General features: G+C 41.6%; 3 protein-coding genes across 6 annotated transcripts in view; 2 read left to right on the top strand and 1 right to left on the bottom strand.

Annotated features, from left to right (window-relative positions):
• Nucleotides 1-18,377: 18,377 nt before the first annotated feature.
• MON1A (MON1 homolog A, secretory trafficking associated) lies at nucleotides 18,378-31,497 on the bottom strand. The gene is made up of 5 exons (XM_060240063.1): nucleotides 31,349-31,497; nucleotides 27,786-28,253; nucleotides 25,327-26,092; nucleotides 23,761-23,908; nucleotides 18,378-19,111 (listed from the first exon to the last, which is right to left on the bottom strand). The coding sequence occupies exons 1-5, from the start codon at nucleotides 31,470-31,472 to the stop codon at nucleotides 18,971-18,973; spliced, it is 1,647 nt and encodes a 548-aa protein (XP_060096046.1). The 5' UTR covers nucleotides 31,473-31,497; the 3' UTR covers nucleotides 18,378-18,970.
• Nucleotides 31,498-39,563: 8,066 nt separating this feature from the next.
• Nucleotides 39,564-132,273, top strand: RBM6 (RNA binding motif protein 6). 2 transcript variants are annotated; one of them, XM_060240075.1, is made up of 21 exons: nucleotides 39,564-39,716; nucleotides 44,084-44,183; nucleotides 48,862-50,164; nucleotides 50,600-50,689; nucleotides 52,474-52,543; nucleotides 68,170-68,243; nucleotides 101,792-101,866; nucleotides 103,516-103,576; nucleotides 104,125-104,418; nucleotides 105,040-105,200; nucleotides 106,124-106,221; nucleotides 108,700-108,742; nucleotides 118,134-118,191; nucleotides 119,294-119,385; nucleotides 119,838-119,978; nucleotides 122,486-122,575; nucleotides 125,462-125,722; nucleotides 127,366-127,440; nucleotides 128,563-128,660; nucleotides 129,270-129,399; nucleotides 132,002-132,273. In XM_060240075.1, the coding sequence occupies exons 2-21, from the start codon at nucleotides 44,140-44,142 to the stop codon at nucleotides 132,125-132,127; spliced, it is 3,384 nt and encodes a 1,127-aa protein (XP_060096058.1). In that variant the 5' UTR covers nucleotides 39,564-39,716; nucleotides 44,084-44,139; the 3' UTR covers nucleotides 132,128-132,273. The 2 variants fall into 2 exon arrangements, with proteins under 2 accessions (XP_060096058.1, XP_060096060.1); XM_060240077.1 differs by lacking the exon at nucleotides 39,564-39,716 and having other exon boundaries at nucleotides 44,067-44,183.
• Nucleotides 132,274-140,561: 8,288 nt separating this feature from the next.
• Nucleotides 140,562-142,856, top strand: part of RBM5 (RNA binding motif protein 5) — a 19,665-nt gene continuing 17,370 nt past the window's right edge. For 2 of the 3 annotated variants that reach the window (XM_060240073.1, XM_060240072.1), the window contains exons 1-3: nucleotides 140,562-140,627; nucleotides 141,436-141,646; nucleotides 142,029-142,190. In XM_060240073.1, coding sequence (XP_060096056.1) covers nucleotides 140,611-140,627; nucleotides 141,436-141,646; nucleotides 142,029-142,190 — 390 coding nt within the window. In that variant the 5' untranslated portion in view covers nucleotides 140,562-140,610. The remainder of the gene's footprint in view (nucleotides 140,628-141,435; nucleotides 141,647-142,028; nucleotides 142,191-142,856) is intronic. The other variant, XM_060240074.1, reaches the window with a different exon arrangement.

Raw genomic sequence — 142,856 nt, 5'->3', positions numbered from 1 at the left:
CGCCGTTCCCCGATGGGTGGCGGTGTGGTCGCTTAAGGCAGCGGGGCACTTTATGGGAATGCTGTAAACCTGAAGCTTTAAAACAACAACAAAGCCCAGCTTGCAAGTAATAACCAGACTTGCCCTGGGCGTTCTACGTTAGGGGCTTCCAGCGATTCCCCCCACCCCCCCATGGAACCGAAAATAAAGTTTTTGGAATTCACGAGGAAGGGAAATCACGAGGCTGACATTCCCGGCTTCCTTTTCACTTGGGGACAAGGTGCAGGGATTTCAACATATCCTCTCGCATTAAAAAAAAAAAAAAAAAAGCTGGAAAAAGACAGCGGAGTAAAGGGTTACTCTGGCTGTCTCATTCTGCCCTTCTTCCGCTCAGGCATTGTTCTGGAGATGTGTTGCGTGTGTGTCTTTGAAAAAGCAGAGTGGGGTGGGAGTCACTGAATTGCATACATTGCAATTTGAATCAGGAGTCATACTCTGCATGGTAAGCAAGTTTTTATGTGTGTGTGTGTGTGTGCACGTTGTCAAGTAAACATTGTAATGTTTGAAAGGGAAACATCTGTAAATGCACAGGAGATATGCTGGGCAGCTGAAGCCAGTTTTGCACACGTATTTATTGAGAACATTTGTATGTTTGGCCTTGGTTCAGACCAAGCCTTGATCTCTTAAGCAACCTATATTTTTCTTCTACTACTTGGAGCCTCCAATTTCTATCCAGAAAAGGGTGTGGGGAGTTAAAACTGTCCCACCAAATTGCACAGTGCACATATCCAGCTACCTTTAAAGAAAACTAGAGATATTTGAAGATCCTTTCATGGATCTCTAACATCTCACCCACTTTGGCTGCACACATGATGTCAGTAGATAGATGATTGCACACCCCTTCCCCTCCAACTTTAGTTTTACATGTAACAGTAGTGCTGGCAAAGATGATCTTTTCCCATTATGATCAAAATTCTCACTCTAGCTGATTTCCCACCTATTGGACTATGTATCCCCCACAATCACACAAATAAGGGAGAAAGAATGTGTGTGTGATTTTGATCACCAAAAATGGCCTGTGGGGAACTAATCACAGATCTGTGATATCAAACTACATCAGGATTGAACTTTAGAGCTACTTATATGTAGTTGTATGATTCACTGTGACTATAGTGACTGTATTTCTCTGGCATATTTCTACTGTGTATTTCTAGATGTGTATCTCCCTTTCACTCTTTACATGTATTAACACAGCAAACACCGGTACCAAACAGGAATAAACACAAGGTGAAAAAAGTAAAGGAAAAAAATAAAGTGAACATAATGTTCAGGCACACTTAAATCTCAAATGATCTCACAACAGAAACAGAAGGACTGTACTATATAGGACCACAGGACAAGAGAGATGCATTATTTAATCAGTTTTAGCCCCATCACCTCCCTACAGAAGAAGTTATTTGGGGCATCTACATAAATATGAACCAAAGATAAGTCCTACTGTGAGGTCCAAGACAGATTATGGGTGAAGAGAGTATTCCTAGGCATGTGAAAGTGCATTGCCCTAACTATACAATAACCAACACATCTGTGTACCTGGCAATAAGAGATGGATTTCTATATGGGACATGGGAATACAAAATCAGGACTGTGGCACTGCAAAAGGGAGGAAGGTGACACTTTCTCCTTCATCTGCATGTTTTTTCCTCAATAAAAAAATGCCCTGTTGCTGCTTTTAGCTCAAAGGCCCACTGGGGTTAAAGCAACCTGTGGGGGGGGGGGGGATTGTGACAAGGTGTTTGAGGTAGGAAGAATTATAATGCCTTTCTGTCAGTGCCGTTTTTGATCCATATTGGCACACTTTTGCTTTTTGTAACAAAAGGGAGTATGATCAAGATGGGTAACCATGTTACTCTTTCTGTAGCAGTAGAAAACAGCAAGAGTCCAGTAGCACCTTAAAGACTAATAAAATCTGTGGCAAGGTATGAACTGTTATGTGTGTCATTGCTCACTTCTTCAGAGGAAGTAGGACTGTTCATTCTCCTAGTACCTTTTGATACTATCTGTCATGGTATCTTGGACTGCCTCTCAAGGATGCAGTGGTTCTGGACTTGAAGATAGGGTTCGGAATGTGGTACTGCGGGACTGCTCCTCAGCCTCTTCACTTTTGACCTTAACTCCATCTTATCTCCATGATCTTTAGCATCTTCATTAAAGGTCATCAAGAGATTTGGGCTGGGTTGTCACCAACATATGGATGGTGCTCAGCTCTATCTTGCACTTCCAGCAGATCCCAGAGGGGCTACAGAGAACTTGAATCGGTGCCTGGAGACAGTTTGGGAGTAGATGTACACTAATAAACTGAAGCTTCATCCATCCAAACAAGATGGAAGAGCTACCAGAAAGCAGAAAGTCTGACCCAAGATTTAAGGTGTTGCAGTTACACATTCTGGGGATACTCTTGGACCCAGGCCTACTGCTGAATACACAAGTGGCAGTTTTGGCCAGGACTGCCTTTTATCAGCTTAATTTGGTTAGTCAGCTGCAGCCTTTCCTGGGCAGAAAAGATCTAGCCACTGTGGTGCATACCCTGGTTATATCTAGATAAATTGCACTGTGTATAGGGCTACAGTGTTCAGAAACTGTAACTGGTGCACATACTGCCCCCAGGATGTTGGCTGGAGTGGGTCATAGGGACCATATCACTCCAGACTTGTCCCATCTACACTGGTTTGCAATTGGTTTCTGGGCACAGTTCAAGGAACTGGTGTTGACCTTTAAAGTCCTATGTACTTTGGGACCAACATACCTGAAGGACTGCAACATCCTTATGAACCTACCCAACCATTATGGTCATCTTTGGAGGCCCTGCTTTGGGTGCCCCCAACTTCTCCTGGTGCCTTTTGATAAAGTGTAGCCAGTTTGGTTAGTGGTTAAGAGTGGTGGACTCTAATCTGGAGAACTGGATTCAATTCTGCACTCCTCCACAAAAAGCAAGCTGGGTGACCTTGGGTCAGTTATGGCTCTCTCAGAGCTCTCTCAGCCTCACCTACCTCACAGGATGGCTGTTGTGGGGAGATGAAGGGAAAGTAATTGTAAGCCTCTCTAAGACTCCTTCAAGTAGTGAAGGGTGGGATATAAAACCAACTCTTCTTCATCTTTTGAGATAAGGAAGGTGGGAACCCAAGAGAAGGCCTTTGTGATTGTGCCACCTAAATTCTTGAACTCTCTCCCCAAATAGACAGGCCTGTAGCTCCAGGGGGGCTGGGGGACCAGGCCGCTCTATTTAACCCTGTTCACTCTATAGGGACCCTCTGTTGGACCCAAGGAAAAGGGAGGAAGGGAGAGCGCAAGAAAGAGGGAAACAGCGAGTGAGAGCAACAGAGTGAGCACAAGACAGTGACTGCAAGGGGGACAGCAAGAGAGCAACAGAGAGAGAGAGAGAGAGAGAAACAGCGAGAGAGCAGCAGAGAGAGAGAGACAGCAAGGGGGAGAGCGAAAGTGACAGAGAGAAAGAGAAACTGCAAAAGGGCAGCAGCAAGAGAGCAATAGAGGGAGCGCGACTGCAAGGCAGACAGCAAGAAAGCAGCAGCAGCAGAGAGAGAGAGAAACAGCGAGAAAGCAACACAGAGCGAGAGAGAAACTACAAAAGGGTGGCAGCGAGAGAGAGACAGAAAGAGCGCTACAGCGAGGGGGAGAGAGAGAGAGAAACTGCAAGAGAGGAACAGCAAGAGAGAAAGAGAAAGCGCCTGGGGCCCGATCAGAAATGAACAGCCCAAAGGAGAGAAGACACACTGTAAAATAATCCCCCGCCCCACCCCTTCACCCCATTTTTTATTTATTAAGGTGTCAGGTACACGACGGGAACCTTTGGAGGGCTGGTGGCTGGAGGGAAGAAGCAGACAAGCCCTGCAGCCCCCTCCCCCCCCCCCCAACATTTTTTTTATCTCCTGGGCCCCTCCACCCAATTTTTTTCTGGCTACGGGACTGCAGATAGATATGTTGCATTGCTTGGTTCTGCCAGCGGGTGAAAACATTTTTTGCTTGATTGTTCACTCAGTGAACTTTCTTCCTGCCCAATGTTTTAATTGTTTTTATGCTTTCTATATATTTTGGTGCTGATTTTAATTGTTTTAATGATGAGTTGTTTGGTTGCTTTTAATGGTTTGAACATGTTATTTACGTATATTTTAATTGGTTAGCTGCCTTGGTAGCTCTTGTGAGGGCAAAAGGACAGGATTTAATTTTTGTAAAATATATAAATAAATATCACAGATTCTGATTGTGGATCTTGATTTTGCATGTAGTTTGGTCCTGTGTTGCTAGGAGTAACTGGCAAGGCAGTATCTCCCATTTCAGTAATGAAGGTGCTGGATGATAGCAATTTTCCTCCACTGTACCACCTCATCTTGTCCAACAGTTAAAAATCCTATCCCACACACCGCCTTCAGCTTATTTCCTCCAACATATCTTAAGAATGTAGGAATGCAAGTTAAATGTGTAAATGTATAAGCAAGTCACTTTAGCTGATGATCTGTCATGTTCCAGAGTTAAAATACATGTATACATTTTAGTCATCTTGTTAACCTTTTACAGCACTTGAACATAAAGAAATCACTAGCAAAACATCAGATAAACTTCCAAAGGAAATCATTCTGTGTATTTAAAACTGGATAAAGTACATTTGAGTGACTAATACCCTGATACATTTTTGACCTGCCATCCTCCTGCTTTCCTCCTCCTTAACCAGAAAATCTAAGACTTCTTCGATACTCCTTTGGAAAAGGAATTTAGAGTGGTGTGTTTCTGCTACTACATTATTGTCCTTCTTCCAGCTATTTAGATTTGTGATGCAAAAAATTGATTAGTCAGATGATTGGTTGCATAGGTGTAAATTTTCTGTTCTGGATAGAATATCAAGACGAAATTACATGTTATGTTGAGGGCCATGTAATCCAGTCTCCTGATGTGTATTTTAATACCCCCTGTCCAACACATACTATTAGCCATGTTTTGGGCAGGCAGTCACATTGTACTTTTATTCTTCTCTAGTGGGGCTAAAAGCAACACAGGGGCATTTTGTAAGAGGAATAGCACTGAAGGAAAGGGTGAAAAACTTTGCTACCCTGCTTCAGTTCCCTATCTCTAATGGCTGCCTTGATCATTGCCCACTAAGCTGTTGATCATTGCCCACTAAGAGGCACTTTTGGAAATATCATCATAATTCCCAAACTAACATATACAGTAACTTAATCTTTGGTCAGTGGTTGCCCTAGAATAAGACCTTGTGGTACCTGGAACTTGAAATTTAATTAAATGTATATTAGTAAAATAATTTTAAAGTGTATCACATTTATATTTAGTTTTTTGCTATTTCACATTGACCTTCCCTATGTGTACCCTTATGCCCTCACTGTAAACATTTTTTGGCTGCAGGCCTGTCTTTTATTATTATCCAGGGCTTTTTTTTGTAGAAAAAGCCCAGCAGGAACTTATTTGTATATTAGGACACACCCCTGAAGCCAAGCCAGCTGGAACTGCATTCCTGTGTGTTCCTGCTTTTAAAAAAAAGGTCCTTGTTATTATGTTAATTATGCATCATTAGTTCCATAGCACTTGTGAGAGCACAAAACATTATTCTTATTTCAAGGAGAACATAATTTGGGAGCCAATTCCAGTAAATCTCTACTTAATAAGCTATGCTTGCAATCAGGGATGCCACTTCATATTTAATTGCATTAGGGGAGATTTCAATAATGAGGAAAGATTCTCAACCAGGTTAAGTGCTTGCTCTTTATATTCAACAATTCCAGTGTATTTTAAGAGCATGTGTGATCACTTTGTATTACCTTATAACGACCATAACAGAGTTATAAACACAGATGTCACCGCATTTTTTGAAAGCATAGGGATTTTTGATCTAGCATATAGGATCATCAGTAGTTTATAAGTTAGCCATCTGTAGAACCTGGTAGCTGATCATAGATGTTCCTAAAAAGTAACCACATGATTAGTCCTAGAGTATGGTATGGAATGTTTCCTAAGTATTACCTTGTTTATAGCCCTCTCTGTGTCTTCTCAAAACTTACACTGATTTCAGTGGGACCAAGTATATAATATACTGTATGCCTAAGATTGCAGTCTTAATGACAATTAGATGGTACACAAGAAGTAGGGGCTGTTCTAAACACTCCCTCCCTCCCTCCCTTTTTCTCTTTCTCTCTCTGGCATAATAAATATATACACTGTTCCTTTTCTAGATAGTTCTTATTCTTCCCCAGGGCAGAGTCCTAGCAAATTTGTAATCTTCTGCTTCTCTTATGCACTCCTCCAGCCAGCATCTATCTTTTTTTGAAAATGGCAAACAAGACAGAGTCAATACATTCTGTTGCCGTGGAAAGGGGGAGCTAACACTGCTGCCTTTGACTTAGTGGCAGAGCATCAGCTTTGTATGCAAAGGACCCAGGTTCAAACCCTGGCATATCCGATTGCCAGCTCCGAGTTGGGCGCATAGACAATGGTGATCCGGTAAACATTATATACTTAGACTTTCAAAAGGCTTTTGATAAGGTACCTCACCACAGACTCCTGAGTAATCTGAGTAAACTCAGGGGTCATAGTGTAAGAGGATGGGTTATTTTATGAATTAAAAATTAGTTAAATAATAGGAAGCAAAGAATAGGAATAAATGGACAGTTCTCACAATGGAGGGAAGTAAACAGTAGGGCCTCACAAGAATTGGTATTGGGGCCGGTGGTACTATTTAATTCATTCATCTGTGAGCTAGAACTAGGAGCGAGTAGTACAGTGGCCAAGTTTGCAGTTGACACAAAATTATTCAGGATGGGGAAAACCAAGGCTGACAGTGAAGGACTTTAAGATAGGGTTGTCAGGTCCTATCTGGCAGGCGGCAGGAGGATCCTTGGTCCTCTCTGGGAACTTCTGCCACACACACAAAGCATGCATGGCATGATGATATCAACCAGAAGTGATGCTATCACATTGCCTATATTGGGGAGAACACTCTGGGTTTTGGGCAAAACTGTATGGTCTATAGCTGATTTTACCACTGAATTTTGCCCCAAAAACTAGCGTGTTGTTATGCAGTGTCAGCGACATGATTACATCACTTCTGGGTGACATGATCATGTCACCTTCTGGACCAGCTGGGGTGGGATTTTCCCCTACCAGCCAGCTAGGCAGTGACAGAGGAAGCACCCTGCAAAAGTGGGTATATAAAAGTGGCAGGGGTCTGGCATACCTACTCTAAGAGGACGTCCACAAACTGAATGAGTGGGCAACCATGTGGCAAATGAAGTTCAGCGTTGGTAAGTGTACGATGCTGCACATTGGGACAAAAAATCCCAACTTCAGGCATATAGGCTAATGTGGTCCAAACTAGCTGAGACTGGGAAAAAATCTTGGGGTCATAGTGGATAGCTCAATGAGAGTGTCAACTGAGACAAATTTTGCACTGAACTTTTAATCCTGGTTTAACTCTGTCCTCAAACTGACATTCTACACTAAAACCATAGAATCATAGAATTGGTTTCTCTGTTTCTGTGATTTTAGTGTAGAATGTCAGTTTGGGGACAGGGCTAAACCAGGATTAAATGTCTAGTACGAAATTGGTCTGAGTGTGCTGTAATAGTGAAAAAGGCAAAATAATAGCTATTTGGGGGATTATTAGGAAAAGGATTGAGAATAAGATGACCAATGTTGCAATGTCCCTGTATAGATGTATTGTGCGTCCTCATTTGGAATAGTGCATACAGTTCTGATCACCATATCTCAAAAAGGACATTACAGAGCTGGAAAAAGTACAGAGGATAGCAACCAAGGTGATTGGTGGGTTGGAGCACCTTCTCCATGAGGAAAGGCTAAAGAGTTTAGGACTTTTCAATTTAGAAAAGAGACTACTAAGGGAGAACATGATAGAGGTTTATAAAATTACTAGGAATAAGGCCTGCTGTAGGATGAAATACAATGGGCTCTAGAAGGAGGCTGTGCTCCCCCCCCCACACCGTTTTATTCCCACCCAACTATTTGCATCTACTGCCCATCCCCCCATTGCTATCTTCCCACTCCCTCAACCTCCCCAAGTGAAGACATTTCTGCTCCCCACTTGATGTCCTCCCACCCCTGCAACTTCCCACCCCATCCCCCAATTCAGGGAGACCTGTCCAGAGACTCTTCTGGGCTCCCCAGGCGTGGCCTGCCTGAAGTGGCCTCTACTTTTAGCTTGCTGGTTTGTTGGCTAGGCTTGTGGATTAGGCTTCAGCCTGCTGATAAGACTATACTTGTGGAGCTTGAGTTCAGGGTCAGGAAGATGAGAAGCTAGCCTTGAGAGTTTTTATCTGTTTACATAGTTTTGATAAGAGTATTTAGACATTCTTCTGTACAACTTTTAATTTGTTAATAGCACTTAAACAGTAGTGATTTAAATAACATTTGGTTTTTTAAATAGAACCACGTTGTATTATAGAATAGGAACAAAGCAGGAGTCAAGTTGTACCTTTAAGACCAACCAATTTTTATTTAGAATGTAAGCTTTTGTGTACTCTTAAGCACACTTCATCAGACGAGGAATCCAGCACAGTGAGCAAAGCCATACATAGCTGAGCAGAGCCATACATAGCTGGTAGGCAGTGGCAGTTGGAATCTTGGGTTTTTTTCCCAAGTCAGTATTGAGTAAAAAGGACAATACTCATTTGGCGATCAAAAGGCTCACTTAATTAAACAAAGTAAACTTGAGGAGGTTTTTTTTTTTTATGCTGGGGGGGTACCCCGGATGGACCAGGGGTCTGGCAATCATACCAATAGCTAAGTTACCTGCCCTACAATTATTGTAAATAAAGAGGCCTTCAGTCAAACAGAACTGGTGCTTGTTGTTTGCTCCACTACATAAAACTGTATGTGGCCTATAAAATCTGGTTTCAGAAGGTTAGGACCACAAATCAAAAAGTCCTAACTCCAATCAATTTTTTTCTTTCACTGGAAGGAATTTTTTTGGTGGAGACAGAAAGACACCTTAATTTTTTTTAACTGGTTGAACAGAGATGTTCACTGAGTAAGACAAAGAGTCACATAAAACTTGAGATGTTTGGTATTCAACTGAAAATTGCCTTTAGCTAGTGTTGTTATAGATGGAAACATCAGAATGAAAGAAGAGCCCTGTGGGATCAGACCAGTGGTCCATCTAGTCCAGCTGCATCTTTATATATCTATGGTGAAATATTTTGCAGAAGAAAAGAGAGTGAAATATTATACTTGAAATGAGTACCTATGACTGTATGAGGACTAAAACAAAGGCTGCAAACTATCACCTGCTGCAAAACTAACAACATGTATTCCAATATAAATTTTCATGAGTCAGAGTTTACTTCATCAGATTCACTGAAGTGTACATCTATTAGACCAAGGGTGTCAAATGTCTGGCCCATGGGCCAGAATTGGCCTGCCTAGGGCTTTAATCAGGCCCATTTGGCTCTTTTCTCCCTCCCCCTCCCCCTCCTGTCCTCACCCTTTGAAGCTCCAAGGCTGCCGAAGTTCCCTGCTCTTTCTGCCTTGTCTTTGCTGGCTGCAACAGGAAGCAAAGCTGCAAAAAAAAATGCAGAGTAGATTTTCCGTTAAAGTCTCTGAACCCAGATAGATAGGGCCCAGAGACCTTAATGGAAAATCCATTCCACATTTTCCTTACAACTCTATGCTGCAATGAGTTTCAATGGCCAGCTAAAGCTCATGTTTTCTGGAGCTGTGTCCTTGCAAATAAAGGGTTGATGCTTTGAGCCAGCTTGTCTGTGCTAAATGGACCTGAGGACTGGTGCCTAGTGAGTACTCTAACCTGGAAACTCAGGGTCAAAGGGGATATTAAACTGGAGAGCCATTGCCAATCTGAGTAAACCTCAGGGCAATGCCCACCCATTTCATGTTTTCCCAGGCTCGGAGCATTCTATAATCTTAGTTTCTGCTGTGATCCTTGTGCTTTTTCTTGATGTTTTATTTTAAAAATTGCATTGCCAAATCCCACTATTCTCCCCACCTTTCTATTTTAAACAAAATATTGCAGCGTTTTGTTTTTTAAGTTAAAAGTAATGTCTTTCTTTGTGTTTGTCTGTGTCCTTCATAAAGTTTATATCTTTGCTACCTGGCATTACGTTTTATGACATACATGGCCCAGACCAACAAAGTCCCATTTGTATCAGATCTGGCCCTCCTAACAAATGAGTTTGATAGCTCTGTATTAGACTGATTGAATATACAACAAAAAGGGGGATGTTTCAAAGGGAGGCTGGTTCAAACAAGTTCCAATTCAGGGAGTAATCAGTTCACTAAGGCTGTGAGGCACTCTCGATGATTATCAGATAGGCAAAATGCAAAAGATAGCACAGGATGAAATGAGATAAGCAGATACTGTAAGAAATTACAAGTGTAAACCACAGTAATTCATCAGTAATTCATCAGTAGCACCTACAGCAAATGAGCAATTGAGTCAGGGCAACACCTCCTCTGTGCCACTCAGCCAGTTTTTTCATTATTTGTGGTGGAAAATGCTGCCAAGTCACAGCTGACTTATGGCGACCCCATAGGATATTTAAAGTAAGATATGTTCAGAGGTGGTTTGTCATTGCCTGCTTCTTCATCACAGCCCTGGTATTCCTTTGAGGTCTCCCATCCAACCCCTCTTAGCGTCCAAGTTCTGACAAGATCAGGCTAGCCTGGGCCATCCAGGTCAGGGCATTTTTATTTACTTCATTTACTTATTTATTTCATTTATATTCTGCCTTCCTCACAGAGACTCTTAGAGTTCTCAGGGCTGAGCTACTGACTCTCAGCAGCTCATCTTCATGTTTTCTGGCCAGTGCTCAAAAGGATCAGGAGACTGCTGACTGTAGACTGCTCCCACCCTTTGAAGGAGGAGGAAGCTGATTCTGTCCCGTTCCCCTGAGATGGCCAAGTTCTTACTTCGATTCCTAAAAACTATAAGGGCTTGGCTGTTGCATTCGGTGGACTGGCACAAGAGGGGGCTTGCTTTGTGTCCTAGCACAGGACTCAGAGACCCTTTTGGCACCCTTCACGGACCTCTAGGGGTGCCCAGAACACAGTTTGAGAAACACTGGAAAGAAATTGAGACAGCAGTTTATCACACAGATTAACTATTTAATCAATTACCAAGATCCTGCTCTCATTGTGTGTAGAATGCAGAATGGCTCCTTTTAGGACTTAAATGTAGGGCTTTTTTTCCTGGGGGAATGCAATGTAATACAGTTCCAAAACTTCTTCATGGAAACAAAATTCTCAAAAAATGTTTAAAAGTTCATGAGGGGCACCTGTGCGTTTCTCCTTCGTTTCCCTCTTGAGAGTTCCTCTTATTTCAGGAAAAAAGCCGTGCTTAAATGTAACTCTCCTCTGACATGTTGCTGCACTGTCAGAAGACATCAAACATGCTGTGATATGCTGGCACATTCCATGCCTCACTACCCCATGCCTTGTCTCACCTTGGAGCACCCCATGTTCTTCAAATCCTCAGGAGCCTCAAATGAAGTAAATAACTGAATGCTTCAAGAGGACATGCAAGAAGGCTTCAGCATTATCTGAATAGGCTAGTGTGGGGCACTGGCAGTCTTCGCAGCAGCAGCAGCAAACCCAGAATGAGCAAGGAAGGGGCAGCATGAAAGGGGAGGTCTAAATCACATTAGGAACCCCTTCTTTTCTGTGCATGGAGGAAGAAGGACTGAGGCCAGTAACATTAATCAGTCTAACTGTTTACATTGCTAAGCTGGCTCTAAAATGCAATGCATTCTCTGAAAGAAGGAATATACTGAAGGAATAAAATCAGAAATGTCAAACTGACAATTTCAAATTCTCTATAGCCATGGCTTTTTAAAAATATGTAATATTAATGGAACATGACTGCATTTATGACCCATTTATTATTTATAAGCAGATGCTTAACTGCAGAAGTCAAGTAATTACAATCAAATGAGAGCATGAATAAATTAAAAGTCGCCTTTCCCTCCATGCTTTTTACATATTTTATTTTTTGATTCTTTGGATTAGTTTCACCTCGCTTCCTAAATAGATTATTTCTTGTGCTTATTCCGACTTATTATTCAGGACAAGTAGCAGGATGTTGGGGGAAAATGCATTCCATCAACTACTTCTATGAGATTTTCTGCTGGATCCAAACCCTGGGTCCCCCCCCCCCCAACCAGGCCCCATTTCCCATAATTCTTAACATAAAAACAGTACCCCTTTCACAGAAAACACATGTTTTGCTATCATTTGCAGAGAATTTCACAGTTTTGCCTATCTTTTCTTATAGAGGTGAAACCTACTAAAATGTCATTTGTGTTCATAGAAATAAGGCAATGTAAGGATTGAATCTGACAACCATTATCAAGGCTTGCAAAAGACATCAGGTACTCCTTTTGACATAGGATTTCAGAGACTGGATGAAGGCAGAAGAATCTAGACAGCAGTTGAATCATCCTTCTCCAGTATTAAAACTTAGGACATTATTTCATATTTGTCTGGCTTCTTAAGGCCTTTTCTTGAAGAATGCCTGTCAGATTTAGTTGCTAACAATAATGTCTAGGACATTTCTTCTGTGTATCTTAACCTCTATGTATGTATGTAGTGAAGGAGGGATGATTGACTGGTTCCTCTCCCTTTCAGTGCTCTCAGTTTCCAAGTCTTTACTTGCTTCAGGCTGAGTCAGTAGCTCGAAACTAGCCCAGATAGACTGGAATCTTCCCCCCCACCTTCCATTTTCTCATTGCTTTAGCTAACACTTTCTCCTACCTTTCACATCAGTCATATTTTCCTTCTTAAGAACGAAGGGACATCTTTATTGGAGAGTCACCTCTCCCTTAGTGCAGGAGTCCAGATTAGTGGTGTCCTGTTTCTGCTCTCACCAGCAAGGGTATCCATTTAACACCCTTGTTAGAGGGAGTACAAATTAAGTGCACCTAAAAAATGAACAGCCTAACCTCTTATTCTAGTAGCAAAGGAGAATTATGTTGTTCCCTAGATTTCAAGAAGAGATGACCAAATCTTAGAAACCCAAAGAAGGGAGATTCAGAACTTCCTCTCCCCTCACAAATTCAAATCCAGAGAGGTTTTGTCACAGATAAGGCCACAAAAATAAGGGAACAGTTGCTGGACTTCACAAAAATATCAAACAGGATTATTTTGCTGACAAAAAAAGAGGTAGCATAGCCTTTCAGCTAAACATGGGGAAAAGGGGAGGTTGGAGACCCAGAATGGTCTAGCCTTTGGGAGGGTCAGGAAATAAAGAAGTAACACAATTATATGGCCTTTTGTAGCTTAAAAGCTGTCTAATCGATATTCGCGGATAGTGTTTGTTGAGGCCCAGGTGCAGCGGTGTCTTGAGAATGGCAGGAATGTTGAGATTCCAGAAGCAAATATATAGCTCAAAGATGAGGTACATTGGTTGAGGGCCAATAGGTATTCATATGTATAAGAAACTTGTAATAATTTTTAAATAGACTTTAATACAAAAAGTAGCAAGAACGAACTGGCAGTTTGATACATTTTAAGAAGATACTTCAGGCATAGATTACCTTGTATAGTGTTTGAAATTATAAGAGACTAGTTAGCCAAGAATGTGTACCCTTATCAAGGGAAACAGATATTTTTAGGGGTAGATGTTAGAAATATATGGATATGGGAAGCTGGATTTATTGAGAGTTGCTTCTCAAACTAGGCTTCTTGTTTGTGACCTTTTTATCTTTGAGGTAAGATACTTTTATGGACTCATGTAATTGCTTTCCTTTAATTATCTGTGTTATGATAGTGGATAGGATAATTTTTTTTTCATTTAACTCATGTTAAAAATGTAATAGTTATGTTTTAATAAAAGGTTAAAAGGGAAGCAAAGATTCTCAAATAGTATTCCTTCCAAAATAGACCCACAATAAACCTAAGATGATGTTGAGGTGTAATTCTTGCCAGGAATTAAATCACCTAGTCCTAGAACTTTAATGGCACACCTATATCTGAATTAGGCTTGACCAGAGTAATCTGGAACATTTTGTTGTCAGAGTTATTACCCAAATCAGTCCCTGAACTCGGTCTGTTACATTAGGACACTTTGCCCTCAATATCGTTGATGGTGCAGGAAAGGTGATTGATTTGACAAAATATCATTCTTGACGCAGTGATGGGCAACTGGCCTTTCCTGAGTAGCAGATTATATTACCTTGGGATTGTTTATATAAAGAAAGTTCCCAGTACATTTGGTTATTATTCTTGGCAAACTTGAGTTGTGTATTTTGGCCAGAATGTTGAGTAAGCTCTGCATCAAGAGATGTTTGGACTTTTGTTTTTCAGGTTGGTTGTAGCTGTGCTGCTTGAATGTTTTTCAAAGAGGCTTTGATCAGTGGACCAGATTTAGGGCTGTGTAGCAGAGGCGTGTCTTTAGAAGTCGTTGACATCAGTAGCCTTGGGGAGGGGATGTGGCTTAGTGGTAGAGCATCTGCATGGCATGCAGGAGGTCCCAGGATCAATCTTTGCCTTCTCCAGGTAATAGGACCAAGTAGGAGGTGATGTGAAAGACTTCCACATGAGACCCTGGAGAGCTGCTGCCCATATGGGTAGACAATACTGACTTTGATGGATCAAGAGTCTGATTTCAGAATAAGGCAGCTTCATGTGTGTCCAAAGGGTCATGGGGACTTCTCTAGAGCTTGATCTCACAGTCTTGGTTCTCCTGAAGACAGAGGATTGATAGAGAATGCTTTCACATGCCTTTGGTTTATTGTGGGCTCAAAGATCCTTGTGGGGGTACATCCATACTGGTGTTTACTGGGAGCTACTATATTGAGCTGCCCATTGTGGCTTGACAGCACTTTCCACCACCACCACCACTACACCAGGCAACAGAATGTCCCATAATTTTCATGGTGTTGCCCTAGCTTGACACAAGAAGTGATGTGTTGCAGAAGGATAAAGGTCCCATCATAGATTGCCAGAAAGGCTCTCTTCTTCCTTACCACTTTTAGGTTTTTAACAGTTATATGCTTTTAAGTCCATGGACTTAAAAAGTATACCTCTGCTTAGAACTGCATTATTACCACCATTGTGCATTGTAGCAACAATGCCCTGTACCTTAGTTACCAGGCTGGATGCAACCACAGAATTACCCAGTAGCAATATCCAGCTTGCAGTTAGGTCCAAAGCCAAACGATAGGGTTGAACAAACTAAAGCCATTAGTAGACTCATCAGCAATATTACAGACAAGTTGATCCAGATCCTGCAGTGACGTTGGTTTCTTTTGGTGCTACCTTAGCAGAGGGAAGGCTTAGGACTATCTTGTGCTAGTCCAGGCCTCAGCCCTAGTTCTTTGCCTTCTCTGTCCCTGGGGGAGAATGTGACAGGCATGGTTTCAAGAGGTTCTAAGCTGGGCCTTTTTTCCTGCTGTCTCATGGGCACTGTTGGTGCTGATGAAAGATCTTAACCAGGGAAGTACATAGGGAGTACCTGCCAGTGCAGGACTTGGGGGCAGGACCTCCTTGTCTGATGAGGACTCATCCTCCCATGTTACCTTGGGATGCTCCAAGGCATCATGCTTCTGTTCCTCTTTACCCACAGAGCTCAGGATTTAGGTCTGTTGCTGTGATATCAGCCATAATGTTCTCAGATATTAATTTGCACCTGGATATGTTTTTCTGTCCTGAGAGAAAAGACATTTTGCTGCTGCTGCCACCACTGGCATATAGGGTTGCCAACAAGCCTGGATAAAAATGTCCTGTTCTTTTAACAGATATTAAATATGTAGAAATGGGCAGTTGAAACTTTTCCTGTCATGGAGATAAATTATATCCTGTTAAGTCTCTGTTAAAGGAACTGGACTCTTTCCCCCTGAGGCTTATTTGATTTTATACATGGTAACAGCAGGTGGAGGGGGGAGGATGTGCTTCCCCATGAAGAGCGGTTGTTTTTTTCTGATTGCAGCCCCTTTTCCTTTTCTGGAGGGACAGACTTCTTTTTCCATTTAATGATATGGAGTGATGGAAAAGAGTCTGCAATGGTGAAAACAGGAAGGGCACAGTTGTCCTCACATCTCAGATTCTATGTCTAAAAGGTCTGGGCTCCCAGAGAAAGGACTGTGTTGTGTTCTGTCTCTAAAGCATTTTTCCATTTGGTCTGATGCCTTTGGAGTGTCCAGTACCCAGGCAGCCTTGAGCACTGCCTGTTATGTCAGGAGGGTCTGGTTGCTACTCCAGAGGGGCATGATGAAGCTTCTGAGGATAAATTGGGGGGCCTATTCATAACAGGGCTGTCTCTTTCCTCAAAAAGAGGTGAGGAAAAAAGAGACCCCAAAGATTGTCTAAAAGGAGAGAGAACCAGAAAACCTTTCTGATATCTCTGGAACAGTCTGACTTTGAGTAAGACTGAAGCAAGCACTACAGAGGACACACATGATACATTGGTCACTGACAACAGGATATGCAGGCAAGGAACATGACAACTATTTTATAGATGTTAAAAAGCAATTAATGTTTTTCTGTTTTGTTTTGCAATTAAGTCGCAGCTGACTTTTGGTGACCCTGTAGGATTTTCAAAGCAGGAGACTTTCAGAGGTGAGTTGCCATTGCCTGCCTTTACATAGTGAATTCACTGATAGCAAATGGCAAAATGAGCAAAGGCATGCATAAACCTGAAAGGTAGGTAAGAAGGGAGGGGGGGGGGAGGCGCAATGTTAGCTAGAAAACTGAAATAATGGATTAATGAAAGTGTAATTTACATAAGTTTGACAGGATTCACAGAGGACAAAGCTAAATGTGGCTATCAGTATGTCTGTTTGATATTTTAATAATGGAAGTTCCAGTGCATTGATAATCAAAGTTGTGAGTACTAAGCAGTTAATCAGGAATATCCTAACCTCGGAAATCTCATTATCTCAAACACCTATATGATCTTCTGATTTTAAATTCATAGGTAACAGAAGATGTGATTTGATTTTGCTTGTTGCAAAATTAGGAATGGTGTTAATTTTTGCTTTAATTTTATTTTTAATCTCAATTATCTCTGCTCCCGGCCATTAAAAAGTTGTACCACAAATATGACTCTCTGCTGCCATCATGTGGCTATTTGGTTTCCAGCATTCACAAGATGTAACACCCACAACCTTTTTTCTTAGTAGAACAAATCAGGAGTCAAGTTGTACTTTTAAGACCAACAAAGTTTTATTCAGAATGTAAGCTTTTGTGTGCTAGAAGCACACTTTGTTGGTCTTAAAAGTGAAACTTGACTCCTGCTTTGTTCTACTGCTTCAGACCAACATGGTTACCCACTTGGATCTTTTTTCTTAGTGTTCATCATATTGCGTAGTGCTTAATGGAACTACATTGCTATTGACCATTCACAGTGCAGGACTTATTCCTTTGAGGATCATTTTCCCCTCGCTTCTTGTATGCACATGTTTTTTGTTTGCATACACACACTTGGTAATCAAGACTTTGAGATATTCAGATCCTACTACAAGATTCCATGTCTAAGGCCTAGTATGAGTTGGTAAACTGGTGCTTGACCTGGGTCAATTCAGTGGTAGGCCCATCTCACATGCAAGAAAAACCATCCCTTCACATAGAAAGCTGGGCATCAAGGAGGATTCTAAACTGGCTTTCTCCACAGTATGTTTGTTTTCTGTGTGGAGAAGTTTAGCATGGTGATCTGTTACCTGAAGTCTGAATGAGTACAACCCAGATACAGGTTTATCACATTTTTAGAATTAGGTCTAATGTTAGGTCATTTGGCCTAATGTTTGGCATAAGAGGAATATACACTTGGGAATATGTACAATAGCCTCTGTGTGTGGGTCAGAAAGGTTAGCCTCAAGAAACAGTTTTCTCTGCTAGACCACATCTAAACTTGAAGGGACTAGGCCTGATCTAAACTACACTTAAAAGTCTCTTTGCACTCATGCACACCAAATATTGTCCATGCATTCTGTGCAACTTTCCAAGGTATGATTTAAAATATTTTTTTTCCTGGGTAAAATATCCAAGTGGTTTAAAAGGCTTGTGCTTTCCTACAGAACTCTCCACATTTGCTATCATAATGCAGTTAAAGAAGGTGCCGGGGGGTGGGGAGAGTCTCTGCTTCCACACATCTTATTTTACTATGATGTCCACTCTTCTTTCAGATTTCTTTTTTAATTTTTGTGATTGTAGGGCATGGAATATGGCTGTTTTCCTCTGCATAGCATTGCTCTGTCCCTCAGCATCATGGATGGACTGAAGAGTCCATAAAGCCCAGAATGTGTGTTTGTGTGTGAGAGAGGGGTATTCAGATCCTTGCTCTTTTGCTGTGCTGTCAGTTTGCAGTTGCTGTGCCTGGACAGGAGAATGAGTTGTCTTCAAATACTGTCATGTGTACAGGTCAAAACAGTTTTAATTTCCTTCCTGTTACATATAATTGTTACTGCAAAAAATCAAATGTATAGCAAAGCCTGTACAGGCTATTTAGTCATATGTTTTTAAAAAAATTAATGATCCAAGGAAAGGGTGGTTTAAGAAAAGAAGGAAGTGTGGAAGTGCTCTCTGAAAGGTCTAAACCATTCTGTCCTCCAGTAAATCAAATTTACATTGTTTCCTTTAAAATTTAGATGAATGTCTTTTTGTCAGGCCCTTTGTTATTTTGGATAAAGTGCATTAGCTCTGTTCCTTTCCCACCTGAGGTCTGTGCTACAGTTCCAGACAGAGCAGACATGAGGCTGAAAATCTGCTATGAATTCAGATACAAGTCTCCATTCCACAGGTTCCAGATGGTTAGAGAGCTCTGCTGCCTACTTCTTTTTCTCTTCACATTTGTGGCTGGGGAGAGATTCTGTCTGAGAAAGAGAGAAAGTGTGTGTGTGTTTTGGCACACCAGTGGGGTGAATGCATCTCTCTAGGTCACTTGCTGGCTCCCAGAAGCATGAGCTCAGCAACCACCGGTCAGGCTGCATAGGCCATAGCACCATGTTCAGTATGTCTGTGGGGTTAATATAAAAAGCCGGTCCTCTTCCTTGCGGATCCACCTCATAAGCTTGTGGACAGCACTGACAGCTGCTGCTTTGGTCCCCAAGGGGCTGAAGCACACATAGAGCTCAAAGGCATTAGTCACCTGGAGAAAGGAAATTAGAAGATTTCATTAAGGCCTACAATTAAAGCAGACCCAGCTTCCCATTTTATTGCCCTTAAAGAGCTATTGCTGTGCTGAGTAGGAGAGAAAGAGAGAGAGAGAGAAGTAATATTTCCATTGGTTCTTCAGCCACTGTTGGAAAGAGAATATGTAATTGAAATAGTGATCTGATGGATAATTCTGTGTCGCTCTAATCTTTGTGTGCTCTTTCACCAAGAGAAAGCAATCCTGTTAAGATTGTAATTCATTTACTTCCTAAACAACATGGTACTTTGTACAAAAAAAATTATCCTGATGAGCTTATTTTACAGATGTACAAGTATGAAACAGTTTGTTACAGCACATTGTGGTTAGATTGTTGTAACACAATCTGCATGGGTCTTCCCTTGAAAACAAGTCAGAAACTCAACTGGTAGGGGATGCCATAGCTTAGTATTGGGAGCTGGGTGGAGTATGTGTACCATCACCATATCTAATTCTCACTATATCTATATCTAATGTTGCCAAATCTATTGATACTTAAATCCAGGGTCTGAAGTCGTGAACAGACAAACAGATATTTTTTATAAAAGAAAAATCTGAAATATTTAAAAGAAATTCCAAAGGATTTAACCCCCCCCCCCCCAAAAAAAATAATAGAAGTAGAGCCTACAGCTTTAAAAACCAAATACCCTCTGTGGCCATCGCTATACAATCACAACTGCATTAGCTGCTTTCAAGCCTTGGTTTCTGTCAGGAAAAGGCAAGGGGAAGTGACAGGGCCCTTTCTAGCACTGTTTTGGTCTTTGAGGGAGGACTCATTGTGGCCAGACCTGGGTGACTTGCTAACACATGATTTCCATGGCACACCCAGGCCTAGCTGCTCACTACTGTTCAACAACAGCCAGCCCACAAAAACCAATGATTAGAGTTTCACACTGGGATCTGGAAAACTAAAGTTCAGTTCCCCAGTCTGCCATGGAAACTTATGGAGGGACCTTGGACCAATCACACACTCTCAGCCTAGCCTACTTCATAGGCTACTTGTTGTGAAGATAAAATGGAAGAGAATGATGCCAGTTGCTCTGGGTTTCCATTGAGGAAGAAAGTGGGGTATAAATGCGGTAATTAAATAATAAATATAGTGGACTATGGGGAGCAAATAAAATATAGGTTGATTGATGGAAACAAGATGAGCAAGCAGGAGAAAATGAGGATCATAGTTGTCAGGAGAAAGGAAAGAAGAAATAGTGGGGGAGGGGGAAATAAGTTGTTTCCCCATGCAAGCCCTTGCAGGTTTCCTGTGACACAACTGGACCTCGCTCAGTGGCTGACACTGAGTGACTCACCCACGCTCACCAGTCCCCAGGTCCTTTCCATCTTGGCAAGTTTAGAAACTTGCAAACTGCTTGTGTTTTGGATAGGGTTGCCAGGTCTTACCTGGCTCTTGGCAGGGGGATTTTCCTTCCAAGTACAAAGCATGTGTGGCATGATGATGTCACCCGGAAGTGTTTTCCAAATGCTAGAGTATCCCCCCCACAACATGCCTGGCGTGATAATATCACTTCCAGGAGATGTCATTGTGCCAGCACATCACGGTGCACTGGTGCACTTTGGGGGTGGGGCTCCCCAGCTTGCCAGTTCGGTGGAAGTGGATTGGAGGCCTGAAATTGGGGGGAAACCCGCCCCAGCGGGAGGCTGGGAACCCTAGTTTTGGACAGGGTGTGTGTGCATTTAAATCTCAGTGAGACTAAAGCTGGGGGGGGGGCGAAGCAGGCAGAGCAATGTGACTCTTCCTGGTGAGTATGTGAGAGAGGAAGACAGAGAGTCCCTCTGTTTTGCATTGGTTTCAGAAGTCATTTGCATAGTAAAAGGGATTTGTTGTTGTTCAGTCACACAGTCGAGTCGGACTCTTTGTGACCCCAAAGGGATAGTAAAGAGTTAACTAGAATCTGATTATAGGATGAATGAAAATTCCACTCCCAGACTGCTCTGCTCAGTACTTCTGTTTTCCTGTGTTAGTCTGGAGACGTAGGTTGAAATAAAGCTGATTGCTACATCCAACAACTCTCCAGTGAGATCACAAAACTGTGGGCTTGCAAACTGTTTATTTTGGCTGCTTTGTAAGTCTGTGTATGTTCACTTTCATTTAGTGGAAGTGCAACTGTTGGAGTACCCTTTGAAGGCAAAAAAGAGGAAGAAATGAAGACTGTATTCAAGAGAACTGCACTTAGGGTTGCCAGGTCTGACTCAGGAAATATTTGGGGACTTTGGGGGTGGAGCTAGGAGCAAGGTTGTGACAAGAATGACTGAACTCCAAAGGTTGTTCTGGCCATCACAATTAAAGGGCCTGCACTCATTTTAAATGCCTTCCCTTCATTAGAGAAAATGGAAGATGGAGGCACCTTGTTTTGGGACTCATAGAATTGGACCCCCTGAACCAATCTTTTTGAAACTTGGAGGGGGCTTTTTGGAAGAGAGGCACCAGATGCTATGCTGAAAATATGATGCATCTACCTCAAAAAAACAGAGACCCATGGATCAATTATCCATTATACCCTATGGGGACTAGTCTCCATAGGGTATAATGAAGTGCCCAGTGGACATTCAAGAACCCCACCTCCACTTTCTAAAAACCCTGAAGCAAGGGGAGGGCCTCAAACCAGGGGATCCTCTGCTCCCAACTGGAACTTGGCAACCCTAACCTCCCTGCTGTATTTTTATTATTTATTTGGAATGCGAAAGTCTCCCGGCTCCACCCCCAAAGTCCCCAGAGTACATTTCCTGAGTTGGACCTGGCAACCCTAAGCGAGAGGCTGCCAGGAGGGAACACTGAATATAGGGAGACAGATAAAGACAGATTAGCTGGTGAGTAGGAAGGTGAGAATGAGGCAGGAAAAAAAATATAGGCTAGAAGAGCTTGCAGTAATATCTGAAATCTCAAAAAAGTACATGGAAGGGTTTAATCCCCCCCCCCCAAATAATAGAAACAGATCTTTTAGCTTTAAGAAATCAATGCCTACAATGGCTGTTGCTAGGCAACTACCACAGTGTTGTCAGCCTTCAAGCCTTGGTTTCTGTCAGGAATTGTCAGGGTGAAATGTCATGGTAACAGAATCAGAGCTGGATTGGATCTCCAGGGTCATTCAGTCCAATCCCCTGCACAATGTAGGAAATTCACAAGTACCTCCCCCTTACACATACACCCAGTGACCCTGCTCCAAACCCAGAAGATGGCCAAAAAACTCCCTCTCCAGGATCCCTGGCAAAACTGCCCTGGAGAAAAATTGCCACCTGACCCCAAGGTGGCAAACAGCATTTCCCTGGGCATGTAAGAAAGGGTCATGAGAATTAAGCTCCGATCCAACCCTTCCTGCCCTCCTTCCAGGGCTTTTTTTGAGCAGGAACACACAGGAATGCAGTTCCACCTGGCTCAGTGTCAGGGGGTATGGCCTAATATGCAAATCAGTTCCTGCTGGGCTTTTTCTACAAAACAGCCCTGTGTGAAACAATGGTGACATCAGGGGTGTGGCCTTTTTTCTACAAAAAAAGCCGAGCCTCCTTCTCATGATCTGCCTAAATTCACAGAATCAGCATTGCTGTCAGATGGCCATCTAGCCTCTGCTTAAAAACCTCCAAAGAAGGAGAGCCCACCACCTCCCGAGGAAGCCTGTTCCACTGAAGATCTGCTCTGTCAGGAAGTTCTTCTTAATGTTGAACTTAATGTTGAAATGGAAACTATTTTGGTTTAATTTCAACCTTTTGACACTGATCCAGCCTTCTGGGCCCACAGAAAACAACTCCATACCAACCTATGTATGACAGCCCTTCAAGTAATCACCACTCAGTCTCCTCCCCAGGCTAAACATACCTAGCTCCTTCAAACTTTCCTCATAGGATTAAGTCTCCAGGCCCCTCACCATCTTTATTGCCTTCCCCTGGACACATTCCAGCTTATCTATATCCTTAATAAATTGTGGTGCCCAAAACTGAACACACTTTGACTTTGTGGAATGTCCTGCCTGAGAAGTTCAGGAAGGCACCAGGCTCTTATTGTTTGCAGAATGTATAAAGGAGAATAGTTCAATAGGGCGTTTTAATAAAATGCCATAGCTAATGTCCATGGAATTTAAAATAGTCTTCATTTTATATATTATAGTGTGTTTACTACACTACTTTTGTAATCTGGCTTTCCTACACTATTGATTATACATAATAGAATGTTTCACTGCTACAGTTTCTTTACTATGTTATACTGTATTTTTAGTGCAATGTTGTTTTTAATTGTAGTCCTAACTTGAGTGTCAAGGACAAAGGTAGACTATAAATTAAATAAATAAATACATGTATTCACATACATATATAAGTTGCTGGTATATTGCTTGTATTTTTCCCTGAACAGGCCAAATAGCAACTCTAGGGGGGGTGTTCATGGCTGGGAAAATGGTGACAGGGTGGGGTGAGGTAGAAGAGTTAAACTCTTCTCTCCACTGCTGTGGCCCCAGTTTGATACGCCCCCTCCCCCCATTCCAGCTGTAATGTAATGCTTGGGAGATCAATTCTTGGGTCTCTCAGCATTTTTTCTGGTTTTAGGTTTTATCCTTTGACTGTCAGTCACAGCAACAGCAGTAACAAGGAAGTGTAACTCTTACCCAAGCCAGGAGGTTTTCATGACAGCCAGTGTAATAGATGTTTGTTAGAGGGCGGGAAGAATTGTGGGCACGGCTATGTAAGTACTGATACAATCCCAGCAGTCTCTCCTTTTCCTTCTCAGTGATGTAGGGAGCCTCAATTTCTGGGCTGGAAAAAACAAAGTCACCATTGGTTATGCCCCTTGTCATGAATATAAATGAATGCAGAACAGCTTTTCTTCTTAGGACAGAAATTAGAACTATTGAATATGCTAAGTCATAACTGCCAGGTGAGCTGCAGTGGAAGCAAAACCTATAGTTATGAGGGCTTAAATTTCACTTAAAAATGGATTCAATTAAGGTCTTAGTTAGGAATTGGGAGCTGAGAAAGCTGACTGGGGACCAGCATAAGACCCATGGTACTCATTGGCTGAAGAGATCAGACATGCTGCATGATTGCTGTGCAGATGTTCCTTCAGCTGAGTCTGCAGTGTACTCTGTTTTATTTATGACATCCAATTTGTTTGGTTCATCCCGGAGGAAAGGAGGAAGCTGGATAAAAAGGATAATCTTCTAAATACTGCCATCTCTCATCATTGGGCCATAGTGGGCCACTACAAATCACTTCTGCAATGCTGATTGTTTTTAACTGGAATGGGACAAAAGGTTTATCTTGACTTCCATGTGCCTGCTTATGAGGCACTACAGAATTTCTGATCAGCAGAAGCCTAGGAACTCAGCAGCAGTGGGACCTATGGATCCAATGGCAGACTGCCTAACATTTGGAACAACTCTGGAATCAAGCCAGCAACATGAGATAGTGCCATTCTTGATAGTGCCACTGCCACACTACAATAGAGAACAAACTCCCCCATGTCTTAAGGTGATTTTGACTGAAGCGCTCAGCTGGGGCACAGGGAACAGCATAGCACTGGAGAAGCTGAAAGAAGCCTGGGTCTGATTTTGTGCCATCCCCAGGCGCTTGGGTAGGGTGGCCAACTTCCAGGTGCTGCAAAACAGAAAACTCACTGTGAAATGCACTCATTCATTACTATCATATGTTAATTTCCTTGAATATATAATTCACTGTAAATCTCCAATATTATATCTTCAGTGAATTACAGTTATCTATCTTACATTCACTTCTACACACACATACATAAAGTCTCAAAAACTCATTCACAAAGTTCAGTTCTCTGTTAGCACTATCATGAGTATTCCTAAAGAGTCAGTCCTTCAATTTGCTTGATGCAGATCAAGATTCCAGCCGCCCCCAAATCTGATTTTGCTTATGGTCATATGGGACATCTGCAAGGCTCCCAATATCTCAAGGACCTGCAACTCAAAAGTTGGATTTGCTTTTTTCCAGATATATTGCTAATGGGGAAGGCAGAATTGTGTTCTTCTCTCTCTCTCTAAGTCTGTAGCAGTGTGATGCCTTCATGGCAAGTCCTGACTTACCCTAGGTGTCAACCTGGCCACACTGACTACTCTGACCACAGAAAACAGATGATGTCAATGCCTTCTATCTTTGCTCTTAGCAATATTTATGAGCTGATGGAGATGCTGCCTGGAACAGATTCTCACCTGGTGAAGAGTCCCGAACTCTTAGATTTGTAGATGAAGTGTCTGAGATATGGGATTCCCACCTGGGAGACACTGTAGAAAGGTGTGCGCAGGGCCTCCAAGAGGGCATGATAAACACCACGCTTCTTCAGACGTTCTTGGAACCTGCGCTTGCAGTCAGACACAGTAAAGAAGTCTTCACGGTCAGTGGAGATCAAGAGAAGGCACAAGTCTGTATCTTGCTCCAGGTAGGAAATGTGGGCACTGAAGAAACCGCTGGAGTTGAACTTGGGGAGGCAGATTGGAGTCCAGGCTTCTCCTTCTCTAAATGAGGAGGATGAACTGATTAGATTGAAGAGCAAGTGGAGATCAATTGGATGCAGGAACTGGTCCTTTTTTCTCACCAGCGACACCAGCTGGTTCTTGGCGAGCAGGATGGCAAACACCAGACTTTTTGCCTTGGCTTGCTGGAGGCAGGTGCTCACAATATCCCTGACTCCAGAAGCCATAGGTAGGCAACGTGCAGCCCCCATCAGGAAGCTGGGGTCTGTGGCCATCAAGTCTAGCAAGTTGTCAGTGATTCGCTCTGAGCCTGCCAACAGTCTCCGAAGGTCATAGTTCTGCTTCTGCTGGAAGATGCGATTGAGCTGGGTCAAGGTCAGCAGACTGAGGATCTGATAGTAGATATAAAGGAGCTCTTGAGCAATCTCTTGCTCTGACTGCTGGGTCTGAGCCACAGCAACCAGCACCAGGGGGCTCCTACGCACAAACACCACCTTGTACCCATCTGCCAAGTAGGCAAGAATGGGGAGGGAGAAAGAGGAAAAAACACATCAGCAAATGCAAGAAAAGCTGCAAGTCTCTGTCAGGAAGTGGCTTTGCAGGGATGGGGATGGTGTAGGTAATTGTTCACCTTCCAATATTACAAGTTTTCTTGCAGCACTACAATGGGGAGCATAAAATCCATTGGCAACCAAGTATCTGAATCCCAGGAAGAAACAGGATTCACAAACTTCTTCCTCCTACATAACTGAATAGTCAATTGATATTGAGCTATAGTACTAAACCACTGTAATAATCTATCACCACTAATCTATTCCAAACTTTAATGGAACCACTTTGCATCAAGAAAAGAACACCCCCCATTGTGTAGCCACAGCAGCTACGATGACCACTCAAGCCCCCCTGAGAGCCTGTGGAGAGTTACTGCAGAGCATGTGTGGAAGAAAAAAGTTGAGAAAAAGACATAGGAATGTGTGCTGAAAACTCTCTTGTGTGGAAGCTGCATTGCCAGCATGCATGCCTCTGCATTTCCAGGGGCAATGAAAGCACTGTAGAGAATCCTCACCCATGTGAAAGCAGCCTGACTTTAAGAGTGACTACTTTGTGTAGTTGTCCTTCCATTCTTTAAGCCCCAGTTTTCACTGAGCTGGTAAACCAGGGTCTTGGGTGTAGCACTTCAGGGAGAGCGTGATCTCATGTTCCCCCACAGAAGAAACTCCCTCCATGTAGAAAATCAAAAGTTATGGGAGCATATTCTACCTTAGCTTTTCCCCTGGCACGCTAGTTTTTGATAATGCAAGTTACTCTGAGAGTTCCCAACTGCCGTTTAATGTGGTACAGGCCAAAAACAGCCTTTCATGGATAGCTTTCTAAACATTTATGGGCTTTGTCGTGCCAACACGAAACAGCCTATTGCCCAATTTACACATACAATTCTGGTTACTCGGTTATTTTGTGCTATCATTCAGCAACTACCAAAAGTGATTTCTAATATCATTCAGTACTGCTGGGTTAGCAAAGCATGACTTACAGTCAGCGCTTTTTTTGAGCAGAAATGCAGAGGAATGCAGTTCCAGCTGGCTTGGCATCAGGGGGTGTGGCCCAATATGCAAATGAGTTCCTGCTGGGCTTTTTCTGTTAAAAAGCCCTGTGCGAAACAATGGTAATGTCAGGGGGTGTGGCCTAATATGAAAATGAGTTCTTGCCGGGCTTTTTCTACAAAAAAAGCCCTGTGTCATGACACCCTGCTTACAGTCCAAACAAAAACATTTTTACTCTGAAATAAGCCCAACTTTGTTTAATAGGACTTACTAGCAAGTTGAGGGATATGGCCTTACAGTCATGCAGTGAAGAGCCTTGTGTTGTGGTGGCAGCTGCTGCATAAGCAACATTTAAAAAGACCTCTTCAGCTTATCAGATCTCCAGTGGCTAGTCAGAAGCCTCAATTGACCCCACCCACTTTATAAAAGCATTGGGGGCAGGTGCCAGGAAAGGTGTTGGGCTGGCTCATGGCATCCATGGGCACCAAACTGGGGACCTGTCCTTGTCCAGCACTCTAACTACGACATTACACTGTCTATTGCTCCTAGTCTGACATGAAACTTCACCAGCTATCGGAGAATCTCTTTCCCAGTTCTCCTTTCTGATAGTACAGCCAAACTAATAACAAGAAGCCCTGTCAGTATGAAAACAATCACCTGCATGGATAGACCTAATTGCATTCTTCTGTGCTTCTACAAAGGATACTAACGCCATCATCACCCCCATGGTGCTGGACAGGGCTTCTTCAGACCCATATCGGGAGTATACTGGCTTGCCTGCCTCGCTTAGAACGAATACATGTTTCTGATGCATGCGCCAGGCTTCCATGGTTACATCCTCGTCCTCCTTCCCTGAGAGGACAGAGTCCCGGCGTGAAGCCTGTGGTGAGAGGTCCAGCTTGTCCTCTTTGCTTTGCCTCATCTCTTCTTCCAAATCCAGTGCTATGCCAGTGAGTTGTGTGCTCAGTTCGCTGAAGTCCTTGCTGATTTCTTCTATTTTTGTCTGGTCAGACTGGGCATCTTCCCCCCCACCTTGTGCCTGAAGTGTTGCATCTGGATTGTCTGTGCTTGTCAGGTCTTCATAGGACTGAGCATGAACAAACATTGCTCCTTCCTGGCTTGCTCCTTATAAACAACAAGGCAGAACAGATATTCACCCTCAGACCAGAGATGGACGTTAGACAAAGCTACAAAGAATAGAGTGAACTGAAAAACTTTGAAATGCACTCAAAGCTATATTATGACAGAAATTCTAAGCCACTTGGGCCTAGGATACTTGAATTATGACAACCTCTGATATGAATGAGCCTGCAAAGGAGACCCTGCAAAGCACCCCCCCCCCAATCTTTTGGGACCAAAAATAGGACCTGTTCCACCTAAACATATTCACCTGGCTCTCTTCCAGCTTGGCCCTAAGAGCCATTGGTCAGAGTGGAATTTACTTCAGAAAAAAACTAGACAAGATGTGGGCTGTATATTAGACTCCCCAAACTGACCTCTTCCATAAACACTTCTCATGAAGTTATGCTGTTCCTTTAATCAGAATTATTAGTATATATCCTGCTCTGAATTATCTATTATTTTCCGGTGCAATGCAGAAGTTTATTAACTCTGTTTATGGCTTCTCTTCACTCTGGACAGGGAATATTACATCGGCCATAGCTAGCATAATATAAGGTACATGATGTTTGGAAATAAGGCCCAATTTAAGTGTGCCCAGTTTCTTCATGATAATGAATGATAGAAGCCTGCTTTTATGACAATGTGTATTATGAACACAAGAAACTGCTTTAGACTGAGTCAGACCATTGGTCCATCAAAGTCAATACTGTCTACTCACACTGGCAGCAGTTCTCCAGCGTCTCAGATGGAGGTATTTCACATCATCTCCTACCTGGTCCTTCTAAATGGAGATGTGGGGGATTGAACCTGGAACCTTCTGCCTGCCAAGCAGATGCTCTATCACTGAGCCACAGATCCTCCCTAATCCATGCTGGGACTATCACTGATGGCTGGAGGAAAGAAGTTCATCTCTTTAAGAAATGGCATCTGATCATAGGGCCCTAGCATATGTCTACTGCAATGATTATTGGGGGTATCATACTGCTTTCATTGCATTTTCTCCCTCTGTAATCCTAGTATGCAAATTGTGGTATGTCATGCCTTTTCTACCTCTGTAATCCCAGTATGTAAATTGTGGTATGTCATGCCTTAGACCAGGGGTGTCAAACTCATATGTGGGCCAGATCTGACATGAAAGAGACCTGGCCAGGCCACATGTGTCATAAAATGTAAAGTCAGGTAGCAGAGATATAAACTTTATAATGGACATAGCAAAACACAATTAAAGGGTTTAAAGGAAAGGAAAGGTTCCCTGTGCAAGCACCAGTCGTTTCCGACTCTGGGGTGATGTTGCTTTCACAGCATTTTCACAGCAGACTTTTCTTTTACGGGGTGGTTTGCCATTGCCTTCCCCAGTCATACACTTCCCCCCCAGCAAGCTGGGTACTCATTTTACCGACCTCAGAAGGATGGAAGGCTGAGTCAACCTCGAGCCGGCTACCTGAAAACCCAGCTTCCTCATCTAAATAGGTCACATTTCTTTCCTACTGAAAAAGACTGGATTATGAAGGCATGAATACAGTGAAAATGGGGAGGCAAACCCAGTTGCACCCAAGAAAGCCCTGGCATAACAAGCCAACAAAACTCCCTCTCCCTCTCTCTTTAGCAAGGCAGAATGCTGATACTTTGAATAAAACTTTGTTGGTCTTAAAGGTGCTTTGTATCCTGTGTGATTGAGGGAACTGGGCAAAGGAAGCCCTGGCTCTTTCCCTTCCTCCCCAGGGGACAAGGAGTCTCAGCCAATAGAAGGAAGAGAGGCTTGGCTCAGTAGCTCTGCTGTGTGATAGAGATAGCAACCCAAGGGAGGAGACTCAGCCAATGGAGAAAATAGAGGCTTTGCTCCAAAGAGGCTTTGCTCCAATAGAGGCTTTGCTCCAAAGAGTGACGAGAAGAGCACAAAAGATTTGTGGATGTTCTCTCCCCTCATTGGTGGATCTGTATAATATGGGATGTAAAAGGAAGATACAAATGATCCTAAGGGACCCTTCACATCTGGGCCATTTGCTATTTGAGATCTTACCGTCAGGTAGACAATATAGAGTGTTGAAGGCTAGGACAAACAGATTTAAGGACAGTTTCTATCCAAGTGCTGTGGTTAGGCTAAATGCAAGGTTATGAAGGATTATCTGTTTTAGATATATTTAAATGGTTTAAATGGTCTTATGAATGTTTATCTGTTTTAGATGTATTTAAATGGTTTAAATGGTTTTAGATGTATTTAAATGGTATGAATATGAATATGTGTGTTTGATGTGTTGGTATGTTTTGTGGAAGAGCACCTCATTTCGTTGCTCTCTTTTTGTTGAGAACAATGACAATAAATTTATCTCTCTCTCTCTCTCTCTCTGTAGCTCCTGAGCAATTGAGCAAGCCTGGCAAAGCAAGCTGTGATGCAGAAGGAAACGAGAGGGAGAAGGGAACAAACTTGCTCATGGGCTTGATATGAGCCCTCTGGGGGCCTGATTCCGGACCACGTTTGACACCCCGCCTTAGACAGTTTCTTTGGTTGCATTTTCCTAATTCTGTAATTCTAGTCTTATTACACTGTTGTTGGTCATCTTATGCTGTCTGATTGCATTGTTTGATATTCTGTAAACCACTTTGAGTCTCACAGAGAAAGGCAAGCTATAAATAAAGTTAATAAATGTCAAGAGATGTTTACAGGTATATCAGGCAGTTATGTGCCAAAGCTCAATAACAATTGCTTATTTATCATATCACCTATGTGTTCTAAAATGAAAGATCTGAAAACAGCTCTCCCTTTAGAAAAATCTGGCATGCAACTATAAAAGTACAATGAGATGTGGGATATGACTTCTCCACATGACATCTTCTTGAATGATGCCCATGGAGGGATATATGTGGAAATATAACATTAGCATGGGTTATCTTTGTGGATTTTTAAAAAGAATAATTGCTTATGGCCAGCTTGTCCTTCTGTAAACACCTGGACTGGAGTTCTTTCTACTCACCTTTGATATCAATTCAGATGGCTAGTGGCATAGGCAAGGAGATCTCAGTGTCATTCAAAAATAAGAGAGCTATAATAATCCCTCTCTGCATCAAATGCTTTAATCACTGTTCAAGCCTCTGCTTACCTGGTTCTGTTCCCTGAGCCAGCCCTGGTGTAGGACTCTCTGATCTCTCAGCATGCTGCCCCTCCTTTGGGACCAATGACCCATTGGACACATCTCTACCCTTCTTGTGAACGTCAGCAGCCATTTCTTGGAAGCCAATGGGGACCTACATGCAAGCAAAAAAACTGCTAGCCTTTATTTATTTATTTAAAACATTTAATAGCCACTCCTCTCCCTTGGAGAACACAAGATGGCTTACAAAATAAATAAAATTATAATCATGCCAAAATCAGTCTCCTGATGATCAACAGCGAGGGGGCCAGATATACCTCCCTGGGGAGGTTGTTCCATAAATTGTGGAGCTGACACCAAGTGAGCTTCTTTGATTGATGGGAAAGTCAGGATGACATCTCCCTACAATCTTCATTCCTGAAAAGGAATGTATGGAAGAAGATGGTCCTTCAGATACCCTGGAGTCCCTGACCTAATCAATGTAGGGCTTTAAAGGACAAAGCCAACACCATGAGTTGAGCTCAGGACTAGATTGGTAGCCAGTGTAATTGCTGTAGTATCAGGGTCATATGCTTCTGATCAGCCGTCTAGCTGCAGCTTCCAAACATTCTTCAGGGGTAGCTCCAAGTAAAACACATTGCAATAGTCCATTCTAGCATAACTCTTGTACATCCCTGGCCTGAGCGACAGTCCATCAGAATTTCTTCAAGGCATACTTATGTGAGGACTCAGACCCACTTCAGAAATGTACAGTATTACTTATTACTTATTCAATAGAGATCACTGCTGTAAAAACAACACTATGACAGGCCCTTTCTACCAACTGAGGGGATCCACACAACATCTTATGTTGTGGGGAGACCACATTTGTTTTGAACTATAAATCTTCCTCTCAGTTACAAGATGTTCTTAGGGTGGCAAGTGTAAAGTCTTTGGATTCGCTGCCATGAGGTACATTTTGTGGCAAACAAGTGGAAGATGGAGATCACTGTGGCAGGAGTAGCTGTAAGTAACAAAGAAGATGTATTTATTTATAGGTTGGTTTAAAGAACAGATCAGCAGCAGAGGTTTCCAGATAGTCAAAGGAGAAACCTGGCTGAGACACATAAATTTAAGCCAGTTATAGCTTCAGAGCATGATATGAATTCCCTTTAATGCTTTCAGGCACAAAAAGGCTTTCACTGACTAGCCACTAGGTTGGCTCCTTACACACAAAGAGGATTCCCTCCACACTAGCCTGCCCTTTTCCAACTCCAAGAGTCAGTCTAAATGGTATGGGTCTGCTCATCACTGTCTCATCACTAGAGACAGGCCTTTATTCTCTCCCACAGGTAGAGTTAATCTACTCTGCCATGCTACCAGGCAGAGCTACCCTTCTGCCTGCTCTTACTGAGGGAAACCCAGAAAATCACCAATCTCCCTGAGGCAGAGCTGAACTCCTATTGCACTATCCCTGAGGCTGAGTGAATTAAAAGTCCTGCTGGGCTTCTCTCCAGATTCCTATCCCCTTCTGAAAGAAGACTGGCTGCTGGAGCAACACTCCCATAGTCTCAGCTGAGTGGCTGTTTTTTCCTTCAGGGACAGAATAGTCTCCTCTCTGTCGTAAACACCAGGAAAATGTAGTAAATTTACTATCACTTAAACTTCAGTTTACAAATGAGAAAGTTATACTAAAGTAGAGTAGCTTCCAAACAGACCATACGTTAAAGCCACTGCTAAGCAGATTAGAGAAATGTTCAGAGGAATATGACCAAGGAAGTCTTTCAAGCCTTGAGAAATTGGCCAGCAATAGTGACAGATGCTTCAATGGAAGCTGACAGCAGTTTATCTAAGTGCATGGATATCAGGCCACCAGGATAAACAACAATGTAGCAGTCCTATTTACCTGAGACAAACCTAATTTTCAGATAGGGATTCCTGATAAATCATTATCCTTATTTGCCTTCAGGGAAAAGCCTGAGAATGCATTAAAATGTATGTTCATAAGAATTTCTAGAGCTGCCATTTTTCAGATTCTAACCCCTTTCCCATGGTCTCTGAATATCAGTCAGTAGGATGTTGCATCTGAAGGCACATGCATGAACACAAAGATGCACATACCATGTACCAGTGCACAGCTTGCTGTTGGATGTTCTGTAGCCAATGTGGATTCACTGTGAAATGTTATCATTTTATGGGACAATAGTGTCAGAGATATTTAGGTTCAAATCTCCACTTTGCTGTGGAAGCTCACTAGGTAACATTGGGCCATTCTTTCTCACCCTAACCTACCTCACAGGGTTGTTGTGAGCCACTTTCAGTCCTCAAAAGCAAGTTATAAATAAATTATGTTTTATATAGAATTAGGGCTTTTTTGGTAGAAAAAGCTCAGCAGGAATTTATTTGCATATTAGGCCACACCCCCTGATGCCAAGCCAGCCGGAACTGCATTCCTGTGTATTCCTGCTCAAAAACGTCCTGTATAGAATATCTTCAAACTTAAGGGGAAAAAACTCATTGCTTCTGAATTGGTCCTGGGCAAGGTATAGCTGGTAGAGAACAGTGAAAAGCAAGTCTTTGTTATTCTAGTAGTACACAGGGCTTTTTGATAGAAAAAACCCAGCAGGAACTTATTTGCATATAAGGCCACAACCCTGGATGTCATCATTATTTCACAGAGGGATTTTTGTAGAAAAAGTCCAGCAGAAACTCATTTGCATATTAGACCACACCCCCAGACACCAAGCCAGCAGGAACTGCATTCCTGTGCATTTCTACTCAAAAGCCCTGCTGACATCAGATCATTTCAGAGGGTAGCCATTTTGGTCTGCAATAGAACAGCTAAAATCAAGTCTAGTAGTACCTTAGAGACCAACAAGATTTTGGGGGTATTTATTTTTTTTTAGTTTTATAATTGTTATTGATTTTAACTACAAAAAGAAGAAGCATAAGCATAGATACATAAAAGGGGGTAATGGCATATCAGAAAAAAAGAAAAGTACAAATATATCAGTTATAATTCTATCTCCAAATTAAATACCCAATTCGTTCTACCTGCAAGTATAGAGTTCTCCATGTATTTTACCATCTTTATCTTTCATTATAAAACATTTTTACTGAACTATTACTTGCAATACAAGTCTAAACGATTCTTCTTCAACACAAATAAGTATAAAAAAGTCAGAGCAATCTCAACACGGAACTGGCTGATTTAGCTTAACCATGTTGAAAACATAGACTAGTTTGTTAGTTTAACAATATCCTCATTAACATAAGCACATAAAATTCATATCTTTATCCTTAAGAAGCTAAAAAAAATGCAACATAGTATTTTGTCTATCTCAATATAAACAGTTTCTCCAGGGGAGCGTATTAAAGGCAAATCTGCCAGATTACAAAATAACTGTGCTGTCTGCCTTTTTAACAATTAATCCAACTCTTATATCCCTATTGGTCTAGAAAAAACAACTTAATATAACCCAAAAATAAAAGTCACATACCTGTTCTTATTGAGAGTTCCATACCCAACTACCCACAAAGATAGAGACATTTCAAGAGACCCTTCTTGCTAAAAAGAAATCTATCTCCTGATTTATAACTAAAATGCACCTTCTCTCTCCTTAATACAGTCTGAGACCAATATCTTTATCCTTAACAGGCTAGAAACAGAACACAATAATTTATCTATCTTATTATAGACAATTTCTTCAAACAAACATATTAGAAAAAGATTTACTAATTTAAAAAATAATTATGATGTCTACATTCTTAACAATTATAGACTAACTTGTAGGATTATCCATATCGATAGCAAACATAAAAAGCTAATATCATTATCTGTTAAAGACAAGTTTACCAAATAATTATGCTGTCTGCCTTCTTAGAAGTTGATCTAGGTTAACTATTTTTACATAAAATTCTTTTCAAAAACTTTTTAGTCCTTTAGCTTTTATGTCCATACTATTCTAGACAAGACAACTTATTATAGCCCAAAACAAGAAAAAAAAATCTCACTTAGCCTTCTAATATCACATATCAGGTTTTCTTGCAAAGTCCATATCCAACTATCCACAGAGAGAGATCTAGTTCAGGAAGCTCTTCTTTCTGAAGGATTTCCACATCATGATTTTCTGGTTAAAATGCACCTTTTTGCTCCTTAATGCAGTCATTCCTCTCGAAGAAAGTGGGAAAAATTCCACAGCCTTTGTTCCTCTCGACATAACTTCAGTCAATCTCCATTTCCGGTCTTCTTTTTTAACTACGGCATAGGGCTCCATTTTGATTTTCTTTTCTTCATTTCCCAACGAGTCGCTCTCCCATTTCAATTCCACAGACATCACCGGGTTCTCTTTAGCACTCTGCTCATGTAGATTTGAGATTTCGCTCGCTTTCAGCACAAAAGCTCCCATTTGTTTCTTAACCAACTCTGTCAATAAACCAAGATCCTGCTTCAGAGAATTCAAACTGCTTAAAATATCCTTTTTGTGGAAGATTTTGCTTAGCAAAGCCATTTTTCTCTGTCAGCAAACTCAGTCTATTAATCCAAGTTGAAAAGTAGCTCAGAGTCCCAGATAGTCCGTCCTTCCCAATCTCCTCCAACTGGAATTTTGAGTGTTAGTGTGTTAATTTCAATCAGACGACAAGGAGAAATCCCTCTAACAAGTATCTCATTTTGTTCAGATTGTATTGCAGCCAAATAATAGTCTCTATAACAAATATCCAATTAAAATCTGGGTCAATTTAAGTATCCATATTCAGGTTAATTCAAATTATTTCCAATAAAGATGTTCTTTAGCTTTTCGAGGCCTCATTCACAGGGAAATTGGAGGTATCGACCTCTTTCCCTTCCTTTGAACTGCCCGTTTATTGAAATGTAAAACGACCCATTAGCCATTGGCATTGAAAGCACACTTACTTGCTACGTAGAATTGTCATGCTTGAGTAGCGAAGCAATAGATCAAAAGCTTATTGAAGAGAAGCAAGCAATCGGGCGTTCACCTCTTACTGCTGTAATGGCAATCACGATGGAGGGAGCTTCGGGGCATACAGAGAGTACAGGAACAACTGCCGTTGCGCCCCTGTCTTGCTGTAAAAGCCCCATGCCAAAAGGAGACCCCTTCAGGGCTTCTTTGGGGGTGTCATATCCGTGGCACCTCTCCACCCGCTTGATTCAGAGAGGCCGCAGGCAGGAGAACCCACGGACCCTGCTGAGATCAAGGCGACGTACCCTGGAAGTCCCAAGATTTTGGAGGTATTATCCTCCCCCTCTTATCTTTACAAAAGCAAGCAAACAAAACCAGCCCTGTTCCTCCTAGAAACTTATGCAATCCTGACAGGCCTGACAGCCCTGAGCCCCACTGCAAACCCTCCCTCAGTTTATGCCCATGATTCTCTTTATAAAGCTGCTGAGTCAAATAGTTTGATCCTACACATGCCCACTTATGGCCTAGTCCTTCATAGGACTGAAGCCTGCTAAGTCATGCATATATTGGGTTCTGACTTTATGCTGGACTTCAGCAGTAGCACAGAAACCACACAGATGAAGCAGGCTTGGTTCTCAGTGGCTTCCAACACAAAGCAAATTGGCTGTTCTGAGCAACACAGATGAGGGAAACAAAAGCTGCCTCTAATCCCAGCTACAGGGAACATACCAAATTAGCTGCCACCACCCCTTGCAGCAAACTTACTTTCTTTGTTATGGCTTCAATGGCATAAAGGGATTCAAAGAGTCAGACACTGGTATCAGCACAGGCAGGTTTGCCCCCCTGTCCTCACAAACCATGCTATTGTGTCCCTGAGTACAGCCCTTTCTCCTATGTAAGTGAATGGCTGTAGTATAAGGTTGCCAATCCCCAGGTGGGGGCAGGGGATCTTCCAGTTTGGAGGTACCCCCCCCCCACTTCAGGGTCATCAGAAAGCAGGGGGGGGGAAGAGAAATGTCTGCTGCGCACTGCGTTATTGCTTATGGAGACCAATTCCCATAGGGTATAATGGAGAATTGATCTGCAGATATCTGGAGCTCTAGGGTGCTGTTTTTTTGAGGTAGAAGCACCAGATTTTCAGCATGGCATCAAGTACCTCTCCCCAAAATACCCTCCAAGTTTCAAAAGGTTTGAACCAGGGAGTCCAATTCTATGAGCCCCAAAAGAAGGTGCCCCTATCCTTCATTATTTCCAATGGAGGGAAGGCATTTAAAAGGTGTGCAGTTCCTTTAAATGTGACAGCCAGAACTCCCTTTGGAGTTCAGTTATGCTCGTCACAACCTTGCTCCTGGCTCCACCCCCAAAGTCTCCTGGCTCCACCCCAAAGTCCCCAGATATTTCTTGAATTGGACTTGGCAACCCTATTGCAGTTTCCTATAGGTTTTGATCTGACAGACTGGGGTTTAGGTCTGATTGTGCTTCCTTTGTCACACCACTTTCCCTTAAGCCTCAGTTCCCCACATGTAAAACTGCAACTGCTGAAATTTATAGCAATACTAATAAGTGTGGATAATTTAAAGGTTGTAAAGTACTCTGACAATTAAAAAGTGTAGTACACGTGTTTAATAGCAATATTATTGTTCTTTGTCTGGAGGGGGAAGGGTGCAGTAAGCAAACAATACGGTCTATGGTGGCAGCATCTGCTTGCCATGAGAACCAACAATTCACCCCAGCCCATTTCTGTATTTAAACAATTTATTCTTTTGTACTGTCTCTGATCCTATATATGATAAACAGACCATAAATCCTTCTCTTGCAAGGATGCCCTTTGGCCATCCTTCCCTAAATTTCCCCTTCAGTCACTAATCTGTCTATAATACAACAATGTCCTCCAGCTCACTCAAAATCTAGCTGCTCTTTGGCTTTGTCAAAAATCTTGTCATCATTTGTGCCTTGTCAGAGAGTTTTAGTAGGGTATGATGGATTTGCACATGAGTGCATTTGGTTGCATTTCAGCATCCAAGCTCCAAAGCCTTCATCTTTTTGTGTAAGCAAGGAGGGTGAAAGACATCAAAAGGACCAACCTCTCTTTTTCTTCCTCTAGGTGTACAATGGATACTTACAGCTTTGACAAGCACAGGCTGCTGAAGCAGAAGAGCGTCTGTGAGCGAAAGTGTCTGGCTCTGTTCTTGCTGATGATGCCTAAGCAGTCACAAGAGGAGGGGAGGGGGAGTGTCAGCGTGCTGTTGCTTCTTTTGGAATTTCTGTCACTGCAGTGACGGACATGCTTCCCAGTCCCGCCAGTTGATTCTGCCTTTACCAGCTACAGCCAGGAAAGTAGTGTTCACTACCTACTTCTCCTTTCAAAGGTCAGTGACACAAATCTCAGTGCATTTTGGGGATTGTAGTCCACAACTCGATGACTTGGTGTGGACAAGAGATGAGACTCACAGCTTTTCCCTGTCCCCACAAAACAATCCCCAGCTGGTCAATATTTGAAAACCCGAAGAGGCAGACAGAAACTTTTGGTTGATCTAACAACCCTTGGTGTCTGTTTTGTGGTGAAATTCCTATTAGAAATAGTAATAATAATTGTTATAATGTATATGGTGCTTTATGGGTGCTAAATACATGAATTCACAAATATCTACAAAAGGTTTGTATTATTATCTACATATTGCAAAGGGGCAGGGGCAACAAGCTAAGGCACAGGAAGCCGTTTCATGTTATTAAATCCTCAAAACTTTCCATTCCAATATTTTGATATGCAGTGCCAATAAAAGCACATATAACTATATAAAACCGGTAGTGTTGTGTCTTAGCAGGAATATACATTGGGCCAGAAATATATACAGTCATATAGCAGCCTTTGTCAGTTATATAACTAGAAGGAAAGGGGGTGAAATCTAGGCCAAGGCGCAACGCCAAAATTGATTTACAAATATTCCTCATAACAGGAACATATAAAGCAAATAAAAGAGAGAATATTTCCGATCATGTGCAAAATGCTGCACTATGAAATAACCACGAAGTGCCCTTCTACCCTTTGAAATTGATGGTAACTTTACCACAGAGTGTCAGAGAATATTCTTTAATGTATCAACACTAATCACTAGTCCTCATCATGTAGTTGTACAGGGTCAAATGAAGACGGCCTCACAGAGTCAAACTCAAACTATAAGGTCCGACATGCATAGCGATGCAACGAGGGAAGTTGGTTTGCGAGGCATCCTGGGAAATGTAGTTTAACTCCTGTTTGCTAGTGTGCAGGGGGTGAGCTACAGTTTTCTTAATTATTGCGTTTCGGCGCAAAGCATCATAAAAATCCACAGGAGTGACCATCTTGCGCTTGCGCACCGGGGTTGAGGGTCACATGGGTTAGCGTTACAGGAGTTTCCGGTTTCCTCTTCGTGGGTGGTGCGGCTTTCTTCAGGCCGGGCTGTGTTGCCGCCACCGCCGATAATTTTTTGTGTGCGGTAAGAATCTTTTCCTGCGCGAGGAGGGTTCCGCCCTCGACGCTGTGTTCCTGCTACCGCCCCATATCCCGTCTTCTGGGGTGGGGGAGGGAGTTCTTTATCCCTCCTGGGCGTTGCGACATTTGGGAAGCGCGCTCGGAACTGGGAGGCCACCGTGGGGGGGGGGCGGCGGCGGCGGGTGGAGTGGTCAATTGTAGGTATCTTGGCGGCCCACAGCGCTAGCACGATTTGGGCGTGGGGAAATTCGGTGCGCCTTTTTTTGTGGAAAGGAGGCCTGGAGACACGCACGCAGCCGGAGGGGAGGCGGAGCCGGGGCCTGTAGTGATGGTGGTGGAAGTCTGCTATTGCTGCTGAAGCTCCGTTAGTTGCGGGCTTGTGGGAAGTGAGTAAAAGGCCGTGATTCGCTTGTCTGGCTCGGGGTGCCTTAGAGCCTACTTATGCCTTATGCTTTGTGAGGCAGAGCCTACTCCATCGCGAAGCATATGCTTAGTTGATGTATATATACAGAAGTATGGGAGGTGGGGAAGAGTACAGAATAGAGCCAGGTAATGTTTTTTTTAATGTAGAAATATCGAGGAGCGTTTTTAATTAAGCGGTTTTTTATATCACTGAGGGCAATGGTAGTTGTTGGAGTGCTGCTGTTGATATACTGGAGCAGACAAGGTGTGTAGCAGGCATTTTAAGGCAGTTTCTTGCATCATTAAATTTCATCCATATGTATGTTATGGTGGAACAAGATAGTATTTAAAGTAACATTATAGTGAAATAATGCAAACTCCAGACAGTAGGAGTACATAATTATGCAAATATATTCATTCATTCATTTTATTTATTTATTTTGTTTATACTCCCTCCCCCCAGTGGAGACCTGAAGCAGCTTACATTGTTTGTTTTTTTTCTCATTCTCACAGCAACTCTGGTAGTAGGTTAGACTGAGAGTGTGACTGGCCTCTAAGTCAGCAAAACCCCATGGCAGAGTAGGGATTCGGACTGGGTCTCCCGGTTTCTAGGCTGAACCACTTCAGCACAGTGGCTGTAATCTGACTGAGTGTAGGCTGAACCACTTCAGCACAGTGGCTGTAATCTGACTGAGTGTAAAAGCCATTGTATCAGATGGTCTTAGAGCATAATGCGGAACTTATTTTTCATTCAGTTCTAACTACCCAGATTTTTTTTTAATTAATTGGGCAGCAAACTTTAAACATGCTTATTATTTTTAGTGCAAACATGTATGCAAATGTAGCCAGCAGACATAAGCTTAGAACTTTGTGTGAGAGAAGGGTGGTTTACATATTTTAAGGTGGTGCCTTTAAAATACATACATTTTTATTTATTAAAATACTTATACCATGCATTCCCTTTTGGTCCATTGTTGCTCGCAAGTGATAATTAAAACATGGCAGATTAAAACCAAGTTAAAGCTCCCAGATCCACCCACTAAAAGTTGCTTGCCATTTGTATACCCTCAAAAGCCCTGGCAAACAAGCAAGCCCTGCAGCACCTTCTAAAGATCTGCAGTGACTCTTCTCACATCTTTAGGGAGACTGTTGCACAGCGCAGGAGCCACAGTGGAGATGGCCCGGGCTCTAGTAGTCAATAGCACAGGGGTGGCCAAACTTGCCTAACATCAGAACCACATAGAATAAACACCAGATGTTTGAGAGCTTCAAGACATGAATGTCAGATTTTGAAGGAAGGAAGGCAAATAGATGGGGAGGGGGAGAGAGGTGGAAAGAAAGCAACTTTAAATGCCGCTGGCTTGGTTTGGAGAAGTGATTTAAAGAGGCAGATGCCTTCTCCAAACTAGCCAACGAGGGCTTTGAGAACCACACAACATGTGTGCGAGAGCCACATATGGCTCCTGAGTCACAGTTTGGCCGCCCCTGCAATAGCAAGTGGGCCACAGTAAGTAGGATGACTTCCCATAGGTGGCAGTAGTTGCCGTGAGAGCATCTGGGAGCTTTAAAGAAGTATGCAAAGAAGTATTTTAAAACAGTATGTGCTTTTGTTCTTCAAAATTATTGTTATGCAGCTGTACTTGACCTGTTGATTAAAGCTTGTATCATTGGTTGATTAACATTTCCTTAATTGGATAATAGTTCTTAAGACTTAGAAACAGTGGTTATGCAGTGGGGCTAGCTGTTGTTGCATTAAGTGTTTAGTTCAAAGAGCACAAAGGTGTTGCAAAGAACAGTACTTCTTCATAGGATTTATGTACATTGGCTTACCATGAGGGGGAGGTGGGGAGTATAGAACAGAAGGACTAGGGTGAAGTATCCGTATATTTTATGCAGTTGATGAGCAGGTGAATAGATGATAATCTATTTGTTGTATTTTCCTCATTCAGTTCACCTTATGTATTGGTTTGTCACTTCTTGTGCTTTTTTCCCCCAAGGCAGATATTTTACAATTTGGTTGCTTTTGGCTTCCCTTTGAGCTGTGTGTGAAATTGGATTGGAATTACTTGAGTGTGAATGTTGTGCACAAGTGTGAATGATTACCTCTGGCAGTGATTAAGTCACAAAGGTATAATCCGCAAATGGAGAATTTTTTGTTTTAGGGAGTTTTGGTGAAGTACAGCTCAGGAGCTTGTTGACCTGTAAGGTCATTTGCCATGATCTAATGTGGGTTGTCGGACAGAAAAAAATTATCCAGTAGTATTTCTTGATCCAGAAGATGATACAGGTGGTAAGGCTATTTGAGCCAAATCATTGATTTAGTTGTTCTAATGAAATATATAGCTTTGAATGCCTTGGGCTATTTGACTACTGGTGGCAACTGGGAAAATGTAGTCATAATAGGCAAAAAAAAGGTACTCCCCCCCCCCAACAGACTGGCCAGCTGCTGAACTTTAAAATTATACTTTTCAATTCAGATTATATTGTTATTTATTAGTTGCTGTATGGAATACCTTTTTTGATTGGAGCCTTTAGTCCCTGCGTGGAGAATGTGCAATCATTCTGCCATCAGATTTTAGGTGCTCCCAAATGTGTCCCCTACTCATCCATTTGTGCAGAGCTAGGTTTACACCTTCTAGAAACCAGAGTCTGGATTATGGCTTTTAAGTTCTGGTTAAAAATTCATTTCAGAATGGATTCAGGAAGTTTATTATACTACCTGATGAAAGACAGGCATAGCATTACTTGGCTCTCTACATTTACCCACAAACTACAAAAACGGTATTGAGGTAGACACTCTTTTCTTATGTGACGAATTATATATTTTAAGAACAATCCAACTAAGGCTTATGGATCACAAATTCCAAAAAGTGTTCCCCTCACATTCCCCTGTTTGCTCTGCAGCCGATCTAGGTATACCCCAAAGACATGGGAAGATACCCCATTATTTTTTTACTTTAGACTCCCCATTCCATCGTCGGACTTTTACTTTGGTGCATTAAAATGCCTTCCCATCAACAGTTCTCTATGGTAGGTTTAGACAGATACCTCTCCAAAATAAATTATACCCATGTGATTTAGGAGTCCTTGATTCTATATCCCATATTATTTTAGAATGTCCTCTCCTGGCCTCACAATGTAGACAATTTTTAGCTGAATATCTCCAACACAATGTATTTACTAAAAGGAAAATTCTATCCTACCTTTTAGAAGATGTTAATCCCCATATTACTACAGGTGTTGTGAACTTCTTAGTAGAAGCCTATACAATTAAATCTAGGCATACTACTGTATTTTAGTTGCTGGGTGTCTACTTTTGATTAGTATTATTGGCTGCTATTTTAATTGATTATATATTGTTCTTACTATAGTTCAGGCCTTTGTACCTACTTTTGATTGTGAATCATTATTGCTCTTATGCCAATAAAGGTCTGAACTATGTATTAAATATATAGACAGCCCTTCCCTGAAGGGCTCAGGGGTGGTATACTACAGGTGAAAATATACAATAAATGAATTGGAAATTGCAAATAAAACCAACACATTACCAGTGAAATTCAGCAGCATTAATCAGTGGCTTAAAAAGCAGTTCATTCCCTCCCCCAGGTGGATCAGGGGCCAGTCATGGAGGAGGCCGTAGTGAGAACCACAATGTGCGCTGTTGCAGTCCTCAGCCATAGGCCTGGTGGAACATTTCTGTTTTACATGCCCTGTGGAATTGAACTAGATCCTGCATGGTGTGGGTGTCACCAGGTAGAGAGTTCCACAAAGCCAGAGGCAAGGTCAAGAAGGCCTTAGCTCTGGTTGAGGACAGCTGGATATCTTTTGGGCCAGGGACCACCAATAAGCTTTGATCTTCTGAATGCAAGGCTCTTTGGGAGAAATACTAAAAAGTTGCACTTAAGTCTTTTGTTGGAAATGGATGGTTAAAATGAATGGTACATTAAAATATGATTTTGTTTCTCATAGATTCTGCAGGTTAACGACAAAAGAACTCAGTTTTCTGGTTGTGTAGAACAGACAAAATGTGGGGAAATTCTCGACCAGCTAACAGAGTGGGTCCCTTCCGGTAAGTATTTCCATAAGAAATGCATTGTTTTTAATAATACTTGGACTTCTGTGTTTTAGATTTACCTTATGCACAGTGGAACATCTCTGCTTTGTATACCTTACTAAATATAATAGTTGATAACAGACTGAACAGCCAAGCATCAGACCAAAAGTATGTGATAAATTCTCCTTTGTAGGTATCCTAATAAGCAATTTGAGCTAATAATATGCTTTTATGCTGTGTTAAAAATGTTCCTTACTTGATAGTGGTTTTGCTTTTCTGTGTGTCTCTGAAATTTCTGTGCTTGTGCATCTTTCTGCCCAGCCTGTTGGATTCCAGAATTAGTGTGGTCACTGACACTACCTTGAGAAGCTGGCTTTAGGGCTTCAAAAGGTGATTTCAGGTGACATAAGCTTGCTTCTTTCTGCCCCATATTTCAGAATCATACTCAGATGATGGTGCCTTTTTGGTTGCACCTGATGACTGAGCAGAATGGCAGGAAATGGCAGACTGAGCAGAATGGCATCCATTCATGTTTCCCACCAACAGAACATGTAATCAGTAAAGTATTTTCCCAGAATCCGAGGTTTTTTTTTTCACAGAGCCTTTTTTGGTGCATGGCGCAGAAAAGTGTGAGATGCAGAGGGAAGTAATGGCTATTAGTTTAGTGGAAATTCTTACAGGTGGTCAGGTATAACATCTGTTTGCAGAACGCCCCCTCCCCTTCATAATATTTACATGTTTAGTTCATCTCTGTATGATGGAGCATGTTATTTGACTGAAAACTAAAAAAAAAGTTGCCGTAGCAGTGGTAACGTTCAGACTTCTGCCAAATTTTGTAACTTTTCAAAATTTTAAAAGGTTGCTCAGACTTTTAAAGGTTTTTTTTTTTGAGGGCGGGTGAGGGGGAGCAATTACTGAAAATTGTTGTTAATGGTTTGAAGTCTCATTAGATCTGTTGTCTTCACCAGAGTTCATTTCTAATTTTTAGTAAGATTAAGTGGTATTGTTTTATATTGTGTTATTTTATGCATTAGTTCCATATTTGTTATGCAGGTGTTATTGCTTTGTTTTATTTTATAAATATGATAAATAGTTACTATTTCTGTGTTCAGAAGATATTATGCCTTTTACCAATGTTGTTCTGAAAATACCTTTTAAAGGAGATACATTGTAGACCTTAATGCTTTTAAAAACGGAAGTTATTTAATGATGAACATAAAGAGAAATTTACAGTGTTAATTTTAGCCCAGCAACTACCTCTTTGGAGGGGGTGTGGCTCAGTGGCAGAGCATCTGCTTGGCATACAAGAAGGTTCCTGGTTCAATCCCTTGCATCTCTAGTTAAAGAATATCAGTAGGCGCCTAAACTATCTTGGAGAAGTGCTGCCAGTCTCAGTAGACAATGTCAACTGTGATGAACTAAGGATCTGATTCAGTATAGAAGCAGCTCCATGTGAGTGTTTAACAGAAGTCCACAGGCACCAAAAAGTCCAACAGCAGCAATCTCAGTGTGAGCAGGTAGACAGGGTTGTAGAACACTCCAAACTTTGTTGAACAGCAAGCTATGAGATCCAGTGCATTGGGTTCCCAGCGCCCTCTATCTAGAATAGTTCTTTACCTTTGCAAACTGTTCGCAGGGTCCATGGGGGGACAGGTGGAGCTGTCCCTTGCACAACATGCATGGGAGCAGGGCAGCATCCCTGGATGATTGCCTAAGGCAGGATGCTCCACAATTTGGGCTGCACCTGATGACTGAGCAGAATGGCAGGAAATGTATTGGTGCTGTTCCCAGATCACCTTGTGGAATCACCACCTGCATAGTTGCTAAACAGAAACATGCAGTGATGGTGAGCAGCATAGATGCCAGAGTCTGTGGTTCTACCTCCATCAGAGGCTCCAGTTGCTAAGGGACTTCTCTGATATGTGTGCAGTAGCCATCCAGATGATGCTTACTGATCCTGTGAGTAAGTGCTCTGCAGTACAGCATCAGTTATTAATTGTCTTGGATCAATATCTAACAGAAAATTAGGAAAGATTTAAAGAAATTGGGTCTTTTCTTAAAATTATAGAGTTGGAAGGGACTTCCAGGGTCATCTAATCCAACCCCCTGCGAAATGCAGGAAATTCACAAATACTTCCTCCCCACACACACCCAGAGACACCTGCTCTATGCCCAGAAGATTGCCCCCCCCCCCCAAAAAAACCCCTCTAGGATCCCTGGCAAAATAGGGCCTGGAGAAAAATTGCTGCCTGACCCGAAGTGGCAAACAGCATTTCTTTGGGTGTGTAAGAAAGGTCCACGCGAACTAAGCATTGATACAGCCCTTCCTGCCCTCCTTCTCATGATCTGCCTAAGTTCTTGTTTGTCATATTTATGCTGTTTTGTTCTTGTGTCGGATGCCATTAAAAATTTCCAGAGTATGAAACTTCGGGAGGTTATTATTAAAATGATACAGAGCATGGTAATTGCATTAGTAAATGGGGAAAAATGGATCTTGTTTTTAATATTATAGCATTGTTTTAATTGTAAGCTGCTTCAAGCAGGACTCTGAAGAGGCAGCATAGAAATATCTTAAATAAGTATGGTTTCAGAAGGTAACCATAGTGGTTTGAAGTAGAAGGGATAGATTTGAATCCAGTAGCTCTTTAGAAACCAACAGCATTTTTTGGATATATCTGATGAAGCTCTCAAAAGCTTATATCCCCAAAATCTTGTTGGTCTAATGTGCTACTAGAATCTAAATAAAGACATTGAGATTTTTATGGCTCATTAAATCATTTAGTAAGTTAAAAAAATTACTCTAATTTTTCAGGAATTTACAGGTGTGTTTTGTCTGCTACATGATCATCATTAAGTAAAATGATTTAAAATTGCACTGAAGTCTGATTTACTTTGAGCAATCTTTTTGATACAGACAATGTTGGTAAGAGGCATAATGTTGATAACTTGCCCCAGTTAGTAGTTACTGCCAAGAGATGGAATTCACATCACTATTGGCAGTGTTTGGCATTGTACACAGGGGCTTTCCAGCTTTCTTCTCTTAACAATAGTTCCCCATGTTATGGTCTCCCAAGCCGCATTCCACGAGACCTGAAATGCCAACAACAGAAAGAAAAGTCACCCATGACCATTGTGTACATGTTTAAGCTTTTGGCTTATTCATACAGGTGTTTGTATCCTGGCCAATAAATAATTACATAGGAATGTAAAATGATGGTTATGCTTAATAACTATTAATCAGATTGCCTGATAGTTATGAATTCATGGATTCATACTAAGCATGCTAAAAATATGGGAAATCATCAAAAACAACTGTGCACCTATTTTCCAGGTTCAGCTACTTAACATTTTGGGTGTAAAATGAACTGTAGGGAATATAGAACGAATAACACGGGGTTGTTCTGATCAGAGCAAGGCTTCATTTAGACCAGCAGTCTTATTCCCATAGTGGCTAGCCATATGCTACTGGAAGCCACATGCAGGCTTGAGAGCACTTGCCATCTCCGGTAAGCTCTTGTTCCAAAGTTATATCTCCTCTGGACATGAAGGTGATGTTTACTCACCTGTGAATTGGCCACTCCCTTCTCTCTCTTTTTTTTTTAAAAAAAAGCTAGAGTGGCTGTTTAGATGTCCTCTTGCTGTGAATTTGGAATCATGTATTGCACAAAACCATTTCTTTTGTCTGTCTTAAACCAGAAAATTAATCAGGTTCTAGCACCAACAAAATAAGTCTTTGTTCCTTTCAAAATTGTATAAATATATCTTTCCCTTTTCCAAAAATGAAATAAGAAAAAAGTTTTACCTTTGCTTTGTAGGAAAAGCACTCTAGTTCCTTGGTAATGTTTGTTGCCTTTTCAAACACAATTTCTTGTTTCATGACTTTTTTTTTATTAATGGTATTTCAAATGCAGACATAATGTAGATCTGTGTAAGCTATTAAGATATTGGAACTATTATTTCCAATACTTTTTCAAACAGTTCCCAACACTGTACATTGTTTTCACTATGCAGCATGCTGAGTTGATAGATTCAATAAACTGTCCACTACGGCCTGGAGTCTTCACTAGATAGTAAAAGTCAGTATAGAATTCTTCATTAGTCTGAATATTTTAAAACACGCACATGGATGGGAGAGATGTAGATAAAGAATTAATGAAACCCAGATTGGGCAATATTATTTAATGATAGTGGGTAAGAAACTCTCTCATTCCACTCTCCTTGTCTTTGACAGCTGAAATTGGTGTAATATTTGTTTGCACCAACAATGCTGCCTGTATCTGTCTCTTTTTTTAAAAAATAATAATACAGGAATACGAATCTTTTATCTGGATTGATTGTAGGAGGAGGCAATTCAAATTCATTTCTTGAAGAAGCTTGATGGCATCCCAGTTAGGTATATTGTGGCACATGCCATGTATATGTAATGTGAGATTATGTAGATTGCTACCTTCACTAATGCATTAATATTTCAGGTTTTCCATATTGAGTTCTTCTGGGAATTATGGTGAAATGGGAATGCGCAAGTTTGCTTATTACGCCTGTCGTATACTACCACCTCTTAAACTACCAGACATCAATTTCTTCTGTGGATCTTACTGTTAAACAACTCAGTAAAAGTTTAGAGAAGAACATGCTGATGTGTAGATTGCAAACTCAAAAGACATTATGAATAATACTGTCTTTATTTCTACAGTGGGAGCCAAGAAGAAAGGTTTGCTCCCGGGTGGAACAGGGACTATTCTCCTCCCCTTGATAGTCTTGCTCAAGAAAGACACTCTGGCAACTTCTCTGGCAGAGAATCACTTCCTTATGATATCCAGGGACTCCCAGGCATCCTCAATCCTCAATTTGCCAACAGAGAGGAACCTGCTTTCAGCTATGGAGGTAGAGATGGACCTCATAGTGACTTCAGAGGTGGGGAGGGTCACTTACATGATTTTGGAGGCAGAGATTATCTATCTTCTGACTTCCAGAACAGAGATGATTCACACTTGGATTTCAGAGGTAGGGTGCCACTCCTTCCAGACTTTAGAGGCAGGGATATGTATCCAGGAGATTTCCAGGATAGGGAAGGGCAGTCTATGGAATATAGTGGAGAAGTTCCTCCCATGGATTATAGGAGTAGGGATGCATTCCATATGAATTACAGGGATAGAGAAACACACACTATGAACTACAGGGGCAGAGAAGATGCTCCATCAGATTTTCGTGGCAGGGGACCATTTGATTTAGATTTGAGAAACAGAGATGGATCTCACTCACACTTCAGGACTAGAGAGATGCCTGAGCAAGATTACAGGGGCAGAGAGCAGCCATATTCAGATTTTAGGAAAAGAGATATGCCTGATACAGACTTGAGGAGTATGGGTACAGCTGACCTAGACTTCAGAAACAGGGATGCATCCCATTCAAACTTTAGAAATAGGCCAAAATCTCAGGCCGATAGAGATTTTAGGGGCAGGGATGTGCCACCTACTGTGGATTTCACAGACAGAGATATGCCTCCTGTGGACCCTGATGGTGTAGACTACCAGCAGAGTCAACCTGCAGTACCCATAACAGAGAGAGAAGGCAAGATTGACGAGGCTGTACATGTTATTAGGGAAAGGTCTTCCTTTGCTCCAAAAGAGAAGTTTTCACATTCAGAGCCAAGAACTGGAGAAGAAGAATCACAAAAAAAGAATCCTGAGACTGAGTCTTCACAAGAGTTCCAAAGTAGCTGTGGTCCTCTTCTTCAGGACCAAGATAACCCACCTCAGGCCTTTGCTAGCAATCAGGAGTTTTCTGTGGGTGAACAGCAAACACCCGAAACTTCTGGTCTTGTACCAAAGGAAAAAGGTGACTTGGATTTCCTTGGAAGACAGGATACAGACTACAGGGGCATTGAATATCGGGATGTGGATCATCGGCTGCCAGGAAGTCAACTATTTGACTATGAACATGGCAAGGCTTTTGCAGAAGGAAAATCTAGCAAAGATTCTCAGCCAGATCTTCAGGTATGTGACTTGTTGGAAACCTTGTGCCTATAAGCATATATGCCAGATTGTTTGGAGAAGATGTATTGTTTTGTTTAGCCAATAGTTTTGTATCCTAGTTTTTGTATGTTAATTGCATTCCACCATTTGGTTTAGGTATTTCAAAGATGTTCTGTCATTCCTAGAATTAATCAGAAAGCTGCTTACTTCATTTCCCAGTTTTTTCAAACCATATAGCTCTGTTTTGCTTTATGAAAATAAAAGTCATTTGAATAGTTTACATGTGATTTTATGTTTGAACTTCTCTAGGAGTAAAGAACCGATAATCTAGAACATGGTCTTAAATCACATTGTAACATTTCTACTGAATTGAGAGATTGTTTATTGTGTTTGAATTACTGTCTTTATTCTGGTTCTCTGTCTGTATAAAATTTCTCTTAAACTTGTATCTTGAAGGACCAAGATTACAGGCCCTGTGTCAAAGACATGAAACCAACTAAGCTGATTCGACTAGGAGGAGTTCCTGAAACTGCCACAAAAGATGATGTAAGTGATTGGTAACCTGTTTCTGAAGTTCCTATTAACTAGTCTAGAAGCATTTTACATGATACTCTGTATTGACATTTCTTTCCAATTGAATACACTTCATATAGGTAAACTTTGTTTGTTAGTCATGTGCTAACAATCTAGTTTTAAGAATCTGTTGCAGAAAATCTGCCTTGCTGTGTCAGCAAGACATTGTGTTCTTTGACATTTTTAATAATCTTACTTGAAGTACTTTCTGATGTGTATGTAGACTGTTGTCCATATTTATGGCTTCTCTTTCAGAGACGTTAAGAGAAGTTGCATTCTGCATAGTATTTTATGCTAGAACTTGTTAGTGGTATTCACAGACGTTTTTACCTGATATGGCTAGGAGAACTGGCTAATAGTGTGTGTAGGATTCATCTTACTACTTGTAAAAATTCTGAAACTTAGAGGATTTTAGTGTTACAAAGCATTTTAATACATGTCTTGTAACTCTTGTCAGACTATTCAAGTATAGAAATAGTTGTTATTTATAGTCAACCTTTCTGGCTGAGACTCAAGATGGATTATGCAATGTAAGCCATTGCAGTCAATAATGAGTCTTTGGCATTTTGGGCACACATTAGTTTTAAACAGCTGCAGATGTAAATGTAGTGTATTTAAGGCAATTTACTTAAAGGGGGTGGGAATCCTAAATAGCTTGTATGTTTTTGGTTAAATATGGCACTTAGATCATGTGACTGAAAGTTACCTTATTGGTAAGTTACTTTTTTGGTATTTTTCTGGTAGTTATTTAGCCATGCCCAAATAGAAGCTGATGTTATTCAGCTTTTATTCAAGCATGGCTGGAAGGCTGACTTGACGAGTCAGGGGTTTAAAGTTTAAATGCTTTCTGAGTTAGCTTCTGCATGACCTATGCAACTACCATCAAATCCCCTGTACCACTTTCTCCTTGTGGTGGTACACTTCCTCTGGGTCAAACTCGTCTTCCTGGGGTGTACAGTTCCAATTTGAGTATCCAAAAGGTGCCCTTGGGCACCCTATCTAACATTAAGGGTTCCACTTCTCACCCACCCATCCTTTGCTGCCACACAAGGAAGCCCCCCTTTTTGCCTTCTCTCTTCAAAAGCACCATCCTGGGTGCTAGAGACGCTCTTTCACTGCTCGCACCTCCTGACCACCTTCCTCTACCTTCGCCAAGGGTTGGCCTGCCAACATGACCCCTGCAACCTTCATCAAATCCCTTTCCTCATTACCTCTCTGCCTCCTTCCCCTTGCAGTCTAGGGCCACCACTACCAAGCTGCCCTCCCCCTTCTGGCCACTCTCCAGCAACCGTACATCTAAGCCACCACCATCTTTTAGGTCTCCCATGGCGGCATGAGTTGGCAAGTCAACTTAGCAAGCATTTAAACTTTAAATCCCTTTTTCATTGTATCCTATGGGGATCGTCCCCATAGGGTATGATGGAACTGAATAAATTCGGGTTTCCTGAATAATTACTTGAATCCCAATACAAAACAGATATTGGTGTTCGGGAATACTGATTTTTTTCTGGCCCAATGGACCCAAATCTAGAAAAAAACCCGTTTTTTCCTCATACCCCTATCTGAAACCATCAGAAAGAACCCATGTTTTTCTTCTAGGTTTTTTATTTTCTTTTTTATTCATGCAACAGCAAGTCATATTAATTTTTGCATTGTGGTTAAAAAAGTCGGGTCTTCTACGGATTTTCATGTTGGGAGCATTGTTTTGTGTAATGTAGATTTTGATACTTACCCTGATATGGTTTGTTTTTCTGTAGATCCTCAGTGCTTTCCAAGCATGTGATGGGACACCAGTGAAGAACCTGCGCCTGAAAGATTATACTTCAGGTGAGAATTTCTACAGTGTTTTTATCAGGTTGTTTTATATTAAAAGCTGTAAAAGTGTGTATCAGGGCTTGGATCCACTGGGCTGTTTTCATGAGCAGAAGGATTTCTACCTACAGAGCACAACTATCTCACATACCCCTTCCAGCTGCTGCTCAGAATGACCCTGAGATGTTGCTTCTGCCCTCAGAACAGAATTTTGGGGCTGCAGTAGATGGAGGGAGGCTAGAAAGCTGTGCTTTCTGGACAGAAATTTCTCCACCATGGAAATACTCTGGTTGATTTAATGTTGCTTTGTTACTGTACCTTTCCTGCTCACATCGTAACTACTAATAACTTAAATACTTTTTGGGTCATCTCTGTCCTCTTGCCTTCTCCAGGATTTCTGAGTTAAGGCACAAGCTTGGCCAATAAGCCACCTGTATTCTATTTTAGCCATGAGGTTAGGCTCCCATGGAAGAAAATAATTAGGCTGTCTAAGGAGGCCTTTCAGAGCTGACAGTGGTTTGATTCCACTGGATGTTAAATCCTCTCGTTGGGCAAGGTTTTGTCTCAGCCCTGAGACAATGGCTGTATAATGACTTCATGGGCTCTCACAGCAGCACCAGGTAGCATTTGTTTTCAGCATCAAGAGTTGCTGATAATTGTAAAATGAAGGTCAAAGGAAAGCTTTCTGTACTTCTGTGATTCTCAGATTTCTGTATTGTGTAGCATTTTTCATTTCAGAAGATGGCTTATTTATGGTTTCTAGTCTTCACATTCTCACTCCTGACTGGTATTCAGATGAATTTGTGTGAGGTAATACTTTGCAGGCTTCCTGTGCACAGGAGCTAAAGGCTAGTAAAGTAAAAATATAATGGTGGGAAAAGTTGAACTCTAAAGATATAGTTTTTACAAGGGAGATGGGCAGGGGAAAGTGGAGGGGTATTCTGGATGTCTTTCCCTTGTTCTTCCTGCTCGAATCAGGTTGTAACTTAAATCTTTACAAGGATTGTTTTCAGACTTCTGGAAAATTAAAAGTCTGTGCAGACTCTGTGTGTGAGAGCACATGTGTGCATGCTATTGCTACAGTTGTATTAGGTAGCTTTGTGTTGCTGTCTTTTTGCATTTATGAACAGTAATGGGTGGATGGGTGGGCCGTACCCATGTTCACAGAAAGATTTTTGTTTCAGAAGCAGCCTTTGCTACATCTCCAAACTGGCTTTCATTGTTCCAGAATTCAAAAGTAATTAATATGAGAACACTTCAGAAGGAAACAAAATCCCCAGACTGCTGGTATACATGGTGTTTTAAAGAACACTTTGTAATGGTCAGCTTCTGAGAAAATTTTTGGATTATAGTAATTTTCCCATTAATTAATTGTTTAAATGCCTCACTTATTGTTTCCCATTAATTTCCGATTAATTTTGTATTACCTCTTGAGTTTGCCCAACTGGATTGCACAAAGTTAGCACCTTATCTTTCTACAGTGTACATACAGCTCAGTGGCAAAGGACCACCCTTGATGATTTCTCCTGATCTGGCGACAAGTTTGAGGGAGATCATATACTCAGCACCTCATTGTTCTTTATATACACTGTTGTTGGGTATAACATTGACAGACAAGCAGATTTGTGCATATGTAGGCTGTGCAATTTCTTTGTGGCATCAACAGATTTATTTTATGGTGCTTTGAACTGAAAAATCCTAAGAAATTGAGCCTAGTTTTTAGTACATTTCAGAGAAGTGTATTTGGAAACAGACTGTTGGGTAGAGGATTAATTCTGAATAGAGTTGCACTACAGTGATGCAGTGTGATGCAGAAGCTGTAACTAATGCTAGATTATCTTATGTGTTCCTCGAATGCAGATAGTATCATAGAACTGAAAGGGCCGCCCTGAGCCTGCTTCGGCGGGGAGGGCGGGATACAAATAAAAATTTATTATTATTATTATTATTATAATCTAGTCTAATCTCCTGCACTATGCAGGAAATTCACAAATGCCTCCCCCTACATCCTCAGTGACACCTGCTCCAAGTCCAGAAGATGGCAAAACAATACATCTCCAGGATCCCTGGCAAAACTGGCCTGGAGAAAAATTGCTGCCTGACTCCAAAATGGTGAACAGCATTTCCCTGGGTGTGTAAGAAGGGGCCACAAGAACTAAGCACTAGTGCAGCCCTTCCTGCCCTCCTTCTCATGATCTGCCTAAGTTCACAGAATCAGCATTGCGGTCTAGTCTCTGTTTAAAAACTAGTCTCTGTTTAAAAACCTCCAAGGAAGGAGAGCTCACTATGTCTCGAGGAAGCCTGTTCCACTGAGGAGCCGCTCTTAACTGTCAGGAAGTTCTTCCTGATGTTTAATCAAAAAACTCTTTTGATTTAATTTCAACCCATTGTTTCTGATCCGACCTTCTGGGGCAACAGAAAACAACTCTGCACCATCCTCTCTATATGACAGCCCTTCAGGTACTTGATGGTGATCATATCTCCTCTCAATCGTCTCCTCTCCAAGCTAAACATACCTGTTCCTTCCACCTTTCCTCATAGGACTTGGTCTCCAGACCACTTTATTGCCCTCTTCTGGACATGTTCCAATTTGTCTGTGTCCTTCATAAATCATGGTGTCCAAAACTGAACAGGTAAGGTTTACCTAGAGCAGAATAAAGCGATACAATCACTGTGTGTGATCTGGGCACTATATTACTGTTGATACAGCCCAAAATCACATTTGCCTTTTAGCTACCACATTACACTGCTGACTCATGTTCAGTGTATGGTCCTCTAAGACTCCTAGATCTTTTGGTGAGTTATTGGTCAGTCAAAATGCAACCATAGTTCAAAATGACCATTGCAATCATTAGAAAAATAGCATTACTTTTTAAAATTATGCTGTAAATCATTACTAACCAGGTGTATATCTCTCAATCTTTAGTGGCTGGTATCTGAAGAATCCTTCCTGTGTGCAATCTGTATGTCCACTTGGACTGCTGATTTCCCTTTTTACTAGCAGTCGTTCGGGCTGCATTGGTTGCTGTTCCTTATGGCCCTTCAATGTCAGGAGCAACTGATACTGAAACCTTGATTAGGCATTTGGACAGGAGCAACTATCCAGGAAATATGAGGGGTTTTGGTGGAAGTGGCAGAGTTCCAGTGCAGGCACAGAACACAGCACAACTCTTTATATCCTAAAATGTGGGGAGAACCTTGCATTCAGATCCATATGCATAGTAAAGTTTATTCACCTTCAGTCCCATAGTAAAGTTTATTCACATTCAGTCCCACCGCCTGTACATCTAGAAAAGTAGCTCTAAAGCCTTTAGCAACCACTAGCATTTTCTGATTGAGAAATGCAAAACTGTTGAATACTTGCAAACCCTGTCTGTCAGTGTCTGGTTTTGAACTGAAGCTAAATTGTACTGAAGCTATGTTTTTTGTAATGTAGCAGGAAAGTGAGGGTATAAATGACACTGCAGTTTCTAGGAACATCTAGATTTTGAAGTCAGAGTTTTAATTTTTTGCCAGTTTAGCATTCGTTTAAAGACCTGTGTCTAAAAATTTACTGAATACTTAGAATTCTAGAAAATTTGATGCTATATGTAGTTATTCAAATAGCTTGGTTCATTTAAGTGACTGAAAATGGAGTGAGTTGTGTTACAACTAAAATCTTGGTTTTGTGCTAATTGGGAAGCTTCTGAGAGGATAAAGTCCGAAGGGGAGAATGAAGTACATTTGTGCTGGCACGCTGATTGAAAATGTCTGGAAAATCAAAAGAATTGTTCTTGGAGAGTGTTCTGGAAAGCATCCAGAGAGGTTCCAAGAAGTGGAATTGGAGGAAACAGGTGAGATGACAAGGAAGTAGGTTTGATAGCGTAATAGCAGTAAGGCCTCACTAGGGTCATTTCATACAAACAATTCTACACACATGTAACTTGCTGAGTATAAACATGCTGGAGCAATTGTATGTTTAATTTGCTAAGTGTACATGTGGTGGGATGTCTTGTGCAATCTCAGTTTTATTTATTTTGTTAGATTTGGGCTCAGGGCAGGTTGAATCCAGTGGAAATTTCTGCTGATAGATGATAGGGAGTGTTGCTTTCTGTTAATTTCCCCCCATCCTGTTATTGAAGATTTCCTGTCCTTCTCTGTTAGAAGTTCAGCAGGATTTACCTTGGGATGCAACTCTTTGGTTTGCCAGTGGATTGACATTCAGTGAATTATACCCAGAAAAGACAATTCATGACATGACTCACATGAGATTTCATAATTTGTACACTCAAGTGCTTTCCTTTAATATATGAAGAGATCCTTGTGTTACTCTTAAAATTAAAGCTGGTTAAGATTCCTAGCTCTTCTGGTCCCAGTCTGATGGTTGGGAAAGCAGCTCCTTGTTAAATTGGAGGAGTTCTGGGTTTACCCAGGATTTATAACTTTATTCATACAACTCAGAGATGAGCATCTCGTGTGCTTGCTTTGTTCCAGGGTAGTTATTAGTGATGAAGTAAATACAGCAGTGAACTATTATTTCAGCTGTTGTGGCAGAAGCACAGACCTTGTTTTCAGAGCTTGAAAACAGTAAGGGGGGGGGGAGATGAGATCAAAGCCAATAGACTGAATGATGATAGAAAATAATACCTTTAGTGCTGTGTGGGAAATAAGAGTTGTTTTCTGTGAATTGGCACTGTATTTTTATTAGTTCAAATGAGTCTTTCAGCCAATCCATTTTCTATACATCTTCCTTCAGTCCTTAATTATGATGGAAACTCTTTTTTGACATCCTTGTTTACCTCACATGAGTTTCTCACAGCAAATGCATAAACATGGTTGTCTCAAGAGGCCAAATGCGTGATTTAACTTCGTGAGGGTTTTGTTTTGCAGGCTTGTACCCACATGTACTAGGGTTTGAGAACCCCATTTTCCTATCTGGGTTATGTGCTAAAAAACCTTTTCATTAGCAATCTGGGGGTTCTATGTTGTGGCAGGCTTAGTCTTTTTACTCTGACATTTTTGTTTTACATAACTCAGTCCTACCATATTGAGGCCATATGAGAGCATAGCAGCTTTATTTAGATTACTGGATGGTATATTATAAAGTGATACCTGTACTGTTCTGCTTTATCTGGAGCTGGAACTGCTCCTTCCGTTGCTGCTTCTTTGAAAATTACCATTCTTTGCAGCCTGTTGTAGATTCACATACCTCATTTGGCATTGTAAAGCACATATACAAATTGGTCTCCATCAGTGGTGAAGGATGGTATGCTTCACTAGAGTTCTAATAAAACACAGGGTTTTTTTGTATGTTTCCTTTCAGGAGTGACTCAGCAGTCTCAGATGAAACCTGAATTATGGGTTTATGGCCTTGTGGTGCTGTCATCACCAGAAGCAGGGATTTGATGCCATTTTTATGGAACATAGTTTGTAATAGGGCTTGTGATTGAGGTTCAAGGGACTTGCTGTAGAATTGGCTGGCAACCAGTACTGTCTTATTATTTAATGTGGGTAAGGTGCTTAGTTCTCCAAGCAGTGTTGAATTTTATAGTGGCAAACATTCTCAGACAAACATTTTCTGGCACCTGTTAACTTAACAAAAATGATGTGACTGTTAATTTTAAAATTGTTGATAGGCAAAAAGATTGTAAAAAACCAGCCCCCATTTTGTGATTTGTGTGATAAATATGGCCATATAATACTCATTTCTTCAAAGCTTAAGGGGATTGTGTGGCGTTTACATGGATGGGTTCAGTTACATTAATAAACCATTTCCAATAGCAGTTTAAAAAGTGGTTGATTGGCAGTAGCAGCGTACTGTTGCTGAAGATCTAAGTATGCAAGTTAGTCCGTCCTTAGTGTCTATTTTTTAAATTATAATACCTCAGAAAGAGCTGCAACACATCTAATCCAAAACAGTTTTCAGCCCTTATTCGTCTGTCATGCTGTGTTTGGGTGAGGTATAGGGAGAGCTGACAAAACACTGGATTACAAGCAGCCTTCAGTGTATGAAAATTGTACTGATTCTGTTGTTCTGAACAAATTTTCAGAAATCCTGACTGCTTTCCAGTAATGACTGAAGTTTTGTTCACTTCCCTTATTAGCTTTGAAATACCTTGTACATGATCCAAGCACAGACTACTTCAGTATGACTTCATGTATTTTGCTGTTTTCTGATTTGATTTGGTAAGATTTTATGGGTTATATAAATTATATATTTATTACCTTATATATACTGTCTTTATTTTTCTATCCTATCTAGCTGAATTTTCTATCCTATTGAGAGTCTGCCCCCCCCCCCCCCGGTTATGGCATTGCATAGTTAGGAAGAAAAACTGCCTGCTTTTCAAGTATTTTGTAGCTGTTAAGCTTTCCACAGACAGTTCCTCTAGACCAGGGGTCCTCAACCTACGGCCCGCGGGCCAGATGCGGCCCGCTGAGGACGTTTATGCGGCCCGCCGGGTTATGGCAAAATCAGACCGGAAGTGACGTTCGACCTAAACTTGCGTTAGCAACGCACACTTCTGGCACTGGGCTGAGGCGGCGGAGACAGAGTGTGAGGTGATACTGAGGTGAGGGGAGTTCCCAGGCCAGGGTGTGTGGTGTGGGGAAGGGAGAGAGATGCAGAAGACGGAGAACTGACGGCCCGTGGCCTTGTATAGTAACGGCAGTCCGGCCCTCCAACAGTCTGAGGGACAGTGAACTGGCCCCCTATTTAAAAAGGTTGAGGACCCCTGCTCTAGACCAAGGGTGTGGAACTCATTTGTCATGAGGGTAGGATCTGACATAAATGGGACTTTGTGGGGCTGGGCCATGCGTGTCATAAAATGTAAGGCCAAGTAGTGGAGATATCGATTTCAATTATGTTTGTCTGTGTCCTTTATCAAGATACTGTTTTCTACCTTAAAATACAAACATGCTTAAAACTCTTGCAATATTTGTTTATTTAACAGTCTTTGATAACTGACACCTCCTAGACCTCCCCCCTCCCCCCCTTAAAAGATGCTTGCCTAAAATGGAAAGGTGGAGGAAAGTGGGATTTGGCAGTGTAGTTTTTAAAATAAAACATCAAGAAAAAGCATAAGGATCACAGCAACTAAAAATATAAACTAAAAATATGAAATGTTCTAAGCCCAGGAAAACATGAAATGGCTGGGCATTGCAAGCTTCTCTTTTTCTTCCCGTCTACTCATGGCTATTAATGTCCTCTTTTGGCTGTGGGTTCCCAGGTTAGAGTACTCACTCAGGCACATGTTCTCAGGTCCATTCAGCAAAGACAAGCTGGCTCAAAACATCATTTGTTTATTTGCAAGGAGACCACTCCAGCAAGCAACAGCTCCAGCAGCAAACAAAACTGGAAAGTGAAATATTTGAGCTCCAATCCATTAAAATATGTTGCAGCACAGACATAGTTGCAAGGAAAATGCAGAATGGATTTTCCACTAAAATTTCTGGGCCCAGGTAGATTGTTCTGGAACTGGAATGCCAGCCCCCAGGGTGAAATGACAGTTCCTGGGAATTGCTGAAGCATTCTGGGATTGGCATGAGGGCCCCCAGGGTGGCATTTTATTTGCATAATGCTGCTGCTACTCCCAGGGGCTGTCATTTCACTCTGTGCCCTGTTATTCCAGTCCCAGAACACAGGTTCTGTTGCTAGGGACTGTCATTCTACTCTAGGAGCTGTCACTCCAGTCCCAGAGCACTGCTTCTATTGCTGGAAAAAGTCCAAGAACAGCCTATTTGGGTGCAGAAACCTTAATGGAAAATCCATTCTGCATTTTCTTTTCAACTTTGCAAGTCCAGAAGAGTTTCCTGCCAAAGCAGGAGGCAAAGACAAGACAGGGAAGTGGGAACTTTGGCAGCCTGGAGCTTCAAAGGGTGAGGACAGGCAGGGGAGGAGAGGGGAGCAAAGAGCCACAGGCAGGATTAGAACATAAGAGAAGCCATGTTGGATCAGGCCAATAGCCCATCCAGTCCAACACTCTGTGTCACACAGTGGCCAGAAAATTTATTTATTTATTTATATACACACACTGTGGCTAATAGCCAGTGATGGACCTCTGCTCCATATTTTTATCTAACCCCCTCTTGAAGCTGGCTATGCTTGCAGCCGCCACCACCTCCTGTGGCAGTGAATTCCACATGTTAATCACCCTTTGGGTGAAGAAGTACCTCCTTTTATCCGTTCTAACCCAACTGCTCAGCAATTTCATTGAATGCCCATGAGTTCTTGTATTGTAAGAAAGGGAGAAAAGTACTTCTTTCTCTACCTTCTCCATCCCATGCATAATCTTGTAAACCTCTATCATGTCACCCCGCAATCGACGTTTCTCCAAGCTGAAGAGCCCCAAGCGTTTTAACCTTTCCTCATAGGGAAAGTGTTCCAAACCTTTAATCATTCTAGTTGCCCTTTTCTACACTTTCCCCAATGCTATGATATTCTTTTTGAGGTGTGGTGACCAGAATTGCACACAGTATTCCAAATGAGACTGCACCATCGATTTATACCGGGGCACTATGATACTGGCTGATTTTTTTTCAGTTCCCTTCCTAAGAATTGCCAGCATGGCGTTGGCCTTTTTTATTGCAATCGCACACTGTCTTGACATTTTCAGTGAGTTATCTACCACGACCCCAAGATCTCTCTCTTGGTCAGTCTCTGCCAGTTCACACCCCATGAACTTGTATTTGTAGCTGGGATTCTTGGCCCCAATGTGCATTACTTTGCACTTGGCCATACTGAACCTCATCTGCCACGTTGACGCCCACTCACCCAGCCTCAACAGATCCCTTTGGAGTGCATCACAATCCTCTCTGGTTCTCACCACCCTGAACAATTTAGTGTCATCTGCAAACTTGGCCACTTCACTGCTTACTCTCAACTCCAAATCATTTATGAACAAGTTAAAGAGCATGGGACCCAGTACTGAGCCCTGTGGCACTCCATTGCTTACCGTCCTCCACTGCAAAGACTGCCCATTTATACTCACTCTCTGCTTCCTATTAATTAGCCAGTTTTTGATCCACAAGAGGACCTGTCCTTTTACTCCATGACTTTCGAGCTTACTAAGGAGCCTTTGATGAGGAACTTTATCAAAAGCTTTCTGGAAGTCAAGGTAAACAACATCTATTGGGTCTCCTTTGTCCACATGCTTGTTCACCCTCTCAAAGAAATGTAACAGGTTAGTGAGGCAAAATCTTCCCTTACAGAACCCATGCTGAGTCTTCCTCAATAACCCATGTTCATCAATGTGCCTACTCATTCTGTCCTTGATAATGGTTTCTATCAACTTTCCCGGTATTGAAGTCAGACTGACTGGCCTGTAGTTTCCCAGATCTCCTCTGGAACCCTTTTTAAAGATGGGGGTGACATTTGCTACCTTCCAGTCCTCAGGAACGGAGGCAGATTTCAATGAAAGATTACATATTTTTGTCAGAAGATCCACAATTTCAACTTTGAGTTCTTTCAGAACTCTGGGATGTATGCCATCCAGACCTGGTGACTTATTAGTTTTTAATTTGTCTATCAGTTGTAGGACCTCCTTTCTTGTCACCTCAATCTGACTCGGGTCTTTCAACACCCCTTCCAATATAAGTGGTTCTGGAGCAGGCAAACACTTCTCATCTTCCACAGTGAAGACGGAAGGCAAAAAATGCATTCAGCTTCTCAGCCATGTCCCTATCCTCTTCCAGTAATCCTTTGACCCCTTGGTCATCCAAGGGTCCCACTGCCTCCCTGGCTGGTTTCCTGCTTCTAATATATTTGAAGAAATTTTTATTGTTGGTCTTTATGTTTTTTGCAATATGCTCCTCATAGTCCCTTTTTGCCTGCCTGATCACAGTCTTGCATTTGATTTACCACAGCCTATGTTCCCTTTTATTAATCTCACTTGGACTAGCTTAAAGGAGTCCTTACCTTTTACAGCTTCCGTTACTTTGTTTGTTAACCATGCAGACCTTCTCTTATACCTGCTTGTGCCTTTCCTAACTTGTGGTATATATTTTATCTGAGCTTCTAGGATTGTAGTTTTAAATAAGCCTCCAAGCTTCCCCAAGGGTTTTGACTGTATTTACCTTTCCTTTCAGTTTCCTCTTCACATGCCTCCTAATCTCAGAGAATTTACCCCATTTAAAGTTAAACGTGGTTATACTGGTCTTTTGGAGCAACTCTCTATGGTCACTGCTCCCAAGCGGTGCAATCACTTTTACATCTCTCACCAAGTGTTGGGCATTACTTAGGACCAAATCCAGGATCGCCCCACCCGTGGTTGGTTCAGAGACCATCTGCTCCATAGCACATTAAAGTCATGTATGGATTGCAAGTTTGACACCCCTGCTGTAGACAGTGGTTGGGCAGGTTTTGTCACTCTTTCTGCCATTTATTAGTATGTGAATGTGTTTAAAATTGGCTGATTGTTATGTAAGGATAAAATGAAATTATGTGTGCTTATAATACATTAGGTAACAGAAACCATTCTAGTTCTGTGATACTCTGAATGTGAACAGTGCTTTTTCTGCTCTACAAAGTGATCGTTTTAGTCTGGTTTTCTTAATTACACCTATTTTCTCCCGTTTAAAGAATATAACTGGTTGTTGTACATGATCTCTTAACAGATGAAACTAGTGCTAACTGATTCTTACTATTCTTTTGGACTAGCAATAGGAACTTGGATTTGGAGGGTGTAGAGGAACTTGCAGGTGGGATAGAGGAGTTGCAGCTGTGCTCATTTTCCCAGTCCACATATGATTTCAGCAAAGGGGCTTAGTGTTTGGGTTTTTTTAATAGCTCCATTCATATGTGGAATTATGCAACTGGAGGTGACTTGGTTATTAATATCTAGTATGAATGATATGGGCATGACTTCTCCATGGGTGCATCCCTCACTGTTTCAGTAATGTTTGAATGAAATATGACTGGGTCCTTTGGCACTGGCATTGTTACTTCCTGGTAGTTTGTCACTCCCATCTTTTTCATCTAGATCTGGGGTGTCCAGTGTCTGGCCCACAGGCCAAAACCAGCCTCCTGAGGCCCTCAATCCAGCCCGTGGAGAGAACACCCCCTTGCGCTCTTCCCTCCATCAGAGAGAGGGAACAGGTCGCAGAGCCTTATGCTGCTCTGTGGAGCAGTGAGGACTAGAGGGCCCGAGGCCCAGAAAGCAACTGTTCAGCCATGGTCTTGGCTTGCTCTTTGGGCAGCGGCGAGAACAACTTTTCATTCTGCTTCCTCTCCCCACCCACCAGCTGCCTCTTGCCTGCCTTGCGCCTCTGTGTGTTTGTGAAGCTGAGTCCACTGGCACCTAAAGAAGACATTTTCCTCAAGCTTTGAGCTTGTTCTGCTTCCTCCTCTCTCCCCCCACCCTGCCTCTTCCTTGCCCCACACATGTCTGTTTGGTGTAGTGGTTAAGAGCCAGTTTGGTGTAGTGGTTAAGTGTGCAGACTCTTATCTGGGAGAACCGGGTTTGATTCCCCACTCCTCCACTTGCACCTGCTAGCATGGCCTTGGGTCAGCCATAGCTCTCGTAGAGTTGTCCTTGAAAGGGCAGCTGCTGTGAGAGCCTCTCAGCCCCACCCACCTCACAGGGTGTCTGTTGTGGGGGAGGAAGGTAAAGGAGATTGTGAGCCGCTCTGAGACTCTTCGGAGTGGAGGGCGGGATATAAATCCAATATCATCATCTTCTTCTTCTGTGTGTGAAGCTAAGTTTTGAGTCCACCAGCACCTAAATAAGATGTTTTCTTCAAGCTATGAGCCAGCTCTGGTTCCTCCTCCCCCCCCCCTTGCCTGGCTCTTCCCTTCCCTGGGGTATGTGTGTGAAGCTGTTTTGAGTCCACCGGCACCTAAAGAAGACATTTTCTTCAAGCTATGAACTAGCTCTACTTTCTCCTCCTCCTATTTTGAACCTTAGCCTCCCAAATAATAGGCTAATAGCTATATATTGCTGCCTCCCTATTTTTGCACTGCCTCATAGAAGTTGTAGTTATTTTTCTGGATTTTGTAGACAAACCAGTTTAGTTTTGTAGATTCCCCGCTCTAGGCAGCATGGGGGCATCAGCAGTGAAATATTGCAAGCGTGTTGACATTTTAAGCAAGTTTGTATTTAAAATAAAAAAGCAGAAGTCATGGGGTTGGGGGGGAAGGTGTTTGTGAATTTCCTGCATTGTTCAGGGCGTTGAACTACTAGACAACCCTGGAGGTCCCTTCCAACTCTATCATTCTGTGATTCTATAATATATGTAATTGTGTTTGTGCCTTTTATAAACGTTATATCTCCACTACCTGGAATTACATTGTATGACACCCATAGCCCGGCTCATTTATGTCAGATCTGGCCCTCATAACAAATGAGTTCAACACCCCTGTTGACAGAATAGTATGGAGTCCAGCTATTGCAGAATTCACACTTCACTTGTAGCAGATTCATTAGGTCTCTGTAATGTTTAGGTGGTTGTTAATCTTTGCATAGGAACCGTCACCCATAATCCATTGCATGATCTCGTCATTTGACACTGGACAGAATTTTGCCAAAGAGGGCATGTGAGAACCATTGTGACTGCTTGGAGGTGGGAAATCAGGTTAAAGTGGCTTTTTAGCGATAAGATAAATGAGTGACTTGCAAATTGTCTTTCAGTGGATTATGAAAGAAAAAAAGAAGAGTGGTTCTACATAGTTTGGCCACAGGATCAGCCTTGACTATTTTTGCTTTCTGTATGTATGCTGTCCATAATATGTAGGTCTGCTCCAAGCTTTGTACATGTTTCTATTTTTTAGAAAACCCTGTTATAGCAAGGCACTAGTATGATTTACACAGGTATAAAATAAGGGCAGGCTTATAGCATGTGTGACTTCTGCCCTTCAGCATTCCTTTACCTTTCTTCCATAATTAGTAATTTCTGCTGTCATCACTGTGTTTTGCTACCGTTGTTCCTATTTCAAATGGGATGTCATACGTAATAAGTAGTTTGGAATTATTATTTAGAATCAGGGCTTTTTGGGTAGCAGGAACTCCTTTGCATATTAGGCCACACCCCTCTGATGTAGCCAATCCTCCAAGAGTTTACAGTTCAATATATGGAGATTCTAGTAATTTATTGGATCTGAACTGTTTCCACATCTTTATTCAATCATATATACTTGGTGGCTTTCCTCAAGCCATCTGCTTCAACTGCTCATCTGTAAAGTATGAAAAATAAAAGTTTTTTACTGTAACAAGATACTCCTCTGTGTGTGTGTGTGTGTAGAGAGAGGCAGAGGGAGGGGGGTTAACAATGCAATATGTTTTGTGGTCAAAGCCATTTCTGTGGGGTAGCACAGTGGTGTTGTGGGCTGCAACAGGATGGGAAAACAGAAGACTCATATATTGCAATCAGTTTCACTTGTGGTTCATTATTTGGGATTGAGGCAGCAATTTGCCCGCTGTGTTCAAAGGAGTATCAATTTAAGCTTGGCATCCAAATGAGTGATGCAGGTGAGCAATGGAATGTTGTTAATTAGTATTTGTATACTACTGTAGGTCCAATATAAACTCTGTTAAGAGCTGGAATGGTACTTTGGATAATGTTGGATTGGAATGCAAGAAATCTAGTCTGAAAATCCCTGCTTGAACACAAATCTCACCAGGTAGCCTTGGAGAGGTCAGCTTTTCTGAGCCAGATTTTATTGCAGGCTGCTAGGATAAATGAAAAGTATTGGGAAATTTAGGGCAGAATGATACAAATGACCATGGTTATTTATATACTTCATTAAAGCCTGACTTGCTCACACTCAAGATTGCAGTGTAAAGGACAATAGACAAGAATTTGATTTCGTCTTGTCTCAGTACAGTCAAATACTAACCATGCTGACTGAACAGATTTCAGGACATGAGTGTAGATAATTTTTTCCACTGGTGGCTTGCCTTTTTATTAAAAACTCCCTACTTAATCACACCCAAGGTTGATTGTCTGTTTCATGATATTTGATTTCTTGCCACCTATTTTAAAATAATAAATGTGGCAAATATTTGCAGCCTTCTTTCAGCTGTCCTAATTCAAGCTGTATTTATTATATAAGGAATGGGCAGCACATTGGATGAACTGCTTTTTGCAAACAAGTTTCAGGTGCATAGGATTCCCACAATATGAACTGGTATTGTAGAGGACACTTAGGATTGCCATATAAATCCACTAAATTGATTACATCATTGTCACATTGAGTGTGGAGATTGTTCCCCCTAAACCCATGATATTGGGCTTGCCTGTGTTGTGACAATTGTGTATATTGCACAATATATTGATATGGTATGTGTGTAGTGGGCACAGGGAAATATGCAACATGAAATCAGAACATGAATAAGATTTGCTGTATGTTATTGGGAAAGGAGTAGAACTTGGCACAATGATGCCAATTTTGGTAGTGACACCATGTCACCCATAACGCCAGTATAATGCCAGTACATAATTTCATGTCATTGGAAGGCAGTTGTTCCTCAGTGATCACAACTAAGCAAGTAGGTATTGGTATGTGTCACTAAGGACTTCTTGCTTTTTAAAAAAGTATAAGGCTGTGCCATGACCAGGATCTGTGTTATCAAGCTGGCTCTGAAAAGCCTCATACTGCAGTAATTTTATGATACTATAATAACATCTAGGACATTAATGACATGCTTACATCTTGAAGGTTTGTGCATATGTGGAAATTTAAGGTATCCCAGCAGCTGAAATCTTTAACAATAATTTACTCAGAAGCCACTTTGATTACACTGTCAGTATAAATGCAGGATAGAAATTTTCTAAATAAAATGTTCTGGTTGGTTTTGTTTTGACTTACATCAATGCAAATCGATTCTTGCAGTTTCAGGCTTGGAAACTTTGAGCAGTCTGTTTCTTCCTTAAAGTGACATATCTTCCCCTGAGTAACCCTTGATTTTAATTTCCTTGTTATTGAATCCTTGATAATTTTGAGGTAAGGCCATTTTTATGTGCCCTTCTGGTTAGTTTGACAGATGGGTGCATCCCTTCTTGAAATATGTTTCATCACTACCAAAGATGACTTTTTTACTGATCAGGCAAATGGCTTCAGGAAAGGGGACCATAAAATACATTAAAGCAGTGTTTGTTCTTCATGGCACTGCTTTTGAAAGAAAAGAATAATGATATTTTTAGGATATTGCTTATGTGTTCAGGAATTGTACTAGATTCGGTATATAACTTAATTTTAAATATTTCTTTATCTCATTCTACGTTTGGAATGAAAAAACCCACTAATACTGTTCTGTTTCGTCTTCATGAAACTACTAAAATGTTAGCTTGTGAAAACAAATTATGTTTTTTAAACTTAGATATTATACTTTTAAATTAGCTTCAGAGTGGTTATCTCCTTAATTTTTAGGAGAATGAGTCCACTATACTACTGTTGGGTCTCTTTGCTGGAAACCCATATCACTTATTAAATTTTGTGGATTGATTCAAAAGGAGCAAAGGGAATGGATTTGTGGCCAAAAACTACCAAACCAAAACTTGATTTGACTTTGAGAGAACCTATTGTTACTTTTTATTTATATTTCTTCTGTGGGGATCATATGATGGTGGTATCTGGGGGTTTGCTGAGGGGAAGGGGAATCGGGTACTGAAAATGTGGCTTTCTGGCACTAACGCAACTCCCGTCTGTATTTAAATGCTGTCCCCAGGTTACGACTATGGCTATATCTGCGTGGAGTTTTCCCTCTTGGAAGAGGCCATCGCCTGCATGGAAGCCAACCAGGTTGCTTTACACTTCGGTCGAAAATGCTTCTAGAAGAATATTTTGTGGGGAGGGTGGATAACTAGGTTTTTTTGTTTTTTAAAATTCAAAGGAAGACTTTTCCTTTCCGCTGTGTACAAGGAGGCAGCTAAAATGCTGGAGTTTCTCAGAAATCTAGAGAGGCATAAAAATGCTCTACTGCAACAGCTTGTTTTTCTGACTATAACTTTGTTAGTTGTGCATGCCTTGCAGATTTGATAGATTCAAAATATGGTAGTTATAAAAAGTTCCCAGTTCTGGTAGGCGTCCTTGTGAGTTTGTGTATATTGTGGATTTTAAGCGACAAGAGCTAAGCTGCTAACCTCAGACATTTCATTTTCTTGACACTGATCAGTATATGAACATTTCTTCTTGTAAGCCAAATAATATTGTGGTGCACACACAGAAAGCTTTCCTGTGTTTCTGGGTGTTTCTGGGTTAGACCATTAATATGCAGCTCTCAGTGAAGAATCTTGTTTGCATGTATCACTTGTCCATGTGCTTTCATCTGGTGGGTATTTATGGGGGTTCATTGCTGCTTTCCTTTTGTATGCATATTGTCCTTATGCAAAGTGGAGCTGCATAAGAGAGGTCTGGCCTTTCACAGGCGCACCTGGTTTATCTGAATGTCTTCAAATTTTAAAAGGGGAAAGCTGCTCATATAAGCTCCAAATTAAAGAGAGCTTGGGCAAGTTTTATATTTAATTGTGTAAGTAAACATGATTTTACACTTAATTTGTAGCTTCATAATTTCAGAAGTTGAGCCCTATGTCTTTCCCATATTTTGGGAATAACTCATATTCTTAATCACATTGTCCACAGTAAATTTATGTGCTTTTTCTTTTGTGTTATTAGTCAGGCCTTTACATGTAGTTGGAACTTTGACTTCAGTTTTGGTTACAAGTACCCTTGCAGTAGTGAATAGGTTCATAAGAGCAGGCAACATTGTGCCCTTCAAGAATACTAACAAAAGAATGCTATATGTGCTATATTATACTCAGTGTTGAGAAGTGAACTCTAAAGCTTCTCCATAAATCTTTTTTTAAAAAAATACAACCACTAAATATGATATAAATCAGTTCCTAAATCTTTGCAACTTTAACATCTGTTTGGTACAAGTCATAACTCTTTAATTGTGGTTGGAGTAAGATAGTTCAGACCAGCCTTTTGAAATGTGTGGCTGCTTGCTGACCTGCATTTTGGTTTTTGTAGAATTGTAAACCATAACCTTCCCTTCAAAAAATTGTCATTGTTCCTCTGTTCCCACTCCACAAAAGTGATATACCGAATACTATTTACACTGTTATCCTACATACAAGTGATAGAATTGAATTGACGATTTATTTAAGCAATTCTTTTTCCATTAAAGCATTCCCAGTTGTCCTACGGAAGACAGTCCCAAAAGAAGTTCATGTTTGGGAAACATATGTTTTCCTTACTTTTTTAATTGTTCACTTTGTGGATGCTCATCTTTTGTCAGGGCAGTCATAACCGTTGAAAATTGTTATTTATAATTTGTGTATACTGCCTCCCTAGAGACTTGATAAAGGCATTTAACAATGAAGTAAAAAGGAAATACAACTGATCTTTATTTCCAGTAACTTAGCAGCACAAATTACAGCCCCAGTTTCTTATTTAGTGCTTTAGAAATCTGAGTTAACCTGAACAAAGACATTCATTTATAAGTTCTGCAAGAGAAGCAGTTCCAAATCCAAATACCTTTATTGGCATAGAAATAAAAAGTACAGCATAGCAAATTTACATGGCGTTTCAGCTATAAAAACCAGTCAAACATCAAGAAGGGAAGCTAGTCTTTTGCTCCCTGATTGTTATGGCAGCCAAAAGGTACTTTGCAACCAGGCTTGTGATATGGGAACATTGGTCAGATAGTAGAAAAAAAACTAACTTTGCTTCAGGTAATCCATAAAAATTAAACAGAATAGGTTTGATTATGCAGTCCCTCACTTCCCCATAAAAATCACAATAAAATAAGACGTGGGCGACCGTTTCAAGGTGCCTTCCATTACATGGGCAGACTCTATCCTGATAAGGGATATTGGCAAACCTCCCAGATAATACCACTGAGGGTAGAACATTGAGTCTTCCTAACATAAAAGAGCAGCGTAACTGGGGTGAAGTAATCTGGGAAAGGTAGGCAGCAGGCAGCCCATGATCTGGGAAGATACCAAATGCTAAAGGAGAACAAGTTTTATGTCCAGAAGAACAAAGGGACTGTTTCTCAATATCTAAGATCCTCTGTTTCAGGATTCTGAATGCCTGCATTTCACTTAGCATACAGAGGTTGTCCGAGGGTACACCTATGGAATGTATTTTCTTCTGGATCTGACTATACCAAGTGGAAACGAAGGAATCTGCTAGCATCATATGGCTATAACTAGCAGGGTCTGCCTTAAAGTATAGGCATAGCCAAAACTTTATAGTTAGTAGCCATGCCCTGGTCCCAATCAAATGGATTCCAGTCTCTAGGCACGTTGCAGCATAGCTGACACAGTTGGGGACCCCTAAAATACGGCGTAAAAATGCTGCCTGAATTTGCTCAAGTTGGAAATTGAGGGCGCAAACCCGAATGGGGATTCCATATAACAACTGAGAAACTGTTTTAGCATTAAAAACATGAATGGCAGCTGGGACAAATTGGTTGCCATTCTTGTAAAAAAAGCTAACCACTGCAGACGAACTACACCTTGCTGAGATGACTGCTTGCTTGCGTTGTACTGTCCAGTTATGATATTGGAAAAAGACGAAGTATTTGAAAGATTTCACCTATTCAATATTATTTCCCTTGAGGCACCAGCTTTGTGGTTTCCAGGACTTTGAAAATACTAAAATTTTGGATTTTACATAGTTTATAGACAGGAAATTTGTCTTGCAGTATGAAGTAAAAGTGAGTAACAGGTGCTTAAGGCCCTTCTGTGAACGTGACAGTACAGCTGGATCGTCGGTGTAGAGCAGTAAAGGAATAACGGATGGCCCAAGTTTAGAGGAGTGACCATCAATAGCATTTAGAGAGGGGGTCAGATCATTCAGGAATAAATTAAACAAATAGGGGGCTAGAATACAGTCCTGTTTGACTCCCCAATTGGAAATGATCTTTGAAGTTAATGTACCTAGGTCGTTATATCGCACTTGACAGCTATTAAGGGAATACATTTTACGAATAAGAAAAAGTAGGTGTTTATCCAGACCCATGATGTCCAATTTGTTCCAGAGAAGATCCCTGGGAATAGTCAGATGCCGCTTTTAAATCAAGGAAGGCCGCAAACAGCCTCATTCCCACTCTACCACTGTATTTCTCTATCAGATGGTTAAGAATTATACAGTGGTCCATTGTAGACTTGCCAGGACAAAATCAGATCTGTTCCCTACTTGGGAGATTTTGCTCTTTCATCCATGAAGTGAGTTTTTCCAGGAGGTGTCTCACATATAGTTTGCCTGCTACATAAAGCAGACTAATTGGGCAATAGTTCTCTGGTGTTTGTGGGTCACCCTTATAAATTGGAACAACTATGGAATTTGTCCATGATTCAGGCATGGTCCCTGTTTTATTGATCACTGTGAAGAGAGTCATCAGAGGGGAAGCCCACCAGTCAGAATTGTTTGTAAATAATTCTGGTGGGAGTCCATCTGGGCCTGAGGCCTTCCCTGCCTTCAAATGATTGATTAGATTATTAATCTCATTGTGACTAATAGGGGGCCATTCAGGTGGATCGGGTGGGATTTGAAGAGAAGCAATTAACAGCTTGCTTATCAGAAGGAAGTTCAGTTTTGCTCAGGGCTACTGTTTCACTTCATGGAGAAGAGATTCTAGGAAACATTTTTCTAGTTAGGGAATCAAGATTTGCGCATTAGAATGACCAACACTAGCTGTTCAGCTAGTAATATGAACTAATTCCTCAGTTTCCCCCATTCACATTGTCTTGCAGTGATAAGTATATGCTGTCATTCTTTACAATGCCTCTTCTTCCAGCAAATAATAAAATAATTCATTGAGATGGGATTTTCACTGGTGAACATAATGTTTAGAGCGTGTTGAGAGTCCCTTTTCTTCATCCACTGACTATTCAGTTTATAACGTGTTGTGTATTTATTGATGCAGATTGACCAGGTTCTCCTTCTGTCGGTTCAGTAACTATTTTTTGTGTCCATGTATTCTAGTGGTTTTTGGTGGAGTTTCTCCTCAATGTCTTTTGAGTAAAGAAATTCTAACCCTCAAACTTTTCCATATTGTTGGAAATACACATATTGCACCATCTTTCTGCCGCTTTGGGCTACAATAACCAAATCAGGTTAAATTATTTTTTTAAATGTACTGTGGCGTGTTTAGATGTTCTTCTACTGTGGAAGGATGTTCAGATACAGAAAAGGCTTACATCATTGGCAGTGTCATTGGAACAGGACCTAATAATGAAATCACACAGTCATGCTTGTCCTCAGTAGTGGGATTAAGTTGACAGTTCAGGATCTTTTGCTGAGATGTAGAATCACCATTTAATGCGGGACGGAGAAATGAGCAAAACAAACTATAATTGATGTTTGTGCCTTAGAATACATCTATTGCTGAACTATTAAGCACCCATTGTGTGCTGCTGCTTTTAAGTTTTTGGTACCATGTCTTTTCATCTGCAGTTTTTTGTCAGGTGTACATCACTGTGTTTTGAAATGAGAGTAGTGTTCTCCGTTTCAGATGTTGTTTAGGGACATGTCTTTTTACTGGAAAGAGGTGCAGTGGTAACCGGATGATTGCATTTGACTTTGCCTTCTAGTTTGATTACCCTTCATATACTAAGCTGAATGATACTTATTCCCCGTCATTATTTTAGTCTTAATGTTAGGCATTGCACACTCCTTCCCCCAAACAAGGAGGAAGGAATAGTGTATTTCGTTTGAATATAAAATCAGTACAATTGAACCGAGTGTCTACTCTTTATGCTTTAGTTCAATACTCTTGCAGGGTAATTGCATTTTTAGGAAACATTGAGATGGATTAAAAATTTGTATGACATGAAAGTCCAGGGGCACTAAGTAATTTCATTTGGATAATTAGAAGCAGAGAAATGAAATGTAAACTAGGTATTTCATCTATGTGAACAAGAGCATTTGGATACTGTAGTTTCCCTCATTGGAGATTCTCATTGGGTTGAATATTATTCAGCTTTCTTTGCCTTCCAACATGTCATTGTGAGGGATGACTAGATCCTTAGAGGCAAAAAACTGTAGGCTGTGGGAAGTTGAAAAGAGAACTGGAAACTGAGTGAAATCTCTCATTTTTATTTCCTCAGTGCAACAGAGCGATCTTTTTATTGGAATGTTTTTTTGTCTGAGATGGCCTTGCCTTAAGAATTAGTATATTTCAGATTGCACGTGTACATAAGGTATTTTAGTGAAGAACTGTAGAAGACTAAGCGGTCTTTCCTGTGAGACTTCTTTACTGTGGTTGCCATTTCTTCACATGTTATCCGCCCTGAGTCAGTGCTGTTTGGAAGCAGTTTTTTAATGTTTCTTCACAGCATTGTGGTGTTTTCATGCACTTTCCAGCATTTCATGACTGTTCTTTGATCCCACTTTAGACATTTTGGGGAACACTGTAGTAGATCCTGTATGAGTGTTTGTGTTGGTGGGAAAATTCAGGTTTTCCTGCCCACATGCCAGCAATTTTCCCTGACATTATCCCCACAATAGCCATTTCCTCCTCTGGGGAGTGCTTATTAATTTTTCTTTAAAAATCTGCACCAAGATACTTTATATCACCATACCATTGTAACAAAATGTGTAACAGGCTCTCAACTTCCGTTTTTTTAAAAAAGTAAGCCTCTAGTCCTTTTTGTTGCAGAGATATGAGAAGCACATTTCTTCAAGAGAACAGGCTTTTTGTTGTTGTTCAGTTGCACAGTCGAGTCTGACTCTTTGCGACCCCATGGACTAAGTCACGCCAGGCCTTCCTTTCTTCTATCATCCTCTGAAGTCCGTTCAAATTTATGTTAGTTACATCAGTAATGCTGTCCAGACATCTGATCTTTTGCTGTCCCCTTCTCTTTTTTTTGCCTTCTGTCTTTCCCAGCATCAGAGTCTTAGGCTAAAGACTTTAAAAAAGGGAAGCTGGGAATTCATAGAACCTGTTACACCTGTTGTTGTTACAGCACTATAACAATAGTCTGGAGCCAATTTGAAAATGTTTGCAAAAAACTTGGTGGATCAGGGGAGAGGATGGTAGCTACTGCCAAAGGGATCAATGGTAGGGAAAGTGGAGGAAAACCTGCCAAGACAATATCCCATAGCTGCTGCCCAGTTGCTGCTGTACAGTATCATTAGCCACAACTGTAAAGGGGAACCACACAAGCCTGTCCCTGTGTGGAAACAGCCTAAAGCACTTACTTGAAGATGACATGGGCTACACAGTTTTGACTTTCCACAGCATGAATAATTTGGCCACATAATTCTTTGTGGGTAAGAAAGAGGTTTGTGGGAACAAATGCAGGATTCTCATTCATAAAACAAAGTGTAGCTGCAGTTCCAGCTTAGCTCTTCGCTATTATTATATCTTCCTATAGAGAGTATTTTTTTAGTGCGGCTGAATACTCAAGAATATTTTCCTCTCTTTCTAACAAATATACCTTTCATACATACGTGAAGGTAATCCTTGAATGTAAATTTGGCATCTGTGGGACTGCTGTGAGAATAATGTCATACCTTCTTTGCACAAGGAGCTAGGATTTCAGAATGCATTTTGTTTTTCTAGTACTATTTAAAAGCAACAATCTTGTTTGGAAAACATATAAATACCATCCTTTTTTGCCATTGTTGACTGTAACAGTCATCTGGAGTGTGTTTGTGTATATTAGATGCAATGGACAATCCTTTGCAATCTGTATAAGATACCTTGTTTTGGGAAACTGGATTGTGGAATCTGTGATGAATGGAGATTTTTCTCACAGAACACAGCTTTCCTACCTCTTATTTTACTGCAGTCCCATGCTTAAAGTACTGCCCTGGGGTTGAGAGGACTCTCAGAAACAGCATTGGATTTTCTGTGGTAGTTTGCAGTGGGAGGAGAGGAATTAGTGAAAATCACACACTAGTGTCCTGGCCCCACTGATGGACCTCATGGTGGTGCCTGGGTTTTTTGACCACTGTGTGACACAGAGTGTTGGTCTGAATGGGCCATTGGCCTTATCCAACATGGCTTTTCTTGGGAGAAGTTCTCTGCTGCCGATGGAAATAGACTTTAGAATGCAAGCTAGTGTGATTGACTCTAAGTATTCTATGAGGAGGATTTGGTGTATGTGGAATTACAGAACTTGCATTTTACAGCACATTTCCATCAAATGATTTCTATACAGTAGTGAGGGGAAGGTAGCCTCTGCATGGAGCTGGGGAACTTTTATTTATTTGCTTCACTTATACCCCACTTTTCTCCCCAGTGAGGACCCATGGTGGCTTATATCATTCTCGTCTCCCTCATTTTATCCTCACAGCAACCCTGTGAGAAGTAGGTTATGCTGAGAGTGTGTGGCTGGCCCAAGATCTCCCAGTGAGCTTCCATGATGGGGGGATTTGAACTCCCAGTTCTTTATCCAACACCTTTACTATTACACCACTCTGCTTCTTTAGGTTCCTGTTTACTAGGCTCTTATAAAGTCTTACGCTGGAATCTAAAATTCTAAAACATTTAGTAGTCTTTCACTGTATTCTGTTGAAATAATATGTTTGATGTTGTCAGATAGACCAGAGATGTTGAACTTATTTGCTACAAGGGCTGGATTTGATTGACACACATGGAACTTTGTGGGCCAAGCCATGCATGTCATAAAATGTAATCCCAGGTAGCAGATGTATAAATTTTATAAAGGATATAGATAAACACAATTACAGATTTTTTTTCAATTTAAAATATGAACATGCTTAAAACTCTCATAATATTTTGTTTAAAATGGAGAGGTGGTGAATAGGAAGGTTTAGCAACACAATTTTAAATAAAACATGAAGAAAAAGCACAAGGATTACAGCAGAAACTAAAAATGTAAACTTAAATATAAAATGCTGTGAACCTAGGAAAACATGAAATGGCTGGGAATTGCAGGCTTCTCCCCCCACTCCAACTACTCAGATTGGTAATGGCTCTTCAGTGTAATATTCCCCCTCTGACTGTGGGGTCCCAGGTTAGAGTACTTACTAAGCACCAGTTCTCAAGTCCATTCAGCAGAGACAAGCTGACTCAAAGCATCAACCTTTTATTTGCAAGGAGCTTCAACTGGCCATAAACACTGCAGAAACTTCCTTAGCTCCACTCCATTGAAGTACATTGCAGCACAAACTTGCAATGGAAACATCTCTGAGACCTTAATGGAAAATCCATTCCGTGTTTTCCTTGCAGTTTTGCAAGCTCAGAAGCCAGCTGAGATGAGGCAGAAGGAGCTGGGAATGTCATTGGCCTCCGAGCTTCAAAGGGTGAGGACAGGGGGAAGAAAATTGCCGCAGGCCTAATTGAAGCCCTGGGCAGGCTGGGAGTTTGACATCCCAGAGATAGGCTAGAACATAAGAGAAGCCATGTTAGATCAGGCCAATGGCCCATCCAGTCCAACACTCTGTGTCACACAGTGGCCAAATTATATATACACACACACACACACTGTGGCTAATAGCCACTGATGGACCTCTGCTCCATATTTTTATCTAACCCCCTCTTGAAGCTGGCTATGCTTGTAGCCGCCACCACCTCCTGTGGCAGTGAATTCCACATGTTAATCATCCTTTGGGTGAAGAAGTACTTCTTTTATCCGTTTTAACCTGTCTGCTCAGCAATTTCATCGATTTCATAGCAGTGAAACTGCATATTTTTCACTGATTGGATTTGGATTGTAAACTGCCTTCTCCAAGTGGAAGGACACTACTTGCTGGGTGTGTGGTGGTTTTCATTTGTTATGCCTCCAGCTTCTGACCCACTGACTCAGGAGAACAACTCAGCAGAACACAGGAGGCTGCAGTCAAGAAAGATGTTACATGAGTGCAACTACACTTGCAATCCTTTGGATCCAACTCACACTTGGGTGCTTTCACACATGCTAAATATTGGGGTTTCAATCCACTTGTTCTGAAAACTACTTATTTGGCCTTACTGCCATTTCCTCCATGTCCCAATTTATGCTCCCACTGCTTTCCCAAGCTACAACAAGAGCCTACAGAGATGTGGAATGATAGGCTACTTTCCTTTTTGAGATCCCATAGGAGGTGGATAATATGGCAGTCAAACAATGTGTTGCTTTGATTATGTGCAGGGCCAATTGCGTAATCCCTGACCACTGGAAAAATTACACTTCTAAGCTATTGAGAAAATATTAGTCTGAGAGAAACAGAGGTAGAAATCAGTGAGAGATCATTAAACCTGCAGTAGTATGCTGGCATGTGTTTAGAACATTTTCATAACTTTCCAGTTTTCAGCGTGCCTTCCATAGTTTGGCTGAGATATGTTGCATGTTTTATGTAAACCATTGAGTCTTCAGCAGTCATTTTGTAGAAAAATAGGTGGTGGAGCTCATCCAGGGGTTGTTATGCAGCTGCACGTACTATTCAATGGACAAGGAGGTGGAACTCTCAGAAGGAGGAGGTGGAATTCTCAGAAAGGTTCAGGAGCTGTGCTCCTGTGAGCTCCCACTGAATCTGAGGTCTGGTCTTATGCACTGATATTTGATTTTACTGGTAAGCTCCCTGATGTTTCTTTTTTTTTGTGGGGGATGGGGTGCAGGATAAAATAAATTAAAGAAGATCTTGCTGTAAATTTCAGAGCTCCACAAAGTTCTTCTTTGGGCAAACTGAGTATTCCTTTCACAGCTGGAGTGGATACATTTTGACATATCCAGCACTGTTGATTAATTAGGCTTCTTTCTGGTAAGCAAATTAAGTTTTCCCATTCCTGACCAGGTCTAGCTAGCTCTAAGGTTAAGTAACTGTGCGGATGACAGAGTAAAACAGTCATACAGTCAAGTCATACTTTTCAGGAAAGGCCCCAAAATTCAGACCATAAGAGCAGTTGGAGACTGAAGCAACTTTTCTTCTGTTGTGGACTCAGCACTTCAGAATACATACTCAGTAAAGCCTGTTCAGCTTTGCAGACTTTTAAAACAATTATTTGAAATATTTAAATTAGGACTATAAGGATTTTTTCTTTCACATTTGGATTATTTTGAGATTATTTGGAATTGTGATTTTATTTAGCTTTTGTTGCCTCGAGGTTACGGGAAGCCGTTGTATGTCTGTTAAAGCTGTATGCTTTTTGAAATGATAGGTCAAACTTTTGCAAAAATAGGAAGTGAAGGGAAAAAGTTGTACAAAATTGCATTGTCTGAGTTAAAATTCCAAAGTATGCTAAAAGTTAATTTAGGTAGAAGGTCAAAATGAGTCCTCAGGTTAAACTCTGATCTCTCCTGCCTATATCACAAGCTACAGTTCTCATTTGAACAACAGACTTTGACACCTTGCATAGTAGATCGGATGCAGTGTTTATCCAAGGCACTCAGCTCACTAGGTAAAGTAACCATAGCATTTTAAATTTCATGATGTCACAGAGCGTGTTTTTAAAGAGTACTAGGTTTGTAATGTGGGTGTACTTTAAGAGAAAAATTCCTCCTACATAATTGATTGGTGCTGTGATTTTTCTTTTTCTTTCCCTCCGTGCTACATGGCCTGATTTGCTTTACTGAGTCTGAGCTTATGGTTCTAAATTTTGTCCTAAAGACACTTGTGGAATGATAATGTTGCGCACTAAAATGGATGATAAGTAGCTAACTTTTGGTCTAGGGGATTCTATTAGCCTCTTCTGGAGAGCCTGACTGAGGCTGGAAGAAACTTGGTGTGAATCTCTTTAGTGAGTCTACATTAGTGGTTCAAAAACTATTCCTGTTAATCCTTTTAAAAAGCGGTTGTAAAAGGATGCAGCTTTGCCATTGACTGACTGATATGATGTATTGCTGATGGATAATGTATCTTTTGTAATTCTCTCTGATAGAATTAGAGGCTAAGTTTCATTCCTGGCAGTGTCCACATACTATATTATGTAGGATTGTTTAATACTTGTGGAAGTCAGCATCATTTAGTGACTGAGAGTTACTGCCAGTGAATGTTTTCTGCAGTGCATACAGTACATCGTCTTACTGGGATGTTCATCTGATCCCTTTTCTGCTTCTGTAGTATGAAATGCCATATTAAACCATGGGTTTTTAGTATAAGGTTTTGTTTTATATTAATGTTTGTGCCTATCCTCTGTGCCAGTCAACTAACTTCTCTTCCTGCACCAGCTGCTGTTAGGGAATCCCTCCCTACTTTTCTGCCTTAAAGAAAGGAGAAGAAAAGGTGCTGTTCTGCTTAACTCAGAGCTCAGCAATGGTAGCTGAAGGTACAACTGCTGCCATCTAGACTAAGAGACAAGACTGAATAAAGAGTGCTGCACATACCACAGCCTGATATTAAACATAATAGTACTAGGCATGGGGCTCTATGTCCTCTGAACCTTAAAAGAATTTATAACTCTTGAAAGCAAGAAGAGAGAAAGATGCACATGAGGACCTACTGCAGCTCTGTACATACAGCTCTACCTTTTGATAAAGGTGTCTTGCCTGGAGAGCCTCCTCACTAGCCCTAGGCAATTGGATAAATTGCTAATTACGGGTCCTGTGTATGGACTGTGTATCTTGATTGTACTTATTACATTAGTAATATGCGATGCAACTTGCAGATTATTAGCTTGCTTGGAGATAGCTGCGAAAGTGATGTTATCTCCACCTTTGCAGTCATCTTCAGGATTTAGAGAACAGATCCTGTGTGGCACCCAAGGGTATTTGCAAAGGTATAATTTGTTCCCAAATCAGAACAGGAAGAGGGAAACTGGGACCAGCAGGGAAATGAATTGAATTTCTCTCCCCTCTCTAGTCTTCAGGAATCTTCTTCTTTGCAGCTATCCTTGGGGGTGACAGTGGCTACTTGTGCAACCCTTGCGCTTCATTCTGCCCCTCAAAAAGGTAGACCACTTAGGACTTGTGGTAAAGGGAAAATCTTGTGGTCCTGAGAGTGGGGCAGTGCTCATTTTCAGGAACATGGCGGCTCCTCTCAAAAGCAGGGTGTTGTTCCATAAAATTAATTCCAGGAGGGGAGGGGCTTGTCCCCTGCATTCCCAGTCTCACTGGCCCTGCCCTCTGAGCATGACAACTTCAGCTGTGCTCTAGAGAGTGCATCAATCTCGGGAAGAGAGGAAAGAAGACAGCAAAGACAACAAGGTGGTTTCCTAGGGAGGAGAAGGCACTTCCTACTGCTCCCTAGTTTCACACTCTGGCAGAGTGGCAGCAAGCTTATTGTTTCTGTGGTGCCAGGAAATCCCTGGCAGCTGCAGTTGAACCACAGACTCCTATGAAGGCCCCAGACTTTGGGCTAGGTGCACCTTTTCCAGAACAAACCCTAGGGTGCAAATGTCAGCGGCAGCCTAGTACTGAAGACTCAGCAACCTGTTGCAGGTTTTTAAGGGGCCAGCAGCATCGTACTCAGGCAATCTGCTGAAAACGAGCAGCCAGAGCCCCATTTTCTTCACCCAGACCATGGTAAGACCAATTGTCAGTGCAGGGAGATGGGCCAGTGGGCCTGTTCCTAGAACTGCAGGCTAGGCCTGGTCTAGTTGAGGCATGGAGACCAGGGGAGGGGGCATGCATGCACTCCCACCTTGAAACGTCTTCGAAATCTCCCCTTTTAGCAGGGAATTCTAGGCTAGGCCACAGTGGGTGTTTGTATGGGAGTCCAAGAAATGGCTGAGGCTATTGCAAAGGAGAGTAGGCAGTCAGGGAGGGGCCCAGACCTGGCCATTAAAATGGAGGGAACAGTGCCATATTGCCTCCTTGTACACTGATGGGTTTTTTCTTCCTCTACTCTCACTTTTGTTTTTAGGGCAGGAAGTTTCTGGCAAGATGGCAGCAAAGGCAGGCCTAGCCATCTTCCACATCCTTGAGAGTACAGTGTGTGAATTTGACTTACCAAACTCCTCAGTCTAACTCCACCCAGACCTCCCAGAAAAAGAACCAGGATGTGGACTTATCAGGAGAGTATGCCAAGGCAAATCTCCTGATGTGGCTCAAATCTGAAAAGAGTTCAGATAAATTTTGCAGGAAGCCAAACAGGGCAGCAGTTCCTCTGTCACTTCTCCGTGGAAGGCAACCCAGCTGGAGGGAGAAAAGCCCTAGTGGATCCCTATCCCCTCCCAGACCTAAAAAGAGAATGGAAGAGGAAATCAGGCCTCACTGGGAGCACAGTCCATTGCTTAGTGTTCATGAGGAAGATTCAGACTCTGCATATGCTACTTCTGCTGAAGAAGAGGGGGAACTATTGAAGGAGGAGGAAGTAGTGCCCACAACACAATTAAGGTTCTTCCCTTGAGACCTGTAAGGCAGGTTGCTCCTGAAGGTATTGAGGGCACTGGAAATAGCTTACAAGCCCAAATGAGAAAGAGGAACCTGATCCAGACTTTCCAGTTGGATTGGATAAGATCTTACCCAAACCAAGGTGGTCCTCCCAACAGGTATCCTACTTCCAGCAGTCTTCTATAATTTGATGAAAGCTGAGTGGGAACATCCAGCAAAACCAAAAGCCTTCCACCCGACGGTCTCCCAAGTTTTACCCACTATTACCAAAGGCAAGAAAGAGAGTCAAGCTTCCTGTGATGGACAACTTAGTGGCCAGCCTGGCTTACTACTCAGTGCTTCCTATGAAGGTGGCAGTCTGCCCCAGGACCACTACAAGAAGTGTTTTGAATAAGCCTTACAGAGGGACTTCAAAGCCTTGGCCAGTTCCCTGAGAACATCAGCAGCTGATTCCCTATTCATCAGCGCAGCTTTTGCGTGGGCCTCAGGCTTGGCAGCAGCTGGCAGGGATATACCAAAAAGAGCTCAAGGATGTGACTTGAAAAATTGCACTAGTGACAGCTCGTGCAGCAGATGCAACCTTGGATGCCCTCCCAGCTGTCATCCAGGGTAGTGGTGTTCAGTGTGGCAGCAAGATGGAACAAACGGCTTAGAAACTGGGATGTGTACCCCTCAGCCCAAGTGAAGGTAGTTGTGGTTCCCTTTAGGGGCATTAATCTTAATTTAATCATTAATTTGCTTGGTGCTTTTTTGGGGGGGCAACTAGTGTCCTCGCCCCACTGATGGACCTCCTGATGGCAGCTGGGTTTTTTTGGCCGCTGTGTGACAGTGTTGGACTGGATGGGCCATTGGCCTGATCCAACATGGCTTCTCTTATGTTCTTATCTCTTTGGGGGTGACCTAGAGATGTACCTAATAGAGGACAAGGACAAAAAGTCCTTCTGTAGAAGAAGAGGGATGGAAAACCTTGCAAACATTTCCAGTCCTTTTGGGAATCCTAGAGGACACCAGTACAAGCTACTCCAGACCTTTCAAGGGAAAATGGCAGTCCAGACCCTGAAAGAACAGATTCTTGTCCTCTTCCTCCAACAAGTTCAATCAGAACTTGAAGGGCTCCAAAAATGGGATCTTGGCATGACTATACCGGGATAATAGACAACTTGAGAATTGGACTGGCTTCAGAGGTTTGCAACCCACTGGAAGTGGATGGTAGATGACAAGTGGGTATTGGACATGGTAGCCAGTGGGTACTCATTGGAGTTTGACAGCTTTCTGTCCAGCTGCTTCCTGCAGATACCAAGAAACTAATCAAGGACAAAACACAAGCTATTGGAAGGAACCATTCAATTTCTGCTGGACATATTATTGATTTGTTATTTATTGCTTTCAATTTACTAGGCCGCCCTTCCCTGCAGGCAAGATGGGGCTTACATCAGAAATGAACACAGTATATAGTAAAAACTAAAACAACATTAAAATACATTAAAACAATTAACAGTACAGTACTGTATTTGCAGCCAAGATGATGAATACTTTCAGTGTCAATCCCCCTGGGTGGAGGGTCCATAGAACCAGTACCCAACTCACAGAGGCCTCAAGGGATCTGTCCGTATTTTTTTTATCATACTGAAGAACGGGAATGTCAGGACCATCCTAGACCTGATATGACTGAACCTGCACATCCATCAATCTCTGGGGCTTATTTACATGTGCCAATTTGAGAGTCCCATTGTAGGTTTCTTCAGTTTGCTTACAACGAGTGACATTTTCAGTACCAAGTACTTCCTTTAACCTGAAGTTTTTTTCCCAGAGTGTTCACCAAGATCCTAGTGGCCCTAGTGATGCATTTGAGGATACAGGGATATCCCTTTTCCCATTCTTAGACAACATTCTGGTCAAGGCTTGGAGCTTGGAGGTGTTGGACATAAGGGTGACCATTCTTCAAAAACATGGCTTTGTGGTCAACATGGAGAAAAGCAACCTTCATCCAACACAGTTGCTTATGCATCTGGGACCACAGATAGACATGACACAGGACAGAGTTTTTCTATCTCAGGAGAGACAACAAAATACAAGATCTGACAATGGAAGTTCTGAAGAACCCGTGGGTGAAGATGATAGTTCCAGTTCAACTCTTTGGCATGATGGTCTCTTACCAGAAGTACTGACCCAAGAAGTACAGTGGTCATGGCTCCATGCTTGTCCACCACCGAGGTTCCTGCCCACAGAGATTCCTGCCAACTCAAGAGCTTGGGAGTTCTACTGGAGCCTTCATTATCAATGGAGGCCCAGATAGCAGCCACTGCCAAGTCGGCGTTTTTTTCATCTGAATCGGGCAAGGCAGTTGGCTCCCTTCCTGGAGCGCCGGGACCTAGCAACAGTGATCCATGCAACGGTCACCTCAAGATTAGATTACTGTAATGCCCTCTACATGGGGCTGCCTCTATGCCGAACCCGGAGGTTGCAGCTGGTGTAGAACGAGGCGGCTAGGCTGTTATTGGGGCTCCTGGAGCACATACAGTTGGGGCTACGCGGACTGCACTGGTTGCCAGTTACTTACTGGGTTCGTTACAAAGTGCTGGTTATCACCTTTAAAGCCCTATATGGCCAAGGACCTGCCTACCTGAGGGATCGTCTTTCCCCATATGAACCCCAGAGAGCATTGAGGTCAGCAGGGAAGAACCAGCTGGCTATCCCCGGACCAAAGGAGGCAAAACTACAAAATACTCGCACACGGGCCTTCTCTATCGCAGCTCCACACCTATGGAACCAGCTCCCGGAAGAAGTGTGAGCCCTGCGGAGCCTTGACCAGGATGGCCTTTGCCAGCTGAGTGACTGATGCTAGGTGACTTCTATCACCATTATTTTTATGAACAGAATTAGCACCTGAAATGTATTTGTTTTAAATTGGAATGTTTTTAAGATTAATGTGATTTTAAACCTTTGTATAATTATATGGATATGTTGTTAGCCGCCCTGAACCTGCTTTGGCGGGGAGGGCGGGATATAAATAAAATTTATTATTATTATTATATCATCACCTGGGGCTTTATTACTCCTCATAGAGGAGATAAGAGATCTAATTTCACACAGAGTTACAGGTGGCCACTCAGGCAAACCAGTTGTCAGGGAGGGGGATACTCAATTTGTTATTGTGTTATCCTCGAGCTGGTCATTATACAGATTTACAAAATAATGCTCCCATTGTTGCTTGGAAATATAAGAATCTGAGCCGCACCGAGCCCTCCCTTCTAAGGCTGCTAGAATTCTCCAAAACTTTGACATATCTCTCTGGTTCAGAGCCAGGGCAAGTTCTTGCCAAGATTCTCTTATTGACTTTGCTTTTTTCTTCCTAATTAGAGACTTATAACTACTACGAAGCTCGAAAAAAGATTTAGGTAAAAAAATTACCTCCTTTTGTTTATAGGTTCTGATGGCACGCCTAAGCTGTTTTTTCATATCAGTACACTCTCTATCAAACCATTTGTTATTAATATGTTGACTTCCAATTAATGGTTTGCCTTTCTTTACCAGGTAAGGTTTTAAAAACTCAGTTAATCCTTCATAAAGTGACAGGATAGCCTCCCCATCTTCTTCAGCCAAAATTTTCCTTTTGATTTCCAGAAGTGGATCGCTATCAAGCACATGCTGTAATTCGTTTTGGAGTACCTCCAACCATCTCAAGCGTATAGTGGTCGTAATCTCAATTTCAGGAGACTCTACCCCAGGGGGACATACACAGAACCCAAGAGGGTGGTGATGACCATGGATGTAAGTCTTTAGGGATGGGGGGACCATTCCCAGAGAAGGATGACACAAGTCCTGTGGTTACAGGAAGAAACAACCAAGAACATACATTTTCTAGAACTTGGCCATCCAACTAGGTCTGGTGAGGTTCAGGGATTATCTATCAGGATGCCTTGTATTGGTACGAATTGACAATATGGCCACCAAAGCATATGTCAGCAGGCAAGGAGGGACCAAATTTAGATCCTTGCACAAGGAAACCAGCGAGATGATGAGGTGGACAGAGAAATACTTCCAGTCTATGAAAGCAGTACATGCAGCAGGTTAGGACAACTCCCTAGCAAAATAGTTGAGTCAATGGACTCTGGACCAGTTGGAGTGGATATTCTGCAGGGAGGTTTTCACTCAAATTTACCAGATATCCAGCATGGTGGGGATAGATCTATTTGCCACAGATAAACTGCCAGATGCCAGAGTTAATTTCAAGATTACAAAACCAGCTGGCAACAGGAACAGAGATGCGTTTAGCTGTGTATGGCCGCGAAAACTGCTGCCAGCCTTTCCACCAATTCAACTACTACACAGAGTGACTAGTTATATAGAATAGGGAGCAGAAGTAATTCTGATAGCACCTTTCTGGCCAAGAAGGGCATGATTCCAAGAACTGAGGAGACTGTCAATATCAGACCCTTAGCGCTTCCCATTGTAGGAGGACCTTCAGGGTTGATGCTGTACCCTCAACCAGCCTTACTAAGCCTAATAGCCTGGAGGTTGCTAAGTGACATAGGTTATCCAGAAGGGGTAATTGAGGTCATGTTAGCTTGTAGAAAAGGGTCCACAAATAGAGTGTATAACAACAATACACAGCAGGTTTTCAACTTTTGGTGCCTGGAATGTGAGTTGGATGTGTTAAAAGGTTCAGCCAGTAGTATTCTTTCCTTCTTGCAAGAGGGATTAGATTTCCTTCCTGTAAAAGGGATTAGTACCCTTAGATGACAGGTATCCATATTTCAGCACCCTCACATGAAAAGGTTTTTATGGGGAACCATGTTAAGTTCACCTCAGACTCACAGATTTCCCACTTGGAGTGTTAACCTGGTTCTGAAAGCATTATGCGAGGAACCTTTCAAGCCCATGGCTTTGTGCTGTCTGAGGAATTACCATTTGAAACAGTTTTCATAGTAGCTATAACCTCAGCTAGGCAAGTGTTGGAGCTCTGGGCCTTATCTATAGATAAGGAGCTGTGTGTGTTCCACAATGATAGTGGTATTGCATCTGAACCCAGCATTCATTCTGAAAATGAACCCCACCTTTCATAAGTCAGAATAGAAAGTATTGCCTTCCTTTTGTCCAAATCCTAAGCATGAGAGGGAAAGAGTTTCACTGTTTGGATGTCCATAGAGCCTTAAGCTTCTGTTGGATAGGACCAAACAGTGGCTCAGGTCCTATCAAAACAAGTTAAGAGAGACATGGTTAAGGGCAGTGAGTTGGGCTAGCTTGGGTAGGAAGCGCGTCTGGTTGCCTAGATTCTTAGTTTTTAGTTAAAAGAATCACAGTTATGTTAGCTGTCTTGTATGTTGGGGGAAGTGTTGTTTTATTGCAGTATTGGATTAGGGGAGTCATGGTTTGGAGAATGACTAGGAATCTAGGGGGCAAGCCCCTCCCTTCCTGGGATGGCTTTGATGGACTGACCCTGCTTCAGAGAGGAGGTGCTATATTCCCAGAAGTGAGGCCTGCCCAGCCCCTAGGCCCTTGAGAAGGAAGCTTCATGGTAAGTAAAGACAAATCTTCCATTCCCTCCCACATTGGTCCTTGCATCTCCCTCCCTCACTTGTCTCCATTGAGCTGTCTTTCCCCTGTGCATTTTCTTTCTCTCCTGGTCACCCATACCCCTGTTTTTTTTCTCCATGTCCTCTTGCCCAATTACTTGCTTGACTCTTCCCCCCTTCTGCTTTCCCCCATTGCTTCCCCATTTCACCTCCTTTCATTGTTGGGCAGTCTTGTGCAGACAGTGCTCTTATTAGATAGATCCAAGTGGGCAGCCGTGTTGGTCTGAAGCAGTAGAACAAAGTAGGAGTCAAGTTTAACCTTTTAAGACCAGCAAGTTTTATTCAGAATGTGGGCTTTCATATGCATGCATACTTCTTCAGACGAGGGGATAGCTTACATTCTGAATAAAACTTTGTTGGTCTTAGAGGTACAACTTGACTTCTACTTTGCTCTTATTAGAGTTTTTTTGGTCCTGCAACCTTTTAACGATGTATTTTTCTGCAAAATATGGGTTACCCTGGGTTTTCAAAAGCACATGTACCCTATCCTTTTTGTTGATTTTTTGCTCTCCATGTTAGAACTACTCATTTCTATTAGATTGAGGATTGCATAATTTATTCTGATCTCAGGTTATACAAAGCCCTACCTGTGCCCTGTCATCCCCACTTATACTATGTGAAGATTAGCACAACACTTTTAATCCAAAATTAGTCTACCTGAATGTTTTCTTTTTTTTGGGGGGGGGGATCTCGTTCTGTGGGACAGCTGTTAATGCCTTAACAGACAAAAATTGTAGGCCTTGATCCAAGGCAAAAAAACCCTCCTGAGCAGCACTATAACACCTCTTTGTTAGAACCAATTAAATTTGATGAAGTAATGAATTCAGACTTTTGTTCCTCAGAAAACAGAGCTGAAGTACAAAAAGTGCAGATGGAAATGTTTTTAGGCATGTTGCAGTAACTCTTAAGATGTACAGTTACAGCTTTCTTAAAATGTACGCCAGTGTTGCGGACTGACTTGGATCTTACAGTATCATTCCATAAGGCAACAGCTTCTCTGATGGAATAGCTTTTCTGTCAGCGGAGGAGAGGAGGACAATTTTTGCTTAGTCACCCCCTCTTCCTGTTATAGACTTCCAATCTCATTCCCCCTCTCCCCTTTCTTTGGATCCATTGAACTGAAGGAACATTATTTCAGGGCTGTTGTGAGACTATGCTTCTAGCAGTTGTGAAAGTGATGCTTTACCCCTTGAAAGGCTTTCATGGATGCTATCTGTCCTTGGATGGGAGGAGGCCCTAACAGACTGCATCTGCCACCATTATAGTATATTTAACTAGCTCAGGGGTAGGAAACGTTGGCTGTCCAGATGTTTTTTGCCTACAACTCCCATCAGCCCCAGGCAGTATGGCCAATGGCTGGGGCTGATGGGAGTTGTAGGGAAAAAACATCTGGAGAGCCAACGTTCCCTACCCCTGAACTAGCTAGTGGAATCTTATTCTCCTCTCAGCTGCTTTTGCACTGGGAGACATGACTTGCAGAAATGTATCCTGACTTCCAGAGTGTCCTAGCAGTTGCAAAAGAAATCTATAATAAAAGTCATAAGAGGCTAACCTGCTTATCAAGTCAGGGTCTGATCTGCATGGCTTCAGTTTGACTCTGTAGAGACAGTACTGCCTGCCATGTAAACTGTCCTTTCCCCTAAGGTAGCTGGAGTAGTCCTCTGTCTGCCAAAGCAAGTTAATCTCCTTTGAGAACAGTTTTCTTTTTCCATTTGCGATTTCATATTCCTTGAGAAGCATTCTAGGTGCTAAGATTAGGAAGACTTGAAGCTACTTGTGATGGACTTTTGGGAGGCGGTGGACAGGCATGGTACCCGCAATGACAAAGCCTGCAACAGTTTGGGCCGGATCTAAGGTTTTGTGCCAAACACGAGCCATACTCTTCAGTGTTTATGTCCTTTATTGGATTTGCTAAGTGTGTTCAGTGCTTGACCCCCGCACAGTTACCACACTGGCAGTTCACCACACTTCTGGTCATACAGGCTCATTCCCAGCATGGCCAGCTCCATCTCATTCCTTGGCTGTCTCCCAGCTATGTTATACTGCCACCTTAAGTACCTGGCCCAGCAACTGGTCCCAGCTTTCTTCTCCACTCTCCACTGTTCAAACTGCCTGTCCCCAAGGGAACTCATTCCCACTACATAGCTGCAGTGTGTATCAGTCAGCTGCGCCTGGCTGTAGGCATCCGTTGTCATCTCCTCCCTACAGGTTGTCTGCATGCATCAGCTCTGGACCTATCCTTGTGTCCTCTCAACCTTGTCACTGTTACTGAGGCCTGGCTTCTCAGCCTGCCGGTTGGCTCCTGGTCTCTCAGGTTGTCAGATTCTCTCTAGTTGAAGCTGTGAGCAGCTACACCAGCATGCTCTGTAACAGCAGCCAGAATAGGACACTTCCCTTAATGGGTGAGATGCCCTAAGCTCACTCTGGTCAAAAATCTCCTAAGACATGATGATAGTATGATAATAATTCCAAAGTACGGACTGAATTCTATAGCTGGAGAAGAAGAGAACCAAGGTGACCCTGCACAGAACTCTCAGAACTTGAGCTCATGTCATTGGTGTTGCTGTTGCCACCTGTATTTTGTGGGGCTTTGATTCTGTGAACCAAATAACTGACATTTGAGATCTACTGAAGTAACACAGGATGACCTTTAATATATCACTTTTGCATGTATACGGACAGAAACTAACTCTTGCATAAGGAGCTGATTAAAGATAAACATTCAGACATTTTATGTGACTAACAATTCAATCCTAATATGCTTTCCTGGAGTAAGCCCCATTGAATAGACCTCAGTAGGATTCTGAGTAGACTTGCTTAGGATTGCTCTCTAAGACGGAATAACAGGGGACAATATGCCAGCCTTGTGTATTACTTCTCTGTGTGCTGGCCATATCTGTGATGTCAGCCAGCAGCTGAATGGAGCCAAATCCAACAAACTTATACATTTTGTATGCATAGCTGAAATCCTACAAAACATACACAAGTTGGATTGAGTAAAGTCTGATGTTATACCACTGTGTGTGCTCCTGATGGCAGAGGTGGGACTAACACCTGGAGAGCAATGTTCCCTCTAAGCTGGGGAGTCTTGTGAGCAAAAATTCTACTTTGTGAGCTACTGGCATTAAAGTTGTGAGCTACTGCATAAATTGGTGTGCTCTGGGGTCATCCTTCCTGAGCTAAGACAAAAATGTCTGAGCTGGAAGCTAAAAATCTGTGAGCTAGCTCATGCTAACTCAGCTTAGAGGGAACACTGCTGGAGAATGGTGGTGATCCAGCCAGTACTCTGTATGAGGAAACTCTTTAGGGCGGGGGGAGGCAGAAGGAGATGCTGTCCTTCAATGCAATGGAAGAACAAGTGCAGCAGAGATGATTGGATCTTTGAGACAAATTCTAAAAAGGTATTTTTGTTAGTCTGAAGCACCAAACAAAGTCTTAGCTAATAAACCTTAATAATCAACAAAAGTATTGTGGCATAAACTTCCATGGACTAGAGCATGTTTTTTGTGTATAAACAATTTTAATTAGTAACATATGGTAGTAGAACTATATCTACAACTTATAAAAAGCTTAAGATAAAAAAAACATCATTCTACCCCACATCTTACTTTTCTCCCACCCCTCCCCCCAATAGTTGACCCCCGCCAGTGTTATTTTTTTTTTTAAAAAAAACAGATATTAAAGGTACCTTTAACTATCAAGAAAAAACAAAAATTGATTAAGAAAAAGATCCCCCCTTCAAAAGTTATATTCTTGTCTTAAAGGTCTTAATCTTCAAAAATTGCCCAATGTCCTTTTATTTTCCACTCTTTTTCTACATATCTTCTGAATTTCTTCCACTCCCGATTAAAGAGTTCTAAATCGCAGTCTCTTAGTTTTCTTGTTAGCTTGTCCATTTCACTCCATGACATAACTTTAATAGTCCAGTCCCATTTTTCTGGTATTTTTTCTTGCTTCCACAACTGTGCATACAATGTCCTAGCAGCTGAGAGCAAGTACCATATTAAAGTTCTATCTTCTGACTAGAGCATGTTTTTTGGATGTATGAAGTAGTAAACTAAGTAGGTAGATACATATGCATAGATTCAGTGAATTCATGAGCAGCTTGTAGTCGCTGATGGTGAACCGACACAAAAAGATGTGTAATAAACAAATACCCAACTGATTTCAGTTACAAGCTGGCTGTTTCAATGATACATTGAGGATCATCCTGAACATCTGTACTGATCTGCTTCAGCTAGGATTGCATTGATACTGTTCTGCTTACCAACTGCACTGTGGCCAGGTCTGCAGTCCTTTTGTGTTTTTCACTCTTAATTCATATATGTGTGATCACAATTAAGCCTCTAAATCACTGTTTTATGGTGATTGAAAATGGATATAAATTAAAATATATTGATGTATATATTGACGTATATAAAATTTGTTGCTGAGGTTGTTTACAACTACATGACTCCTTTTTTTGTAGCTTGTTGGTATCTACAACTAGCATTCTGTTAAAGTAGTATTTGAATTTTATCAGTTTACAAAATTCTGATGATATTATGTGTGTGTGAAAGAATATTTTGGGGTGGCCGATTGTACTATTGTTGCTCTTAAAGTTAGGTGCTCTGGCTAGCATGATGATTCCTTGTTTTCAGTGCAATAATTTACTTGTTTCCAAGATACATATGCTTAGGTAGCTTTCCATCTTTTGTATACTTCTATTTTAGTAAATGTTTGTATCCCATTTTTCCTTGTACTCAAGACAATTCATGGCATAAGGTACATTCTAATAAAAATGCATTGCTTGATTGTGGAATGCTCCCAAAGGTTGACCCTTCTCATTTTATTTCTCGAGAGGTTGATAAAAACTTTTCCATCAAACATTTGATTGAGATGATTGCTGAACTGCTGTACAGCTCTGATTGAATTTCCTGTTTTGTGGAAATGTTTTCAGTGGAGTCCTGAGGTCAGGTAATCTGTTGCTGGTAAATTGTTTGGTTTTCTGTGTTTTTTTTTGTTTTGGTTCAGGGTTTTATTGCTTCTGTGACTTGTGGAAGATACTTTGGGACTGAAAAGCACAATAGAAATATTTAATAAATAAATATTGAGATAAATACTGATGAAAAAGTGGGCAAGTAGAGCATTTCACCCTGGAAAATGTAAACTGATGTGGCAGTCAGGAAATTAAGCAAATTTGCAGCAGTGCAGATTTTCTTGGTTTTGCAGTTATTTTATCTAAGATGACAGCATGCTATTGGGTAATAAAATGAAATAGCATTGGGTAAATGTGGGCTGTTCCCTACTGTTGGGTGGGGGTTTTGTTTGCTTTTTTTTTTGCTTGTATAGAGAAGAACTCAAAGTGTAGATACATCTGGAAGTAAGAATGTCCTTCCATGAAGCTGTGGGATACTTCTCTATTGATAGTCCCTTTGCCTCATGACTTTTTGCACATTACATAGTTACTTGGTTTTGTCCTTTTTCTATCTGTTGTACATGAGTGTTCAAGATGCCAGTTGAGAACCACAACCTTGGTAGTAGCTCTGAAAGGTGGTATTTGCATTTGGTTACAGAAACTTTATTTTTAGACTTTGAGACCTGATACATTTGGTAGTGCCTTCTGTAGACACTACATATAATACATAGGTATACATAGCTGCTTTTGTGCTTATTTATCCTTTGTCTGGATGATATTCATATACTTAGTTGTTAGAACTAGAAACTTGTTAGGATTGGATTTACTTTTGGTGGAATTAAGCTTGCCTGTTTCCCCCTCCTGTTGCAGCCACTGCTCCCCCCCCCCCCACCTGGGGTCAGGGAACTTTCAGGAATAGCAGGTATGACGCGGGGGTCTGCATTGGTGGGGATAATCAGTGAAAATCACACACACCTTTCTGCTGATGATCCAGCTGTCTCTTTTTTTAAAGTCAGACAGGATTTTCTGGAGTGACGTTTCTGCTGATGTGCTGTTTAAATAATTTTTTTTTGTGTGTGGGGGGGGTCAAAGTTAGAAAAATCGGTTTAAAATGCAAATGTTAAATGTCCTTATTTTTAGACTAACTTTTTTCCAAGAAGGAATTTTGGGACCAGGCTGGAGATGAAAGAACTACTGTAGGGGAGTATCCAAGGCTATGCTACCTATGAAAGTTTTACATTTTCCTTGAACAGTTTATTTTCATGGCACATCATAAACTTTCTAAAGCCTTCATGACTTTTAGGAAGCTTGCTGTGGATAATGGAGGGACAACTGTTTGAGTAATGCAATTTCAGAGGGCCACTAAAAGAGTTATTGGGTTCTTCGGGTCCTGTGTATAATCAGCATGCTCTGTTCTGGCTTGTTTCGTTTCTGGATTTTGTATTATTTCTTCTCAGACGAGGAAAGTAGGAGAAAGAGGACTAAAAATAACAAGATGCATCCACTGTCATTAACAAAACAGAATTTGCCAATTTATTGATGTGGTTCTGTTAGCTTGATACTACCTTATGGGGCATTCCATTTCAGTTCTTTCTTCAGAAGGGCTCCCCATGTACACAGTATGGTCAGATTGCTTTGATATGCACTGATTGGAGAGGATGGGGGGGTCTTCTGGAGAAGACACCAGGAGAAGCTTAATCCCAGTCTATGCAGGCCTGTGGTGCAGCCCCTTGTAAATGTGTTATCCTCTTAGCTGGAGCGAAGCCTTTCTTTTTCTCATCTCACTTCATGCAACGCTTCCTCCCAGTGGCTGAGTGTGCTTTCAGCCACTCGTTGAGAATAGAAAGCAAAATGTATTGCTCAAAGAATGACACTTGTCTAGAGTCTCCCTCCCCCCTTTTATTTTTTCACTGCACACTGAAATCAATTTTAGCTTTACCAAAGTGATGGCTTTTGATGGTATTACTGGATACACGGCTTTCCTTATGGGAGCAGAAATCCAGGCATTATTTTCTGCCTATATAAATGTCCTAACCACATTAGGGGAAGGGGAACAATTTTCATCCGTCCCCTGCTCCTGCTGCTGTCCCCTGTGCTGCCCCCAGTGCTGTTCTGTGGGTCCTCTGTCCTTGAGGGGAACATTCAGGGATGTGCAGTGGGATTGAGGAGGCAGGAAAATTCATTCCTCCCACTGAGGTTTGCTCACGGTACTTTGCATTCAGGTTATATTAGGAGGAGTATAGCAGTGCTGTTTTTGGTAACTCAGAAATTCCAGAGTGTGAAATAATTGTAAATAATGTGAAAATATTTCTGTCCTGACTATAATCTGTTTCAGAATGTCATTCATATGGTAACACGATGTTAGCCCATTTAAACTCAAATGATGGACCATAGAAAATTTACTAACAAGATTCCATATCTAGAGCAAAAGTTGTTACAACTAGGTTCCCAGGAATTGTAAAATTATTTCCCTACATATAAATGGGCTTTGGATTTGCTCACAACTCCAAGATGTGGAATCTTGTGAGCAAAAATTCTGCTTTGTGAGCTACTACATAAATTAGTTTGCTTTCAGGGCATTTTTCCTGAGCTAAGACAAAAATGTGTGAGCCAGAGGCTAAAAAACTGAGCTAGCTCACACTAACTCAGCTTAGAGGGAAAACTGCCTCCCATTGTAAATTGATGTATTTTAAAACTTAATCCTATGTTAGAACTTTTGTGTTGTGAGCTGCCCTGAGCCGCTTTGGTGGGAAGGGCGGGATATAAACGAAATAAAATGAAAAATGAAATGAAAAATTCAATCATACACACTGCTTATTTTCTCTGCAAAAAGCAGACATTGTTTAAATAATTCTACTAGCATGTTATATAGCCATGGTTCTTGCCCTTCATAATAGAAAAGTTAAGAAATAAGACAGTTACTCCCCCCCTGCAAAAAAGCTTGCAAAGAAAAGATCCTTCTCATCTTACCCTGTTTGAATCCCAGAAACACACATGCCAAGGTGGGTCACATGCATCTTTTCCTCCTTCCCTCAGCAGCTTGTTGTCTCTCCTGAAAATCTACTGAAGTCAAGGGACCCTTACAATCAAAAAACATCACCATCCTAGGGTCTGTGACATTGCTTCATGTTGGCAGGTTGATTTAAATCCTTCTCTTACTGTAGTTCCTTTGTAAAAAGGTAAAGGTAGTCCCCTGTGTATTCTTTTGTACAGTGGTGCATTGTGTTCACAAGGATCCTTTGACCCTTCAAAAATGTTTTCAGGATGAGCAGCGGACTACTGAGGGAAAGGGAAGATGTGTAAAGATCAGACTGCCAACTCTTTCTATGGGCTGTTCCATGGGATTCAATCCATTGTTCCTTATTGCCAACTTCATGATGGTATGTTAAGTTTTTGACTGTTGTGAGACATGCCATAGCTGATTGTAGCCCAGCTCGGGACATAAACCAGCAGGGCACCTGAGAGATCTGCCTGAAGGTCTTCGGGTGGGATCTGAGAAACAGAAATGAGAAACAACATGAGGGAAAACCCCATAAAAGTGGTGAAATGTTAATATAATTGAGATTATCATTTTTTTAAAAAAATCCCCAGAGTACTCAGATGACTGTGAGGTTTGCTCCCTGATATTAAAAACAGAAAATTATTTTACAAAGTTAAAGAATAGATAAGTACTGAAAATGTGTGAGTCTCAGGCTATTTCTCATTATGGCAAGGAGTTGGTGTGCAGTGATTTAAAAAGGTGATGACTTTTAAAAAGTGCAGGATTCAAAGTTAATACAGTATTGGTAACACAACCACTATTAAGCAGTTCTTTTAAACAAAGAAAAGCTTGATGTTGGTGACTGCAGTCTGGTAAGTAGTAACTATAATTGTTACTAAAGTAACTTTAAATATATCTTTTAATAGATAATATATCTGTATTATTGCTCAATATGTTTGTGTTGCAGGAGGTGAACTGTTTCCAGATTGGTGCCCACCTTCCATTTAGAATATGTAGAAGAACAAGCTGCTGTGATCTTCAAACTGAGAAACTGAATTGGATCATCAGGCTTTGAACATGTGTATATAAACAACATAACAAACAGAATATACCATACTGTTGCCATTGTTAGCTTAAAATATTAGTCATAGTATTTGGGAAACATTTCACGTGATGTAATCTGACCAGTAAAATCTGTTGTACAAGCAAGCGGTCCTGAGTTTTTATTTCAGTTGGAACAGATGGAAATTCACACCCATGAAAAACTTGACTGTTGATCCTAAAGGGAGCTTGGAGAGAAATGCAAGTACCAATCTACAGAGAAGAGGTTCTTTAAAGGGAGCTGAACTAATTGTTCAGTAACCAACTCCACCAGAAATAAATATAGACATTACCATTTAGACCATGATATATATGAAGGCGTTATATTAGACAGGGGTCTCACATAAGATTTCAGAGAGTGTAGGAACAGCAAATTTTGCTCTTTTTCCTTTACGTTTGTTTGTTTTGAAGGTCAGACTGAGAAAAGTTGGGCTCTTTGCAGCTTTTTGTCTGGTGTGGTATGAGTAAATGACGTGGGTAGTTCCGTTAAAAAGTACGTACATCAGATACATTGATTTTAACGAAGTACACATTTTTGCAAACTACACATTGATCAGTATTTTTCTTTGGGGTGGAAAAGCATTCACAATCTACTTTGCCCTGGATATGTATTACTTTTCTCCCCACTCTTCTTTGATGCTGTTGGGAGCTTTGGCTTTGATCAAGTTCTCACTGGCCATTGCCTGTGCAACTGTGACATCACATAATGTTCCTGAGCATTTTGGAGAGGGGAAAGATATGTTTTTTTATGAGGGAACTGGCTGAGAGGGAAGATTAACATGGGATAGAGAAACAGAAGCATTTGTCTGTCAGTGCTAGGAAAGAAGAGAGTAAACAAGCTTTAGGGGTTGTGGCATTGTGGCTGAAGGAACCATAAAGTCAGAGAGGCAATAGCGAGCTGAATGTATGGTGGTTTTGATGCTTGTTATCGGAGTCAGATGCATCTATACAGCTGGGGCAAAGGCCCCATCTTGGATGGTAGGTTGCTCTGATTCCTTCATCTTTGTATTTGGCTGTATTAGGTGATTCTTGTGGTAAGTATTCTCAGAAATAATCGTGAGGGTGCAGAGAGTAGTGCTTCTCTTATCTGTCCTTTTGAGGATCTAGGAGAAGATACTTATAATAAAAACTAATGTAGTGGAATCATTTAGATAAGACAAATCTGTAAGATTTGGAAGCTGTAACAACAGGATCAAAATGCTGTAAAATTGTAGCATTAATAATCTGTAAAACAGATTAAATTTTTATGATAGGTATGTTTATGAGGTGCTTGATTGCCAACATTGCATCATTCTTGTTCCATCAATGGTCATTTTATGCATTCCCTTCCCCTTCAATTAACTGCAGGGTGGCCAAACTTGCTTAACGTAAGAGCCACATGGAATAAACGCCAGATGTCTGAGAGCCACAAGACATAGACTTCAGATGTTTGAGGATTGGAAGGAAGGAAAACAGATTGGGGAGGGAGGAGGGAAGAAGAGGTGGAAAAGAAAGCAACTTTAACTTGAAATGCACTCTCCAAGCTGCTGACTGGCTTGGCTTGGAGAAGTGGCTCAAAGAGAGAAATGCCTTCTCCAAACCAGCCAATGGGGCAGTTGGGGCTCCTAGAGCCACATCGTATGTATGAAAGAGCCACATGGTATGTATGAAAGAGCCACATGTGGCTCCTGAGCCACAGTTTGGCCACCCCTGAATTAATTCCACTCACTTTCATCTTTAGCAGCGCCAGCTGTTTTTGGTGACATATGCTATGAAGTATGCGAGCTGTTGTGAGATTTTTAAATTAAGCAGGGCTTTTTTTTTTAAGCAGGAATGCCCAGGAACACAGTTCTGGCTGGCTTGCTGTCAGAGGGTGTGGCCTAATATGCTAATATGTTTCTGCTGGGCTTTTTTGTAAAAAAAGACAATGTGTGAGGCAATGATGACATCAGGGGGTGTGACCTAATATGCAAATGTGTTCCTGCTGGGCTTTTTCTACACAAAAGCCCTGAAATTAGAGTTGAGATTTTTAGGAGAAATAGGTGATACATTTTATGAATATCTGAACTCAGCACAAGTCTATGAAACTTAAAGCATGTCCAATATCATTTTCACCTACTCAAGTACAGTCTAGTTCAGGGGTGTCAAACTCATTTTTTTCTGAGGGTCAGATCTGAAATAAATGAGATCTTGTTGAGCTGGGTGATATGTGACATAAAATCTAATGCCTGATTTGGGGGTGGGGGGGGAGAGGTGATCTTCCTGCTTTTGCAGCCTCAGCTGCAAAAGTAGGGAGAAAATCCTGCAAACCTGCACCTCCTGGGCAGTCTGGAAGGTGTGCAGGTGTGTGTGTGTGTGGGGGGGGGGAGATCTTCCTTGCACTTCTGCAGCCTGGTTGCAAAAGCACAAGGAAAGCCCAGCCACCCCTTGCCTCCCGGACAGCCCAGGAAGTGCTTGGGGGGGCGGGGATGATCTTCCTTGTGTTTCTGTAGCCATGGTTGCAGAAGCACCAGGAAAGACAACCGGCCCCGCCTCTCTGACAGTCGAAGAGGCACACTGGAGAGCTGTTCCTCCTGCTGCTACAGCTGAGGCTGCAGAAGCAAGAGGAAAGGTCAGTTAATAGCCGGCCAGATCCAAGCCCTTCAGGGGAGGGATGCGGCCCATGGGCCACCTGTTTGACACCCCTGGTCTAGTGAACTAATACAGCAGGCAAGAGGTTATAAATTTACCTCCATTCTTAGACAGCATAAAGTTAAAAGAAATAAACATAAGGAAAATGCCCATACTTTTGTGGATTTTCTCTATAAATTGAACTCTGAGGCTTCATGCACAATCAGAATTCTGCAAGAAATCATGACATTGTTTTTGGAGCATGGTTGAGATCAGTGGTTTCCAACCTTTTTGGCACCAGGGACCGGTTTCCTGGAAAACAAATTTTCCAGGGACTGGGGGGAGGACAGTGCTGGGGTCCCCCCCCCCGGCTGCCCCTGCCAGTGCCCCTGTGCCTGCCCCCCCATGAGGGTCTGTAAATGGGGAGGGGAGCCTGGGACTGCTGCTACCTCCCCACTACGTGGTGAAGGGCAGACGCAGCCAATCTGCCTCCTTCCATTTTAAAGACCCCACCAATCAAGCAGGGGTCTTTAAATGAGTAGGGGAAGGTCGTTGCCATGCTTCCCTTTCTGCCAGCCCGGGACCAGGCAGATGAAAGAGGTGGTGTGGCCTTGCTCAGAGGCTACCTCCCCTGCAAGGGGAAGCAGCTTCAGAGTGAGGCTGTGCCACCTCTTTCATCCATCCAGATCCTGGGCAGGCAAAAGGGGTGTTGCAGCCCAGTTGTTATTAGGCCACAGACCAGTGGTTGGGGACCTCTGGTTTAGATAATCAAGGAGAATAGGGATATGAGTCTACACATTGATATCTATCCATTATCCCTATATAAAATGTAGCATCTGTCTAGTTTGTTTTATAGTACAAAGCTCACATTAGCATGGATAATCCTGTCAATCACTTGTATTTGGAGACTTTGAGTACAGCCTACTTGTAGACTTTATATTAGGGCCTTTTGTACTTTCTTGGTTGGATCCTGTGATCTATCTGCAGAATCACTTAATATTCTTTCTGTATTCCCCTCTCTGTAGTCCCTTCCAACCCCAGGAAAGGTGATTTCTGGGGCCCATGAAGACTAACAGCCATACAGGTCATGGGGCTATGTTAGGGTCAAAATCACTGTCCTGTGTCTTAACATAAGAAGATCCCTGCTGGATCAGACCAGCGGACTGTTTAGTCCATGATCCCACACAGTAGCCAGCCAGGTATTCTGAATATCAACAATGGCATGAGGCCAAAATCTTCCCCTGAAGTTGCCTCTTGGCACTGGGATTCAGAAGTTTACTGTCTCTGAATGTGGAGACTACCCATACTGTATCATATCCCCCCCCCCCAAAAAAAAAATCTCTTTAAAATGAAAAGTCCCAGACTCTTCAGCCTTTCCTCAGAAAGGTTCTGCAGCCTCTTCTATACTTCCATCTCTGCAGTGTTCTTTTTGAGTGGCAGAGCTGGTTCTTCTAGAGTGGGTTTGATTTTGCTCCCTTGCTCAGTGCAGCTCCCTAACCTTACGGGACCTTTTAACAATGTTTCTGGTGTCAGAAGGGATTTATAGGAAGAGAGCGAAGTAGGCAGAATCCCTGATTCTTGTGCTCAGAGACCATGATATCCTTCCTCTGTGATGGATTTGTGTGTTGATTTCCTTCACTGTGAGCATCAAAGTGATTTTACTTTTGAGTCATTAGATGTCAATTGAGTTTCTTCCAAAGGCCTGTCTCTTTGTTTTTAGATGCAAAGTACAATATGTATGGTTCTCTTAACAGATTGTAAAATGGTGCTGGGAAGTGTGTTTTATCGCTTGTTCTCATAATTGTTTCAACAAGAGATTGAAAGAGTAGAGAAAAAAGGAATTTTACATTCTTAGTCGTAATATATAGGTCTGATTATAGAATTGTCACTGTTTTAGTAAACTTTTGTTGTGAGAATCAATAAAACATGAAGTCATCCTTTATAGCTATCGCAGTTTTTTCAGGGCTTGACCACAAATGGTTTAGGCAGAACTGTCACTCAGCTTCTTCATCAAAATTAGCAATATAGAAAATTTCTACTGAGACTTGTCTCTGTGTCACTTAAGGTAGGTTATTAGAGAGAAATTATGAGAATGTTTTAAAGCATCACCTTTATAGGACTGAATTCCTTTTTAGCAAAGAACTGTGCAGAATGAGCTCCAAACCGGATGTGGGCGGGAGAGAGGCAAATACAGTTAGCAAATTGCTTTTGCTTCTTTTGGGTCTGAAGGATAACTACTAAAGTTGTGATTTCCACATGTATTGATTTGGACTCAAGAAGCCCCATACATAACAGGAATGAACTTCTGTTTCTAGAAGGTGGAATTACGGGTCTGATTTTTGCTTAAGTTGGCTTATGATTTTCTGGATCCAAGCCATGTGCCTTAGATGTCTTGCAGTGTTACATGATCATATACAGTGTCCTTATGATGCATCTAGTTACATATGAAAAGTAATTTAGCACTTGCTGTAAGAAATGCTTTGGATAAGGTGTATCAGTACAACATGGCAGGGAGTGCTGTAAGGTACCAGTGTTTCAGCACTAGGATGGCAGACAGGCGTAATGCTTGGGGTCTGCGCTCAGTGTTCTAATTTGCCCTGTCTTGAAGCCCAATCTGCATATATAACATATGGCCAAAATTTAATTTGATAATGTTCATTCTCTTTAAGGCATGCTACACAGAAAATAAGTAGAATCCTTATGTTTATTTGTCATAGTAGATGGTTCCTTGTTTGACCTCTTCTGCTTTACAGAATGAAGGGTGTGAGTTTGCCCTGTAAACTCAAAGAAGTGTACAGCTAATGCATCTGCAATTCAGCATTTCCTTGTTTTCATTCATTTGTGATGTTTCAGGTATTTAACTGAGCCAGATGGCTTTTTCCATAATAAGGCTTATAATATTGCCATCTCTTACTTGCATTTCCTATGGTTCAACATATTAATAGTTCTCCTCTCTCTTTTTCTTATACCAACAGGGTAAACTTGTGATAGGTGGTAAACCAGTGACTCTGGAGTACACTCCGTCCCTTGAATTCTGGCGCTGCAAACGAGTGAGTATATGGGAACAGAAATTATTTCAGAAATGGTCATGGAAAAGGTTTAACAGCTCATTGAAGGCTAGAGCTAAACAGCTCATTGAAGGCTTTGGAAAATTACTTTCAGGGGGAGAAATTTCAAACTGGTAAGAATCTTGGGTTTCTGGTTGCCTTTCCCCTTTATCAGGTAGACAAAATTAGCAGTCTGGGCTTTGGTTTTTTAAATCCAAATAGACAGCCGTGTTGGTCTGAAGTCGTAGAACAAAATAGGAGTCAATTGCACCTTTAAGACCAACTTAGTTGTATTCAGAACGTAAGCTTTCGTGTGCATGCAAAGTATGCATACACATGAAAGCTTACGTTCTGAATAAAACTAAGTTGGTCTTAAAGATGCAATTGGCTCCTATTTGGTTTTTTAAAGTTAGACTTCCTCCAACCCACCAATCTATTCCTTCATTTAAAGACTAAGGAAAACGTCTCTAGCATCACAATTCGTCCCATTGGCAAGGGAAAGGCATACATATAACCTAGGTTTTTACTGGGTTCAGATGTTTCCCCATAAAAATACCAATTAAACTTATTCCCCCTTGCACTGTAGATGATTCCTTCCTTACCTTCAATATGGATACATTTTAAAAAGTCAACCATCACCTGAAAACTTTTTTCCCAGATGGCCTTGTGTTATCTGTGTTGCCTGTTTTTAACTGTTTTATATAGGTATTGTAAACTGCCTTGAGAATTTATTTTTAAACAGGCAAGTTATAAATGTTCTAATAATACTATATTCCTGAGGTGACTGTCTTAATACTAAAATTCTGAACTTGCATAAGCATTCTAGAAGTGTTTTAATGAAGACACAACAGTTGTCAAATGTTCTGTATTGTATGAATAGATGTTAACAATAACTGCCCTGTTCTTCTGTTTGTTATCAGCAACAATTTCATGATTAAAAGTTTCTCCCTGGAATGTGTATGCTAATATGAGAAGTGATACTGTTTATGCCATTTTCCCCATTCTTGTCTCTTAGACTCTTATGGCTAAAATATTTCTTTCAGTCTTAACAGAATATTCAGTTTTAGGAACCTATGCTAGCTTATGCATTTTCTATTAGAATTTTTCATGAACCTTAATTATTAGCAAGTTTTATTACAGGTAAAACGGTTGAATTACAGTTGTGCCAAATTAATATTCATTGTCAATAAAGTACAACTACTTAGAGACTAGAGCAAAATTTCCTTCAGCTTAAGGCCTCCATAATGGTGGTGATTTAATGCAGCTTGCCTGTGGCCTGAAGGACATGTTAACATATTGGCACTCCCAACGCATGACTTCCAATGAATGGGCAATAGAAAAAAATACATTAATGTTTTCCCTCCCCAGTACAATGTCATTGGTTGAGATGGCATCCTTTTTTCCCAGCTACATTCTACCAAGGCAATATGGGTTGGCAGTGCCCAGAAGTCTCGCCAGAAAATATAACTTCTGAACCTGTTCACAAGAAGGACAGGATATAAATCTAAATAAAATAATTTGTGCTGTAGAGAACTGATGAAATTTGTTCATCGGAAGTTATTTTCCTGGTTTTGTTGTGCTAGTGCAGAGTAATTTGAAGGGACGAGACTTTTGAAGTGTGTCTTTCTTATACGCTGCCTTTTTTCTTATAGTGCAAAGTGTCCACAATAGGATATCGTTCATCCTGTTATTACTGCAGACTCCCAAGAGACAGTAAGTCTACTTTTGTTACCGTATGAAGCTGGGTTTTTTTTGGGACAAATATCAGCATGCCTTCACAATTGATGAAGAATTGAATGGAAAGGAACAGAACATATTGGCAGTATTATTAGACCAAGTATTGTAGTCTGTTGTGGAAGTCTGTAAGTTAAAACAAAATAAAGAAGCTGGAAAATAAAATAGGTAAATAGTGAACTTTTGACATCCCTTGAGTTTGCATGGTTCTTACTTGGAAGGGATTTTTTGGCCTAAGATAGAAGGCCCTTGGATGAAACTTTAGTGATCCTGTATTTGTAATACAAGCACTGTTAAAGGTGTGAGGAAGGGCAAAAAAGATTACAGCAACTGGTGAAAATCCTCTTATCCCATTTGTGTCAATGTGATCCAGTATCTCCCTTTCTGGTAGAAAACTAAGGAATTGCTATACTTTTAGCTGTGACATCTGTGTATACCTTAAAAACAACAAAGTGCTTAAAAAGTGAAGTTGAGATTGAAACAAATTTATCCTGCTTAGCCAAATGACTTCATCTTTGCTTTCTTAGTGGTTGAAGATAAGCTTGAAAAAGGGGAACAGGAGTTACCTGAGGAACCCATGCCAGAGGAACAACTGCTTGAGAATCCTGCTCCTCCACAGGAGCCTCCTCAGAAGACTGCTCCTGAGCAGCAGTGCAAGCCTCAGGAACCTGAGCTGAGGAAGAAGGATGAAAGCAGAGAGCAGTTGCCTTCACAGGAGAAGAAAAAAGAGCCAGAGAAGAGCCCATTCCGGAAGGAATACCAAGAACATGCTTCAAGAAGAGAAACCACGGAGACCAAACATCAGGAGGATGAGAGTAAAAGTAAGCTTGATTATTTTGATTATATTTGCAGTTGCCTTGTCTTACTGTGCTTATAGTGGATGCTTGTATTTGAGTCAACTGAACAGAGATGCTTAAATCTCAGCTACAAGATCAACAGTGTTGTTTTTGCCTTTGAAGAGGAGCGTTCATGTTAGCTGAGGCTGGTAAAAGGACATTGGGAGTAAGGATGCTAAGAACTTAGTAAAAAAATTGAAATGCCTGTTCTTTGTTGAGTCAAGCCTTTTTTGATTGGCTCAGAGATCCGGGCACAATTCAAAATAAGCAACATTACTGAAAGTTTTGCATCTGTGCAGTGACAACCTTAAACATGATAGCTGGCTGGGTGGTTACTTATCAAATGCACTTGATGACTACATCCTGTGTCACTATGGGATGTCTCTTTTAAAAGCAGCTAAGTGTTAGGTTATGCATCATTTTTGTTCAATCAGCATTCAGAGAGCCTTGGTCAGTTTCATTTCAAATTCCTAGTCTCATTGTTGCTCATGGCAATTTGCAAGCATATTGTGAACATTTTTTGTAAGAGTCAAGTACATGGTGAGATAAATGTTCAAGTATATAGGTTCCTGAATATCTTTTTTCTCCTTTCATTACATTTCACAGCAATTATGTTAAAGCGCATACCTCGCTTCACCCCTCCAGAAGTCATTGTGGGTCTTCTGGCACCGTATGTCCGTCTCTCCACTTCAAGTGTGCGTGTCATGAAGAATAAGGCTGGTCGGATGGGCTACACCTATGGCTTCATTGAACTGGACTCTCATGCTGTAGGTTGCTATAGGTGTTTGGCTCTGTGTAACATCTTAAATGCTTTATTGCTATTATGCAAATTTTCATATGTGACCACCCTTCTTTTGGCTTTGTTGTTTTGGTGTAGAATTCTCCATAGTTTGTGAATTTGCTCAGTTCTGCCTTATCTAAGGCTAGCAATTAGCTACTTGGTGACATGATATTGAATCACACTGTAGTAATGCATTATGCCTACTAATGAGTGTATCAAACTGACTGTTTTAACTGAGTCAAAAATATTTGTGCAGACTTAGTTCCCCTGCAAGCATTACCAGGAAGTGATTTACTCTCCATGAGTTTTCTTTTCTTGGAGGAGGAAAAACGTAATACCAAAACAGCTAGTCATATCTGATAGGTATTGTCCTTCCATTTTCAGTAACACAGAATTCTATCATTTAGATTCACATGACTGTTGCTTTCCATTTACCATTTTGTCTTCTGTCACATAGACTTAATGACCTTTACAGCTGTATTGGGGCTTGGCTGGATTCTTGGATTTTAAAAGATTGTCTAACATTGATATTAGTCCTGCCACCTTATTGTCCTATTGGTAGCACCCAAAGAATATAGGATCATTTCCTTCCTCCTAGCTCAGTAGAAGTAGCTGGATCAGTCTACTGAGACCCCTTCTGAATAGTTACCCATTCAGAATGTGATTATCAGATATCTGCAGTGTAGTTTTGTGCAGAGTTACTTCAGACCACTTAAGTAGATAGGCTCAGACTGGGGACAACTCTGCATAGAATTTCACTGTTAGTTTCTATAGAGGGTTTAGAAGGGCCCCTTATGCAGATTTTGGAGAGATGGTGAAGAAATATCCTAGAGGGTTACATAAATAAAGGTGCCACTGAAAGATCACAGTAATCTTTTTAACTCCTTAAATATATTCTTCCCTCCTTAGGAGGCGCTCCGGTTAGTGAAAGTTTTACAGGACCTGGATCCCCCAATCAGCATTGATGGTCGTGCAGTGGATGTAAACCTAGCCACAGGAAAGAGAAGGTAATGAAGACTTTCTGCTACAGCCTTACATATGTGTTATGGTAGATCACTGCCTAAATACAAGTTGGAAGGAGGGTTTTGTGAAGGAATGGGCAGGAACTGGGAAAATGTGGTTTATTTTTGTTTGTGATGTGCCTGGTTCATGAGCCATGAACCATCACATCACAAACTATCTTTTAGGTGCCAAACAAACAAGTTTGGTTCATGATGTTCATGATGCAGTAGAATGCTGCCCCACTCCCCACCAGCATGGTCGAGACACCAAACTCACAGGTGTGTCTGGCCGACTCTCCTCTACTGGCCCTCAAAGTTTGGTGAGGATTGGATTTACAGGATCAAAATAAGGCTCTCCCCCCCCCCCCCCCCATTAAGGCCCTGAGGAAAGTGCTTTCCTGGGAAATGACAGGCACAGGTTCAGGGATGTATAGAACAGGCCCTGTGAAACCTAGAGACATCAAACTCACAGGGGACCTCTCCCTGATGCTCCTCTACATGCCTACCAAGTTAAGTGCAGGTTGAACTTAGGGGGTCTAAGTTATGACCCTCCCCCAAGAAAGATGCCCCCAGGAAAGTGGGGGGAATGCTAGGTGCTGGATCAGAAGTGTAGAGAATGGACCCCCTACAAACACACACCAAACACACAAGCTGGAGAATTCCACTCTCCCTGTTGCTTTAAAGTTTGGTAATCATTTTGATTGTGTGGAGATAGTCTGTCTGGAAATGTATACATTCACAAACAGCCACAAACTACTTGAAAGTTTGTGGGAGGTTTGTGTCAGTTGATCTGTCATGATCAGTTCATGAACCATGAACTGTCCAGAATTCATCATGCACTTTTAGTTTGTGAGCCAGTTCATGTCCATGCCTAGTTTTGTGTAAGCCACCTTAGGCTCAAAGATGTTAATGAAGGGGGATATTTCGCACTCCTCCATAGACTGAGACAGCTGATTTTTGAGGCAGAATAAGTTACCTGCTCACCTAGACTTGAAGCTTGATTTTAGCACTGATTGCTGATGTTTTTGGGCTGAGTTACTCATCTGGCCCCAAGCTTAAGAAGAAGAAGAAGATGATGATATTGGATTTATATCCCGCCCTTCACTCCAAAGAGTCTCAGAGCGGCTCACAATCTCCTTTACCTTCCTCCCCCACAACAGACACCCTGTGAGGTGGGTGGGGCTGGAGAGGGCTCTCACAGCAGCTGCCCTTTCAAGGACAACCTCTGCCAGAGCTATGGCTGACCCAAGGCCATTCCAGCAGGTGCAAGTGGAGGAGTGGGGAATCAAACCCGGTTCTCCCAGATAAGAGTCCGCACGCTTAACCACTACACCAAACTGGTGTTAGCATACAGTGTTAGCATTAGTGCACAGAGAAGAATACTTTTATTTCTCCCTCTGTGTGATGTGCTGGAGAATGGGAAGTGGAATTGCAGGGATATGCACTCTGTGCCCTCCACAATACTGTTAGTTTTTAGGGGCTGGAGCATATTAATATTTCCCTGGAGCCTCCTATAATTCAGTGATCATGCCTAGTTCTCAGCTAACTATATTTTGGCATTTTTCTCTTTATAAATGTACAAAGAAATACTTTTCTTTATACCCCCCCTAACTTCTGCAGAAGTTCCAGCCTTATCTGTGGGTATGCCTTTCATTTTCTTAACCACGAAGTGTGCTTTTATTAAGAGTCTGTTAAAGGAAATTGAGGGACCAATAGGAATGGGAGATGGGAAAAGATGGGACACCCTTAACTGACTTTTGGCTTCTCTGAACCCTTGGTACCTCTTGAATCATGATTGCAAAGAGGTAGCTGTGTTAGTCTGTCATAGCAAAATAAAATAAAGGTCCAGTGGCACTTTAAAGACTTCCAACATTTATTTCAGTATGAACTTTCAGATATCACTTCTTCAGATATCTGAAAGGAAAATCATGCTGGGGATTCTTAAGAGGAAGAGTATGCAGGGAGTGGAGCTGAAGCAGAGAGGCTTGATGTAAATTTTACTATGAATCTTTCAAATGTAAATTTTCAGCATAAAGAAGGAAGAGATTGGATTTATAAAGGGGGAAAGGAGGTTAAAGGTAAAAAAAAGTTAGGTATGAATCCTGTCAAAAAACAACAGAAATAGCAGTTACATGTAATGGATGATGAGAGAGGTTGGAGATTCAAACAGATAAATAATGTAATGAAGTAGGATAAATAGTTGTGTCTTGTGGTGCAAGGTGATAGTATGATAAAACACGTTAAGAGCAGCCAATGAAAATTTCTAAGGTTATGCCCTGAGGAGCTAGTGATTGTAGTGCTTTGCAGTTTATTTCCCCTTTTGACTTATTTTAACTTAATATGTGATGGTTATGCTCTCATTCAGGTTCTTAGACATCAGTTAACATATTCTAATTGCTGAGGTTCAGCTGAGTTAATGAAGGAAACTCAGTGTCCTTGAGTTAACTGATTTAAATAGTCCCCCACTCACTTTTTTTTTGTTAGAAATGAATATGGCGATTCAGGGGATGTTCCACGCTACAGCCAGGTAAGCCTTATGACGTAATAATGTGTGATAGCATTCAGAGGGAATTGACTGCTGCCTTCTGGTAGTGCAAATGAGCTGTGGTCAGCCATGTTCTTTTTACCAGTTGTAAACCATTTTCAGTTTTTGCCTGCTCCTCTCTGGTTTGGTAGAGCATTCAAGCCTCTAGTAGGCAGCGAATGAGCCACCAGCACTAATGTTATCTGTGTTCCATCATAAGGAGTTTAGGAATAGGCAAAGCGGTTAAGTACATTGATTTAGTCATGGGGGTAGTGATGTTGGTCTCAAGCAGCAGAATAAAGGTTGAGTCCAGTGACACCTTTAAGACCAACAAGGTTTTTTTCTGGATATAAGCTTTCATGTACATGCATAATCTTCAGATACATTGAAACAGAAGTCACCAACAATTACATATAGATGCATAAGTATACTTTCCTGGAAGGAGAGACACCTTGATCACGAAGATGCATAAGTAATTGAGCTCTAACTATCTGTAATGATTGGTGACTTTTGTTTAACATATCTGAAGTGTGCATGCATACACAAGCTTATACCCGGAATAATTTATTTTTGGTCCTAGAGGTGCCACTGGACTCATACTTTATTTTACACTGATGTAGTGTTTGCCAGCATACTCAAAGGTCTTAAGAATATTACTTGTATAGGCCTGTCCCTGATATAGACCCCCATAGCAAAGTCAAAACTGGTTTAGTTAACCACTTGCGTCATAGAAAATGCATGCGGAGGAATAAATAAATGTGTTGTACTTTTGTTGTTAAGAACCTCAAATGTTGAATTCACTGCCACAGGAGGTGGTGGCGGCTACAAGCATAGCCAGCTTTAAGAGGGGATTGGATAAAAATATGAAGCAGAGGTCCATCAGTGGCTATTAGCCACAGTGTGTATAAATGTGTGTGTGTGTATGTGTATGTGTGTGTGTGTATATACACACACACACATATATTGGCCACTGTGTGACACAGAGTTTTGGACTGGATGGGCCATTGGCCTGATCCAACATTGCTTCTCTTATGTTCTTATGTCAATCGTTAGGCTGCTTTTATTGTGTCTTCTTCTGAGTAACCTAGGAATATAATCTGAGTGTTTGTTTTAATGTCAGCAGAGCCATTGGAAATGTTTCTCACAAAACTGAGATAAAGAATACTAGGTTATCTGAAGATTGAGACTTTTGATAAGTCATGTTATGCACTTATGTCTAATGTTTGCAGTTAAGGCTCAAAAAGTTATGTGTAATAGAAATATAATCATTTTATTACTTTTTGTAGCTTAAATAATAAAATATATATACATTTAGTATCAGGGTAAGCCTGGTTCTTGCTACAGTTTAGCAAAACTCACATCCTTTGAAATTAATGTGACTAGAAGTGAAGTTCGTTGATTAACAGAACAGGTGTATCAGGTGCTTAGAGAGTGTAGCAGACCATATATTATACTCAATACAGACCTTCTATTAGAAGACACCTTGGTTTGCTATCATTACCCAGGAAATATTCAAGGTAAAATAAACTTGCTTCTTAGGATCAGTTAAGAATAGTATGATGGCAGGCAAGGCATATGGCAAGATTCTAACATGGTGGATGTTGTCCTTTATTATCCAGAGCAGAATTGCCTGTGGTGTATGTGATGTTCTTATCCCAAGAGCAGTTCTGTGTGATGAGAGTTTGCTGCCAGCTGTATAAGGCACTTTATCCATCCAGCAGCAAGGGGAGAGCTCCACATTATAGCAGAGATAATAATGAACAATCCATCTGCATTTACTGACACAGTCCATGTGATGGGAGATAGTAATTGCACCAAAGATTTTATGTATGTTCTTTAAAGCATTTGTTTTTTCATCCTCTTCCTCCAGTTTTGCAGATATTGAAACACTAGGCATTCTTCTTTTGTACAGCAGGTCTTGTGAAAACCTTTTGATAGCAGCTAATGACTTTTTTTTAGATATGCTGTAGGGGTGTGCGCTCGGTATAAACCAAGGCTAAAAATACAACATAAATACCTTATTGTTATTCACTGGGTATATTCTTAGCCAGTCACCAAGGGGGCTAGTGATTCAGCTATCCAAAAATGGCCACTCTGAAAAATCATGAAAATATATGAGATTTTTCAGGCTGCTGGATAGCCACAGTTACAGGGTATTTAAAGTGCTCTCAGTCCCTTTTAATGTCTTCAGAGTGAACTCTTGGGCATTTAAAGGGACTATGGTCCCTTTAAATGCCTTTGGAGAGCCGTGGCATGTCTCTTTAAATGCCTTCCCCCCCTTCATTGGAAACAATGAAGGAAGGGGGCACCTTCTTCTGGGGTACATAGAATTGAACCCCCTAGTCCAATCATTTTAAAACTTGGGGACAGTGTTTACGACAGGCACTGGCAGCTATGTGGCAAATTTGGTCCCTTTACCTCAAAAAATGGCCCCTCTCCCCAGAGCCCCAGATACCCCCCGGATTGATTATAGCCTATGGGAACCATTGGCTATAACGGTTCCCATAGGGGATAACGGAGCTGACAAAATTAGTCAGTTTTGAATATTTCCCAAATCCCAATACCATACCCATATTGAGATTCAGGAATATTGGGAAATACCGATATTTTTGGGGTTCAATATACCCAAATTAAAAAAATAACAATTTTTTTGTACATACCTCTAATTGTGCAGTAAAAGCAGCAAAGCCTATGTTGATACTTCTGATACATAACTCAGCTTGGAATCCTATAGTATAGTAGGGAAGTGTGAAAAAAAATCACTAGAGGACTTCCGGTGTAATGGCGTGGTGTCGCTAAGCACTTTCCCGAGCTCCGGGAATTGCTTTGCTTTGCGGGGCATTTGGGGGGACTTCCCGATTGGGAGTACCCCCTAAAGAAGCGTCAGAAGACGCATCGCAGTTTGGGGTGCCTTTTGGAGACTGGACGGGTAGCGGAGGCTCTCCGCCCGGCTCCATTGAATCCCTGTAGCCGATGCCCAGCAACACTGTGGTGACGAACCGGGCCACCGGACAAGGGAGCAGACGGAGACAACATCTTTTATCCACTGCATCAACCAACAAGAAAGACTTGTAAGTTGAAACAATATTTCCAAAAAGTATCCATCGAAACTGGGGACAGTGTTGTGAAGCGAGTACTGATATCGGGAGACGCAGAAACTAGAAAGCAGAAACTAGAAAGCAGAAAGTGTGGAGAGAGTGTGGAGAAGCGGAGAAGCGGCGCGGAGCGAAGAGACGAACGAATGATACAGATGTCTGTTTAATGACTAAATTATGATATAATTGGACTTTGAATATCAAGAATAAGATCCAAGAAGAAGGAAGAAGGAAGAACTTTGAATATCAAGAATAAGATCCAAGCGAGAAAACAGGCGGAGCTGACCGGGCAGAGAAGCGGACGGCGGGTAGACGCGGCGGCGGCAGAACTGCGCTCTGGAAGAAAAAGCGGCGGTCGGATCGATTGACGGACAGAGTAAGTAGCTGTTGGCAGGAAGATAGACGGAGAAACTTAAATGGAAAATAAACTGTAAAATGCTAGAGGCGGTAGGGTAAAGAAAGTGCAAGAGACAGGAAAGAAGAGAAGAACTGCTTGAAAGTGTTGTGGGCAAGATAGCTTAATGGTGGCAATGGTGTTGTTGAAAGTGAAACCATGAGGTGGGAAGGGAATGGCGTCTATCTGGGAGAGTTAGAGCGTTCAGGACTTGTATTGGTTTCCAGAGGAATGAAATTAAAAAGAGACTGAGTATATGATTTAGAAGGCATACATTGGATAAAGGGTGGAGAGATGGTTTTTAGCAGTGATTCCCTGCGGCTATCTCTCCACTGAAGATGGGTTTTTGACTATAAAGGAACTGTTTGGAATAAGCTGGAATAAACCCCCTAACATGGACAATTAAACTAAAGTGCAACAGGCCGGAAAAAGAAGAACAGAAGAAGGATAAACAGAGCTAACTGGAAAGGGAAAGTATAATATCAGATATATATTAGAAAAGACAATTATATTAAGGGTTCTGCAGTGATTGGGGAAGAAATTTATGGTTTATGATTCATGGTTTATGGTTTATGATACAGTTGCTGAAATAGGAGTAGTAACTCCACTGTGTAGTGGTATATTTTGGGTATTAGGGTAATGGTGTCATATATGAAATAGAAGTTGGAAAATTAATGAATTGTAGTTAAGGTAATTTGATGTGCTAAACTGAATGAACGGAACTGAATTGATTTGTTTGTGGCTATATATGGACTGAACTAATTAGTTGCATTAATTTAACTAACTGTATTGACTGTATTGATCTAATTAATTAAGGGGATTCTCTGAGTAAGGGGATAGAAAACAGTGGGTTTAGGAAGATAAAATAACATTAATACTTAACCAAGAGGTAAAGGAAATTTTGTAGAAAATAGAGATGGGACCAAAAAAATTGGGACAAGGTACCCCCTCACCCACACCTGGGGGAGGGGGGAAACTAGTGTCAGAGGCAACAAATCAAGATGCCATCGAGAAGCTACAAAACATAGTGACGGCTGGCTTTAAACAAAACCAGGAAGCATTAGAGGTGATGAAAGCAGACCTAATGGGACAGATAATAAAAACTAACAAGCAGGTTGAAGAATTCCAAAAGCAATTGCTAGGGAATACTCAGCAGATTCACAGTTTGACTGCTAAAGTGGATAAGATAGAGGGAAAAGAAAAAGAGATGTTCAACAAAGTTCAAGACAATGCAGAAAGAGTGGCCCAACTAGAGGAAAGGGTAATAAGACTAGAGGTGGAGAAGGCGGCCCACATATTACGCTTCCAGGACATACCGGAGGAAAAGAATGAGAATATAATAGAGAAGATTATGGAGATGTTGACTTTCGAAGACGAGGAATGTCTGGAGGGGGGAAGGAGAGACATTGAGTGGGCTAGAAGAGTCTCCTCCAACTACACGCGACGACATAACTTGGCAAGGGAGGTCCATGTCAAATTTGTGCACTCTGTAACGTGTGAAAGAATTCAGAGGAAAGCCAAAGAGCAGGAGTTGAAATGGAAAGATGTCAAAATTAAAGTGTTGAAGGATGTCCCCTGGGAAGTTCGACAGCGTAGAATTAAATATCGTAAGCTGTCATCATGGCTGATTAGACATTCAATACAATTCAGATGGCTAATCCCGGAAGGGGTTCTCTTTACATATCAGTCCAAAAGGCATAATATAAACTCGATGGAAAAATTAGAAGAATTTTGGGAACAATTTGTGGACTTGAGCAGTCGAGAATCGGAAACAGGGGACGAACAAGAAGAAGAAGAGGACTGCCAGAGCAACCCAGAAGAACGAACCGTACAGAGGTCGCAGAGAGACAGAGTCAGGACAAAGAACAGAATCAAAAAAGTCCAGAAATTAATACCTGATAGTATAGATATGTCAAAATGAGAACTAAGCCTGGATTGCAAATAACATCAGTGAATGTTAACGGCCTAAATGACCCACGAAAAAGACGAAGAATCTTCCAGCAACTGAAAAAGACCTCCTCCTCAATAATTTGTTTACAGGAGACCCACATTCAAGAAAAAGATATAAAATACCTGCAAAATGATAAATTAGGAATTCTCTATCATTCATCGGATCCGGGGAAAAAAAAAAGAGAGGAGTGGCTATTTATGTATCCAGATCTATTCACTCCAAATGTCTTTATATGGATAAGAAGGGAAGAATAGTGATAATAGAGATAGACCTTAATGGTAACAAAGTCATACTAGCCAACATCTACGCTCCTAATGAGAATTTAGAGAAATTCTACCAAACGCTACATAGAAAACTGATAGAATTGGAACCGAAGAATTGTTGCATAATTGGCGATTATAATGCGGTGTTCGACATGGAAAAGGATAAGAAATTTGAGCAACCAAAAAAAAGAAAGATACGGAACATCTTGCCAAAAGCTTTCTTAAAATTAGCAGACGAATTCAATCTATTAGATGCGTGGAGAACGAAGAACCCTTCAACTAAAGATTATACATTTTATTCATCGGCACACAAGTCCTGGTCAAGGATCGACATGTGTTGGATATCGGCTGACTTAGTGTTGTCGCTCCAGCAAGTGGATATTTTACCAAGTACTTATGCTGATCACAATCCTATACAGGTGAATTTAATAGGAACCTCAAAAAATTCTCGCTGGACTCTTAACTTGCAGATCCTGAAAGAAGAAAAATTTTTGGAAACAGCCAAGAAGGAAATCAAAGAATTCTTCCAATACAATTTAGTCAAGGATACCAACATGCATATTATCTGGGATGCATTTAAAGCCTTTTTTCGGGGAATTGCAATAAGATATGCAGCTGGAAGGAAAAAAGAACGATTGAAGTCCTATAAAGAGCTGGTTCTTAAATTAGGTGAGCAAGAGAAGCAATTAAAGGAAAGAAACACAGAAGAGATAAGGCTAAAGATCTCAGCCATTCAACATCAGATCAATTTATTATTAATGGAGGAGGTCGAAAAGAAGCTGAAATGGATGAAACAAACCCATTTTGAAAGTGCAAACAAAACTAGTAGGTGGTTGGCATATAAACTTAAGAAAGAAAGAAATAAAAAAATAATAAAGTTACTTAAGGATGAAGAAGGAAACGAGTTCACACAAATTAATCAGATGAAAATGATAATTCAAAAATTTTACCAAAAACTATATAAAGGCCAAAATATTGACAACGAACGACAAGACGACTACATAGCAAAGACCAAGCTGAGACAGCTATCAAAGGAACAAAAAGGAAAATTGGAAATGGCAATTACTACACAAGAGATTGTGGAGGCGATAAGCCAGCAGAAAATGAATAAAGTTCCAGGCCCCGATGGGCTACCAATTGAATTTTATAAAATATGTGCAGAAGAATTGCTCATTCCATATAAAAACGTAATTGAAGATACGCAAAAATATCATAGAGTCCCAGCATCTTGGAAGGAGGCGTTGATTTCGTTAATATATAAAGAAGGCACAGACCCAGCAGAAGTGAGAAACTATAGACCTATCTCCTTGTTGAACGCCGATTACAAGATCTTCGCCACAGTGTTGGCAAACAGACTTAAAAAGGTTATCGGCACCATCGTTCATGAAGACCAAACAGGTTTCATCCCAGGCAGACAAATGAGGCAAAATTTGAGATTCTTATTAAATGCTATTGAATTTTATAAAGAGCACCCAGAGAAACAAGTGGCGTTTATATTTGTCGACGCAGAGAAAGCCTTCGACAATGTGAACTGGGATTTCATTTTGAGATCATTAAAAGCAGTGGGCTGTGGAGAAAATTTTTGCAACATGGTGAAGACTATCTACACAGAACAAAATGCCAAGATCAATTTTAATAATATCAATTCGGATCTGATTGAAATAGCACAAGGTACAAGACAGGGATGTCCCCTATCCCCCCTCCTATTTGTTTTAACCTTGGAACTCTTGTTGCAAAGAATTAGAGATGAAGACAAAATAAGAGGTATCAAAATCAAAGGAGAGGAGCTGAAGGTTCAAGCTTTTGCAGATGATCTATTGTGTGTTTTGGAGGATCCCAATTTATCCATTCTTCATTTGAAAGAAACATTTAAACAATATGGACAAGTGGCGGGACTCAAGATTAATGTACAGAAGACGAAATTTTTCACCAAAAATATGAATAAAGAACAAGTTAGTCAATTTGAAATTCAATCGGAATTCGTACACGGGAAAAAAATAAGATATTTAGGAATCCAAATGACCAATGATTTGAAAGACTTATATCGAAACAATTATGAGAAATTAGTGAAAGATATACAGCAAGATTTAACTGGATGGAAGGATCTACATATCTCACTGCTGGGAAGGATAGCAACCATAAAAATGAATGTATTGCCAAGAATACTATTCTTTTTTCAGATGATCCCTATCTTGCTTCCAAAAATTTTTTTCCAACAGATCAACAAAATAACCTCACTGTTCATCTGGCAGAACAAAAAGCCCAGAATTAGGCTTAAGGTACTTCAGGATAACAAACTTAGGGGGGGTCTTTCTCTTCCAGAATGGAATTTATACCATATGGCTTGCCGAATAACTTGGCTAACAGACTGGTTTACACTAAAAAATAAGAGAATCTTGGTGTTAGAGGGAGCGGGTCTGGAGAGAGGATGGCATGGGTATCTCTGGTACCAAAAACCCCCACAAAATAGCTTCTTTTGGAGACACGAGATAAGACGATCCCTCTTCAAAGCTTGGATAGAGATTAGGAAGTACTATTCTTATACGCCAACGTGGCTATCATCAGCTGAGGCATTTACCCACCCGAATCTTTACAACTGGAAAAATTTAACTTATCAAAACTTATTAGATGGACAAAATAATTTACGAACAGAAGAAATGGACCAAATGGATTGGTGGCTGCAATGCCAAATAAAATCAAGATACCAAAAAGACAAAGAATTTGGTTTTTCCAAGAAACCAAACGACCTTGACCAAATAATACAGACTGACCAGAAATTAATCTCCAAAACCTATGAGTGGCTGCTTAAGGAGAAAATGCAGGGAGAAGTGGTGAAAGAATCTTGGGTTAAATGGTTGAGAGACTTTGGCTATAGTATTGCTATAGAAGACTGGGAGAAATTATGGAAAAGAAATGTAAAATTAATAAAGCCAGCTCTGTATAAGGAAAATCTTTATAAAATGATCTATCGCTGGTACTTAACCCCAGATCGATTGGCCAAAGTCCACCCCAGCTATTCTGACAAATGCTGGAAGTGTAAAAGGGTAAAAGGGTCGTTATTTCATATTTGGTGGAATTGTGAACACGCCAAAAAGTATTGGGCGCTAATTAGTATTTGGACTCAGAAAATTTTAAAAATTACATTACATCATTCCCCAGAACTATATCTTTTAAATGTCTGTACTGAAACCTTTCCGCCTAAAATAATTAAGGTGTTAATGTATATTGTTACCGTTGCAAGAGTATTGTACGCAAAATACTGGAAGTTACCAAAGATACCTTCCAGAGAAGAATTTATTGTAAAGCTTATGGAAGCTGCAGAGCTGGATATAATGACTACAAGGTTACGTGATGGCAATATACAAAAATGCAAAGAGAGCTGGGAACCGATATTTTGTTGGGTAAAAAGTAAAGGTATAGTGTTGGACTAATGGGAATATACAAGCTATTCTCTGTCTACTCCCGGGATGTTTGGGAGGATGTTTGTGTGGTGGAGGGAGGTTGATATGAAGATGTGATTGTGAGTTTAGACTGTGAGATGTATGTATTGTATATGTATTGTATGTCAAATTGTTTTTGTTTTTCACCTGGGTGTAATAAAGAATTATTTACTACAAAAAAAAAAAAAAGAAAGAAAAAAAATCACTAGAGATTTTACTTGTTTCTTTATTTGATGCCTTTTATATTTTAGGGCAGAAGGGGCATGAGGGACCGGAGGGGTGCCGAGTCCCAGAAACGAAGATCAGAGTGTAAGATATGCTGTGTTTTCCTTGTTACCATTGATCTTAGTTCTTGATGCGGTTTGTAATTGTGAAAGACTCACTATATTCTGTGAACAGACTCAGTGATCCATTAGTGCAAGAATCACAGACCTCTGCCATGTTTCCCTTCACCAGCAATCGCCTCCACCTCCAGGAAAGTTGATTTCTGGATTTGCAGAACCTCCTTGGACTAATAATCTTACATTTAGGGGGGCTTCATGGTGGACAGTGAAGAGGGCAAAATCACCCCCTCCTTTCTCTTTCAGAAGTGCAGCTCTGTTGATAGAAGTGAATGGGCAGTTTCACGCCCTGACCCATGTAGCTATTACTCTAGGAGTTTGCTTTTCCAGGATAAGGAGATGGACTGAAGAGGAACAATGTAAAGATCCACATCCACAAGCTTCTTTCACTGATGGAACACTGGCTCTAAAACTATAAAAGGAAGACTTAGAACCCTTTAAATATGAGTTAATATTTTCAAACCAGACAAAACCCCCTCATCGCTTGTTCATCTGAGGTTTTCCAGGGGCTAAAGTGGAGAAATTACCTTTCATTGGCAGGTTGCAGTGGTGGTGGAGGAGGCAGTTTTTTCTTCTTCAGTGCAATCCCTGGTGTGTTTTATTGATGAGGGTTTTCAGAACAAGTAGCAGGCTGGTGGGGGAAGGGGAAAGCGCAACCAGCATAAGAAGCCCAAACCAACACAGTCTCAGTCTCTCAGCAGGATGCTCTTATTGTCTGTCTTTGCAAAGAGGGGAATCTGCTCCTCCACCTCCCTATGTGACTTTTCCCGTGGCAGCACACCTGAGCCTTATAAAATCTCTGGATTGATGTTTTATCATCCAGTGTCTTTTCAGGAGCACAATATACCTTTCAGGACTGGACTGGACTGACCACCAGGCAGGGTGAAGTAGACATCCTCAGGCAGTATATTTTGGGATATTGTGAAATGCCCTGTTTAGTTTTATATTTTTGTCACCTTGGAGAGTACCTTTTGGATCGTCTGCCTCAGGCACCAAATCATCTTGTATCATCTCTGCTTTATTTAAAAGATATGGAAAAATAATTCTTGGCCTTATTTCTTCCCCATCAGCTTCTTCTGATGTGTCCACATTCATATATGATCCAGATACTGGAAATTATTTTGACCCTATATCTGGGGTATACTATGACCCTAATACGCAGGTGAGAGCATGTATGTCTATATTCTTCCTTTGTTAATAAGGAGATGGCAAGAAGGATTGGATTGGGTTCCCAGTCTGTCAGAAGGAAATGCTTACACCCACAGTTCTTCCCACTTCTCCCCATTGCTTGCAGACATTTCTGCCCCTGGAAATTTTATTCCTATGGTTGCAAGACCCACATGGAGTGATAACCATGCAGGTTGGGAGGCTACAATGGGGAAGAGGATAAAATTGCTTTTTTCAGCCTCTTTGCATGAGCAGCACTCACTCCACACAGGTCCTTTGACACCAGATGGTTAAACTTTCCCAGGATTGAAAATGACTGCTGTGGGCTGGAGAAAGATGGGAATCTTTGTGCATACCACACAGCATTCTTGTGCTGGATTCAGCCCATTGTTTTATAACAAAATAACCCTTTGTCAGAAATGTTCTTCTACAAATACATCCTTCCAGAGAGAAATACCAATGGGTCGAGAAGCATCTCCACCACCTCCTTCTAGTGGAAGGAGGCATAAGAGCCAGGAGAGGACAAATGAAAGAGATGAGACATCTAGCAGAGACAGAAGAGAGAGACACAGAAACAAATCATCCAAGGTAAATTTCAGCATTACAAAACGTCTCCTGTGAGTTGTGTAACCAGCATAAGAAACCCAAACCAACAGTGTCAGTCTGTCAGTAGGATGCTCTTATTGTCTGTGTCTGCAGCTTAGCAAATCTGGAATCCTACAAGATGTGCAGTGGGAGAGCACCGCTTCCTTTCTAACTTAAAACTCTTTGTGGTAACACTTAATTCTTCTTGACCAGAGAAGCACTTTTGACCGTGGAACAAAGCAGAACGCAATATCATGAGGGAGTATACAGTTTTATGAATTCTTAGGCAAAATATATTAAACTTAAGAAACAGAACATATATATTTTGGTATTTTTGAAAAGGCATTAAAATGTTTTTATGCTGCCTTTCCACCTGAATGGGGTCCCCAAAGTGGTGACATAAAAACATTAAAACAGTTAAAAACATTTTAAAATATAAAATAATTCAATGAAACACATACACAAACAACACCAGAATCAGGGAAGAGGGACAATAACCATTATGGAGGGTATGCCAAATGAAATAAAATTTCTTTACCTGCTGTTGAAAGGCACCAAGAGAGGGAGACAGTATGAATTGATCTGCCAAGATGGAAAGAAGTGGAGCAGAGCATTGTAGCTTGCATGACACTTCAGAAAGGCCTCCCAGTTCTATTTGTATTGGGAACAAATTCTTCGATTCTCTAGAGCAAAGGTGCAGAATGCGGCAGCACACCTACTGTCTGCGACACCTATGCGGCTTGCATGCAACTGGTGCTCTGCCAGCTGCATTGACTTCCAGTTGAATGCCACATCTGTTTCAAGGTGATGGTGTTGGCCTTTAAAGCCCTGAGCAGCCCGGGACCAGCATATCTAAGGGACCATCTCTCCCCGTATACTCCCAGGAAAGCCTTGCATTCCACTGATCAACATCTACTGGTTGTTCCTGGCCCAAAGGAAGTCAAGTTAGCCTAAACCAGTGCCAGGGATTTTTCTGCCCTGCCCTCTCCTACCTGGTGGAACAAGCTCTCACTCAAGATCAGGGCCCTGCAGAGCTTGTTGCAGTTCCACAGGGTCTGTAAAACAGCTGTTCTGCCAGGCTTTCAGTTGAGGCAGTGGGCAACTAATCATCAGGTCTTCCTGCTCATCTTCTGCCCATGGGAACATTGATATTGAATAGATCTGATTCAAACAATTTTATTAGTAACAGGGTAATAAATTTCAGTTTCTTCATTAATAATTACTTTTTTTTAAATCTATCCCATATATTACTTTCTACCCACCCCTCCCCCCATTACTTGACCCCCGCCGGTGTTATGTACTTAAAATCTTAATATTAAAGGTACCCTTAATTAATAAGAACCAAAATTAATATCCTCCTCCCTCTTGTACTTTGTCATTATCAAAAATTGTCCAATGTCCTTTTATTTTCCACTCTTTTTCTACATATCTTCTGAACTTTTTCTACTCCATCTTAAATACTTCTAAATCATAGTCTCTTAAGGTTCTTGTTAACTTGTCCATTTCACTCCATGTCATAACTTTTACAATCCAATCCCATCTCTCTGGTATTTTTTCTTGCTTCCACAACTGCGCATACAATATCCTAGCAGCTGAGAGCAAGTACCAAATTAAAGTTCTATCTTCTTTTGGAAATTTTTCTATTTGTAATCCCAACAGAAAAGTCTCTACAACTTTATTAAATTCGTATCCCAAGATCTTAGGAATCTCTTGTTGAATCATCTGCCAGTACTTTTTCTCTCTTTCATAAGTCCACCACATATGGTAGAAAGAACCTTCATGTTTTTTACATTTCCAACATCTATTTGGCATCTTATTGTTCATCTTTGCCAACTTTTTAGGAGTCATATACCATCTATACATCATCTTAAAACAGTTTTCTGTAATACTCTGAAATGTTGAGAGTTTCATAGAGTTCTTCCACAAATATTCCCATGTGTCCATCTGAATTTCTTTATTTACATTAATTGCCCACTTAATCATTTGAGATTTCACTACTTCATCTTCCATAGATTTTTTGGGCATAAATTTTCAAGATTCAGTGCTCTCACAAAAGGAGCATTGACTCTTGACAGCAAATAAATGTAGATTTATATCTTGGCTTGACTGGAGGGGGAGGGGCAATATCAGGCAAGTCCTAGAATGCAACAGTCTGGAAGAGGAAACTGAAAGTGAATTTTCTACATACCACCATTAGCACACATGTTGTCTTTTTGTGTATTGGGGGTTCTTGACAGCTTTAGCATCTTGTATTTTTGAGAAGGGACTGGATGATCGCTGACAGCCCCAATTGTATCACCCCTCCATTTTTCGTTCTCAGCATGCCATATTTATGGAGTGTGAGGGCAGTTTCAGTTAGCAGAATGAATGTTTGTGATTGTTGAGATTATGCTTGTCCTTCTAAAAGGGGTACAGCGGGAAGGGAAGTGGCCAAGATATGACAATAGAATTATGAAGTTGTGGTGAATTACATTTGGTTATAGATTTACTGCCCAATCTTAATGTTGCAGAGTGAGGCCCAAGAAGAGAAACGTCCTGCAGAAGATGTCTTTAAAAAGCCACTACCTCCATCGCTGAAAAAAGAAGAGAGTGCACCCCCGGTAAGAATGCCATACTTGACATTTGTATTCTGAAACAATTTCTCCTTATTGCAGATGTGTTATCCAAAACATTTAATGGGGGAGGGGTATAATGCCTTGCTGAAATTGGCTCTTGGTGATTGTAATCAACCGCCCAATGACAGTTTTGAGCTCTGGCAGAAAATTGTAGAGATGAACACTGATCAGGTTGCTAATTGGTTTTTCTGCAGAATTCCATTTGAAAAATATCTGGCCACTAAGTGTTTCTGTTGCCATGCTGAGTATTTATTATTGTGAAATGATTTCTTTTCTCTCCTTGTCAAAGGTTTAGATTTATGGAATATGAAAATACTGTAAACCCGCTATTCTAAATGCTGAAATTTAGCAGAAAAATACAGAGGACTCAGGGAATGATTTGAAGACTAATTATGGTATCACATTGTTAAAGAAATGGGGAAGACCACCTGGGAAACATTTATAAGTGATCCGAGGTTCCTGATGTTGAATTTTTGTAATAAAACACAAATATATTTGACTGTACTAATGCAGAATGAGGGGCACATGATCTTCTTTATTGTCTCTGTGCATTCCCAATATGGGCAATGCACCTACGCTGGACTCCAACCTGCAAGTTCCTAGAGCTAATCCCCAGCCACTCAGTTCCTTTCTAACCACCGTGCCATTTGCACCTTTCCATCTGTTGTCAGCTGTTTGTTGTGTCTTCCCTTACTCATAGCCTTTGCCCTTCCTTGTAGTTTTCTCTTCTGCCTTTTTGTTTCCTTGCCTCTTTTCCGTGTCTTCCATTTTAAAAAAAATCCTTTGTTGTCATCATTAAGTGTGAGTCTTAGTCTTCGTCTTTCCCTTCCCTCACAGCCCTCCCTCCCTGGGCTGATGGCATATGGAAGGAACTGTGTTTTTTCAAGCGATGTAAGGATTGCAAAGCCATGCTACCCTCAACAGATGGGTACGACTTGTGTTTATTCTGCTTGAAAGAGAGCCATTGTTTGAAGTTTACAAAGCAAGCTCATAAAAACAGGTCCACTAGTCTCTGAACATCTTTGAGACCTTGCTTTGCTGTTGGATGGCTCAGATGGCTCTCAACCAGTCAATACAACTTTCCCCACCACGGGGATATTTGGATAAGTCAGGAGGCTTGGCTGCATCAGTACCTCCTAAGTTGAAGAAAGAGAAGTTGACCAAATGGCCATTGAGCTCGACTTCAGACTGCCTTAAGTTGATGAGATTTGATGAGCTGAACTTCGAGTTACCTTAAGTTGATGAGACTTAACAGTGGCTGGAAGGAACTGAGAGGGTGGCAGCTTTCTCTTCAGCTCCAGGTATGTACAGTCAAGCAATGCCTGCTTCCCAGAGTGGAGGAAAAAGCCCATCAAAAAGGCTGGGGATTAGCTCTGGGTGCTTCCGGATTGGAGTCCAGCATAGGTGCAGTATGCATGTATGCGACTGCACAGATGACCAGGCAAAGATGATCAGTTTCAGGTAATCAACTTGTTTTTCCCTGTGACCCCACCACCATTGGCTGTGGGGGGAGGCTCTGGGACAAAAAGGGAGAAAGACCTGCCTCTATGGGAGTCATGAATTTGTACCTCCTAGGATCCAGCCTGATCTTAGGGTCATGTATGCATACAGCAGACTGAGATGGTATAATTGTGATGTAGTAGAATGGAGTGTACTACTTTAGCTGGTAGATACCAGTTTTGCATGCTCCCTCCACATTTTTTAAGAAAACCCTCTGTAAGAAAGAAAATCACAGGAGGGTTCTAGTCCAGTTCCCTATTTGCAAGTAGGTGAGTTTTTCCTGGTTCTTTTTGTAGAAGGGGGTTTAAAAATGGGATCACATTCTGTAGTCTGAAGTGGCAGAATCTATTTTACTACATCGTTCCTCTACAATTATACATCATACATTGGAGCCATTCCACACAATACACAGAATGAATGTTTGTTTTGCTTGCTAAATGTTCCTGCTGAAGGTTTCCAGAGAGAGGGTTTTGCCAAGTTTTTCCCTGATTGCTATATCTGCAGATGGGTTTTTTAAATATGGTGAAATATTTAAAAAGCTATACTTTCATACAATACAATTTGAAATTCTACCTCATACTATATAATATGTACAATAAATTTTACAAAGCCAGGCTTCAGGTAGCTTGCATTTGCAAGTTTTAAGACAGGTAATGGAGAGATGATTGAACAGTCTTCTCTCAGCTTATGGTCTCATCCAAGGTAAAATTCAAGGGATGCTTGAGTTTACTGATCTGTTCCAGAAGTGCCCTTCTGCTTTTGGTGGAATCAGAAGGTCACCTCTAAACACAATCATCATAACCTATAATACCATTTCTCCTCTTGTGCTGGATTGAGTGAGTCAACTCCCCTGAATAAATACTAGAAAAGTCAGGACTGGCTTCCATGAGTAAGAATCCATAATGCAAGGTGCAAGATGCTAATATTGGTATTTTGTATGGAGGACAGGAACTTGTTCCATTTTTTAACATTGTGCTTGTCAGTTTTCCATTGTATGGCCTGTATCATAATTCTGTGGTTAAAATGACAATATTTATTTGCTTCATTTATACCCTCCCTTTCTCCCCAATAGGGATACAAAAGTAGCTTTCATTATTCTTTTCTCCAGTTTTTCCTTACTATAGCCCAGCAAGATGGCTGAGAGTGTGGCTAGCTAGACCAAGGACCTTCAGCAAGCATCCATGGCAGAGTGGAGATTCAAACCTGGGTCTCCCAATGCTAGCCACTATACCACACTGACTTTCCTGTAGTTGAAGCTGATTAGTTAGTGAATACATAAAGGTCACTTCAGGCATCTAAGAATAGTTGAATAAGCTAGGAGGTAGTACGGATCTCATTCTTTTCTCTCTCCCCCCCCCCTTTTTTTTACAGCCGAAGGTGGTAAATCCTCTGATAGGGCTCTTAGGAGAGTATGGTGGAGACAGTGACAATGAAGAGGAGGTGGAAGAGGAAGAAGAGCTGCAGCCACGACCCCAAAGGCCACAAGTGAAACAGGAAGAACTGCCTCAAAAGACTGAAAATGATGAGGACAAGCTGACTGACTGGAACAAGTTAGCATGTTTACTTTGCAGGAGGCAATTTCCAAATAAAGAAGTACTAATCAAGCACCAACAACTGTCCAACCTACACAAAGTAAGAAGGGAAGTAATATGTTCAGAAGGATACTGTTCATCCTGTGAACCTGCAAGAACTTAGATATAAGTGCTCTCTTAGATTAGACAGGGATGGGTTCCTCGAGATCTGAATTTGACCCAAACTGATTCTACACACATTGGGTGTGGCAGAGAAGATGGGCCAGTCACCTGCATTTGAAGAATGATAGGTTAAAAATCTTCCCCAGCTCACCTCTTCATATTGTTTTGTGGAGAAACACAGTAGACTGCTTTAGAGTGCTAGGTAGAAGAGAGAAGGAAAATAAGAGATTTCAGTTTGTTTTGGACTGACGTGCTAATGACTGATGCAGCCTGTACCATTATAGGAGCTCATTTGTTTAATTCATTTGGAGCCGCACCATACTCCCCAATGGGGACCCAAAAGTGGCTTATATCTTTATTCTCTCCTCCATTTTATCCTCACAACAACCCTGTTAAGTAGGTTAGACTGAATGAGATAAGGTTAGGCCAAAGTGAACGTCTGTGGCTTGAGTGGGGATTTAAACCAGGTCTCCCAGATACTTTTATTTGTTATTTATAGTCTTCCTTTCTCACGGGAATTCAAGGCAGATCACACCTAGTGAGTCAGTACAATCAACAAAATGGGACAATATCAGTAACCAACACATTAGGATTATAGAAGTCTGGAACCACCAGAAAGAACTAAAGCATAGCATAAGTAAGAGCATGACATTAAACAGTGCAAAATTACATAATAGGATCCTACTTACAGTAAGTTATACAGAGCAGTATAGACCAGTCCCTAACAATATATTTGAGTAAGTTTGTAAGCCATTTTATACAGTGCAAGTATAAATGGCTTTCTTGAATAATTCATTTTGCATAATTTGTGGAAAGCCAGGAGTCCCTTCCAGCATGCACTTGGATCCCATCGTGTTTCTGTTGACGGAAGGATTTCCATCAGTGAAGCATTTATTTTATTTTTTTACCTTCAATTTATATCCTGCCCACTCCAAAAGTGGACTCAGGGCAGCGGGATATAAAGTATGACTTTTCTCACTCCCCCACCCCACTGCCCAAAATGATGCCGCCTTCCAGAAAGTTGCTCGTGGAAGATGCGGGCATTTTGGGCTGTAGCTGGAGACAATAGGTGAGAAAGTTGCATTTCTGCTGATGGAAAGATTTTGGGGATCCAGCCCCTGGTTGAGATTGATCCCCATTCCAAATTATGGTTTAGGGCTAATCCGTGTGCTGTGCAGATGTAATGCTGATGTGCTATGAACACTGAAAGTGCTATAGAAAAGCTAAGTATTGAGTAGTGAAAATGGAGGGGGAAATCACTTGGGGAGTGAGAGCATGAACATGTGCAAGAAGAGATCAGGAAAGGTTAATGGGGAGATGGTATTATACGCTGGACCATCAAACAGTAATTTAAAAAGATACATTTTGTTGTTGGTGGTGTATTCAACATTCTTGTTAGGTGGTGGAGTTTAGCATGAAGCTTGTTTCATGTCCAAATATCAGTTGTTTATGCCAATTTTTGTTCCACATGAAACTTGACAACAGCTAAATATTCTAAAAGACTAGAAGAAGTGTTTGTCATTACATAAAATTAGGTAATTAAAATGATTTGTTCACCTCACTTTCTGTTCTTTCTGACAGCAAAATCTGGAGATCCATCGGAAGATAAAACGATCGGAGCAAGAGTTGGCATATTTGGAGAGGCGAGAGCGTGAGGTAACTGGAGAAGTGGGTTCTTAGCAAGGCCCCTGTGTAGCTGTGGCTGAGCTGAAGCAAGATTTAGATATATAAACAAAACACTAGAGTTCCCTACTTTCAAAACTGTATGTTCATACAGAATGTAAGGCAGGGGCATTTAGATTAGAGACTGAAATGACTATTGAAAGTGAATTGAACTGTTGCCATCCTTTCTCATACAATGGCAGTTGTAAATAGGCCCATCACAGAGGGCAAACAGCATATGACATGAAAAATACAGAACTTAATACAAACCTTAATTAATATGTGTGATACATTGCTCATTTATGACCCTATAACTCCCTGTTTTTAGAATACTGATATTTAGCTCATTCCTTTGTGGTAGTCTGACTGCAATTTAAAATAAAGACATGTGTCATGGAAAGCTCACAGTGGAGCAGAGTGAATCAACTTAATTGCTTAGCAGCTGGGCTTGCTATAAATGCCAGTTTGTTGGCGTTCTTTATTCTATTGTATAGAGACTGCAGTGACTTATCATTCAGTTCAAGAGTTTCCCATAGGATTATCCTTAAGTTCCCGCCAAAGCAAGAAGTTCATCTTTCCTTGATGAGGAAATGTTTGTATGAATGGTGAAGCTGTCAAAAGATACTGAATCTGTAACTGCAGAATTCACACAAGGCAAGGTTGATGACGGGTCTCAGTGTGCCATGGTGTATTGTGATCTGTGTCATTTTTTTTTATGACAGCTCTCCGGTCAATACATTCTTGGAAAAAAAAAAAGAAACATCCCTGTAAGCTAGCTATTTCCCCCCCCCCTCCACATGTGGGTGGTAGACAGAAATGACTAACCCCTTATTCATGGAAGCACTTTGATTTCACACTGAAAATATTGTAAAGTTAATAAGACGGATAGGTTCTTGTAGAACCAGCCTGTGATTTTTCATATCCAGAATGTTGGAGCAAGATGTTCTGTTGAAGTACAGAGGAGGACTAGAGAATTTTTCTACACTGACTGCAGAACAATTGGTCAAATGTGAATTTTCAAATGAAGAAATGAGTTAATGGTACCCAATTTAATCGGAACAGGGTGGGGGAGAGCCAGTTCCATGTTATTTACTCATTGTGTCTTCAATTTTAAAGGGAAGGTTTAAAGAAAAGGGAAGTGACCGAAGAGAGAAATTTGAAGAACGGGATTCCCCAGAGAGAAAACGGCCTAAGTACTACAGGGATTCTGAAAGGTAATGCCATAGGATTGAGTCATGAAATAGAGTTACATGCTATTCGTTACGGTTAAGGCAGTTTGCATATGAGCACTCTAGTGAATTTGATAATACTAGTTCCTATCACTTATGCAGCACTTAAGCATTCAGTACATTTTACATACATTTTTAGTAAGCTTTGTACCATTCCTGTAGAAATAAGGTATTATCTCAAGTTGAGGCTGAAAACATGGCTTCCTTAAGGCTACCCATGGCAAAGGTGAGGTTTTAGTGGAGAATTTCAGAGCCACCATTATAGTAGCTTTCATTTTTAAAGAACTTGTGAAAAGGTAATCAGTGTAGCTGATTTTGGGCATTTTTTCCAGGTGTCTCCAGAGAATTCATATCTTTTTATGGATCAGACAATGAGCCTCTGGGCAGATCTGACAGTCTTGTTCTTAATGTTTCAGTGCTGAAAATGTGCATCCTCTTGAAAATGTCTTCATGTTAATGTAGCTGCATTGCATATTGCATTGTTTGCAAGATGTCTTGTGCTATCTGTTTTTTAATTTTTTTATATTTTGTAAGCTGCTTTGAACCCTTTCTAGAAAGGTGAACTATAAATGAAGTAAATATTTGTTTTTGTAGCAACTATAAGGCGACAGATAAAGGAAGGAAGGACAGCAATAACAAAGGAAGTCGCATGATGCAGGCTATGGGCTGGAAGGAAGGCTCAGGTCTGGGGCGCAATGAACAAGGCATGACATCACCAGTAGAGGTAAAGCTCCTATCTGTGTTTTTTATGGCTTCAGCAGTAGATCTGATGGCAGTATTCATTCATGATCTGTTGGTGTGAAGTAGCCTTGAAGTAGCTCACTTCATTTCTCCGGGGCTGAGGGCAAACAGTGTTGCAAGGAGAGAGGATGACACCCTGACATCCTTTGGTGTGCAGGATTTCCCAAGGATCAGTCCTCTCTCCTATGCTATTTAACATGTATTTACTGTATTTTTAAGTTTGCTGTATGTTTTGATAGTAATGTGCATCACCCTAAGCCCTTTGAGGGAGGGTGGTTTATAAATTAAATAAATGATGAAAGAGAGAAAGAAAGAAAGAAGCCGTATCCTTGTGCGAGCCTATCTTTTTCTGGCCACTTATAAGTATAAAGTTGCTGTGTTTAGGTCTCTGATGGCATACCAGAAATAATCTGCCTTGCATCCACAATGATCTTCAGCCCTGCTCATCTGCCATGCCACCCCTTTATGGCTTGCTACTTAACACACATCCACACTATGTGAAGAAGGGAGCTGGTTGTTAAACAAGGTATTGAGTTTGGGGGATATAGGAATTTTTGTTAGTGAGAAAGTTATTCAGCCATGTTGGATTGCCAGCACAGCCTGTCACTGAATGGCTCAGTGCTAGGAGGTGACTCATACTCATTTACCCCCCTTACTCCCTGCTAGCCAGTAAAAGCAGTTTATAAACTCTGAGCCTATACAGTGTATAAACCCAGAAATTATCCTTTGGGCTACATATTTTGGTACTAATCCCAGAGTGTGACAGATGAAGAAAGCATCTTATGTAAGGGAATGTTGGATGCAGGCATGGTGAGTGCTTATACAGGATGTAGTTTTATTGAGGGATCAGCAAATATGGGGTTAGTATAATGTTACTACGAAACGGATACAACATTTTAACCTTATTTACAATTTTGTTAGGAAGTCAAGGTATTGAAATACTGGTTATTTTCTTTTTTATTCAAACAATATTAAACTATGTTTGCTTAAATAATTGAAATGGACTTTGGTAGATAGCCCAGTATTGTCAGATCTCAGAAGCTAAGCAGGGTTATAGCCCTGGTTAGGTGTTTGGATGGGAGACACTAAGAAATGCCAGAGTTGCTGTGCAGAGGCAGACAGTGGCAAACAACCTCTGAATGTCTCTTGCCTTGAAAACCCTACAGGTGGGGTGGTGGTGGTCTGGGTTGGGCCTATTCCCTTCATGTCCCTGATGCGCCCCTCTTTCACTTCTTCTATCTTACTTTTATTATCCTTAAACACAGCCTTGATTAAAGATCTTTTCCGAGAAGTCCAGTCTGGACACCACTGCTTTCTAAGCAGTTACACAACACAAGAGTCCACAATGATAATTGCTGTCATTCTTTACAAAGGGGGCAGAGGACAGGAATGTTAAACTGCTTGCTTGGTTCTTGTAAGGCTGCAATCCTAAACAAGTTAGGAAGCAAATTCAGTGGTGCCCCTGGGACTCATTCCTCAGTAAACTTGCACAGAATTAGGCATCTTTAAAAGACCCAATTCTGGCGCCTGGGGATTTTTTTTGGAGGCGCGTGGTGGTGGTTTAATGGCTCTGGGCCGAGAGAAGACCCACCTCTTGCTGACAGAAAGCCAGCCTTCAAGAAAAGAAAGTTTGCTTCCACTCCTTTTTTTTTTTTTTTGGCAACGCACATGTATTTTATACTCTGCTCAGATCCCTCGCCCAGTCCGTTCCATGCATATGCACTGTGCACAGTGGATGAAGGCTTCTCAAGTGAAGCTTCATTGTTCCATATCCCATTTGTCTTGAGCTTTATTTCCCCCCTTTTTTCTTTTACATTTCAAGGAGTTGAGAATTTCATACAGTTTTGCGGATGAGAAGAGGGAGAGCTCTGGCTCTTGGAATGTTGCCACTGCTGCTGCCTTTGACATTGGGTTGGAGTGCAGCCACAGCAAGCCCCCTCCAGTGTGAATCAGAGTATTTTGTTTGATCTTCCAGCACTGCAAGAGTGATTGCTAACAGCTGTAGAGAGATTTGCATTGTTTTGGATCTCCCTCACCCCTCCCTTCAGGACAGAAGGAACTTCTAACTAGATTTTGCCCCCAGAGTTGAGCAACATGAGCACCTTTGGGCAGCTGCAAAATGAACTGAGCGACAGTGGGAAAGGAGAAAGCAGTCCCAAGGGGATTTGGGCAGCCAGCTTGGTGGGACGGGCACACCAAAAGGAAGAAGACTAAGTTTGTGCGAATCCAAACCTCTCCCACTCAGCAGGCCCTCTGCAAGGTGGTGCAGGAGGAAGAACAGACTGGTTAGCTAGCTGCAGGGGGAATGTGAGTGAGTGAAATTTCTGCTGGAAATTTATTGTTTTTCATTTTAAATTTAAAAATGTTGTGATGTCAGGCCCCTCCAGTCCCCCCCGCCGCACAGAATTTTCTGGCTACAGATCTGCAACTTGATGGCATGAGAGAGAGAGAGATTTATATAATATTGCATAATAAGAAATGTCTGTTCCTTCCCTAGCAAAATGGGTTTTTTAAAAAATGCACCATTGTTATTTTCTGCATGCTAGTATTACTAGAAGCAAAGGATTTTATAATTTTTTCCCCAGGCAGAAAGTCGGAAGAGGGGAGCTGGCTTAGGAAGCCAAGGAAGGCCAAACAGGAGGCAGTCAAATGAAACCTATCGAGATGCTGTGCGGAGAGTCATGTTTGCGCGTTACAAGGAACTTGAATAAATGTTGACTGCAATCCCAAAACACCCAACACATCTCCTAGCCCTCAGTTCTTCTTTATGTCTTGTCTCTGGTTTTTCGAATCAATTTTTTTTTGCTGCTGAAGTGTCTTTTTTTGTTTTGTTTTTGGAATAAAACAAAAAAGTGGATGTTTGGTTGTCTTTTCCTTTTGCTGGATTTCTAAATCTTACTGGAGAAATTGTTTACTAATCTTTTCTCCCCATGAAGTTCCAGTAAGACAGCAACTATTTGATAACAATGCTGTGAGAATTTCATCTCCAAAATCTCTGCACTGTGCAGAAAAGGGTGAGGGGGTTTACAAGGACTCTCACTTTGTACTGAGCACCTTGAAGTTAGAAGGAGCATGCTTTGCTATATGTGAGTTCAAGCCAATATCAGGCTTTCAGCATTAATGGGTGAAGATTGGGTGGGGAATGGGGTGAGATGATAGAACCCTTGGCCTCATACCAGAACACAAGTTAAGTCCAGTCCTGAACAGACATAGTACCAGATGTTACTCCATTTCTCTGACATAATGAGACCTTGTCAAGCCAGGCCATGTCTATCATAAGATGTAATGATCCACCATCATTTTAACTCTAACCTGATCTTAACCGCCAATGCACAAAGGGAATCTGAATTGCTGACTGCTAAATTGATTGCTAATGTAATTTTATTGGTTAATTAATTTTGGATTATTGGTTAATTGATTGGCTATCCGATGAATTTTATATTTTGGCAAATTAATTGGGGAGGGTAACTGGCTGGGAGGGTTTTTACAATTAAGAAGCCATTAGAACTAATTAAATTATTTTTAGCTAGTTAATGAAAGGGGAGATTGTGGGGTGGGGTTTTAGATTAAATTAACTATTAGATTAAATTATTAGCAGGTTAGTTCAAATTAGGAAATTGATTGGTGTGAGAAGAGAGGGTTGGGGAGCTAGTTTGCTGTTTAACGAAGTAGGGTGACAAGCTGGGCCTATTTACAGCTGGTCTGAGTCTGTGGCGGAGACCAGCAGGGGATGACCGGCCTGCGGATTCCAGTGCTCCTGGGGAGGGGAAGGTATGATGGTGGGAACAGACAGAATTATAAGGGAAGGAGGCCGAGACATGATAGTGCTCGGCCCCCTTCCAGTCTGTGTCCCATCCCAACAGTGGCAGGTAGAGGGGTAAGGCTGAATTACTCGCCTCCCTCATTGGTGTTATGTAATGCCAGGTCCATAAATAATAAGACCTCAATCCTTTGGGAGTTCTTGCTTGAGCAGGATGTAGATGTGGCTTGAGTGACTGAGACTTGGGTGCATGATGGGGAGACTAGCTCTGTCCCAGATGGCTCCCCCAGGATACTCAGTCTTTCACCAATCACGGAGTAGCAGGTGGGGGGGAGGGGTGGCTCTATTCATAGGAGAGGCTTACTCCTTCCAGGCTCCTCCAGCCTCAGAGATTAAGGGCATTGAATGTGCCGGTCTGCTGTGGGACGTTGGGGAGGGGTTGGCGATCTGGCTGGTGTACCGTCCGCCTAACACACTAGCCGACGCCTTACTGTCCCTGATGGAGGCCATAACAGGCTGGGCATTGGAGTACCCAAGGCTTTTGATCCTGGGTGACTTCAGTGTTCATGCCGATGACGCAACCTCCAGTCAGGCGATGGACCTAGTGTCATCCATGGCAACATTGGGACTCTCCCAAATTGTCACAACACTCACTCACCAGGCGGGGCACATACTAGACTTGATCTTTGCGGCAGGAGTTTTAGTGGATGGTATTACTGCCGAAGCAGCGCCATGGTCGGACCACTACGCCCTCAAGGCTTGTGTGGATGTCCCACCTCAAGCCCATTTAGGCCGTGAGCGTATTTTAGCTTGCCCACGGAGCCAGATGGACCCGGAACGGTTCCAAATGGCTCTACGGGATTCCTGGCGACTCCCTGGATGACCTGACGGAGTCCTGGTATGACAGACTCTCCAGAGCCATCGATGAGATCGCACCTCGGCGTCCTCTGCGCCCTCGCTCTAAGCTAGCGCCATGGTATATCCTGGAGTTGCAGCAGATGAAGCAACTCAGACAGCTGGAGAGGCAATGGCAGCGTACTCGAGACGAAGCAACTAGAACATCTTATAGAGAGTTTATGAGGTCCTATAAGATGGCATTCAAAGCCACAAAGAAAACTTACTTTGTGGCCAAGATTGCGACTGCAATTTCGTGCCCGGCACAATTGTTCAACATAATTCAGACCCTTACAACACTGCCACAAGGTAGGCCAAAGTCTAAGGAATTGGAGATTGGCTGTGAGGCTTTTGTGAACTTTTTTGCAGACAAGATCTCGTCGCTCCACCACGACCTCCCCGCCACCTTGGAGACAGTATGTGAACTCGAGGCCCCGTGCCTGTCTTCTAGTTTTGTTCTGGATTGCTTCAATACACTCAGCCTAGAGGAAGTTGACAGGATCCTCTCTACTGCATGACCTACAAAGGGGAGGGACGGTGGCTCAGTGGTAGAGCATCTGCTTGGGAAGCAGATGATCCCAGGTTCAATCCCCGGCATCTCCAAAAAAGGGTCCAGGCAAACAGGTGTGAAAAACCTCAGCTTGAGACCCTGGAGAGCTGCTGCCAGTCTGAGAAGACAATACTGACTTTGATGGACCAAAGGTCTGATTCAGTATAAGGCAGCTTCATATGTTCATGATCTGGACCCTTGCCCCTCCTGGCTTATTTAAGCTTGCCAGAGGGAGCTCAGATATCCTATACGGGATATCGTGAATAGATCCCTTATGGAAGGGCGTTTTCCAACACCTCTTAAAGAGGCTGTTGTCCACCCTCTCCTGAAAAAATTGACATTAGACCCAGCTGAATTGGCACATTAACGGCCGGTCTCGAATTTACCCGTTTTGGGTAAAATTATTGAGAGGGCAGTGGCACTGCAGTTACAGAGCTTTCTGGATGACGCTTCCGTTCTAGACCCCCACCAGTCTGGCTTTCACCCAGGCCATGGGACTGAGACAGAGCTGGTCGCCCTGGTGGATGACCTCCAGCGGCATCTGGATCGAGGCGGCTCGGCAGTACTGATGTTGTTGGACCTATCGGCAGCATTCGATACAGTCGACCATTGGTTGCTGACCTGCCGTCTCGCCAACGCAGGGATTCAGGGGCTGGCCTTGCAATGGCTTTCCTCTTTTTTTGATGGTTGGGGACAAAGGGTGGTGATTGGGGGTGAACTGTTCTGGAGACACGCACTTGATTTCGGGGTGGTGCTCTCCCCGATGTTGTTCAACATCTACGTGTGCCTCCTTGCCCAGATCGCCCAGAGGTATGGGTTGGGTTGTCACCAGTACGCTGATGACACCCAGCTCTATCTACTGATGGACAGCTGGCCTGTGTCCCAGAAAATTTGGACTTGGCACTAGAAGCTGTGGCTGGATTGCTTAGGCTGAGTAGATTGAATCCAGCGAAGACAGAGGTCCTTTGCTTGAGTCGTGGTAATCCCAGAAGGGAAATCCGGCCTTTGACGCACCTCTGGCAATGGCCCACAAGGTCAAGATCTTGGGGGTACTACTGGAGCCTATCTTGACAATGGAGGCCCAGATAGCAGCCACTGCTAAATCCACGTTTTTCCATCTTAGGTGGGCAAGGCAGTTGGTCCCCTTCCTGGAGCACAGCAATATGCCAACAGTGATCCACGCAATGGTCACCTCGAGGTTGGACTACTGTAATGCCTTCTACATGGGGCTGCCCTTGTGCCGAACCCAGAAGGTGCAGCTAGTGCAGAACACAGTCGCCCGGCTGTTATTGGGGCTTCCCAAGCGGGAGCACATTCACCTGGGACTCCGGGAACTGCACTGGCTGCCAATAGTATACCGGGTTTGTTACAAGGTGCTGGTTATTACCTTTAAAGCCTTATATGGCCTAGGACCTGCCTACCTTAGGGACAAAATCTTTTAGTAATCCCCGGGCTGAAGGAGGCCTGATTGAAATCAACTAGAGACAGGGCCTTCTCAATCATAGCCCCCTGCTGGTGGAACCAACTACCAGATGAAGTGGGGGCCTTGCGGAACCTGGTGTAGTTCCGCAAGGCCTGCAAGACTGTCCTCTTTTGGCTGGCATACAATTGACTGGCGCCAGTATTTAAGAGCTGTGGAAGAAGGCCATCGCCATCAGAATAGCACCAATTTAATAGTCTGTTTTTCTGTTTTAATCATTATTTATTACCGAATATGTATTTTAATACTTATTAATTTTATTGTTTCTGGGATTTTATGTGGTAAGCAGCCTTGAACCTGCTTCAGCAGGCAGGGCGGGGTATAAATCATTTTTTTTTAAAAAAAAATGCCACGTAGCAGAGATATAAGCTCCATAAAGGACACAAACACAATTCAAGATCTTTTTAAACTTAAAATATGCTGAAAAAATTAGCACTCTTGCAATATTTTTATTACCTCTTGCTCTGAATTATTGCATCAAAATCTGGAGACAGTATCTGTGCTGTAGCAATCTTGAGTATGCTGTTCAGGTGTGTGTGTGTAAGTTGCAAATCTTTTTATTTATTGACATTGATTACAGAAATCTCATGGTCAGTGCTTTGATCCTAAGACCCAGAGGAAAACATAAAATGGCTGGGCATTTTGAGCTTTTGTACAGAAGTTGCTTCTTGTGCTGGTCAGCCAAAGAAGGCTTTGTTGTGTAGCTCCTGTGCAATAGAGGAAGCCTGGCAAAGCAAGCTGTGATGCAGAAGGAAGCAAGAGAGAGAGATTGAAGGAAGCAGATGACAGTGAGTTGCTCATAGGCCTGATAGGAGCCTTCTGGGGGCCTGATCTGGCCCTTGGGCATCACGTTTGATACCCCTGCTCTCAAGTATTCTACTTTTCTTCCCTAGAAACTTAGTGCCTTTCACAGCACAAGTATGGGATTCTAATCAGATGACTGCTCCTCAGACTCTGTAGACTGCTGACTGGCTATTAACTGCTGTCAGTCTGCTGAGAGTTAACTGCTGAATGACCTCTCTTGACACAAATCTTAGCTCCACCCACACTGTACCAACCAATCACGTCACTCTTCACCCCCTTTCTCTACTGCAATTTACCAGCAATTAAAGGAATATACATGTATAACTTCAGATCATTACAAATGCTGATTAGGGAGGCAGATATCTTGAAGGACCTTGTGCTTTTCACTTTCAGTGGGGTTCAGCTAATGCTTGACTCAGTTAAGAGTTTTGGAATTATACTGGATTTAGCACTACTGCTGGAAAGGCAAATTAATGCAGATGCAAAAAAATGCTTTTTTCCTAACTCAGTGCAGCCTGCAAGATGGTCTTCTGTCTTGACTCAGCCAGTTTGACAACCTGGATCCATACCATGGTTACATTGAGACTAGGCTATAATACCCTCTATGTAGGTCTCAGAATTATGTCAGTTCCAAAATGCTGCAGCTAGTTTATTATTGGAAGCTAGGCAGAACATGCACATCATTTCCATTTTGCAGTCCTCTACTGGCTGGCTGCCAATTACCAGGCTCTATTCATGGTCACATAAAAAGAAAGCCCTCCAAGACCTTGTTCCCTGTCATCTGTGGGATCACCTCTAACTATGCTCTGCAATGGCAAATTCAGCTCATCTCATCAGGGCCCTCTGTTCTGTTGGTACCATCCTACAAAAGGGCAAAAATCTATAAGCACTTCTACTCATGGATTCTTTGTTGTAGCCCCAATCTTATGGAATGGTCTCTCTGCTGAGGTTAGGGAGGTTTCCACTCTCCTGGTTTTCTGCAAGTTATGCAAAACTGAATCATTCAAGAGGGCTTTTTGTACAGGTAAGTAGAGCAGTAATAGAATAGTCAGAAGGTTGCACTGGCAAAAAGATAGGGTCTGACTTACATCACTGTATTGCTTCCTAACACTGTAAAGATGCTCCAGACTAGGTAGCTTCACCACTTGTTTAAAAACATGCTTTGTTTCAGATTTCTGTAGACAAACACTATCATATTGCTTATTGGGTGTCCCATCCTGTTGACTGTACTTGAAGTATGTTATCTGCCTTGAGTCTCTACCAGAAAGGCAGACTATAAATAACCAAATCATTAAATGCTCTTTGCTGGATCTTGCTTTGTCAGTTTATGTGTAACAGGTACAGTTACGTGGTGGAGGAATTCCATTTGCCGTTCCTAAAATTTCATTTATACCTCACCTTTATTTCCAGTGGAGACCCAAAGCAACCTACAGTGCCCTCTCATTTTATCCTCAACAGCAACGCTGTGAGGCAGGCTGAGTATAATTGGCCCAAGTTCACCCAGCAAGCTTCCCTGGAGGAGTGAGGATTTTGACTGCCTCTCCCAGGGATGCCAGCCTCCATGTGAGAACTTCAACTGGGGATCCCGTGTTATTACAGCTTGTCTTCAGACTACAGAGATAAGTTGTCTAGGAGGAAATGGATTCTTTGGGGAGCGGATTCTATGGCACTGTACGTCACTGAGTTCTCTGTCCTTCCCTGGTTCCCCCCCCCCATCTCCCAAGAGTTCCCAAACCTTTAAACTCATACCACCGGTTTTTTCTGTAGAGTCTTTGTGCAACTGAACGTATGCTAGATTCACCTTGCTGAGCGTCCAACCATCTTGTGAGTGGTATATGGCTAATCATTTTTAAAAGTTCGCTACCTACATACATAGTTCTGGAAAGTGTGTCTGAGCGCATAGGACTGGACTGTAAAATCTTAATGGAAGCCCGTGACTTTGCAGCACAGAGCGTATCTTGTGCAGCGCGAAGTTCCAGAGACCCATTTTGAGTCGCATAAAGGGACTTCAGGGCAGTAGAACTGCGATACAGTCTTTGGGGCTAATGCTTGCTTGATTACAGGAAACGTGCGTTCCGGCACAAGGAAATGGCAGCGCTTTGAGAAGAATTCTCAGAAAAGCGAAGTTGCACGAAATAGCAGAGAAACATACGTCAATAAGAAAAGTGACCCTGAATTTTTACAAATGAATTGTACAAAATGGCCGAAGGGGGCGTGTCTGTTACATGACAGCTAGTTGCATAGATCAAACAGGAGCACCCACAATTGCTTAATACAGTTGATCTACCAGCAGGGTAAAGCTAATTAGATTTTCTCAGCCGTACGATTGCGGTTTGGGTGCAAGACCGTTTATAGTGTCTCAGCGATATACAAGATGGTAGGACGCCCAGCGAGATCTAGTGAGCCTAACACGTTCAGTTGCACAAATACTCCACCGAAAGAAACCTGTGGCGTGAGTTTAGGTGTTGGAATGTTTACATCGCACGAATGGATAGCAGGGCTCTTAAGATGCCGGGGGAAGAGTGAACCCACCATAACAAACCCAACATTTTTGGAATAGTTTTTCTCCGGCGAGATGTAACAAAAAAGGACTCCGCCTTACCGAAGCGCACTACTGTACCCAGAATGCCGCGCGAAAACAAGCTTCTGCCTGTCTGGTGCTGGAAACTTCCAAGGGTGGTTCCGGGCATTGTGGGTAGAAGACGAGGAGGTCTGCCTCAGCGCCATTTTGTGGTGCCTGAGAAAAGCTGCAGCGGTTGTTGTGGCTGCTTTGGTTGCACGATTCCTTTTTTCCCGTTTTCTCTTCCCGGTAAGTTCTGATTCTTGGGAATTTAGAGGCAAAGACATTTATTTTATACAGAAAAGGTGAGGAGCCCAGGCCGTGACATGCAATAAGTGCTACCGTAATCGATTACCTTTTAAGAGGCCGTAGTAGACTCTGCCGCGAAGACTGAGGTTTCAGATGCTTGTGACCCTAGAATTAGTACAGAGTCAGGGACCGTGGTGTCGTTCCCTTTGGAGATTAGTTGGGTCTAGTCATTAGAGGGTCTAGGGGTCCCTATGGTTAAAGGGCGGGGGGGAGGGTAGTCGGTGTTTCCAGAGTATAATCGCTTGCTTTCCACCTCCGATTGCCTTTTTCCTTCATTAAGGCCAATGGGGCTGAAAATCGTATTTGTTAATAACGCTCGTGACTGCCCATCACAGGTGTGGCTGCGTTCTTTCCTGACACTGCGGCGTGTCAGACACCATTTTGTTGTCCTCCCAACATCAGTTTCCCATAGACAGCCAGGAAGGAAGTGCTGCGTTTGTCTGTTTCATACCGCGTTCGTCACAGAATGAATCGCTACTGCTAAACGGGGCATATGGGCTTTAATTTGGGATGACTTGTTGTGAGGGTTTCACTATGTTAATGCAGTATTCGGATTACAAAAGGTAACTGCTTGAGTAAACCACTGCTGTTTATTTTTTAAGTAGCTTTATTTAGATTAAGGTATCGGAGCTTATTTTCAGATGTAGGTATGCTGTTGGTGAGCTTTCCTTAACGATGCTGATGAGAAATGAGCGGAGGTGGGTTTCGGTAGAGTCATAAATTCTTGCAGTCTGCACTTTTAAAAATTATGCCTGCGTTGATGGATTTCGTTTCTCTTTGTTTTATAGACACCTCTCTTGATCTATAAGCGGTTTAACCAAGAACAGAAGGCAGACCATGGGGTCAGACAAACGGTATGCGGTGTTGAATTCAATGTCGTGCTATATGCAGTTTTAATGCTTAATACAGGGTAGCTTCTAGTAATGTGTAAATTATGTGGCAACAGAGACAGAGGTACCCACTCAAAGAAGGTATTATGAATATTAAAGGTGGAAGCTAAACTCAGGCTATCTGATAGTTCTTTGTTTTCATATACACAAATGCAGATCGTAGCCTGCATGAGTGGTTGTACAGCATGAAAGGAGGCTTTTTCTGCCTTCTCTTCCCACTGCACCCTACTGTGTTCCTTCTGAAACTGCGGGTTTCTAACAGCAGCATGGGCAGTGGGTTGGAGGAGATGTAGTGGGGAGGAGATGATGAAATAGCGGGTCTCCCCACCAAAGGACGTCAAGACCCAAGCCATAGTTTGTATTTTGGTGAAGTAATAAAGCACATTAAATGGAAATATTATTTATTTTGCTTCTTTATTAAGCCCTTGGACAGTAGAGCACACTTTTGTATTTGAAAATGACTTTAATAAATCCATGAGTTGCCCCTAAATATATCATATGGTATAGAGATACTTAGCCAGATTTGCAGTAGTAATTTTCCTCAAGCATCTTGTGCCTTAATATCATCACTCCTAATGGAATTTGGTAGGTTTCATTTTGAAATGAGATTTGTGTTGCAGATCTGGGCAGTGGGATATTCTGATAAAATTATATTGCACAGTTTGTCTGGAGATACAACATTCTGATACAGCCTTTCTTGTTGTGCTAGGATTTTAATGGAGGGGCACAATTGCAACCTTCAAGTTTTTCTTTCAAATCTTTGTTTCTGCAGTGTGAGCAGGACTGAACGGAGTGGAAGATATGGTTCTATTATAGATCGTGATGATCGTGATGATAGAGATTCCAGAAGTCGGCGACGTGAGTCTGACTATAAAAGGACCAGTGAGGAGCGCCGAAGTGACAGATATGATGATTACAGGGATTATGATGGTAGAGATTATGATAGCAGAGACTACGATGGCAGAGATTATGATAGTCCTGAGGTAAGTATGAAATGTACATAATTTGGTAAACTGTGAATAAAGTATGACGTTAACAGTTTACAAGTGGATTTGTATTTATTCATATAAATCAACTGGATGTTTTTTGGCTGAAATTATTCATCACATAATATGGCCAAGAATTTCATTCTGTTGGATATTTTTAACCTAATATTGATAAAGCTGCTCAGTCCTAAAATCCATCATCATCAAACACAACTAGGATTTGCAGAAAAGGAAAAAAAATGTCTGTGGAATGAATAAATGTGTTAATAGAGATGACAAGTGTTACGTTAAAGAGTAGTTTTACAAGTCTTAAAATGGTCTTTGTAATGGATAAATCTGGCATTATAATCACTTACTGAAACGTATCCTTGCTTGACAGAGGGAGCGAGAACGTGAACGACGTAATAGTGATAAATCTGAAGATGGATATCATTCTGATGGAGACTATGGAGAGCATGACTATAGAAACGACATTAATGATGAGAAAGAAAGCAAGACCATCATGTTACGTGGACTTCCTATCACTGTTACAGACTATGATGTAAATAACAATCACTACCTTAAGCAGTATATAATCTCTCAGCTTTTTAGTTCTAGCTTTTTGTTAAGGCCTCTCCCCCCCCTTTTCTATTTAAGTGAATGTTTAATGGTTCTGGATCTTAATTACTGTGACTTGGACATAGATATCTCACTGCACCAGTGAAGGACGCTTTTCTTTACATTAATTGGTTAAATTTCCTGCTGTCCACCTAAAAAGTCCTCCAGCTTTCTGGAACCAGTGTTTGGGGGACCATTGGCGTGGATTTCAGCAAGCCTTCATGTATCTGCATAATGTTTGAAGTGCTTTCTGTTCCTGCTGTGGAGCCTTGATATCCAAGCTTTTGAATCATGGAAATACTCAGTGTATATTTCATGAAAATCTCCTTGGCTTTATGTCTTTAATGCACTAAAACAGGGGTGGCCAACGGTAGCTCTCCAGATGTTCTTTACCTACAACTCCCATCAGCCCCAGCCAGCATGGCCAATGGCTGGGGCTGATGGGAGTTGTAGGCAAAAAACATCTGGAGAGCTACCGTTGGCCACCCCTGCACTAAAGCATATTAAATCACTTAAGTAGTTCTTAGATCATGTTCAAATATGTCAAGTTTATGGTGCAAACGTGTTATACCTGTTCACACGAGTTGCTAATAAATGCAGTCTTACCATA

Source organism: Heteronotia binoei, chromosome 5 (assembly GCF_032191835.1).
Source record: "Heteronotia binoei isolate CCM8104 ecotype False Entrance Well chromosome 5, APGP_CSIRO_Hbin_v1, whole genome shotgun sequence".
NCBI lineage: Eukaryota > Metazoa > Chordata > Lepidosauria > Squamata > Gekkonidae > Heteronotia > Heteronotia binoei.
Note: the sequence above shows the minus strand (reverse complement) of the source record. Positions and strands in the feature narration are given on the sequence as shown.

Excerpts from the sequence above, each read along its gene's own strand:
- RBM6 (XM_060240075.1), top strand. The coding sequence starts at position 44,140 with ATGTGGGGAAATTCTCGACCAGCTAACAGAGTGGGTCCCTTCCG. Across the intron at positions 119,386-119,837 it reads ACTATGACCCTAATACGCAG|AGAGAAATACCAATGGGTCG; the intron begins GTGAGAGCATGT and ends ACATCCTTCCAG. Across the intron at positions 129,400-132,001 it reads GCATGACATCACCAGTAGAG|GCAGAAAGTCGGAAGAGGGG; the intron begins GTAAAGCTCCTA and ends TTTTTTCCCCAG.
- MON1A (XM_060240063.1), bottom strand. The coding sequence starts at position 31,472 with ATGGCTGCTGACGTTCACAAGAAGGGTAGAGATGTGTCCAATGGGTCA. Across the intron at positions 26,093-27,785 it reads AATTAGGTCTATCCATGCAG|ATGGGTACAAGGTGGTGTTT; the intron begins GTGATTGTTTTC and ends CCTACTTGGCAG. Across the intron at positions 23,909-25,326 it reads AGTTCGGGACTCTTCACCAG|CCCAGAAATTGAGGCTCCCT; the intron begins GTGAGAATCTGT and ends TGTTTTTTCCAG.